Raw genomic sequence first — 117,822 nt, 5'->3', positions numbered from 1 at the left:
GAGTTATAAATATCTAGATAATGAAAGTGTGAAACGTGAATAATTTGATTATTAGGTTCCAGAGGTTAGTACCTACAACCCTACACAGGCCTTCTAAGAAGAGCTTTGGCTTGGATGCACTTTTGAAGCTGAAACGAGAGTGCACTTACCACTTTTTCCACGGAAGCAGGTTCCCAAGACAAAGGTCCACAAGTGAGAAGTGCTTTATTTTCAAGATGTCCACCATTGGACGCACTTCTAGGTTGGATTTAGTGAATCAAATACAATGGACGGCTCTGGGGGCCTACAACATTCATGGCTACAATTTGACCACACCTGACGAACATTAGATTAGGTGACCATGGCTTGTCATGTGTATGACCCAAGGTAGCATATTACAAATGTCATAATAAATGTGGTCAAATAATTTCAACTATGTTACATTGTAAATGACTTGAGTTTTCACGCAACATGTAGAATCTTCTAACAATTACGACATGTGAAATGAAAGAGAGGATATGGGGGCCCAATGTCTATTTTGGGAGTGCATCAATGAGGTGATGAAAAACCATGGTTGTGAAAGGGCTGATTTCTTTGGTTTCATAGCGGACAAGGCACGTGCTAATTGGAATGTAGTTTGACATGTGTTCAATGGTGGCAAAAATAATGTCATGATAGATAGGGAGAGGTTCTATTTCATTGGGAGAAGAGCATCACACGATAAAGTATGTGTGTGCCACATCTTAAGGTGAGCACAAAGCAATGTGCGAGAAGTGGCGCATGGCTCCTACTAGTGAAGCTGCATCAATAGAGGCTTGATTTATACGTCAATGGTGATGCAATGGTCATGTCATGGATAGGAATGTTTTAGCAATGGACTCTTAGTTGAGAGATGGGTGGGAGGTGCGCATAGCACATTGGGGTCCAGTCATGACAATAATAGAGAGAAGTAATGATGGTTCAAATACCCCAAAAAAAAACCTAGTAGAGAGCAAGAATGAGAGTTAGCTTGTAGGGAAAGGATATATACGCAAGATTTCTCTTTATGATGCATGTACTACTGATATGGCAAAGGCAATTTCGCAAAGCACTAAGACAGCCTCTTACTCTCAAGGCAAGCACATAGGGAGAGGACCAAGCTTGGAGAAACTAATGAAACAAATGTCTACAAGCCCAACCCAAGTGGTCCGAACAGTCAATAAGGCAACTGAAGGAACACTCATGTATAAGGTGCCTACCCTCCTAACCGGTGACAAAGAAATTGCACGTCGCAAAAGCCACTATATTGATGATGAGGCGCATCGTCCAAAGTATAATACGCATATACAAGACCACAGATATATGGGGAGGCCATGAAAGATCAATTTTAAGGAGCATGATACAACCACTACTCCTCAAAGAACAACAAAAGCCACATAGTTTAGTGTGATTGAGCGCAAGGTGAATGAAGCAATGTGGGCAATTCGAAGGACATGCATTGGTAGTAAGGTCACATGTAGTGGAACTCCTCATGGTGGTAAGAGCTGTGGGCAACACATAGCCGGATCTATAAAGGGCGTGCCTGCACCATCATTCGAAGAGTACCACAAGCACTCTAATGGTCTCATTAGATAATGGATGTGGTTTTTCCTTGATTACATGCTTTATTGCTATATTGTGGATGCCATTATAGATCCAAATCACATGCCAAATTTTCTCATTTCATGTCCTATAGTATTTTGGGACTTCTGTAACCTCATTGTGGAAGCAACCCCATGCCAAATTTTCTCATTTCAGGTCCTATAGTATTTTGGGACTTCTGTAACCTCATTGGAAGCAACCTCGTTGTAGAGGGTTCGATTGTGGCAATATCTTTCTCTCCCCCCCCTCTCTCTCTCTCTCTCTCTCTCTCTCTCTCTCTCTCTCTCTCTCTCTCTCTATGGAGGGAATGTGTATGAACTTTGTGATCCTTCCAAACAAATTTTGTTAAGCTTCTCATATTACATTATCGAATTAAAGTTGAGTTTCGTTGAATATTGTTAGTCCATTGCATTTTCAAGTAGGTATTGTACTATAGAATGTGGTTTCTACTATTAGATGAATGGTAATTGTGTTATGAGCATTAAACGTTTAAAAATCTTAGGGAAAATGAGAAGGAAAGAATGAGGGAGAGAGAAGCATGGTGGGCCACAAATCACATGCAGCCTTTAAGTAGGAAAGAAAGCTTTTTTGAAATTGCATGCACAAAAAGGAAAGATACATATTCGCTCTTCCCCAAAAATATAGAAAGATGCCTTTATTATTGTGCACTAGAAAATGAGGAAATATATGCCTTTATTATTGTCATTAAAAAAGGAGATTTTTTTTTGTTGCTGCAAAACTACAAGAAATATCTCTTTATGCACCTCTCCCACTCCTATAAATATAGAGACAAGTTCCATAGCACTTTGTTAATTACCATTTAGCTAAGCATTGAGTACACCACCCACAACCGTCCTACATACTTCTTGTGATGGCCTCATCAAATGTTAGCATTAAAGTTATTGTTAGGTGTATCACGAGGGAGGCCACCAATGCGAAGGTCAAGTAAAGATCGTAGATGGTGCACAAGCGCATGGAAAGGTCTCACATCCTTACCACTTCTTGGTAGTGATGATGATATATCTTAAGTGATGGGCTTAGTTACGATATGGTGAGTCTATGGTTTTATTGATGATACGCCCGAGCGTCTCTTGCTTAAGGAAGTGCAGAAGGGAACGAACCACGTTTGCTTACTTTGTGCATTCACCTCAGAGGACAAGCGAAGCCTATAGAAGTAAACAAGATTGTTGGAATTATTCACATTATTTGGAATTTATGGATTTATTTGATGGATATTTATTTTATGTGCAAGCGAGACTGATCACCTCTAAATTGTCACATGTTTTGAGCTTATATTGTGAATGTAAGTGTAGATCAGTGTGGGTGGCAGGGTTAGTGTGTGGGATGTGCATGGATCCATTGGGCTTGCTTCGACGGAAATCTATTAGCGCATGGCGTGTGGCAATTATTTATTCGATAGTGGCAATGATATTTTATGTGCACATTAGTGTGCAACATTTTGATATATATTAGTTCTATTTTATGAGTGAACCTTAGAGTGTTCCCACTTTTGTATTTAGGTAAGAGACAAAGGCAAATAGGTGACTCTTCTCCCCTTTATACCCGACTTCTTCTTTCCTATCTCAACGCTATATGGGATAAATCGAACATTGCATGGCGCTTTTTGGTGAGCCGTCAGAAGAGAAGAAGTAGAAGGAGAGCAAAAGAGAAGAGAAGAGAAGGAGAGAGAAGAAGTAGAGAGAGAAGAGAAGAAGGAGAGAGATAGAAGAGAAGAGGAAAAAAGAAGAAGAAGAAAATAGTTATTTAAAAAAAACACACACACACACATATATATACATATATACATATATATATATATATATCTTTTGAAAGGGGGTATATATTTTTTTTTCTAATATTTGTTTCTGCTCCATCCTCGATTTCTACCAAGCATCTACACCCATGGATTCTAATGATGGCACTCAACCACCAACCATTTCAAATGTGTCACCTCTTCCCACTCCTACTTTAGAGGAGCGCATTCTTCTACTTTGAGATGCAACTTGAAAAACAACCCAAACACCCATGCGTTCATGAGGAATCTCCTGATGTCATGTCTCCTGAAGATGATCGCTTGAGCAAGATTCTCAAATCTGTTTTTGACTCGTCAATGGACACATAAGGACTCCAAGATCAACCGTCGCACATTCATGTTCTCCAAATTTGACGGTAAAAAGGATGGTCGTCTAGTTCTTTCTTGGTTGATTCAATTTGATGATTATTTTGCTAGTGAACGATTTTCCAAGGAAGATAAAATAAAGTGTGCTACTAATCATTTGAGTGATCGAGCTTCTTTGTGGTGGAATGCACTTTGCATGGGTCCTACCAAGCCTCTTACTTGGGATTAATTCCAAGACAAATTCAAGTCTGCTTTTCTTCCTCCACAATTCCACCTTAACACTAGTCAAGCATGGAATCTTCTTGGCATGACAGATCGTGATACAGATTCTCAATACACGGAGAGATTTTGGCAATCACTTCTTATGCTTCGTATGCTCGAGGATATTCGAGGATGTTCCCAAAGATTCACTCCAACAAAAGTATGAAGATGGTCTTGAGACAACTATTCAAGCGGACATGAACATGTTCAAACCAACTTCTCTTGATGATGCAATCTCTCTTGCTCATGATTCCGAGCGCAAGAAAGGTTTGCCTCATCAATTACCTCGTAATGGTTAGTATACTTCTCCACCCAATCAACATTCTTCTTTCGTGGGGGAATCAAAGTTTCAGATCTTTTTTTCGACGCCCTCAATTTTATCAATCTCCTTCATCACAACAACGACGTCCATGGAATGGTAATAATGGTAATTTTGGTAACGGTAGTAATAATGCACACACTTTTTCCAATTCAAATGTAAAGAACAATTTTAATACTACCAACCCAAGCAATGTACACCCTAAAACCAATTCTAGTTACGATAGTAATGCACCCACTCCTCACCCTACCCAACCTCGTGAGGGCAATAATGTGCCTACATGCTTCAAGTGTCATCGAGTGGGACATTAAGCCGACAAGTTTACCTTTCGTCCTACTCAAGTGGCACAACTTCACAATATCGAAGATGACTACATGCTTCAAGTGTCATCGAGTGGGACATTAAGCCAACAAGTTTACCTTTCGTCCTACTCAAGTGGCACAACTTCACAATATCGAAGACGACTACATGCTTCATGTGTCATCGAGTGGGACATTAAGCCGACAAGTTTACCTTTCGTCCTACTCAAGTGGCACAACTTCACAATATCGAAGACGACACATACTACGATGGTGATGGTGATATGGCTCCGGATTGGATGGAAGAACAACTCAACAATGAAGAAGTGTGTATGCAAAGCTAATCGACGGGTACTTCAATCGCCCCACTCTTTGCTTCGTATGAAAGGATCTATTGATGGAAATGATATCACTATTTTGCATGATGACGGTAGTATGCATGATTTTATTTCTGAAAAGGCAGTTCGTAGGTTACATTTGGAGACTCATCCTTCGTGTTATAAGGTTAAATCTGCATTTCAAGGCACATGCTACATGGGCACTCATGACGTACGTGACCTTGAGATACAAATTGGACCTTATAAACAAAAACGAAACTTTCTCATTGCACCTTTGCATTCTAGTGACATCATACTTGGATGCCATTTAGACATGAATTTAATCCACATATTTATTATTCCATGCATACTATGGATTTCACACATAATGGTACTCTCATGCAATTACTTGGTGATCATTCTCTTGAGATGTATCAATTATTATTCCATACCCAAGCTAAACGTGCACTTTGGAAACAATCACGTGCATACATGATTTTAGTTAATGAAGTGCAAGTATATGAAAATAATCTCACTCCCTCTCAACAAGCATTCATGGCTCAGTTTCAGGATTGTTTTGTAGATGATTTACCTCCTACCTTACCTCTTTTGCGTCCTATAAAGACCATACTATAGAGATTATTTTGGATAGCCAACCACCTCGTAGAACTCCTTATCGTACAAATCCTATTCAATAAAAAAATAAATAGAATGATAAATTAGAGAATTATTAGACAAGAAACTTATTCGACCTAGTAGTTCTCCTTTTGGTGCACCTGTGTATTCACATTATTTGGAATTTATGGATTTATTTGATGGATATTTATTTTATGTGCAAGCGAGACTGATCACCTCTAACTTGTCACATATTTTGAGCTTATATTGTGAATGTTAGTGCAGATCAGTGGTGGCAGGGTTAGTGTGCGAGATGTGCATGAATCCATTGGGCTTGCTTCCATGAAAATCTATTAACGCATGGCGCATGGCGATTATTTATTTATTCGACAGTGGCAATAATATTTTATGTGCACATTAGTGTGCAACATTTTAATATATATTAGTTCTATTTTATGAGTGAACCTTAGAGTGTTCACACTTTTGTATTTAGGCTTATGTAAGCCCAATGTGGAGATCCATATTTTTGGCTACATGTATTTTTGGCTCTTGCTTTTTGTATAAGGAAATATATTTAAATACACCATGAAGAGGACGTGAGCCACTCTCATGGTGGGGGAGATTTAACCCATTCTTGTGTCACGTGCATAGCTTTCTTCTATTTTTAAGCTTATGTATTTCTTTCAAGTTGATTTTTAATAGAGGGCCAACCGTGAGCTTCCAATAAAGATTGTGTACTTCTTATTAGTATCTTGTATACCAAGATTGAACAACAGTTCTAACTGAAGAGTTGTATTTGGAAGTTGTATGTGAATGAACTTGTTTTTATTTTCACTTGGTAGCAACAACCTCAATTTGAAGGATGTAATGTTGACATCTCTCTCTCTCTCTCTCTCTCTCTCTCTCTCTCTCTCTCTCTCTCTCTGTGGAGAAAGGGAATCTTTTTGGAATCTGCTCACTTGATTCCAAAAAAGTGCTCGCTAGAAATTGCTCACCATAAAAAATCTCCCTTGCAAAGGGCTTATGGAGGCATGCGAGTGGTGATAACCCTTGTCTTGCAGCCGTAAACTGCTCTTGTTACTCCTCAAAGGAGTTAGGGCCAACAGATCCAATAACACATTCCTCAAATTACTGTTGAACAAAGAAGATGGGATTCTTATGATGCTCAAGTTTTGGCATTGATTGCCTTATCAATTAAAAGTTCTATTTCTATGTACATTCGCTCTTGTAGAACATTCATGCTTGCTTGGAACACTCTACTAGTTATGTATTAAGCAAAAAACGATACAAGGATTGCCTATCTCTCAAAAGGTGACTTGATAATAAAGTTATGCATTAGGCTAAAAATGATACAAGGATTGTGAAAATATGCAAGTTGAGAGAGCAAGCAATATTGATAAAGTCACTCCTGAAAAGAATGTGATTAACAACACCCTGGGTTTCAATTCTTTTTGTAGGAGGAATAGTACATAAAGAATGTTTCTAAGCACATAACTTATGGAGAATGCATAAAGTGGTCACACTATTACGTGTGCCAATAATGCCTCTTACCCTGTTAAAGGTATTGGTGAGATTGGTCTCACTACTATTGGTAGTGAGGATCTCTCTCTCTCTCCCCTCGGGGCCCCTTGCACCTCTCCATATTTTTATTTGGGCAAAAATAGTGTCCAAAAGCCCAATTTTGGCAAATGCCAACGTTTGAGTTGGGCTAAAAATTTGTAGAAGTAATGATGCCATGACCACTCCCATCCCCACTCCTTAAAATTTGTAAAAGCAATGATGCCATGACCACTTCAACCCCCACCCCTCAATTTTTATTTATGCAAATTTATGACCCAACTTAGACATAAAAGGGCCCAAAATACCAAATTTTAAGAAAGGCCGGAATGGTAATGTGAACCTACTTCCAAGAACATGCATACTTGAATGACAATTAATTGTAATCACTATAGCCATGCCACAACATGCTTGAATTTTCCACTTGTATTTTCACCCTATATAATATAAACTACTATAATATATCTTCATATATATAATGGAGGAGTAAAGTGATACAAAAAAATTAATTTGCAATGCAGATTGAATGTATTTAATGTGTAATTGAATATTTACTATACAATTTTTTTAAAATTTTCCTTAGGCTAGTTAGTTACACACAACTACGGTGCTTATCACCTCGCAATGTACTTGCATGTACTTGCCAATGGAGATGCGAGTCAATGATGGATGTCTTCTCCCCCTTTATTAACACACTTGAAAAAGCATTCCCTCGGATTGAGTAGTGAGGGGTGCCTCAGTGAGACGATTGGGCCTCCATGTTGTGGTGCCCATAAAGTGGAGGAGTGTGGGCAACCAACTCAATAGGAAAGCCACACACAACTTGTATACCCTTGGCAATGTGCCCATAGAATGATCATGAACTATGGTGTGATGGATGCTCACGTAGGTGCCACGATCCTTGATTTGAGGCCTCACACCAATTGTTTAACATAATGATGTCAACTAAAACCTTTTCAGGCAACAACCTCTTGATTGGTAGACATAGCTTTGCAAACCTTTTAATGCAACAATCTCTTGATTGGTAGACATAGCTTCGCCCATCCGTGTCGAGCCAAAGTTGGCTGCCCAACCCATATAGAAACGATGTGGACATTTAGTTAGCATAATGGTGGGGGTGAACATTGTAAAGACACCCAACTCTGTCTCTCATGGCTGTGTACACACTGAAATGGATGCCCTTATGTGTGTAAACGGACAAGCAACTCACATAGGGACAGGCACCAACCTTATAAATACATACTAAGCATCGGTCGAAATAAGTTTATGTGCCTAACAAGTCTGTGTGAAATCCAAGGGCATCGTTTTTGTGCAGGTATATTTCTAAGCTCTTCGTTTGCTTTACTGTGTGCGAGAAGGAACCCCTAAACCGTAATTGTCAGTTTCAGAGTATCACACAGTAGGAACGCCAGGGAACATCCTGCTTTTTTTGATTTTGTCCTGAGGTTGCGTTGGCCATGGCGGATTACGACGACTACGGAGACTCTCCTCCCCGAAAGCACAGTGACGTTGGGGCGGTTCAAACCAACGGATCCAGGCACCACGAGGTTAGTTCGTTAACCTGATGCCTCAATTATTTTCAGGGGCATGTTTTTCCTGGCTGTTTAAATAGAAAGAATTTTACAGTGGATTCAATTCTATCTCCTCTTTACCGGTTTGTGCTGTATATATGTATGTGTGTGTGTCGTGTGTCGTGTGCGTGGTGGAGGAGAGAAAATTAGCCTTTGCTTCATTGTGTGTGTGTGTGTGAGAGAGAGAGAGAGTGATATGACAGAATACCATACTTTACTTTTGGGCGTACTTGTTGCAGAGGTTTTATGTGTGGAGAACAGAAAATTAGCCTTTGCTTCATTATACTTTACTTTTGGGCGTACTTGTTGCAGAGGTATTAAAGTGCTAAAAGTTTACTCCCAATAACAGAGACCCATGCCTAACGTCTATGGCTGGCTTGTCATATCTGCCAACTTTCTTTGGCCATTGTCTAATGACTAAGGGGCTACAGTAGGAGTTCAGGCATCTGGCGTCCATAACTTCTTGATTATTAAGGCAAAGTACAGTTGCAAGCCAAACATAGAAGGAAGCTCAGAAACTGAAACTTTGACACCAGTAGCAGGGCCTGCGGTGAAAAAAGTTATCGACTTTCAAGGCTGGAACATGACACAAATCAATTTTCTCACTTATCAATATAAGCAGGCCGTTGTGCTGAATTACACGTTGGCTTCAAGCTCTTGCACTGAGTTGGAGATCTGCTGAAGATGGGGTCAAAAACTGCTTGGGAAGATGCATGCATGGTGGTAACCTTGTGATGACCCTGGTGCATAGATGCCATGTATGATGTTTGGATCAGGCTTTTCTCTCATGGAAACTGGTGCTGCTTTTGGTGAAAGTTCGCTGGTGTTCTTGTCTGTATTTGGATCACCTATGGATGAAGCTGGAAAAAATTATGGTGTGCAAAGTCCCGCACAGAAGATCTTTCACAACAAGACGGAATGCACAGCGTGTACAAGAGATGAGAACTGAACAGTAGAGCTAAGATTGGATGTGACGGAGGTTGGATATTGTTTAAGGAATGAGGACATCTTTGAATGACTTTGATGGATAATGGGGGAATACCGGGGCTTGGGGGCCTATATTTAGGCTCCCTTGTCAGTATATCTGCCAAGTTAAAGTCGACCTATATGATTGGCTCCTACCTAATGCCTACGGCATTGGAACTTGTCATGGGCCTTGCAACGTGTAGGCAGAGTGTCCCAGGATGCATCGCTCAAGTCCTAAATATGTGAACACTGGTATTCCACCTATCTAGCGATCATAAAGCTGTCACAGCCATCTTAGTCATGAATGACCCCATTCTGTGTCAAAATCGGGGCATAGAGTGCCTACATGGCTTCTTCCTAAAGGGGCCTTTAAAAATCACGAGTGACGTGAGGCTCATGCAAAGTGATAATGGTGATTTCTAGGGAGAGTGTCATGTATAAGGTTGGGTGTAAGGTCTCCACAGACCATGCCCAAGGATCATCTGACCTAGAACCGAAACCCTAACGAGGTTTCATAGACCGACATGGTTGTACAAATCGCGTGACTGATAGATTGTAGCTAGCGACTCACCACCCAACCGCAGGTTCAGTGCCCACCCTCGAGCTTTAGGTCCAATTACTGCGAGCCTACGTTGAGTTACCCATTCAAAAGAGCCTTCAGAAAAGCCCAAAATTGTAGCTTCAATCACCTGCTTTTCAAAAAAGCCCCAGGCACTGAAAGTAGAGTCAATAGAGTGGCCACAAAAATGGCGGCTGCAATATAGAAGAGGCAGGAGCCAAATGTGCAGACGGGTGAGCTGGGCATCAAAAATTGGTCGGTAGAAGGTAGTCGGGCAAAGGTGCAGTTGCAGCCGGTCAACACGCGGCAATGAGGGTGAAAAAATATTGCCACCGAAGGTAGCGCGAAGGAGCAGCTACAACGGGAAGGCCTACAAGTTAAGGAAGACATTATATGGTCTTAAACAAGCTCCTAGAGCTTGGTATGAGAAAATCCATCAATACTTGATTGGCCAGGGTTTCCACCACAATAGCCCAATTGAGGGCACTCTCTATGTTCAAAAGGTTGGCTAAAGAGTTCTGAACTATCCACCTTACAGCTCCATGGCCATGAGATCCTACATGCTTCCTTGGTAGTCCCAGGTCACTGCGTGACTACTTGACCTTTATGTCTTAGAAGTGACCCCAAGGTCATTTATATAGTAATAACCTGGCTATTATTGGCCCTTGCTTTATTTATAAGCTTTCATGCATAGTCATAGGGGTTGGAGGGGATGGAGGGCCGGGACGCAGAAACGCTGTCTCGAGACGCGATCATGTTTCGACACGGGCTGGGGAAGGTGGGAATGTTCCAATGATTCGTGTCACCAGGTGACGACGTCCCGGGAACGACGGAACGTACGATTCTTGTTGGGGACAAGATGGGAATGACACGCTGCAACGGATCGTTTTTTGTTGGTTTTTTTTTCGCCGGTGCTTCTGCCCGTTTTTTGCCGTTATTTTTTTCGTCTCGCTGCTTTTGCCCGTTTTTGCTGTTTCTGGCTGTCCTTTTTTTGGGGGGGGGGGGGGGGGTTTTGTTTGCTGTTGCTTTTGCCCGTTGGCATGCAGTGTGGCCTGTCGCCTATAAGCTCCTTCGGTCTCTCTCTCTCTCTCCCTCTCATGCGGCTTGCCGCTTAAGCCTTAAGCTCCTTCTCTCTCTCTCTCTCTCTCTCTCTCTCTCTCTCAAGTGGCTTGCAAGTTGCCGCTTAAGCCTTAAGCTCTCTCTCTCTCTCTCTCTCTCTCTCTCTCTCAAGCGGCATGTCGCTTAAGCTTTGGAGAACTGCAATGGAGCACTTTGGACACATCTTGGGAGGATGGAGGAGCTCATGGAGGGACGACTACTTACAGAGACGCACCAGAGCCCAGAGAGGGGGCTACCCAAAGTAGAGGGCTATCAGTGGGAGTTTACATACAGGGGGACCACACGGCAGAGCACATCGAGAGGATTTGGAGGTATAGCGGTACTCTTCAAGCGAGAGCTACTGGAGCGCCTACAGGTGGTAGCACGTGACCAAGAGGCTAGATACATGTGGATTAGACTGCAGCTCTTAGCAGAAAGGGTGTTGTACATTGCTCTATGCTACTTCTCTCCTAGAGGATCGAGATATGCCATGACAGCAGAGGATGAGAGTAGAGGCGAGGAGGAGGACACAGGGCCATTGGGAGAGTCACCATATTCAGCCCTTTCAGATGAGATCATACACTACTCCAACCTGGGGAAAGTCCTCCTTATGGGGGACTTCAATGCACGGACACAGAGCCGATAGTGCGACATTTATGATTTCGAGCACCCCGAGGTGATGCACACACTAGAGGTGGAGGACACGGGAGCTTGCAGGGTGTTAAGAGGACATGGGGCCGGATAACACCAGATATGGTCATCACTTACTTGAGCTGGGAGCACGACACCATCTTGTTATTTATAACGGGATGAGACAGTGGTAGGATTCAGGAGCACTGACATGCTTTCCACGATCAGGGGGGGTAGCACAATGGACTACATCATGGGGTCCATGGAGACCACACAGGCAGTGACATCTTTCACCATCCCCCCGTCCTATTGGTGCAGATCACACGTACCTCTTACTGTCACTACCGAGCTCCACACCAGCACCCACACAGCCCACACAGGCATCGCATACAACTTTCTACTTCACCCATGACTTGGCAGACATATAGGAGCATCATGTAAATGACGGGGTATTCTAGATGGATCCCCTGTCACCTCTAGACACACTCACCACCCAGTTGTCATCTCTACTACATACGGCCGCCACCCGCAACTTCCCCCATCATACACACATTGCACACATAGATAGATCTGGGAGCATGCCCCAGAATCGGTGGTATGGTGATGAGTGCAGAGAGCTATATAGACACCTCCGTGCCCAGAGAGCACTGGGGACCATTACACAGAGACAGGCGAGCCGACAGATGAGGATCCTCACATGCCGTAGGAGGCGTTCATATGAGGAGGCACAGTATTGGGATATATACCACCTACTCATGAGCAGAGATGCAGCCACTGTATGGCGCAGGATGAGAGAGCCTCGCCCTCGTACCCTGATTGAGGATCCACACACATGGCACACATATGCAAAGAGCCTCTACCATATTCCTCAGCAGCCGCCCATACCACAGCCACAGGAATGCCGCCCTTCCACCTCTACTTTCTTTACCACCTCGATGGTAGAGAGAGCTATCCGCCGGTTACAGCATGAGAGATCGGCTGACCACACAGGTATATAGAGTGAGCATCTTATTTATCCAGCTGACACACTGGGACCCTTTGTTGCTCCCCTCTTTAATAGGGCACTAGTGGAGGGCCTACCAGCTGAGTGGACTATGAACACCATCGTGCCACTCCACAAAGTGGGAGACATGCTAGACCCCAGCAACTACAGGACTATCATGATTGGTCATACATTGGCCAAACTTTATGGCGAAGTGCTCGAGGCAGAGTTGAGCTCATATGCAGAGGAGGGACTGCGAGCTCCAGGGCAGGCTGGATTCCGACGAGCTTTCTCCACTATTGACCATATATTCACTCTGAGATGTTTGATTGACCAGGCTAGGGCGCGAGAGAAGAGATTATATTGCTGCTTTGTGGATTTCCGCAAAGCATTTGACACAGTGCCACGAGAGAGACTCTTCCAGTGCCCAAGTCATTCATTGCCTAAGTCATTGGGGATCCCATCAGAGATGGTTTGGGGCATCTATGCTTTATATGAGCAGGTCTTCGGGCGCATACGATGCCCCGGGGGGCTATCTGATGTTATTGCTAGCACCATAGGTGTGAAGCAAGGATGCCCACTCTCTCCTACACTATTTGGGCTATACATCGATGAGGTGGCTGACTTCATCGGTCACGGTGGTGGGGACGGAGGTACCACAGTCCACATTATGCTATATGCAGATGATATTATTCTGGTCTCTGAGTCGCGGATGGGACTACAACACCATCTCCATGCACTCGATGACTTTTGCACACAGAGGGGGCTTACAGTGAACCTTGGGAAAACCAAGGCCATGATTTTCCACACCTCAAGGCCGGTTCGACGACAGGCCATCTTCATACTAGCAGGAGGACAGGTAGAGGTGGTAGACTCATATGTGTACCTGGGGATTACATTTACGACTCCGCAAGGAAGATTTACTATGGCACAGGCAGCCAGGGATAGACTCACACGAGGGTATGCAGCTCTGGCCATGCTAGAGAGACAGTGTCACTAGGCACACTTCCAGGATCCCCGCACGAAGGGGTGGTTGTTTGACACACACGTCACCCCTGCTTTGATGTATGCCCCAGCAGTATGGGCACCTGGGCTCACCACCTCCACATGGTCTTAGATAGAGAGGCCTCAGATTCTCATGCTCTCACGGATGATCCGCAACAAACCCTCCGTCCCACATGACATTGTCCGGACGGAGTTTGCTGCACCTCCTATGCTAGTAGAGGCCCTCTTTCAGACGATCTGCTTCATACAGAGGATCAAAGATATGCCATCAGATCGACTCTCACATAGAGCTTTTGAGGCGTCCAGGCAGCTCGCAGAGAGTGGAGATAGGAGATCATGGTAGCGTTGTGTTAAAAAACGTGAAAGGCTGAAATTTTAGTGTTGGGAATTGCACAGGTTGTAGCACGCAAAGAGTGTGTCACTATAGTCTGTGTGTAGAGAGGAGACTCGCCACAACCTCAGCCTGTGGGCCGCTACTACGGTCTTAAGCCTAAAGTCTACAACCTTCAAGTTGCAACATGCTTCAAGTAGGGTTTCTCCTATTAATTTTAAAAATCAGAAATTCTCCCAGAAAGTCCCCAAATTTGATATGGCAGTCTACAGAGATGGATCTCTTAATTGATTGCTCTATTATCAATAGAAAATCAGCTTTTAGTAAGCAATTAAAAAAAAAGCCCGAAATTCGATAGAGAGCTTTTAATAAATTAGCAATTTGGGCATAAGTTCCATGATTTTTTATGCATACATAAAAAGGTCACGAATGCATCCCCGCCACAGTTTGAAGCATTCTTTAGCAAACTTTGCAAACTCGAATGTGAGTGCATGAATGCAAAGAATGCTTGCAACTATGCTTGACTCCTCCCTCTTGTCCATGTCATGACTCACATGATTTTTCTAAGTTTCATTCTTGAAAGTTGACACTTGTTTCTTTTTGTGATCAGATCCGAGTACTTTAAGGCTATGGTGAAGAGGATTGATTGGGGAGTATGGTCCAAACTACACCCCCCCCCATCATCGGAGACTTTGCGCACCACATTGCTCGACAAGGAGAAGCGCCTTGTCGAGCAAGCTATAGAGAACACAAAGCTGCTATGGGCAAAGAATGGAGTGTCACTCCTTGTGGATGGATGGAGTGACACGAAGGCGGTCCATCCATGGCCTCGTTGCATATTCCCGTGGAAATGTACAGTGTACTTTATTGCTTCACATGATGCTTCAAGGACAGGGAAGAGTGCAGATGTGCTTGGGCAAGTGGCATTGAGCTCATTGCCCCGAAATGTGTTGTGGATTTTGTTGCAGATAATGGTGAGGCTGCAAATTTTTACATGCGGAAGCTCTGAGAGTCTTCTTTTAGCCCTAAACACCACTTAGAACATGCTGATGCAAAAACGCAGACAGAAGGGGGAGAGTAGAGAGAGAGAGAGAGATGGCTGGAAATCCAGTATTTCATATGGTACAAAAAGGTACATAATCCTTACAGCCATGGGCTGCCTTGAAAAGGTAGTAAAATACCTATTCTAGTCCTAGTCTAGACCCACACCCAAAGGGGGAGTGAATGAAAAACACAATGAGCAACTATGCCTATTTATAGGTTGGATATGACAATCAAATCTGGCCAACTGCTGGTCAGCCAGCTTTTTGGACATCAATATTTCACTTGCTGCAGCTGACTGGATATCACACTTGCATATTCTGGCCGACAACACTCCATGTCCTCCAATCAGTCAAATCCCTGCCAAAACAGCAGCACATGCTCCAAATCCCTGGTTCTAGTCTCTTTTTTTGGCTGCCCCTTCAGGATTAGTTCCAGAGAATGTCCATGGCAAAACTTGCACGACACAAATAGGGCAACTGGAGCTATCATTGAGGGCATGTATCCGCACATGACTGTGTCATATTATATGGCACATTGTTTGAACAATCTTTTAAAGGATACTGGAAAGATGTCATGGATTGAGGTTATCATTCAGGAGGCCAATCAAATGGTAACTTTTGTCTTGAACCATCAACTCCTCCGCCATGAGTTCTCCAAGAAATCAAGGCTCTCACTTCTCAAATACTCAGACACCCAATTTGCCCTCAACTTCTTGATGCTAGGCCGCTTGAGGGAGTGCAGTGGTGCATTGAGGCAGGTCTTCATCAGCGCGAGTTCACCACTTCCTCATTGGCTTTGACAGCCATAGGTAGATTATGTAGGGAGCATGCAGAGGGCACTTCCTTTTGGGGCCCTTTGTGTGACGAAGTGGAACTCCTATGCCTCTCCCTTGCATGCAGTCACCATATATGGTGGATCCTGAGTTTCAAGGTAATGGACATGAGAGTGACAGAGAGGTGAGTGATGGCTGGAGGCACATCTTGGATCGTCTAGTACCGGATGGAGGCATTAGGCGCAAAATTAGAGACCAACTTGCTGCACACAGATCCTTTCATGGTGCTTTTGGTTGTGCGGATGCACATGAGGATATGTTTAAGGTTGGGGTTGCTTTGGTGGGAGGACTACGGTTTAGATGGGCCTGAGCTGCAACAGTTGACTATCCGCATTTTGAGCCAAGCTGTAAGCTCCTCTTGTTTAGAGCAGCGTTGGAGTTCTTGCAGTCATATTGCATCAAAGAAGAGGAACTGCCTCGGTGTAGAAAAGGCCAATGATCTTTTCTTTGTAAGTGCAAACTTTGCGAATGCTTTGCAAGGGTGCGACTGCAAAGGTAGATCCCTTTACTCAGTGGGAGATGGAGCAGGAGGAGGGAAATGAGCAGGCGGCGACATAACAGAGCCCAGAGGACAATGCCACTACCTTTCAGATTGGTCATGTAGGTAGCCATGATCACGAGGCCAACACTTCTCAGCCTCCAGGCTCCGATTGAGCATTGCAGGCTCTCTGATTTATCATTTAGCTATGTTTCATTGTTTGACTTTTGAGTCTTGGCTCGGCACTTTATGTGCATTGTAGCCACACTGTCACGTGCATCCCGCACTTGGATGCCACGTAGACATATCTGTACAGAAGGTGCAGGACCTGGGATGGTGAACTAGTCCCATGTGAGCCCAGTTCGGGATGAGTCAGCCAGGGATCCATCTCAGTGGTCCGAGGTCAGGTGTGCATTGTCCTGCACATGAGTCCAAGGTTAGGTGTGCACTGTTCTGCACATGAAACAGTGCCAGTCCGCGCTGTGAGTCTCCCTTTGGAGTGATTCTGTGTATCCGGTATGGTACCGGATGCCAGATCACTGTGTAGTTAGCTAGAGTTTGCTTTTAGAACAAGGGGCCAGCCCATAGGGCTACCCCAAGTCTTAGTGTGGGCATGGGGATGGTGTGAAACCACCCCCATGAGGGCCAGGAAGGCCCTGGCTGAACCCACCAGCCATGGAGGGGCTGTAGGACAGCCCTAGGGGCAGGCTAAAGGCAGACATGCAGGAGATGCAGCCTTTGTATGGCTGTCGAGCAGGTATGGGGCAGCCCATACAGGCTGCCCAGCCCTCAAGTTGTTTGTGAAAGTATTGTCCAGCCTATCCAGAATCAGGCGCATGATGCCCAACCATTTAGGGAAAAATGCGCAGCAATTTATGTGATTTTTTCAGCATTAAATGTTGAAATACTCAGTCGTGGGACAACCTCTTGGAACTTTGTTCACCATGGAGTATCAAACGGTCCAACCCTCAATGGGTTGAGACATTCAGTCTAAGGCTGAGACCGAGAAGGAAACTTCTCCTCTCTCTCATGTACAATTCCAATGCATCAATTTTATTTCGCTATCACGAGAGTGTGTGTGAGGAATCACCCTATGGGTAACATGTCATGCTTGGACAACCAAGAAAGCTCCTTATCTTGTTGTCCCTCACAAACCAGCAATACTCCTCACAGTTACCATAGGTTAACTATGCCAAAACACAGAGTGTCCCAGACAAGAAACCCGCAAAGTCTTGGGAGATCCTACATGAAAACACATTTTGGCGTCCCATACCACCAAAGCACACCCCACATAAAACCTCCATTAAGCATGATCATAGGTGGAATGGCCAACTTCCCCCCCCTACAACCTAGCCTTGAAGCAATCGTTAGGTCAACTTGAGGGTCAATCCAATCTATGCGAAGTCAAGGATGAAAGTGTCACATGCGGTAGCTCTGAGAGTCTTCTTTCAGCCCTAAACACCATCCTGGAAGCGGAAGATGGAGATAAGAGAGAGAGAGAGAGCTGAGTTGTAGTATACTCATGAAGTACAAAAAGGTGTACATCTTGGCAAGCCCTTGGCTGCACCTCAAAAGGTGGAAAACACCTAATCTATGCCTAGTCTACTGACTCAGTCCACTAGGGACTGAATGCCCTAACAATGTACTTGGCATAGCCTTTTATAGGCTCGTTTGATGCAAGTTTAGTTTATATGTTTTCTTTCCTTGGCATAATGCAGTCTGAGCTCTTTTCTAGTTAACATGGCACTGGATCCATGTTGGCGACATGCCATGCAGCTACAAAAGTATGAAGGGGCAGGCAGCTCTAGAAAGTGGAGATGCAACTACTGTGGGATGACTAAAATTGGGAGTTTCACATGGGTGACAGGCCATCTTGCACATATGCCGAACAAAGATGTAGGGCCTTGTCCCGATGTGCCTAGAGATGTAAAGGCCAGCCTGTGAGGGCAAAAGAGACCAAAGGACCAAATATACGAGAGATCAGAGCAAATCACACAGCATGCAATGGGGATGTATATATAAATGATGAAATCCAGTACGGGAGCTCTATGTAAGACTCCGAAGGAGCAGAGAGGGCTGCTGTCCCAAAAATGCAGATAACAGTGCCGTAGTAAGCCTGATGTAAGCGCCGATATATGCTTGATGCAAGCCTGATGTAAGCGCCGATATACGCTTGATGTAAGGCTGATGTAAATGCTGAAGTACTCCTTATGAAGAAACGCTTAAGTCAGCCTGATGGTGTGCTGAAGACAAATGCAGAAGTATACCTGATGGTGAAAACGCTGAGATCAGCCCTGATGTAGGCGATGACAAACACAGAACACTGCCCTAATGTAGGCGATGGAGAAACGCTGTAGACAGCCCTGATGTAGGTGATGAGTCCAGCAGAAGAGATAGGCAGGTTGCACCAGTCGTAGGCGACCTACACCAGCAGCAGAGATGGCAGCTTGCACCTGTCATAGGCTGCCTGCACCAGCAGCAGAGAAAGCAGGTTGCATGCTGATGGTGACCCAGATGTTGGCGACCAGCAGAGGAGGTGCTCTTGTGTGTTGTCTGAATAAAGATGCGCTTCATATATATATAGGAAGGGAGGGTGCTGGTCGGCCAGCAAATAAAGGTAAAGTCAAATGACCAAATAACCCTTTTTGGGCTGGGTAAAATACCCTTTTGGGTATATTTTCACACACCTCCTCTCAGACCGAAAAGGGATCATGAGAGAAGATGAGGGGAAAAAAACTTTGGTTGTCGAAGATGAGGACCATGTGATTTGAGAGTGGAGTAGAGGCTTCTGAGTTTGGGAGGTACTGGAATAATGCCACAATGCAAGAGGTTTTCACATGCATGAATGCCCATTTTTGGGTTTTCATTCACACATGCGCCCCAAACACAAAAATAGAATGCTATGCATAGGGAATGCAAGATGGAAAAAAATGCAATGCAGTGGGTTTTCACATGAGCTGTGCCCTCATGGGGTTTTCACTGACTCATGTGCCCAATACAATGATGATAAAAAATGTGAAAGGAGAGGAAGATCCACCTCTTAATGTGCGGAGGATGATGGTGGTGGACCAATGCCGATCCGATCGCAAAGACGCTCGAGGATGGGACGGTTGACGGACTTTGTAAGAATGTGTGCATGGTTGTCCGCTGTAGGAATGTACTGGAGTCAGATGGTACCAAGCTCAACCTGTTTCCTGGTAAAATGAAAATGGACACCCACATGCTTGGTACGGTTAGAAAAAATAGGATTGCCAGCAAGGGCAATCGCACTTTGACTGTCGACGAAGATGATAGAAGCGGTGTCAATGGGGACGTGCATCTCCGTAAGAAGCCGACGAAGATACATAGCCTCAGTGGTGGCGTCATAGAGGGCCCAATATTCGGCTTCAGCGAAAGAACCTGCAACGGTATCTTGCTTTTTTCTAGACTAAGAGAAAGGGTGATCCCACGATTGTAGTGAAGTCCATACATATAGGTACCTGCTAGATAGCAAACAACCCTCATTGGTGAAATCCAATGTGGCTCCTTAGGAGCATTGAAATACTAACTTAAAATGGATGTGCAATAGGAGATATCAGGACGAGAATTTGTGAGCCAGATAAGTTTCCCGACCACTTGGCAGTAGGCTCGCTCTTCATGTGGAGGCTTTAGTGGCGCTATGTGAACATGTTACATGTTTTTGACTCCCATATCCTTGATGCACATATTTCAATTAGTTTGCCTCGTAGTATATCATTTTGGCTATTTTGGTAATGTGGTTGTCCTCTTTGACTTTTTGGCTACATTTGTGCATGGTAGTAGATGTATTTTGATGGAACACCATTGCATGTAAGACCTGTGGTCTTGCTACATTATTAATCTCTCTCTGTCTGTCTCTCGTTTGTCCCTAGGTTTACATTTTTATAAATACAAAGAATTGACACAGACGCGTGGCACAAACAGATGAATTAGAAGGGAAGAGCCTGTTTTTACAACCTTCTGAGAGAAAGCACACCAAATCTCACCCACAACACACATGCTTTGTACACAAGATCACTGACTCACAACCATATGCATTGTCATAAAACATTTGTTTGGTACTTGGGCTAATGATCGATTTTTTAAACAAGTCTAAGCTTGTAGAACGAAGGTTTAGTTAGCAATAAGTCTTTGAGATGGAAAACTAACACATGCCTCTTTGTATGTTGCCAGTATAAATTATAATAGCTGAGCTAGCTAAGACGCACAAAGGATTAGCAAGCTTGTGATAGGTGGTTGCTGTCAATGATTTATATTGTTTGAATGATACCGCGTTTAATACTGTAGCAATGATTGCAGCATAGTTCTCGTGACTCCCATGAGCCTAGAAGCAGAAGCCATCGGAGAGAGCATGAACGGGATAGAGATCGTCGCCATGAAGATGATAGAGGCAGGATTGAACGGAGTGACAGAGAGCGTGAACGCAGGAGTCATAGAAGCCATGATCGAGAAAGGGGTCGTGATGGTGACAGGTAATCAGTACTAACACTGTAACCTTTTTTCCCCCCTTTTAAGTAGATTCTTCGATAGTAGCAGTTTTTGCTCTGCCTATAGGCACCAAGTGAGTGCCCTCCGGTAAGTGGTATTTTGCCGTGGCCAAGGCCATGCGCCAAGTGGTGCACCAGTGGGGATTCGAACTGATGATCCCCTGCCCCTGCCCCTGCCCCTGCCCCTGCGCCCCAGCCCTCGCCCACACCCCAGCTGTTAAGACTCATGAGCCCACACCCCTGCACTGCCAACCTGCACTGCAACCTTTAAGCTTTTTATCCTTGGAACATTGTAGTAAGGCTGTTTTAAGGATCGGAAGCTTTACTAACCTCTTTTTTGGATGCTTTTTGTACAATTTAGGCACAATTATGACTATGATCGTGATCGTGAGAGAGGACATAGACATAGGTCTCCATCTTGGTCACGGGGCAGGTCAAGAGAACGCTCAAAATCTCCATCATCACGCTCGGATTCTCACTCTCGGGATAGCAGAAGGTGATTTGTTGCATCTTTCTGTTCCCCACTATCACGCACGCACGCAGGCAAATCAAACAAATGTGTTGCATCTTTCTGTTCCCCCCCCCCACACACACACGCACGCACACATGCATCAAACAAATTTGGGCTTGTTTTTTTTTTTTTCCAAGATTGTATGTAAGGCTTGTGTTTCTGTGTCTATACTTATAACGAATATGGGTAGTTCTTCACAAGATGATTGAAGAGGTCATGGCATGCCTGTTACTATTGTACTAATGAAGAGTTTGCCTTGCTTCTATGGTCTAATCCTTGACTTGTGAAGTGAAAGCTCATTCCACAGATTGAGAGACTTGGACGACATCTTTCACACTTTCCAAGGGCTTGGGCTGAGTGGGCAGCACACATAATGTTGGGCAAGTAGCCTTTTGGCCGACCTGCACCCTCCAAATGGAAGAGAGTTGAGAGCCATTTGGGCTGTATGGAGGGCTGCTTTCACACCTTTCAAGTGGGGGATACTGTCCATGCTGTGGAAGCTTGAGTAATGGCAAAGAATCATTTGAAAAGAGCATTAAGCAGCACACCTAGGTTTGAGAGATTGTAGGAAGCAGGCTTAGGCTCAATCTCAGGGCCCTATCTCTAGGCCCTATTATTTACGCATGGGGTCACAAATTGCTACCGATTTTTCTTGCTCTACATCGTCTTCTGAGTGGCTACTGCATTTTTCGTTAGGGTTGTTCATTCCTTTGTTGGCGTGCAACTGCTGTGTGGCTAGTGCATTTTGTGTTAGGGTCATCCATTCCTTGGCGTGCAAATCCTGTGAAATTGCGTACAATGTGTAATAGAAGATGCCTAGATCACTCCCTAAATAATAATGTGCTACATGGGCTAGCGGAAGGTACGTGATTAAGGTGTGCGATGAACTACTTTGGTGTGTTAACAACTTAACTTCAATACTGAGGAGAAGAGGGGAGAAAGAAATTACATGAGACAACCAATCAGATCCAATAACCCACTGAAGGGCCCCCACCTTGTGGTGTATATGCTTTCTTATGAAGTTGAAATGAGTACATTGCAGATTTGATCCTTGACCTGAGAATGGCTTCCTCCTTACTGGTCTGAGCAACGGTCTGTGAGTTCAGGCTTGAAAAGGAGCGGGTACTTGCTGATCCGGGCAACCAATTGACATGGAAGATGTCATGCATGGTCCAACTTTGTCGAAGACGGAGCTTCATAGAGTTGCCATTCGTTTTCTTCACAATGGGGAAGGGTTTGAAACGATAACTGGGCATTGCTTGATAATCCAAAAATAGACCCGATCACCTTCCCTCAGTATCAAGTCAAGAATGAATCGCTTAATTGTAAAGATGCAGAAAGGTTACCGCACAAAGATTTCAGAGAGCAGTGCTCAATATTGATGAGGTCATTGATGATAGGCAAATGGTGTCTTATGACTTTGCATTCTTTGTCTCCCTCCTATCTAACGTTTGTTACTTCCCTCGGCTTCTCGTTGAAGAGGAGCTCAGATATATCTGATGAGCTTGTGAAATTATTGCTTCAAGTTGAGTACACTCAGACCGTTTTTTGGCCTCTTAACAGTTTTGAATAACCAATTATGGCAAAAATGAAAAGGCAAGAATTCAGTCATGTGCATCCTGTGCTTATACAGGGAAACTGCAAGACCCTGTGGTCGGACATCTAGCCCATTGTGAGCCCTTGTCCAGGGATGTGTTCGCCAGTGTGCCAGTGCATGAGAGTGAGGGTCAGTTGTGAACGTCCTGCACACGTCAACTCCCGCACACATATGTTACCCCCTTGAATGATGTATTGGTGTAATGTGCGCTTATTAGGCTAGTTGGCCGGGTGAACGGGTGCTTGTCAGTGTGAGATGTCTAGGTCTTAGGAGCCCTGTGTGTGTAAACCCATAGCACATTGGCCAGCCCAAGTGGAGGGGCAAAGGGCCAAGAAAGGCACCCAGCCGTAGGTGCCCATGACTGAGGGGTCAGACTAGTGCAAACGCAAGCAATCATGATATGATAAATTTTTGTTGTCCTCTACAAGTCGGCCATTAGCCCATGCCTCCTACCCCCTATTTATAGGTGCTCCATGAGTGCTTCTGGCCATCTCTCACTAGAAATCATCCACACAAAAGAAAAAAGTTTCCTACTGCTTTGGAGACCGAGTGTAAAAGCTCTGATACCATTGTTACATGCGGAAGCTTGGTGGATTCATTGACTTGGTTAGAGCAGAAATTCAGCAATCCATGATTCACAATTCACATGAGAATGTGTGAGAGAGAGAGAAAGTACACCGGATTGGGACAATCTAAGGACCCCCACTGTGAAGGTGTATTTGTTTTATTGCTGAATGTGTATGGACTGACCTGTGGGCTGAATTCAGTCCTTGATTATTGATCAACAACTTCATGCAGTACAGCACAACTGCCCCCCTTCTGCTGGACTACTGGACAGCACAACTGGGCACCTTTTGCTGAACTACTGGACAGAACCTGGGTACTTGCGTTTTCCTCTAGAGACCCCTTGACTGCAGCTTTGCATCGGCTTCTGGTCGCCTTTGTTCTGCACCTTTCCTTGTGTTTCTCGCGCCCATGGGCAACCCTGGGCAGTGGGTGGGAACACTTGCAAGAGGAGGCCTCATCGGTCTTTGGTGTTGATGGTTTACTAGTGCTCAAGGGGGACACTTCAACTTGTCAGTGGTTGACTGAGTTGAGTTCCTATTCGTGATGATTGTCCTCCGTCCTCATGTTAGCAGAGGATGTATCAGATCGTGGTGCAGTGCTTACGCATTTGGACATGCTCATCCCACAGCTAAAACCATGATTTGCATCAGATAAAAGACAAGATTTTGGAGCTTCAGCAAGTACCTAAGGTATGGATGTCATGGTTGTGGACCAGGGTGCCTCTCAGCCAGCAAAAGATTATCTGAGGGCTGATATTGGCCACAAATGATTTATTTATTCATGTCCAAGGAACAGGCCGACCAGTCAGTTCACCTACTCTTAAAGGGCCTATAATAGGTAGGCGTTGGCTTCTAGTTCATCATCTGACATCTTCAAGGTGTTAGGTTAGATTAGGTGTTTGCTATCTTTCAAGGGCATGCCTATGGCTGCCAAGACTTGTACCTGTTTGTTCTATATGAATATACTGAATACAGCTCTCTCTCTCTCTCTCTCTCTCTCTCTCTCTCTCTTCTCTCCATCTCTTCATTGCGTTTTGCATCTATGTGTTCCTATGAAAGGTGTTTAGGTCTGAAAGAAGACACAACTTCCGCGCATGTGACTCTATGCAGAATCGGAGTTTTGTAGTGAGCTCTAGTGGAGACACCCATGTGTGGCTTGTGTGCAGCCCTATCAGATTGAGGTGGATAAGGTGGTTGATCTCCTGCTGGGAGAGATCAAGAAATGGTGAATCAAGGCTGTACACGAAGGGGAGGAGGTGGTCCATCTGAAGGCCATGTTTGTCAAACTGGCTAACCATGGGTGATTACCAAGGCTTGTATAATGGAAGGGCAGCTGTAACACGGAAATCTTATCTACCATGAAAACTAAATAATCACATAAGCATGCCAGATAAAAAGGAAGATAACAACTCTGCACAGGAGACCACACTAGGGGCCAGAAGATGGGCTGACCACACCCCCCCCCTTCCCCCTTCCCTTCTTGTTATGGTTAGATTACCAAAAAGGAGTTTGCTTCCAAATACAACCTTGTAGGTGCCCAGGGATTCTCCACTGGCTACCACCTATTTCTTCCTGTACAGTATGAAAACAAAACAAAACATATGCTGAATTTGATGTCAATCCTCAGGAGAGCATTCCCGACATAAAGCACATGTAGGACAACCATGTGGCATGGACTGCCCATAGCACTCCCACATCAGCCCGGGACAGCCTTGTATTATGTTTGGCGCACAGAACTAGTCGACCAGTCTTGAAGGGCTGTTTACAGCAGTCGACCAGCTCTCATAAGCCACAACAGGAGCCGACTTGTAGCAGTTCACAACCCAGAAGGATGCCTCCCTCGCAAATCGGCCAGCACTTCTTGCCTCCGGATCCCATGACCAGCAGCTTCTATGGGCTGTAAACAGTCAGCCAGTAGTTTACAGCCACCCGATGGAGTTGACCAGCCTTTGCCACACAACTGGGTGAGTTCCACCGCGGTAGGTAGTGGAGAAGGCTGTAGGCAGCTGTAAAATTGGTCGATCAGTGTCAAATCCCCAAGGGTCTCCTCATAGAGCAATCTTGAAACATGACCCGAAACTTGCAAAACAAAGCCATAAATAATGAAGGGGGTGTAGGCTTGACTCACCACCCAACCATGACAGCCGTGGGCAAAACCCAGCTGAGCTAACTAGCAAGACGCACCGACCAATCTCTACCCCGTGACGTCCCATACAGCTACGAAGCTACCCTCGTGGGCCTTGAGACTGTTGCTCGCCTCGGCTGCATGAAGCAGGTGCACGTCTGCACTAGATCTAGGCTATTGACCACAGAGCTCTCGCAAGGACTCGTGAGACTCTGACTAACTAACTGACCTTGGCCACCCTTTTATAGGCTCCTGGCCGGTCATCGAGCATTCGGGCGTCCACACTTGGGCGCCCACTCGTCGGTCCATCCCTAGCCCAGCTCGCCAATTAGCTTGCCTAGCTCCAAGCTACCCCAAGCCTTGAAGCTAGTCTTGTGTGCGTGTTGCACACAGTAGATACACTCTGTGCACATGACATACTCCCCTTCCTCTAAGAGCTCACTCCTGAGCTCAGTAAAAACCCTGGGTAATCCGTTTGAAGGGTAGTCAATGTCTTCCATATAGCGTCCTCCTTCACACGATCCTTCCACTTGATCTTGTATTCCGTGAGTTCGTGTGGCAACAAATGTCATATCCTCGACATCTATGATCTCTTGAGGAGTAACTAACTGGTTTGTTCCACCCAGTACTTCCTTAAGTCTATTGACATGAAATAAGGATGAACTTTCACATGAGAAGGCAAGTCCAATTCATATGCAACTAAACCAATCTGGCGTTTAACCCGAAATGGTCCACAGAATCTAGGGAATAGTTTCGGAGATCGGCTTGTCCGTAAAGTCTCGGAATCTTTCGGAACTCGCAAATACACCATTGTTCCTTCAGAGAAATTTGTCTCTGTCTTGAGTGCTTCTAATAGATTCCTTTACAACTTGTAACATTTCTTGCATGTCTTGCAAAAAAGTACGTGCTTCATCATGCTGAAGTCCTGAAAATCCCACGGTAACAGGTGATCTAGGTTGATGTGTCCACTCTAGCTTGCTCCACAAAGCACTTGCTTGCCACCTACACTGGACAACTCACCACCTCACTACTCCTCTCTCTAGAGATTGGCGCCTCCTTCATGAGGGCTGTTGGGCTGCATTTTCTGCACTTTTCTCCTTCCCAACTCCATTTCCAAGCTTGTTAAGGTGTTTTTCAAGCTTCCAAGAGTGTTTCCGGATGCTAATCACTCTCCTTCACACTCCCAATGACTGAAATTCTGCAAAACAGCTCTCTTTATTGCTGTAATTTCTGGTCTTTTTGCTGAAAACCCTAATTTCAGCCCTCCTTTCTCAAGTTGAACCATAGGGGAAGCTTTCCCAAGGTTCCCTTCATCCTCTTTAAGACTTTTGTCGTGAAGAAATGCGACAAATTGAAGATCTCAACACTCCAAGGGCTTCCATCGCGAAGACTTCCGTTGTCATCGATTCTACTTGCTATTGGTAAGCTTTTATGCTTAAATATGGGAGCAAGTAGCAGGAGAGAGGAAACGGATTACAAGATCACACACCCTGCGTAGTGTTCTCTTGTCCTACGTGCTCTCTTGCAGATTGTTGCTACCATGTGTTGGTGGAACAATAGAGAGTAGATGGTAGGGAACATGGGCACTTGAGAGGGTAGTGTGGATTACAAGTATACATCGACAACCACTTGTTTGCAATACTGTATTCATATTCATTGGTATGGAAATCTGGTCAGAAATGCCCATGACACTATGTACTTGATTCTCCCAGGATCAATATACTTTATTTGAGGGAGGTGTGACCGCTCCCTACAGGAGGCCTACAGATCGGAAGACAATATACACATATTTAGAACACTTAATTTAACTGTTATTAAACAATGGAAACAACATCAGCAACACAAATACTGGAAATACTGAAAATACAAATGACACTAGCACTGGGGCCGGAAAGGGCCGCCCCTCCCCCCCTTCAGTACTTTTTGTATTTCTTGGAGTATTTATATTTGTACAAGTGTCATGGGCTTGACAGGCCAGATTTTTCCACAAGGGAGTGAAAACAACCAAATAAAACTGGTTCAAGTCGATGAAGAGGTATTGGTCGGAGTAGCCCCAAATCACAGGCTCATTTCCACCTTCATTGGGTGGACACTTGCCTTTCACTGGTCTTTCGGGATGCACCAACAGGCACGCACGTACTAACGTAGGCCAAGGGGTACACCCCGGAGGGAATGTGGCTTGGTTCTCCCCAATGAGCTTTACTCCCAAATTCTTTGCTCCCAAATTCCCTGGTGAGTCTAACCTTCATTGGCTCTCAGAAGCTCTGAGAGCGCGGTTAACACCACCACACAGGGAAATATACTAGCCACACCAGGAAGAATTTCTTGAACATGGTCAACATATACATGCCATGCTCCTGCATCACACAACTTAAAGCATTCTCTGAATTTAAATTTACAAATTTCAGATTTATATAAATGAGAAAAATATGAGAGCACCTGGTATGGTGAGTACAATCCAGATACAACCGGTACAATTTGTAGCACGTCAAGAACTTCACATGTGTGCAGGTACAGTAGGTACTGTTTGCGCAGCTGGTATAGTGAGTTCAGCAGGCAGGTACAGTCAGGTACAATGGGTACATATGGGCAGCAGCCAGCAGGTACACGTGGGTAGCCAACAGTTGCAGGTACAGTCAGGTACAACGGGTGCACGTGGGCAGCCAACAGTTGCAGGTACAACAGGTACTGGTCAGGTACACGTGGGCAGCCAACAGGTACACATGGGCAGCGAGCAGGTACAGTAGGCGGGTATAGCTGTAGCTTTAGTAGGCGTGGGCAGCCCTGCAGGCAGGTATAGTTGTACAGCAGCAGGTACAGGAGGCGTGGGCAGCCGTGCACAGTGCAGGCAGGTATAGCTGTAGCTTCAGTAGGCGTGGGCAGCAGGCGGGTATAGCAGCAACTTCAGTAGGCGTGGGCAGCCCTACAGGCTGGTACAGCAGCAGCTTCAGTAGGCGTGGGCTGCAGGCGGGTACAGCATGGAGGATACCAGGCGATGGAGAGAACAGAGCAGGCGATGGAGAGAGAAATCCAACCACCACCCACGTGGGAAATATGTACTAGTCTTCCATGCAATAGTTGCTTTTAGAATTATTAAACTCTAATCAAAGGTTAGTTTATAGGCACCCACACTAGAAAGTAAATGTCCAGTCCAAATTTAAATGTGTGTGAACACATTAGCTTATAAACATTAAAGTTAACCATAGTTTATGGATTTTACCTTAAAAAAAAAGGCCAATATGAAAATACTTACCATCGGTTCACACGCCACACCACCAAGTCAGCAAACAGCATTCCACGGTACACTGGGGGCGTCTCTGTCCAGTGTACTGGCACGGCATAACAGGCAGACACACACAAACAAGTCATTCAAAAACAAATTTATGCATGCAGTTATAAATGCATGTGCACAAATAATGGACGAAATCTCCCTTTCATGAAACTTGTACAAGAGGTTCCTGTTGGGCACAAAACTGGCGTGACAAATATAAATAAATATGTCATGGTCTTCCTATGGAGTGACAGTCCCATAGGTAAGACACCATCCTGGCCATACACGGGTGGCACCAACAGGCTCCCGTCCATACAACACGAAGCAAATCACACACGGGTGACACGAAGTTGGTTCCTGTCCATGTGATGCAGCACTGTTCGCACACGGGTGGCACTGATCTGGCTCCCGTCAATGTGACACCATAAAACTGGCCCTTTCACATGGGACACTGGCCTGGCCCCATGTGAACATGGCACAAATCTGGCCGCTCTATGGAGTGACAGTCCCATAGAAGTGGCTCCAAAAATGGAGATGGACCAAATGGTGACAGTAGGGGTCGGCTGTTCCGGCTCATTGTGTGTCTCTTGTCAATTCAACAATTTACTTCTTATATTTGAGCAAGTGTCCATAAAATCTTAGTGTATTTAAGTGTATTGTGTTCAACCAAGTTACATTGGTATCAGAGCATACGGTTCTCTTTCACTTCTATCGTGAGAGACGATTACCGTGAACACTAGCTATCTCTACACTTAGAACATTATAGACAGCCATACAATGAATGTTGGAGATGCTAATACAAGAGGCAGGGACAATGAAATGCATGCCTCCAATGCTTTACAGGATGAGCAAACTCATGTGGTGCACAATAGGAAACATGAATATGTGGGACAGCCATCCCGTGGCAAAGAGAAGATACAGGAAGAAGAGTCCATAGTCCTTAGGGCTGAACTTACTCGTATGTAGGCTCTTCTCCATACACAACAAGAAGAATTGAATCTCTACCGCCGCGAGGATCCATTGGTACATGACCGTTTGAAGGCCAAGAAAGCTGAATCTTATATGGATCATGCAATGGCAATGATTGCTCAAGAGTTGCACATGCAACCGAGGGACGCAGCACGTGCATACTTGGCTCATACCGAGGATGGCTATGCAGAAAAGGCAACCATCCCACATGTCTTGGAATCCCCACAGGTGCCCGAACAAGAACTTATGTCTAAGAGGATGAATCTCCATGCTATGGGAGAGGAACAATCAGTGACTTCACGCCATGCAGGAATACCTTATGTAGCCCGTGAAGGATACAATGTTTATGGCAGTGGTCAAAATGTATGTCAAATGTCATTGCCGGCTGAAAATGTGTATGCACAACACATGCAACATGGGTTGCAATTTTCTGTTGGTGCAGGTATTCCGCGTATCTCTCATGCCACTCATGCCTTTGAGTGTGCTCGTGAGGGAAAAGCTTGTTGGGGTAAAGGCATTATGTCCACCCTTATAGTGTGTACAAGCCCATAAGTTATAGTACATAGTACACTTAGTACTTTTAATGTACTAAGTGCACTATGTGTACTAGTGCAAAATATACATGTGTGATAGGGGAGTCGCACACTCACATATCATGAGTTGACTTATCCCCACAACTCTCTCTCTCTCTCTCTCTCTCTCTCTCCTTCTTCTCTCTGTGTATGTTTCCCACATGAAACCCTAACTCTTAATTAATTCTCCCATTCAACTGGTATCAGAGCTTAGGCTACAGGAGATCCCTGTGGTAGAGAGTGGGTTTGTTAGGTTTTGTGCAGTTTGCAGCGACTGTGTGTCCTTGCATTGAACCAGTCGCAGGCAGGTGGGCAGAAAAAGGAGGAGTCGAGGGCAGTCATTTCTCCTTCAGCAGAGAGGCGGAGGTGACGTTGTGCTGCAAAACAGACCTTTGTAGTGGCTAAAGGCATGTCAGTTAGCGACTGACTGTGAAGTGAAAGCCGACGGAGGGGAACGCGTCAAAAAAGGTTTATGCGAGCCAATAAGGAAACCCACGTTTCCTGGCGAGGCGAAGAAGGCAGAAATCGCTCACCACCTGCGTGCGTTTATCCGCCTTGTGGTGTGCGTTGCTGCGCCTTGCGATGGTGAAGCCTTAGTGTCGTCCAACGCCTTGCTTTTGGTGCCACCTGTCTCCTGCGTCAAAATCTGACGCTGCCTTACAGAGAAGCTTCGCACCTGCTTTTACTTCAAAGATGCCACCTGTACTAGCCTGTGGGTCCTGCCCTGCACATGGTGGCTGATTTACCTGCGCTTCACAGCCTGCAAAGACACCAAGGGGCAACGCTCGCAGCAGTCTTGTACAGCACGCTTGAGGATACTCACACGTGAGGAGTCCTTCATCAGCACAATTTTTCTGCAGCAGCATCAGCACGAACCTCTCCCCTTTTCCTGCAATCAGAAATTACGAGGTATTTGCTTCAATTTTTTTTTTGGGGATTTGCAATTGAGCAGGTACAGGTGCCAAATTGCTCAAATTTTGAGCAAAATTGGCAAAATTGGGTGACATTGGTCACAATCAGGATCAATTTGCAGGAAATTGGATGTCAAAATTTGGGGCTTTTGATGTAATTGTGCAATTGGGCATTCATACATGCTGTATGATGTGAGCAATCTCACATTCGGGCAAAATTGCAGCAAATTGCAGTGCAGATCAAAGGGCTTTTGTGCCGATTGGGTTGATTTGCATGCAGGCACTCGCATTTGATGCTTTGGGCAATGTGTTGATGCCTGTCAAGCACTCAATGTGCCTGTAAATCAAGGGGCTTTTATGTATTGGATGTATATGTGGCCAGGGGGAAGCACTGTGAAGACTATGGATGCCTTCATGTGCGTTAATGTACCATGTATGATCAGAAATTGATCTTGAATCAAGGGGCTTTTCAAGATTTTATGCTTGTTGAGCTTGGCAAAGCAATAGGCAAGACTTTTATGCCTTGAATCCTCATAAATCAGCTTGCAGTCAAGGGGCTTTTGCCCAATTTCTGTTCGGGACTGTTGTATGTAGTGGTCGGGACTGTAAAAGTCTGATTTTCACTCATTTGGACAGCCAGGAGAGCATTTATTGTTGTTGTACTTGCTGGTACAGATTTGGTACAACTTTGTGCAAGTTTTGGCATGGCTGCACATTGATTTGAGTGAGGTAAAGGTTCAATTTCAGCTGCTTTACTTGCCGGTACAGATTTGGTACATCATTGGTGAGCACTTAGTACTGTTGTACAGTACTTTGGAAGGGGAACAAAGCACATTTAAGGTGCTGTCCTAAATCTGCAGCAACCAGATTTTGGTGATTTCATCACATACAGTGGGAGTAGAGTTGCATTTGTGCTTCCGCAGTGGGAGATAAACTTTGGGAGAACAACTGTGAGCACTTTGTGTGCTTTTGGTGCAGTGTTTGCACATCTTGCAGGGAGTCAGGCATTGACAGGTTGCATATTGCTATGGCAACCACACAGGTGAGAGCTCTTCATTGCTTCACATCAAGAAGCTTGAAGACTCACATAATTATGATATTTGGCAAACCCAGTGCTATAATGTGTTGCTCCAGAAGAAGCAGCACAAGCCTATCAAAGAAAGGGGTGTAATGCCCGCTTCTCTTACTGCTGAAGAGTGGGAAGATATGGATGAGCTAGCAAGATCTACTATCATGTTGTCTATGTCAAGACTCTTTACTTTTCAGCATTCGTGAAGAGAAGATAGCTTGGGGAATGTGGCAAAGATTGCAGGACTTGTATGCCCAGTAAAGTGCCTCAAGCAAAGTGTATCGGTTGAAGAAACTCATAGGTCTTCAGATGAAGGAAGGGGCGTCTATGGCAGCCCATCTAAATGAGTTTAATGGTATTGTCAGCTAAGTTATAAATCAAAAGTTGGCAATGGACGATGAGTTCAAAGCCACCTTTCTCTTATGCACTTTGCCAGAGAGTTGGGACACATTCAGGACAGCCACTAGCAATTCAAATGCTATGCTGTCATATGCAGATGTGGAGGGTGCTCTTCTTCAAGAAGAGATGAACAGGAAGAACAATTCTGTTGGAAAGTCCAATGCAATGAATGCACGTGGGAGATCCCAGCAAAGGGGTAAAAGCCAAGAACGGGGAAGGAGCAAGTCCCGCTCCAAAAAGGACTTGGAATGCCATTATTGTGGCAAGAAGGGACACATCAAAAAGCAATGCTACAAATGGAAGAATGATCAAAAGGAAAAGGGCAAAGGAAAGGACAAAGACAAAGATGAAGCCAAAGATGCAAAGCCAAAGGGCAAAAGTGGAGTCAAGATTGAAGATCACATGCAGGTGACAGTGAGGATGAGGTCCTATTCACGTCTTCACTTGATGCCCATTCACTTCTTGCAGGAGATGGTCATGGTATGCACTCATGGATCATTGATTCAGGTGCCTCCTTTCATGTCTCACAGGTTGCAGAGACTTGTTTGTCAGGTATACTGCTGGCAATGAAGGAGTAGTTTATTTGGGTGACAACCATGCATGCAAGATTCTTGGCAGAGGTGATGTGAGGCTTGTGTTTTCAGATGGCTCACAGCTTATGCTCCATGATGTCAGGCATGTGCCTGAGATCAAGAAGAACCTGCTTTCTACTGGACAGCTTGATGATGCTGATTATGTTACCACATTTGGTCGTGGAAAGTGGAAGATTAGTAAGGGCTCACTGGTTGTTGCCAGAGGCTCTAAGGTGGACACTCTTTACTTCATGCATGCAGGTGTTTGTCACCATGCTAATGTAAATGCAACCGAGCTGTTGGAAATCTCTATGTGGCATAGCCGGTTGGGACACATGAGTGTGAAAGGAATGGAGCAATTGTCTCGTTTTGGTTACTTGCCTTCTCTAAAGTTCTCAAGTTTTCAGTTTTGTGAGCATTGTATATATGGCAGGCAACTCCAGTGCCCCCACAAGAAAGCTCTTGGACAGAAAGATGCTCACTTAGAGCTTGTGTATACAGATGTATGTGAGATGCCTCAGCTTTCTTTGGGAGGGGCAAAATATTTTGTGTCTTTTATTGACGATGCCACACGCAAGGTGTGAGTTTATCCTCTTCGTTTGAAGAGTGATACATTCTCAGTGTTTGAGAAGTTTGTTGCTCATAGAATCAAATTGGCAAAACACTGAAGGCTTTGCGTTCCGACAATGGTGGAGAGTATATGTTCAAACAGTTTCAGGACTTTTGTGATGCTAAAGGCATCAAGAGGGAGCTCTCTACTCCTTATGATCCTCCACAAAACGGGACAGCAGAGAGGATGAACATGACCATTTAGGAGAAGGTCCGTTCTATCTTGTCACATGCTGCGTTACCTCATGGTTTTTGGGCTGAAGCTGTTATGACAGCCGTTCGTCTTATAAACAGGTCACCTAACACGAGGCTTGGTGGGAAAGTGCCAGAAGAAGTATGGACAGGGAAGCCTCCGTCCTACAAGCACTTGAGAGTGTTTGGTTGCGTTGCGTACGTGCACATATGCAGGGAAATGCGCACCAAACTTGATCCTAAGTCTCACAAATGCATATTCCTAGGATATGGTGACAGAGGTGAAATGGGGTATAGACTTTGGGATCCCGTGAATAGAAAGATTATACACAGCAATGATGTCATTTTTGATGAAACATGCATGTATAAGGAGCCTGCAAGGCAACAGGAGCCTGGCAGAGTCATCTTTGATGATGATGGACATCATGGACAACAACCAAGGGCTGTAAATCAGCCATTACAGCAGCAAAACCAGCCCTTAAATGGTGCTTGGATCTTACAAAGATGGATGCAATTCGGAATTGGCCCGAGTTGAGTTCGGTGCATGAGATCCGTAGTTTTCTTGGATTATGTTCTTACTACCGCAGGTTCATTCGGCACTTTACATGGATTGCTTCTCCTTTGCATGATTTGACAAAGAAGAAGGCCGTGTTCAAATGGACTAATGTAGAGAGGGATGCATTCCTCAAATTGAAAGATGCAACTATTCATGGTCCAGTGTCGAGCTATCTCTTGGCATTTATGCGAAAGAGCTCCTGGTTGTAATTCATGCACTTACTATATGGAAACATTACCTTCTTGGGGTTGATTTCACTGTGAAGACAGATCACCAGAGTTTGAGGTATTTTTTTACCCAAACTAAGTTGTCAGAGAAGCATATGAGGATGGGCTATTTCCTCTCTATGTTTCATTTTCAGATCTTGCACATCCCGAGAAAGAAGAATGTAGTGGCCGATGCATTGTCACGAAAGCCATATGTAGCAGCTATCTCGGTTGCCTCTCATGGAGTCTTGTCTACCATGCGTGATTTGTATCATACGGATGCTGATTTTGTCACTATTTGGGTTGATTTGATGGCTGGTCATGCACATGTCTCATATGTGATCAAAGAGGGTTATCTTATGAAAGATAATTGCCTATGTGTGGTGTCTGACATGAGGCAAAAGGTTTTGGATGAGTGCCATGTTTCTCCATATGTTGGTCATAGAGGCATAATGCTTACTATGCACATAATTGAGCGGTATTTCTTTTGGCCAGGTATGCGGAAGGACATAGAGGCACATGTATATGCATGTATCACCTGTCAAAAGGTGAAATTTGATAGGCAAAAGGCACCAGGTTTGCTTTAGTCATTGCCTATTCCCTCGCAGCCATGGGAAAGTATTACAATGGATTTCATTATGGACTTGCCACGGACCCAACAGGGTAATGATGCAATTTGGACAATTGTGGACAGGTTTAGCAAGCAAGCTCATTTCTTGCCGGTCAAAAAGACCATCAAAGCTGAGCATATGGTTAAAATATATCTTGCACAGGTGTTCAAACATTATCAAATGCCGAAGTCCATTGTGGGGGATAGAGGTCCCAGGACTACAAGTCTCTTTTGGCAAGCCTTATTTGATAATATGGGCACCAAATTGAACTTCTCATCAGCTTAAGCCGGCTCTCATGCAAAAATTAAATAGACACACCACTTATGCACCCAATATGAAATTGCCTTTTCTAGTGTTTCCATCATAATCCTCAGTATTCTAGTTCCAAGTCCAATTTTCAATCATTCCTTCCTCGGCGTACCTATGGCATCATTGGCAACCAGAACGCTCACCACCTGCTCACTCAGGGGTCTTTTCAATAGTTTCTAGCCCATAGTACGCAGGAATATAATCAAGTATTCCATTCATTCCGTCGTCAGCGTACCTATGGCATCATTGTCAACTAGAACGCTCACCACCTGCTCACTCAGGGGCCTTTTGAATAGTTCCTAGTCCATAGTACCTAGGAATATAATCACATAAAAACCATATGGACTCTCCGTTGAAGATCAGCTAGATTAACCAACAAGATCCATGAACTCATCCGTTGAAGATCAGCAAGGCCAATCAACCAGATCCATGCTCGTGTTCAGAAAACAACTCCAACTCATTTTCTTCCTCGACGCATGCGTGGGTGTCTTGGGCAACCTAAAGCCCAAGCACCGTATGGTCAGCACCCTCTAGGTTCCTTTGTAGGTGACCTAGCGCTTCACTCATAGGCCGCTTCCTTGGTCACTCATCCACTGTACTAGAAGCTCATCATTTTAACCGAACCAAGGCTGGTCAAGACCTCAGCCGATCTTGCTACGTGAGTCGTCCTTCTTTGACTCTCTTTCAGCTGTTGCAACCTTTTTCACTTAGGTCCCCACGACCTCATTCTACAAGATAGTCAAAATGCTTTTCCTAGCTTTCTTGACGTAAAACAGTCTTAAAATAAAACAGGTTTTATATACAATTACAGTTTCCAAATAAATTTCCCAGCTTTTTTCATCATTACACATCCTTTCACATCATTCTTCATCATCTCTCATCATTCCATATCATTTCTCAGTATAAAATTTTTCATAGCTTTTTCACATTTTCTATGAAATGATAATACTCAAAATTTCACTTTTAATATAAAAATCTTTTATGCATAAATTTTATTTTTTAATGATAAAGATTTTACTATAACTTTCCCATATTTTCTATGAAATGAGAATACTTAAAATTTCACATTTAGCATAAAAATTAATTATGTAAAAATTCATTTTTTTAACGACAAAAATTTTGCCATAGTTTTTTCGCATTTTCTATGAAATGGGAATGCCCAAAAGTTCACTTTAAATATAAAAATTAGCTTATGCAAATCCTTCATTTTCTAATGATAAAATTTTGCCATAGTTTCTCCGCATTTTCTATGAATTGAGAATGTCCAAGATTACACTTTTAGAATAAAATTTATTATGCATAAATTCTCATTTTCTAATGATAAAATTTTGCCATAACTTTCTCGCATTTTCTATGAATTGAGAATGTTCAAAATTACACTTTTAACATAAAAATTAGTTTATGTATAAACCTAAGCTTAAACATAAACATTAATTCATTATAATCAAGAAAAGCATAGTTTTTAAGAGGAAACCCATAGAATAAAATGCTTCCTAAGCATGAGGGAGGTTGGGAAGAAGATTAACAAATAAAAGAGAGCATAAACTTCATTGTTTAGAAAAGAAACTGGCTGTGAATACATTGCAAGATAAACTTAAAGATGTACTGCAAACCCTCTTCCGAGATGTAGAACATACGAATTAGGAAGAGGAGAACAGTAACGCCAATGAGGGCATGAGCGAAAAGGAAGCTTGGGTGCGGTAAAGCCTGATGCAGAACCAACTTTCAATCATTCACCACTTAAACGACAGAGTGACTGGTTTTGTTTGATCTGATCATGTCGAAAAAGCACTGACGACTTCGCCTGCGAGCTCCGCCTCTCCCCCCCCCCCCCCCCGCTGCTTCTCGCTGTCGCGCCCCCCTCTCCCCCCCGCCAGTCGCTTTCTCCTCCGTCCTCTCCCCCGCCTCCTTCATTGCGCCCTTCCTCGCCATCTCTCCCCCGCCTTCTGCCTCGCATCCTCCCTTGCCATCGCTCCCCCGCCTCCTTCCTCGTTTCCTCCCCCGCCTTCTTCCCCCCCCCGCCTTCTCCTCCTCCGCCTCCTTCCGCGCTGCCTCCCCCGCCATCCCCCCCCCGCTTGCTTCCTTCCCCCGACATCTCTTCCCCCGCCTCTCTACCCCCCTCGCCTCCTTCTCCTCCGCCTCTCTTCTCCTCCGCCTCTCTTCTCTCCCCCGCCACCTCTCCCCCCTCCGCCTTCTCCTCCGCTGCGCGTCTCTTCCCCTCCGCCTTCTCCCTCTCCACCCCTTCCGTCTCGCCCCTCCCCCCACCGCTAGCCCCCCCCCCGCCTCAGCTCCCCCCTCCCCCCCCCCCCCCCCCCCCCCCCCGCGCCCCGCCCCGCTATCCTATAGCCCTCCGCCTCTCTTTTTCCTCTTAGGGCTGTGTCCCTCCCGTTGGTGACCCCGGTTTCTGGCCTTTTCCCTCTGGAGGACTCCATGGAAGCCGCTCCGACTACCCCTGCCGATTCCGGTCTCCGTCTGGAGTTCACAGCTGAAGATCTTCAGTTGTTTGTTTCCACAGTATCCGCTCTTGAGGCCTCCTCCTTGGTCTGCAAGATAGTGGGTAGCCGTCCGATGCGGAGAGAGCTTCGCGACCTTCTGCAAGGCAGCCTTGTTAGAGTGCCCGCCAAGATCGTCAGCGTAGATTTTTTGGGACGTGGCTACTACCAGGTGGATTTCGAGTCCCCCCAGGCAGCTCAGATGGTGCTGGCTCGGAGCCCCATTGCCCTCCGCTCATCCCGGGCGTTCCTGGCGCGATGGACTCATGGTTTCGACCCCGCTTTTGACCCGCTAGCAGGCACGACAGGTTTCCCCGTCACTATCTGCTTTCCTGGACTCCGTAGGGAGTACTTGCTCCTCTTGTCATCCATTGGCAAGGCGTTCGGGCAGGTGGTGGAGACGCCTCAGACAGCGGCTTCAGTGATTGCCCGGGCAGCAGGACTCCCGGCCATTCGTGTTGTGGTTCCGTCACCGGAGTCGCTCTCGAAGACGATCCTCCTCCCTTGTCTTTCTGGAGGACATCTGATACAGCATGTGGAGTATTCGGGCCTCCCCGGCGAGTGTTACACATGTCGGGAGATGGGCCATCTCGCACGCGCCTGTCCCCGCAAGGGGGTTCATCCTTCACGCTATGCCGCCTCTGGACCCCCCTGCAGGAGACCCGAGGGGTGGCCATCCACCTCAGAGACCGGACATCCCTGGCTCGCCACTGCAGGCGCCATCATCTGACGAGCAGGCCCCGGCGGAGGATGCCGCGCAGACCTAGGAGGCTGGCGGATGGCAGGAGGTTCGCCGGCGGAAGTGCCCGGCCCGCAGGGACCGTCGCAGACGCCAGCAGGCAGCACAGGCTGGCGGACAGGTTGGCGGACAGGCGACTCCGGCTGGCGTACAAGCACCTACCCGCACTTATGCTCCAGTCAGGGATAGGCGGCCAGCAGGTCCCACCCCGATGGACGAGGATTCAGACTCAGTGCCCGTTGAGGCCGCTGGTGGAGCCTCCCACGTGGAAACCCGGGCCCCGCCCCCTCCTTGGAGCAGATTCCTGAGGATCCCGGGCCGCACTTTGCGACCCCCGGCTCCCCTTCCCCTCACCCGGAGAGCACTCCTTCCGCCCCCCCTCTCCCCCCCCCACCAGCCCCCCCCTCCCGCCTCCCTCGGCGGCCCCCCTTGACACCTATCCTCTGGCAGATGCCTCTCCATCCTCTCCTCGCTCTCCCCCCTCCTCGCCGCGAGTCCCCATCCCTCCCTCGGCCTCTCCAGGATACTTCGCCAGACCATCCACTGCCCCGGGGCAGCACAGCTGGGTAGGCCAGAGCTCAGTCCAGCGGCTGTTCCACCGTCACTCCGGGCCGGTGGAGATGGCGATCCTAGCTTCGCCCGCCACAGAGTTCTCTCCAGCCTCCCCTGAGGGGCCCCCGTGAGTGATGGGGCTACCAGTGGATTACAGTTTCTTCAGGTGCCTCCAGCTGGATGCTGGCCCGTTCGAGACACTGGTCGCGCCCTTGCGAGTTTGCGTGGTGTGCCATCCCTCTCGTTCTCCTTCAGTGGTGAGCAGCATGGTGGCCTTCTCCTTTCCTCTCAGTGTTGCCCCAGATACAGCATGGGATTGCAACTCTGTAGAGGAAGTTTTGCGTGATCAGATACTGGAGTTTTCTCACCACTTCAGTGACTTGGGGCTCACGGACCTATTGCAGACCCGATTACACTCAGCCCGCATGAGCTTGTTTGGTATAGGAGATTGGCGGGCGGATCCGGTCCACACTTCAGTTGAGGCGGTGCTACTGATTCTGCTCCATGCCGCCCCGAGGGTGCAGCCTACCTTTAGATACATATATGCAGAGGATTGGTCTCACGCCTATGCCCTGGACAGGGCGAAGGTGGAGTGGGGCTGGACACAGAGACAGGTCACCCTCTTTTTGGAGAGACTCCGCACCCGGACAGACAGTGACTATTCTCCCTCCAAGCCGGCGCCCAAGACTCACAGAGTGGAGGGCAGATCATCCGGGCCGGCTGAGAGGGGTGAGCCAGTTGGCGGCTGCTTCACTTGCCATAGCTCATCCATGAGGATCCTCTCATGGAACATCCAGGGTCTCGGTGGACATCGCTGCTACATTGGTCGGGGCAGACTTCGCCAGGAGATCCAGAGGGCTCTCGTTGGAGGACCCATAGATATCCTTTTCATCCAGGAGCACCACCTTTCTGCCGGGCGTACCCGCGCCTGCGGGAAGATCTTGCCAGGCAGGAGCCACACTTTTTGGTCACCGGCATATGGCTCCTAGGGGAACCAGGGTGGAGTATGTATCTCAGTCAGCGAGCAGCTTCTATCCGAGGTTGTGGACTCTGGCACTCTGGTCCAGGGTCGAGCGCAGTGGATCATCCTTCGGGTTGGGGAAGACCGCATTGGCTTCCTCAACTTTCACGCCCCTAATGGGGCGACCGGGAGAGCCGAGTTCTGGAGCACCATTAGGCAGTCCCTCCCCTTAGCAGACCACTGATGCCTAGGAGGGGATTGCAACATGCTGGAGGATGCAGAGGACAGGATGGGGGGCAGCCAGGAGACCATTCATGGGCCGGAGCTCGTTGCCTGGGAGGAACTAGTGCTGCAGGTGAGAGGCCAGGATCCGTGGACTCTCCCGGAGTTTGGCAGGTTGCAGGGGAGTCTATCTTTCTCGCGCTCGGATAGACGGGCCACAGGAGTTAACCTTTCCCGCATCGACAGGTTTTACATTGATGAGTGGGCTTGTGATAGAGGTGGCACTGTGGGCATACTTGCTGGCTCCTCGTTTTCAGACCACTTTCCAGTGCTTCTCCAGATCGAGGCCCCTACGAGAGGAGAGCGGGGCCAGAGCGTCCGGATTCCAGATTGTCTCATAGAGGAGCCCGAGATTGCGATCAGAGTTGAGCAGGTCTGGCAGGAGCTGCAGTTCAGGAGAGGATCGGCAGCCAGCGATCTTGCCAGTGGCTTGCAGGAGATGAGTCGGATGCTCAGACAGGCTGCCTTGGACCGTCTAGAGGCCTTCAGAGAGCAGGAGAGGAGCCTACGGAGGAGTCTAGCGTCCCTCCAGAGACTCCAGGAGAGGGATCCTACGAGCCCTTGGATCTCAGAGCAGATGGAGTCAGCTCGCACTGAGATCAGATCCATCGAGGAGAGGAGGGTGGAGTTCCGATTCCATGCTCGGGCTTCTTTTTGGACACAGGCTGGAGACAGAGTGACTCGAGATTTCTTTGAGGCGACAGGGCCTCGCTTCAGACGAGAGGGTCTCAGGCGTCTTCGGCAGGTTGATGGCCAGGTTGTGGTGGATCCCCCCAGGGTTCGGACGTTAGCCACAGATTTTTACAGAGATCTTCTCTCTGCTGAGCCTGCAGATGACAGGGTGAGAGAGGCTCGGGAGGCAGTCTGGAGCTTCACGAGACCGGTTGTGCCGGCCCATTTGCAGCACTCCCTTCTCTCCCCCTTCTCGGATACGGAACTGGAGGAGGCTCTTCAGGCATTACCTCGGGGCAAATGCCCAGGGGAGGACGGTCTCTCAGTGGCTTTCTTCCAGAGGTACTGGGGCCTCTTACATAGGGGCTTCAGACTGGCATTCCAGGAGATTATGGAGTCGGGAGTCATGCCGGACAGCATGGCAGAGGGGTTGATTCACTTGATCCCCAAGGAGGGAGGAGACAAACTGGAGATTAGACAGTGGAGACCGATTACCTTGCTAGGCACGGCCTACAAGGTCCTAGCTAAGGCGATCAGCAGGCGGCTTCAGCCTCACCTTCCGGACATCATCCACTCCACGCAAACAGGCTTCATCCAGGATAGGAGCATTCTGGACAACATTTTCTCTTTCTGGGAGGCTACGGCTTTGGCTAGATTGCGGCAGGAGGATCTGGCAGTGCTCCTTCTCGACTTCGAGAAGGCATATGATCGGGTGGACTGGGCCTTCTTGGAAGGCACTATGGAGAGGATGGGCTTCCCCCCTCAGTGGATCCATGGGGTCTCTGCACTCTACACATCGGCTCATAGCCAGGTGCTGATACAGGGCGTGCGCGGAGAGAGGTTCCAGCTCTCGCGCTCGGTGCGGCAGGGGTGCCCCTTGGCGCCCTTTCTTTTTCTTTTTGTGGCGGAGGCCATGAGCACTTTTTTGACGGCACAGGATACAGGTTTGCGGGGCCTCCAGCTTCCCATCCGCACCACGGAGGAGCTCCTAGACTCGGAGTTTGCGGATGACACTGCTGTCTATCTTCAGGGAGGTGAGGAGAACCTCCGCCGCTTCGCCTCAGCCATGGACAGGTTTTGCAGAGCTTCGGGCGCTTTGATCAACTGGCACAAGTCGTGTGGGTCAGTTCTATGCCCCCCCCCCCCCCCCCGACTTGGAGGCCAGTTGATGGTTTTCAGTGGCTGCCCCCCGGCACTACAGTGCGTTATTTGGGATGCTATGTGGGCATTGACATATCTCCGGAGCAGCAGATAGCCCCCCTTCTTCTGAGCATTCGGAAGAAGCTTCTGTATTGGAGTACCGCTCGTTTATCTCTGGCTGGCCGAGTAGTTGTGGCCAACCAGGTTCTGCTTGCTACCATGTGGTACATCACTTCTTGCTGGGCCTTCTCCCGGGGGTACATTGGCTAGGTGCAGAGGCTCATCAGGAACTTTCTTTGGTCCGGTGGCGACGGGCGGCCCGCCAGGGCCAAGGTGGCATGGGCTGTGATCACTCAGCCAAGGGAGAGAGGCGGCTTGGGCATTGTTGATCCTATTTGCCAAAGCCGAGCTTTGCTTGGCAAGTTGGTAGTTCGTGGCCTCCTGCCAGGCGCTGAGCTGTGGAAGGAGTTTCTTGTTTCCAGGATGCTCAGCCGCACTCCTTCTCTTAGCGGCCCCTGGATCCCCAGCATCAGGTGGATCTTTACAGAGCAGCGATCCAGAGGAGTGGGCCTTGGCTTCGAGGAGCGTTTTGCAGCTAGCCTTCTGAGGGCCTGGGCGCATCTGAGGCCGTCACTCTTCCAGACTCCCCCGGGCACCGATGAGGAGCGCCTGAGGCAGCCATTGATCTGGAACCCCTTGATTCGACTTCCCAGTGGCCATATGGTTGGATCGCGGTCTCACGTGTCGTGGGGCCCGTTGAGCTCCGGCCCAGCCCAGTCCCTAGACGACTGGATATGTTTTCAGCAGCTGCCTCTAGAGGCTCAGGAGAGGAGACTCAGTGGGATGAGGGACAGAGAGTTGATGAGACAGGACATTGAGGCGGCCATCCCCCGGGAGTGGCGGACCCCAGTACAGGACCCTCCACCTCCACAGTGGATGGGTGTCTTTACTCGGCATGAGATCCTTCTAGCGGTCTGCGGCACAGCGGAGAGAGTTGCCCCACTCACTTTTGAGGTGGGAGAGGGTGGCCAGCTTCAGAGGACACGACTAGATTTGGATGGGCTCCAGGGTTGTATTCTTCAGAGGGTGCGGGTGGTCGGCTTTCATCAGAGACAGTGGCATGTAGACCCCTCACCGGCCTCGATAGGGGAGGACTGTTCTTGGAGATTATGGGCTTGGGACAGCAGGCCTCTTATTCGCCTTCAGTGGGATCCAGGTGAGTGGTTTTGGCGAGATCCCTACTCGGCCCCTACCAGCCCAGGCATCCGCTTTTTTCAGTACACAGCGAGGCTGGGGCGGCGGATTCAGAGGCACAGGATAGCGAGCACCCCGGCGGTGGCCGAGCATTGGCGGCGACAGGGGCTCTCCCCTGCCTTTCTTAGGGACTTCTGGCAGCGCCTTTGGGCCAGCTTCAGGCCCTGGAAGGTGACGCTTTTTCTCTGGCTCACAGCGCATAGAGGACTGGCTGTGGGGGCTTGGCTAGCTTTTGGCAGACACCCAGCGTCCTGCCCTCGGTGCGGCCATGCACAGGAGTCGTAGCGGCACTGCTTATGGGATTGCCCACAGGCACAGCAGGTCTGGCAGCGCGCTCTCAGGATGGTTTTTGCAGGCTCACCGGGTGAGATGCTGGTGACGTGGGGTGCGGTGGCTTGGGCCACGGACAACGGCCCGGCCCTTGGATATGAGGACGTCCCTGGCAGTGCGACCATCCAGGTCTCTGACAGGGCGATGGCGGTGGTTCCGACGCCAGACTTCTCTTCGGCAGCCCCTCAGGAGGGGGTCGGGCACAGATGGGAGATGATCAGCAGCATGACGGCTTGGCACATATGGAGAGCCCGATGCAGGGAGGCCATTGACCGCCAGGCAACTCCACCGGCGGAGGTCATACAGGCCCTCTGGGTGGACATCATTCACACCTTGAGAGGACACTGGGGGAAACTCCAGGGCGACTCGGATCGCATGAGAGGGCGCCGCAAGGCTTTCCTCCGCACTTGGCAGCCTGGCCCTTTCCTCACCGCGAGGGGCGAGGATGTCACTTGGCACTATAGGCCTCCAGTTTGGCTTTTCTCACCTCCCACATGTACTTCTAGGTAGCCCCCCCCAGAGAGCAGCCAGCCACGGGGGTGGAGCTCAGGTGTTCACTGTGTTTTTTATCCCTCCTTGCGAGGTGAGCTTTGTAGCCTTATGGCGTTTTCTCATTAACTAATAGAAGGATCGTTTTTCCGGGGGAAAAAAAAACTTCATTGTTTAGGCTTACCCTTGGTTTGCTTGATTCTTTACCTTGCTAGAATTGTCAAATCTTAAAGAAGAAGCTTGGTCACCAAGGGAAAATAGTAATCTTCAAGAGAGGAAGAGGTTTAATAAAGCCCCAAAGCTTCACAATGGAGGCCCAATAAAGAGGGATAATAGAAATACACTAAATTGAAAATTACACTAGCATAGAGTTACTCCAATATGAAAATACAAAGGATTGGGAGTCTATTTATAGGTGAGGGAGGCCACCAACCAAGCCTAACTGGGCTCTAGAGGCTTCTAGCTTCAGTTTGATCCAATTTGGACAAGTTTTAGTCTAGTTTTGCTCACTTTTTGATCTAGTTTGGAAGAGGTGAGAGAAGAGATGAAATATCGAGCCACTTTATGATGTTTTTGAATTGAAAATTGTCTCCTTGATATGATTTCTAGGCGCCTCCTTGATGAGCTCTCTCCCTATTTCTTGAGGTGTCAAAATTTAATTTTTTTACTAATAAATCCCAGTACTAGTCAACTCTTCATCTATGTAGTCTTGAATCCGGATTGGTAGCTTCTTCACCTTTCGATCCCACACTTGCCGACCCATAGGTAGGCGTACCTCGTAGGTATGGTCGCTAGGCGTCGTGTTTAGGTCCAATTTCTGTACAAGCTTGTAGTTGACAAAGTTGTGTGAGCTTCTAGGGTCTAGAAGAATGTGGATTCTATGAATAGTTGTCTCCGTACGACGTACGATGGCATACCGAACGAAACACAGTACGGACTTATACGGATTTTTCGAGATTTTTTTTTAAAAATATTTTTTTTGGGAGTAATGGTCTTGTTGTTTCTTGTCTACGGTTGTTTGAGCTTCCTCTATACTATGATGCTTTCCTCCTTTTTAAAATGCCCCATATCTCGAAATTGGAAATACCTAAGTTAATAAGTAATTTTTTAAAACACGGTATTTTATCGCACAATAATAATTTTTTTACATCATACTGTATTTTCTTGTACGGTATCGTATCGTACGAATCGTACAATATCGTACTTGACAACTATTTGTCTATGGTCATTCACTTTTCCATAAACTCGGAGAAGATCGTGCAAGCCGAAAACCTTAGAGTTGAATAGACAATCAAAACATGTACTGGGTGAGAAAGTGCAGTGATTGAAGTACGTGTCAAAGACAACTGGTTGGCCGTCTTCGAAGCAATGTCTCTCCTTTTTGAGCTTCAAAGCCTTGAGGAGACAGTTTTTCTTCGTTGGAGTCGAGTTAGAATTCTTTGAAGGTTGGTCCGAAGATTTCCTTTCGTCGTGCTAGTCAGATTTCCTTTCGTCGTGCTAGTCATCGGCGAGGAGAACTTCCTTTTGTGCTTGTTCCCCTACTCGGTTACGGGCTTAGTTTTGGAAGAGACCATCGTATTATCATAAATACGTGTAGATGGCCTCGTCCAAAGTTTTGTACTTGTTATTCTTGACTTGTTAACTGTACGAGTCGGGTAATCTTGCTACGAAGAAACCCAAAAGAGTAGTAGAATTCATCTTCATAGCTTTCATATGCAAGTCTCTAAATTTTTTGAGGTAGACGTCATAAATGAGGTTCTGGGAGGTCATAGTCAAAATGGCAAACTGAGCAACTATGTCGTAGTCATCCTCCTTGAGGAACTCTTTCTTGAAGAATTCTTCAAACTCTGCCCAGGTGGTTGGTTTAGGTTTGAGTTCCTTCCACACAGCAAAGCTTTACCCGAGAGGAAACCTATTGCCAACTGAATCTTTTTGTCATTGCTATATGGATGAAATTGGAAGTGGACCTGCCACTTATGTAGCCACGTGTCTACAATCTCCTTGGTATGCTGCTTTTGCTCGTCCCCAAATTGTTCTGGAGTGATGTTGGGGTGTAAAGCAGACACCAAGGTATCCATGCCTGAGAGAGTAGATAGGGTAGTGGGTAATAAAGAGATGTAATTTTGCAAAGTTTGCATCTGCGCGGAGATCTGAGCTTGATTGTTGGTGAAAGAAGCCTCGAAAGTAACTTTAAACTCTTGAAAATCAGATTTAGTCACAAAATCTTCGAAAAGATCATCGTCGGTGGCCTCAATAGCGGGCAAGTCTTCGTGTTTGGGAACGGGCTCCATCTTTGATTCTTGGGTCGACATTCTCGAAGAGGAAAGGAGAGGAGCAACTTAATCATCGAGAAACAAAAGCTCTTGAAAGCTAAGAGACAACTTGCTCACAAAAGATTCGGGTAGCACGAAGGAGAGCTGGCTGCCAAAGGAAGAGAGAGAACAAGGTGTTGCAAGCCTGAGATGTGCCATAGTGGTTGAGTACTTTAGGTACGGTCCGGTATGGTACGTGTACGATATAAGTACGCATCAAGATAAGTACTTTTAGTACGTTCACGTTTTTTACTATCTATTAACTACTGAGCAACGACCACTAACTAAACTAATTAAAAGACGTGCCAAATAAGTGTAGTACATTGAACCTCATATTTGGTACGAAGACCTTATCTGTATGAGGTACGGTACGTATGCAGTGGTACGGAAACTATTGAAGGTACTCATCGGATGAGTATGGGTACGGAATGCAACTATGAGATGTGCAAGAGAAGTCCACAAGGACTTGCGTGCTGAATCGTAGAAGCGCATGCTGGTTTTTGTAAGCCTACAAAAGCTTTTTGTTTTTTTTGTTTTAAAAAAAACATGTTGAATGGCTTTTGTAAAAACCACACATCATACGTTTAAAAGCCATGCGTTAAAAAAAAAGCCATGTTGTATACGTTTTTTTTTTTTGGTTTTTTTTAATAAAAAAAACGTAAGGTTCCTATAAGAAAAATAAAAAAGCAATGTGAATCTTATCAGGGCTTAAAATAGGGTTGTTTTCGTACGGCGTACGATGGCTTATCGTATGGAATACCGTATGGTACAATACCGTATGGACTCGTACCGATTTTTCAGAGATTTTTTTTTTCAAAAAAAATTATTTTTTTGGGAGGTAATGGTATTTTTTTTTGGCTTATCTATGGCTGTTTGAGCTTCCTCTGTACTATGATGCTTCCCTCCTTTTTAAAATACGTCATATCTGGAGTTGGAAATACCTGAGTTAATAAGTATTTTTAAAAACACCGTATTTTATCGTACTATAAGAACTTTTTTTTAATATTGTACCATATTTTTCCGTACGGTATCATATCGTATGAACCGTACGGGTATCGTACCCATAGTAACATGAAACATTTCGTCCGTTTCGTCGTTTCGTTGTTTTGAAGGTTTCGTTTCATTTTGTTTCATATGTTTCATTTTGTTTCATTTTGTTTCATATGTTTTGGACGAAACGCTAAGGTTTCGAAATGACACTAATTTTATACACATACCAAATTTATAACATAGCCAACAGAAAGATGAAGATACATTTTTTGGGACTTTTGGTATTTTCAAAATTTGGGCAAGAAAAGGAGAGGAAGAGAGGAGGAAAGAAACAAGTTGGAAGGGAAGAGGGAGGTGAGAAGAAAAGGGAAGAAGGTGAGAAGAAAAGGAGAGAAACTTGGAAGACAAGAAAAGGAGAGAAAGAGGAGGAGGAAAGAGAAGGGGTGGACGGTGGAGGAGGAGAGAAAGAGGAAAAGGGAAGAGGAAGAGGAGGCGTGGAGGAGAAGAAGTGAAGGAGCGAAAAGGAGGAGTGGACGAGGAGAAGAGGCAGAGCAACAGGTTGCGGCCGAGAAGAAGCGTCGGATGGGTGAAGTGGCAAATGGGCAGCAAACAAGGACGGGAACGACGGCAAAAATTGCATTTGCAAAAAAAAACCTTCTACCCTTTTTTTGAAACCTCACTTCACATTTGGGCGAAACACCGTTTCGATGGGCAGGTTTCGTTTTGTTTTGAAACGTTTCGTGTTGTTTCAAGAGGGCAAAACGGGTTTTTATGTAACTATGAGATCGTACTTGACCACTATGGCTTAAAAAGCGTTGCACTTGGGACTGCCCACCACCTGTCGACTGCAACGAAAAAAAAACACCGCCCGACACTTGCGAACAGCGTCGCACGTCACTTGTGAACAGTAGCGAAGAGAGAAAAATCACCGCTTATGCACCACCTGCCGACAAGCTTGGCTTTTTCCTTTTTCTACATTGCATTCTTGTATACCTTGCGCATATAGGTTGCATACTGAGCCTCTAGCAGTAGTGCTCCATCCATCACACCCCCCCACTAGCTCAGTACTTTCATAGTTTATTTCATGTTCATTTTGTCCTTTTTTTTGGACATCCAGAAGACATTGGCAGTTGTACATTAATTTGTCTCATAGGTCGAGTTCGGCCTCTAGTAGACGTTAATACAGCTTTCTTTCTTTCTTTCTCTCTCTCTTGCTTATTCACAATCGATGATTTCTCTTGCTGATTCACAGCCGTCAAGACTTGCTTCTCTCCTTACCAACAAAAACAAACTCTCTTCACATGCCATCCAAATCGACCCTTTCCATAACCACAACCCAACTTGGGTTTCAACAATGCAAACAAGAAACCATACGCTGAAATCTGGAAAAAAATAGTGGTAAACAGTAAACACAACAATCATCTCGAACTCATACCTCCTTCTTTGACCTCTTTCTTCTCTACCTACCAACTTACTCCCGCTCCGACGCATGCTTTGATACTATTGTCAAATCCCCAAGGGTCTCCTTGTAGAGCAATCCTGAAATATGACCCAAAGCCTAGAAAACAAAGCCATAAATTGTTAAGGGGGTGTAGGCCTGACTCACCACCCAACCATGACAGCCGTGGGCAAAACCCATAAGACCTTGCTGTCCCCACCGAGCCATGAGCTGAGCTAACTAGCCAGACGCATCGACCAGTCTCTACCTCGTGACGTCTCATACCGACACGAAGCTACCCTCGCGGGCCTCGAGACTACTGTTGGCCTCGGTCGCATGAAGCAGGTGTACGTCTGCACTAGATCTAGGCTCCTGACCACAAAGCTCTTGCAAGGACTTGCGAGACTCTGACCAATTGACTGACCTTGGCCACCCTTTTATAGGCTCTTGGCCGGTCATTGGGTGTCTACACTTGAGCGCCCGTCCGTTAGTCCATCCCAGCCCAACTCGCAAATCAGCCTGCCTAGCTCCAAGCTACTCCAAGCCTCGAAGCTAGTCTTGTGTGCGTGTTGCACACGGTAGATACACTCTGTGCACATGACAATCAGCCTCCCAGATGCACACAGAAAACATGCGCCCTCACAAAACTGGAGTTCCCTCCACTAATAGTCTCCCCACTGAAAATAGCTTAATTGTGTGCTTTTCTGGTTCAAAAGGCGGCGCCTACAAGTAGTTGGTCCAAATCTTGTCTAGTGCCCATCTATTGGCCGCCATGTGTATTAAATTGGTCTTGCCTAGTGTAAATAACTTATAAGTTGCTTGGTCACTTATAAGTGAGTGTGGACCTGCACCCATAATTATTAGTATGTGAAATCATAAAGCTGTAAATTGGGTTTTTGAGGACACTCACCACCTCCAAAACACATGTAGAGCACTTGTCAGTCCCAAAGAGGTGTACACATACATGTCCACAAGGTGCCCAAGCGTCCCCGACATAGTTGCAAAAAACGCGTTTTTTTGAAAAAATAAAAAACGTGTACATTCCAAAACGTCCCAATTTTGGGATGCGTTTTTTAAAAAATATTTGTAAAAAATATTGTTTGTAAAAATATTTTTAAAATTTTTTTGGGATGTGTTTTTTTGGCACATGAATGGTTAATGTTGAATGGTCATTGGTAAATCAATATTAAAGTTAATGTTGAATGGCAGACCCATGGGAGCCTGGGCCCATGTGAATGTATTATCATTATGATTTAATGAATTATGATAGCCATAGGCTTCAAATTGTTCACTCTTGAGTTTTATGCACAAGTTTAACTTTTATACATAAAATCTGTGGTTCCTAGGCTTAAAAACTATATTAACAGGCCATAATTATAGCTAAAAAAATTTAATGAATAAAAAACTTATTTTAAAAACTAAGATGATCTTTATTGGCACTAATGGCTTACTCCAGATCATATGTGAGAGTATCATCACGTGCAATCTCTCTGTGCTCCGCCAATCATTTCCCAAAAAGGGGCACCATACATTGCTGCAGGGCGTACCAAAGTGTCAAAACAACCAACACTTGTGGTGCGAGGCTTCTAGAAGTGGGCTTGGAAACACACACTCCAGGCTTGAGAGAGAGAGAGAGAGAGAGAGAGAGGTGTTAGTATATATATATTTTTTTGACTTCTCATTCTGCGAATTTTCAGATCCTCAAAAAAGCCGACTGGTTTCGATATGGCTCCTCCAGCTGCACCAATCCCGGGTGCAGCATTGCCAGGTATTGGGCTATTGAAGAAGCATGCTTTACATTGACCTGGAAGTTTTTTCATGTTTGGAAGTTTGAACTTTTTAGCTAATCAAAGCCGGTGTTAAGTAGTTCAATATCAATATAATGGAAAAACAGTATTGTTGATTGTTTTTTTTTTTGAGGTTCAGAATGGGCACTGAGGAAGATCATTTGTTGGCTTGCTTGTGGTTGTCTGGTTGTTTGTGGTCTTGTTGTGGTTGTTGCTTGTTTTGTAAGTGCGGAAGGCATGACGAGCCATCTGGCCCTTGTTCTGCCACTACACCCCCGGTGGTTCCTACCATGATTCATATGCCCAGCGAGGATTAGAAGCAGGCAAATGTCAGTTTATTCTTAATCAATAAAGTTCTGCAACTTCTTCCTTCTTGGTCTTCTTCCTGCACTTTCTTTTACTTATGATTATCAACAAATCAAGAGGTTTGTTACACTAAGAAGAGTAGAAGTAGGAACTGTTTAACTTTCCATTCCATCAGAGAGGATCTCTGAGATGTGCATTATGAGCTCCTTGTAGAAGGCTTTCTCATCCTCTTTGTGATTAGCATATAGAAAGCTAGCTTTAGGGGTTACGAAATAGAAGCTGACATGTTGAGCTTTTTGAATGCAGGACAACTAGGCGGGCTACCACAGGCGGCAGTTCCTGGAGTCTTTCCGGGAATGTTTCCTTTTGCTGGGGCGGCTCAGGTATTTGAAAGATTGTGTGCGCTTTTGGAAATAGAAGTCTCTTTTAAGGGAAAATAAGTTTTTTTAACTTGGGGATTTATATAATCTTTTCATTGAAATTAGTTTAAAAAAATGTTGCAAATAATGGTACCAGTTTTGAGGAGTTTCAAAACCTTGTGATTTTATCTATTGATGGTTTTATTTTGGGGGTGGCTTTGCAGTTTGGAGGAATCCCTGCTGTGACTATGCAATCCATGACACAACAGGTTCCTCCTCTTGTTTTGGACATAGGTTTTGGTCATTCTTTGAAACCGATGAGCCATATCCAATCTTCTTTAAAATATCAAGTGAAAAAAAATAGCATGCCCAAACTGAGTATAGAATTGAAAATTTATTTTTTATTATATTTATTTAGCATGCCCAATGAGGTGATAGCTCAAGTGGTGAAGGTGTTTGCCTAGGACCAAGAGGTCTTGGGTTCAAAACCCCCCTTGGTGTTCTTCCTCAGCGGCATTGCCTATGGGCGGATAAATAAGCGCCTATGGGTGGCTGTCTATGGACGGTGAAATTTGGTAACTATGGGCCAAAGGCGAGTTGAAAAAAATAAATAAATATTTATTTTGCTTTTTTGGCAACAGGCAACAAGGCATGCACGGAGAGTCTATGTCGGAGGCTTACCACCGCTTGCAAATGAACAGGTTTTTTTTTTTTTTTCTCCATTGCTGTTTAAATTGTAGCAAATACACTGTTTTGGGTAATGGGGCCTCAAGTACTTCTAACCCCTTTTTTTTACTGCATTCAGACAATAGCAACCTTTTTCAGCCAAGTTATGGCAGCGATAGGTGGCAACACGGCAGGACCAGGTTGTTATTCGGAAGCGGCAGATAATAGCGTGTGCATATGTGCCCTTTTCTTAATTTGGTGCTAATATACACCCTTTTTGTCCAGGTGATGCCGTGGTTAATGTTTACATCAATCATGAAAAGAAGTTTGCCTTTGTGGAGATGAGGACGGTTGAAGAAGCCAGCAATGCCATGGCTCTAGATGGCATCATCTTTGAAGTAATGCTGCACATGGTTAGACCATGGTATTTTTTACTTGAGTGATGATATTAATGTGCATGTGTTATGTGACAGGGTGTTGCAGTTAGAGTCAGGCGGCCAACTGATTACAACCCTTCGGTAGCTGCAACTCTTGGACCAAGCCAACCAAGCCCTCATCTCAATCTTGCTGCTGTCGGACTTACTCCAGGGTGAATATAGCTTCATGATTTGCTTGAAGCTTCTGCAACTTCAATTCTATATTCATTTTTATATTTCTCCCAGTCTTTCTTTATCTTTGGCAGTGCTCTTGGAGGCGCCGATGGACCTGATCGAGTTTTTGTTGGAGGACTTCCATACTACCTTACAGAAGTGCAGATTAAGGAGCTTCTAGAATCATTTGGGTATGCTTCCTGCTGTCCCTCTGTTTTATGTCTATCAAAGCCCACCACATCCACATTTGAGATAGGTGAGAGTTCGTGGCCTTGCTTCAGAGTAGTGCATGATTCTTTGTGTCATGTCTGATTTAGAGGCTGTCATTGTCAGCATTGGAACTCCCTCAAATGAAGGGGAAGGAAAACAATACAGATTTTTTTTTAAAATCAGCAGTATTTAACCTATAGGTTGTCAATTCGTCATGGCAGGCCGCTTCGTGGGTTTGACCTTGTGAAAGATCAAGAGACGGGGAATTCAAAAGGCTATGGTTTTTGTGTTTATCAGGATTCTGTTGTAACTGATGTGGCCTGTGCAGCTCTCAATGGACTGAAAATGGGTGATAAGACTTTAACAGTTCGTCGGGCTACAGCAAGGTAAACTAGCTTGCTGACTGCTATTTTTAGTACGCTTTGAATTGAGTTTGATGTGTTAACTGAGGCTGATCTGTTAGAACAGTGGCCAGCCCAAACCAGATCAGGCAAACGTTTTCATGCAGGCTCAGCAACAGATAAGCATGCAGGTAAACCTTCAAGTTTCATTTATTATATTTTTAGTAATTTAATGTTCTGTACTACCTTGGGATCTTTCTTGATGATTTTTTTTTTTTGATTCCAGAAATTAGCTCTTCAAGTCAATGGTGGTGCATCACTGGGTCTTGGTGGTTTTTCTGGTATGGTGTCAGGCCTGTCTGGATTGATGCCGGGAATGATGCCTGGCTTGGCAACAGGAGCAGTTGGAGCTGTAGAGTTGCCAACCAAGGTGGTTTGTTTGTCTCAGGTAGGTGCCTCTTTGGTTTTCCTGGGTGGCTTCAAAAAAAAAGTGTGAATTGAAATCTGATGAGAGCCTTGATGTGTGGATGCGTTGATGCTGGTATTGTCTTGCAGGTGGTCACACCAGAGGAGCTCAGGGATGACGAAGTGTTCGAGGAGATCTATGATGATATGAAAGATGAGTGTGCCAAATATGGTGAGTTTATTATTTTCCAAGTTTTCAAAATCCCATTAGTCTTAAAAAAAAAGTATTTCCTGATTGGGAGCAATGTTGTCAGGCACTCTTGTTAGCCTTGTGATTCCAAGGCCCAAAGCTAGCGAAGAGAACGTTCCTGGACTCGGGAAGGTAAGCAGTCATGTTGTGGGGTCGCTTTACAAGGTAAGATTTCTTTTGTTCATGTGAAGGGTTAAGGGTTAAAAATGCTTCTAACATATGGCAGGTTTTCCTGGAGTATAATGATGTGCAAGAGGCTGCCAAGGCACATGCTGTTTTAAATGGAAGGAAATTTGGTGGCAACACCGTAACTGCTGTTTATTATCCAGAAGCCAAGTTCTCTAGAGGAGAATATGATGGATAGGCAATTTGTTTATTATTCACTTCTAATTTGTACCACGGCTTTCTGCCTCTGAGCAAATCATACACAGCGTCTTTGGATCTGGGGCTTGCTCTCAATGCATGGTGGTTGTTTAAGAAGCAACTTCCAAGGCTGTTAGTATGTCAATGTGTGTGGGGAAGGTGTGGGGAAGGCCAAATAAAACAGTCCCTTTAACAAGAAGACGGAGACAGAGAGTGAAGCTAAATCTGTGTTATCTTTGTAGTATTTCTCACATGATGTGGTTGGCTGCTGCTAGTTTTGTGTATTGGAAAGTGGCAATGCATCCATAGAATCCATGAGATGCCATCCCTCTAGTCATTTTGAGCTGTTAATCGTGTAGAGGAAGAGGAGGCTAGCCATGGTAGTCTCTTTTACCCTGAGTTTACTGTCCTATGGATGGATCCTGAGCTGTTAATCCCGTAGAGGAAGAGGAGGCTAGCCATGGAGTCTCTTTTACCCTGAGATAGATCTTAAGTCTCCCAAGTATATGTGTGCTCATATGCAGCCCTTCATTAGATGCAAGTATGTGTGCTCATATGCCCTTCATTAAATGCAAAGGAAGTAACTTTTACTAGTGTGAAAGATCATAAGGTCTCGCCAAGCTTATTTGCATGGTGTTGCAGCCCTTTTGAATGAGACAGAAGTAATGCATGTATGTGGGCTTCTTGCAACTAAGCCTAGTTTTGGTTTCACATTTCGTTTGTCTATGTCCAGTAGACTTGCCGTTGTAACATCTGTGCATTGTTTTACCAACTAGAAGGTAGTAGAGCTCAATTTATGGTCATGGATGACATCATTAGATTTAACATTTTATGTAGATCTTGGTGAGAAGACAAGGCACAACATCCCTAGTGATCAAATACCAAGGAGTTAGCAAAACGTTAGTCCCCTAATTGACACGCGTGCTCAATGGTAGGATTGCAAGAAGCTACGTATTCATTTTTCACTCCGTGCAGTGGTATTCTTCATTGGGAAACTTTTTTAATGACACTAGACACTCTTTTAAGATCTTGCTTCTATTCTAAGAGGCTTTTCTTTGACGTCCAAAATAGACATTAAATAATTGTTGTGTTCACCTTATAACCGTTCATTATTCATTTCTAAAATGTTATCTATGATTGCGAGATCTTTTTATTTTGAGAATCGAGCCTCCCTTAGATAACCCATGTAACATTGTAGAATAATACCGCTTTTGTACCAATAATGTCATTTTTAAAAATTTCACAATTTGTTAAATTGGTGTTTTATTTGGTCTTCTCTATAGCTTCTTTGAGCGATATCCAAAGAAAAGCAATATTAATAGGTTGGAGATAATTAGAGAATCGTTTTTCTTTAATGTAGATACTTCCTTCTTGGTTGTGCGCTTTTTCTGTAGTTCTAAGTCAAGAAACACATGTCCTATGTGGTTAAAATTCATCATCTTGCTTCTTGTTATTAATGTAAAAGGAGTTTATCTATACTTTTCGTGAGCTTGTTGGATCTTGGGAATGTTCGACAAAGATAAATCGGCTAGCAATGGGTGCAAGATGCGTGGAGGGCTATCAAGGATGAGTGGCAAGCAATGGGCTTACGAGGGTGTGGAATTGTAGATGGGATAGAAACAAGCATGAACTAGTACAAGCAAAGACGATGATTTTCTTTGGATGTGGCTCTCGACAAGGAGGGAAATGGGCACAAGTGTCCCAAAACGAAGGACAAGGAGGTACAAGATGGGCAAGGCCTCATTAAAATAAGATGCTAAAGCATGGCATTAAAGTAGTTTAAAGATTATGAGCTACTAAATAGCTCCCTAAGAGAGGACTCATGTCCAAAGACGATGAACATAGTGACCACCTCGTGTTGCATATCTTTAGTTGCCCATGGTCTTGATGGCCGATTACTCCGCCTCATGGCTCTAGCATGGCCTTGGGCTTTCTACATTCTTTCAAGACCTACCCAAATATGCATAGTTAGACGAGGATGGATTGGCTTCGAGCAATCGTCGTCCTGTGGTCGAGATTGCTATTAATCCTACGCTTTGGATTTGATGAAAAGTCAAAATTTGTATTTTTAAATGGTCACATTTATTTTACAAAAAAAAATGAAAAAGCTAGAAATATATTAAGAAAGTTGCTTTACAAGAGAGTTTTTTTTACAAGGAAGCTTAACTTATGCAAATAGGAACCTAGGTTGCCCCATACAAGCAGTTACATTGTTGCTTGCATTTCAACAAGGTCCAACATGTAGTGGTTGTCCCTTGTTCTCAAGGCCGTGTACTCTTTAAAAAAAAAGCTATATATACTTTTTTGCTTCAATTACATTATTGGTCATGATGATGAGGATCCTCTGCACTTGAATAGCTTGAAGTTCAGCAATCTCCTTCATGAGTTTGTTCTTGGATTCCTTCACAGCATTCCTCATCTGCATAGTTACAAATTGTTTCAAACCAAGAAACACATCACCTTTTACATTTTGAAAGATCCACATGTTCATGTTGACTCGAATTGTCCATAGATGTGCATCCCTAACAACATTCCATACTTCAGACATGTTATTGGTTTCTCCTAATAGCAGCTATTTCCAGTTTAGTTCGTGAGGGTGAGTAGGGGCAACTTGAGTGTCCAGGAGTTTGAGAGCTTGAGAGCTTGCAAGTTACAAGGGCATGCGATAAACATGTGGGGTGGTTTTGGGAGCTTTTGTATTTGGGACACACACCTTGTCTCCAATTCTTATCCTGCGTGCTTTCTCAGTTGTCCATAGTGCTTGGTGAAGAATTAGCCACAATACATAGGATATCTTAGGTGGGATGACCTTGCTCCAAATTTTGTAGAATCTGAATTTCCATTGTCTTCTTTCCGAACTTAAGTGCCACCTAGTGCTCAATTTTGTGGAGAGGGAAATGAAGCTTTTTGAAGTGGGGTATAGGTAGTAATGAATCCTTTCCCTCCTCCTCCCTACACTACAGCCCTTATCTTGAAGGTTCCTTTGTATTACATGAAGATCATAAAATTAATATCCCATAGAGCTTTGAAGGATTTGGCACTAGGATCGGTCTTGCATCATTTAGTTTGTATATCTATACAGGATTAACCACAACCCCACCTTCCTCCACGTGGGCAAAGGAGGTGGGACTATTTCAAAATAACCACTCCTCCTGCAAGCGTGAGGAGTAGCCAAATCTCACATCTTCCAATGCAATTTTGAATTTGAATCTAAGAAGATCTCATCTCACATCTTTCAATGAAATCTTTGTATACATGCTTACATACTTATAGATACACACACTTATATATATTATGTATGTATGTGTATCTATAGGTATGTAAGCATGCATATATAAATAGTGTGTATGTGCATGTGCATGTGTGTGTGTGTGTGAGAGAGAGAGAGAGAGAGAGAGAGAGAGAGAGAGATTAAATGTAAGATGCATTTATTTGAGAGTGAGCACACCTCACAACTCATCTCTATCATTAAAATTTAATCTAAAATTTAATTAATTAAAATGATATATATGTGTGTAAATCTATTTAAGTGTGTGTGTGTGTGTGTGTGTGTGTGTGTGAGAGAGAGAGAGAGAGAGAGAGAGAGGCTGAGAATTTCTATGTAGGAGACAGTTTGTGTGGGAGGAGATAGTGTGCGTTTTCATTAGTGTATGTGCGGTGTGTACATGTGTGTGTGTGTGTGTGTGTGTGAGAGAGAGAGAGAGAGAGAGAGAGAGAGAGAGGATAGTATGTTATTGAATAATGAAGATCATTATGAAAGAGATCTTTGTTGTATAAATATTTTTATTTAGGTAGGAAGTCAATCCATGTGTAAACACGTGATTGATCGAGATGGGCAAAAATGAGATTTCTAATGAGTTTTTCAAAGCTGGGAATTAAAGCTTCACAACTATCACCAGTATATAAAAGAAAGAGAGAGAGAGAGAGAGAGAGAGAGAGAGAGAGAGAGAGAGTGGCTAAAGCTAGGTTCAGTTGAGAGCAGTGAAAAGGGTTGCTGATGAGGTGGCAACTTGCAATTTGCTAAAATTCCACTTCAAACATGTCAACATTGAAAAAAGCTTCCCATCTCAAGGACATTTCACAAGAAGACAACACCAAATTATATATGTTCATGTTTAAAATTTAGGAAAAATTTCAAAATAGTGACCAAATTATAAAGAGGCCTTCTCTAGAAGGTTTGAAGGGCTTTGATGCCCTCTGGAAGGCTTAAATTTCAGCACTATTAAGGGTAAAGGCACTAGTATAATGGCACCCAAGAAATTTTAAGAAAAACCCTCCAATGAAATCCAATTCAACATGCAATTTTCCTTCTGCTTCATTGGCTATCCTTCAAGGGACAATATAAGGGCAAGCCTAGCCATAAAATTTACACTTGCTATACATGAAAAGGTGCAAAAAATAGAGAATACAAATAGGACAACTCACCTTTAGATTTGGAATAAAAGGGGTGGAAAATTACTATACAAGTGGCTCTTACCTGGGGGTAGTGGGAGCCTCTTTCTTGGCTCCTCTATCCTAGATGCAAGGTTGCTTTTTGATAGATGTCATGCTCATTTTTGGTCATTTTGACTGTAGAATACAGTTACTTATTTTGGATATAAAATATAACTACTTATTTTCGGTGACCATCTAAAAAATAAGGTAAATTGTAAAAAAGGGTTTTATTTTTACTAAACTCGTCATTTTAAAGGGTGACCTAGCTCATAAGAAAGTATCCTTGCCTAGATGCGACCTTTTTTGTTGCCCTATTTGAACTCAGAGTTGGGAAAAGCTTGAGACTACACGAGTTTTTCCCCCCCCTTCAGGGTCTTTAGAAGGAGCTTGAGGAATCCATCCACAAGATCCATCAAACTTGAATGAGTAGCCATGGTTATAAGCATTACATCCATAAAAAATGCCCCCATCACTTGGTTTCTCTCTCTGTCACCTTCCTCAAACTCTCTTTTCATCATTATTTCTAGGGTTAAGGAAGGCCTTCCGGTTCCCATCAATGTCATGCCTTATTCCTTCTGAAGGCAAGGTACTAGGACCGAACGAGCTCATGAGATACTTGAGGCCATTAAGAGATGTATATTTTTGCAGAGAAGTTGATGCTCTTCAAACCTTCATTCAGATCCATGATGAGATTTTGCAGAAGCTCATCTTTGGTTTCACCAGGCTATCAAGCTCCGATGCGTTAACCTCCAATCTAGCTGGCTCTATGGTGCTTTTATCCCTTACTACTTACCCTCTGTGAGACTAGCTATTTACTCCCTTTCATCCCATACTACTTACCCTTTGTGAGTCTAGCTATTTACTCCATTTCATCCCATAGTAATTGGCTATCTCTTCCCTCTAACATCTAGACTCCTACTGTCTTGCGTGTTTTTACCCTAGGGTAGCCATTTCTATTAGAGCTCCTTTAGCTCCTTCATGCCACCATCCCATTTTCTATAGGCTTTAATCCATTACCTTCATCTCTCCTTGGAGATGCATCAAATTCTAAGAGAGACTTTAGTATGATCATGATTTGGGCTCTTTGCTGTCATGTGATATAAAAGAACACAATGATGTCGACCCTGAACCTCTCATGTCATGCTTGATATAATAGCTTAAGCATACATAATGCCTAAATCAATCAATCAATAGACAACCACCCCTGTCTCTAAGAGAGAAATAAAAATGGAACCAAGCCTTTTATAAAACAAGGCTTTACCAAAAAAACATCTAAATATTTAGATTTTGCAAGACCTCGGGTAGAGAACCCATGATTACAAAATATTCCAACTTTGGGGGATATTTTGGGCAAAGAACCCTTGACTAGAATATGATTTTGAAAGTTTCAAAAATTCCCCATGGTGGTGCAATGTCAATGAAGATATTTTTTTAAATGCCGTTGCCAAGTGGTTGACATTAAGCCATTGTTTTAGGCTCACGGACGAAGACAAAGTACTTATAATTGCATAAATTAGAAGTTGTAGAGGGCTCCAATATGATGATGCAAGAGGTTGAATCCTGAGAAAGCCCCAAATATTTGTGCTATTGCCAAATAGTTAACATTGAGCCATTGCTTTTAGGCTCACGGGCGAAGCCAGAGTACCTATAATTGCATGGATTAGAAGCTATAGAGGGCTCCAATATGATGGTACAAGAGGATGAATTCCGAGAAAGCCCCAAATATTTGTGGGTGATGGATCTTCACTTTAATGAAATTCTCCATATTTGAGAAAACCCCAAGTTTGCAATTTACAGAAGCTTTAATTTTTCAATCTCTCTATAGAATCCCTAAATTTTTATAAATGCCCTAAATTTTGATGAATGAAAAAATTATAATTTAGTCAATTTTCACCTAGCATATGAAAGGCCCCAATTTCAGTGGTGGTGACGAGATGTGGAATTCGTCGAGCTACATAGGGAAGTCAAGCTTTGCATAAGGGGTGTTGCTGTGTTGGTGTCGGGAGAGTAGGTGGTGAGGGTAGTTGCACATCGGATAGCAAGAGAGAAGGTGCCACTAGAGGTGCCATTGGGAACACTAGGGATGAGGTTATGTCGATGTACCTTGATGTACCTTGATGTGTACTTAATGGTTATGTCGATGTACCTTGATGTGTACTTAATGGTCCTTCAACCTATATCTTTATGATAAGGGTTGAAATCGCTGACAATTCAGAATCAAAGTTGTGAAAGTGTAGCAAGTTTAGACAAAGAAGCATCACCAAAAGGGAAATACATCCAAAGATGATTAAGGCGAAAGCGTTACCATGCCATGCATAACAACATGCTACAAAGTAAATCGACAGAGTGCCTAGGATACATCGAAGCTCATCTAATGGTAAAGTTCAAAGCATCACTATGCACATGAAATATTAAGTCCCAATTTGGGGATCTCAAGATGGGTGCACTTGCCAAGGCCTCTTCAATTCATCATATGCCCGCATTCTCCAGTCCATATTCAAAGACCAATAATAGTCTATATAATGGCCTTGCAATTTCTGTTTAGAATATGATGAACCTTCAATAGTATTCGATGTGTCCCATGGATCATTATACTCCCTAGAAGTTGGTGAAGTTGGTGGGGGATGTAATTCTAAATTTTTTCTCATATGTAGAAATACCATTTTTAGACACGATGTGTCTAAAAATTTTCTCTCATCCGTATAAATACAATTTTTAGACACGACGTGTCACAATATAATCCCATGTTCACACAAAATTGGCATTTTAATGGATTTAGGGATATTCAATACAATTGACACCTTAGAAATATCTTCCTTGAGTAAGAAAGGTATTCCTACCACTTGGAATGAGCACACAAATCATTGATAAACACTTCTAGCCACTTTTGCTAATAGTCCTTGACTATTGTGCACAAAAGCTTGCTAAAATGTTGTGGGGGCATTAGTTAGTCCAAAAGAGCATAACCCAATATGCGAGTGTGCCTCCCATGGTGGTGAAGGTGGTATTATGCTGGTCTTCAAATATGATGGACACTTGATTGTAGCTTGAGAAACCATCTAAGGAGTTATAGGCTTCCTCACACTAACAACTCTCTAAGAAGTTGTAGGCTTTATCACCGGCACCTCTCTATAATATATTTAGTATATGGCAAGGGGTAATGATCCTTGCATGTGGTCACATTGACTTTTTTCAAATCCACACTCTTCTAAATTTCCATTCTTCTTTGGCACAATGTTGATGGTACCGCCTAGTCTCGGTGTGCTCAATTTCGTAAATGAATCTTATAGTAATGAGTTTGTCAATCTCCTCTTGTGCAATGGTTGAATACTTGGGATTTAGTAAGGTCCTTGCCTCGTTAGTCTTGATCCTTCAATGATAGGGATCATGGTATTATTCCATTCATGTATGTATATTTACAAGCAATGGAATCTTGAAACTTTTTCAAAACGGATCCACTAGCTCCTTTTTCTGTTCTAGGATTAGATCCTTACTTAGTATAACACTAGTTTGGGCTCCTCTTGAGGCTCCGCTCAGTCTCCTTCCTTGAACTCTACAGGTCTATCATATGGAACACCTTCTTGACCTTCCTTAGAGTGTTGTACTTTGTGATGAATAACTATTTGGATATCTAGTGTAATTTATAGTGTTCAAGGACTAGTCCTAAGTCTATTCCATTATCCTCTTTGTCTCTATTTTGGCCAAGATCCTCTTGGCTTTTCGTTCCTTAGCTTTTTCTAAGGCTCTATTTCTCTTGTGCCTTTTCGATCTAGAATGTTGTAACTTAATCTTCTCTTGAGGTTGGGGTTGTTTCTCCTGTGCCTTGCCATGGATAAAGGCTTTCTCTAATTCCTCATCCCAATTTTCTTGGAGAACGCTTCATGCACACAATGGCTCATCAAGTTAGCTACCTCTTACCAATTGATAGGAGGACAACTGTATAAGTTGGGGGTAAAGATAATGTTTTGTAGAGGTGTGTCCGGAGAGGATGAAGACATGCATGTTTTGGAAGATGCACACTTTGGAATTGAAGGAGGATATTTTTCTAGGAAAGTAATGGTGTGAAAGGCCCAAGCAAGATTAACATTATTTGGTGATGTAAAACAATTTGTTAAGGGTTATGATGAGTGTCAAAGATTTGTTGTACCATAGCAAAGGAACATGATGCCCCTGACTCTTGTAGTAGTATGAAACTTTTTGATGAGAAATGAGAATAGATTTCATAGGACTCATTAGACTTTCCACACATAAAACCCAAGCCCGCTACATCATACTGGCCACACACTACTTTATTAAGTTATTAGAGACCATGCTACTAGGAAAGTTGACGCTCATCCTACTCCCAAATTCTTATATGAACAAGTTATTTCCAGATTTGGGTGCCCTTTAGAACTTGTTTTGGGTGTCCTTTAGAACTTGTTAGTGACCAAGTTTTGTCAATGAAGTGATTGATTGCCTCAGTAAAGACTTCATGATAGTACAACGAATTCTTCACCATACTATCCACACGATAATGGCTAGGCATAGAGCACTAATAAAATTTTAAGTGGAAACTAGAATCTTAACCAAAACCATTCAATCTAATAGAATGGATTGGGAGAACAAGCTTACAGCTGCACTTTGGACATATATCAAACATCTTACAAAGTGACAAAACCAGGTATACATCATTTCGATTGACCAATGGAGTTAATGCTATGATGTCTGTCGAACATATAGTACCAACCTATGGAGTTAATGCTATGATGTCAATCAAGCATATATCACCATGCAATCATTGAGAGGATAATTGAGAATCAACTAATTTTATCCTTGAGAAATTGGAAGACACCAGACTATTGGCCATGCATGATTTAATGGTAGAAAAGTTCAGACAAAAATAATGGTTCACCTAGAACATTAGGGATAAGGAGCTTAAGTAAGGAAACCTTGTTCTTCTATTTAGCATGCGAAGAAATAAAAAAAAAATCTAAAACTTTGGGTATGGGAACATTCATGATCACCGAGATAACTCCACAAGGGTCTATGAGGATTGAAACCCTTGATGAAGTAGAGAGACTGATGGCTACATCAATGGAAGTAAGGTGAAAATTTACTATGGAACTTTGACCCAATACATGCTTGCTCAAGTCCATGGAAAAAAAAGAAGAGGAAAGAGAGAGGAGGAAGATGAACCTAAAGCTAGAAAAACAAAGGCTAAAATGCGATTCAAAAAAAGACTAGCAAAAACAAATATGTCTTCACTAGTCTCCCGTGAGGCTGAGGACCTAGATATTAATCTTGCATGGGTTAAGATTCAAGTGTTGATGCCAAAAACCATACCATGAGTGTTGCTCTAATTAACATAAGAGAAAGCCACAATTTGTTATCCTATGAAACTTGGGAAGATTTGGGTAAACTAAAACTAGCACCTATGGATGCTAGGGCTCGTAGCTTCCACATAAGTATGGTAAAGGTTGAAGGTGTATATCATAACCTTGTGGTCAAAAAGGTTTATGTTATGCCTATAGGAGTTATGGAATAACATGTGTAGATCATGGATTGGTGCAATCGACTACTCCACTCAATGGAGAGAAAGGATGATTTAGATATAAACAAATGGGTTGCATAGTAATAATACCACTCTAGACTGAGTACTATGGAATACTCATGTTTTTCCAATACTTAAAGCTTTCTAAACCTAAAGAAAGATCAAAGGAATGATAAGGACCACACTAAAGAGAGCATAATAGTAGTAACCTCTTCTGGTGCTTCCAAGAAGCTTCATCATTGGAGTTAACATGCTAGAGAGCAATGAGTTCCTACGAGCCTCTTGAAAAGACACAAGGACATTATGAAGAAAAGAATAGATATAGTTACCCAAGTAGAGAGATGAAAAAATTCATAGCTCAGATTCAAAATTACCTGCATCGCTTGAAAACATAAATGGGAAAAGGAACTACAAGTAGGAAGCCATGTTTGTGTAGCCATTTATGTGGTAGTGATGTGGGGATGTAGGCTAATAATTGTTGGGAAACTTTTTCCCTCTTTAGGAGGTTTTTTTCCCCCGAGTGTATGTATGCACTCTTATAAGTATGTGTAAGTGACCTTATCATGTCACTTCACTTGTACTTCACTTGTTCTCATCAATCTACTTTGAGTGTTATGCTTCCATCTATCTCTTCTTGCTTGCTGCATTTATGTGTATGTTGCTACTTTGATCTCCACTCCAATAATTGGTATAAGAGTAGATTGTCTTGGCTCGCACCCTCTTCTCGTTTTCTACTTAAGTTGCTCTTTTTATTTTCTTAGATCGAGCTATCCTCTTAGGTGGAGAAGGTATACCCTATAGTGTGTTGTTAACTACATTTTGTTTCAGGCATGTTATGGGGCTCATTCATATGTTATTTGCACAGTCATCTCAAGAAAGTGTCAACTCGAACTATCATTTGTTTGATTTTATTTTTTCTATATAGTAGAAACATTTGGTGTGAAGACAGGGCTATCATCTTTGACATCGCATCTTTAAACTCATTTGGTGTGAAGACAGGGCTATCATCTTTGACATCGCATCTTTGACATCGCATCTTTAAACTCATCTTCAATAACTTCAATAGCATTGTCACAACATTATCATTGATTTCTACATAGCAATAGCATTTGGTGTGCAAGTAAGGCCATTGTTATCTTTGACATCTTTTAACAACTTCAACAACATCGTCGACAATATCATTGCTTTTTACATTCTTGCTAAGTATCATTTCCACACTCTAAACTCTATAATTTTTCATACACTTTGCAGGTTTTCTTCGTCTCAATGGTCCATTGGCAACAACAACCATATCGATTTCATTCAATGGGCATTGATAGTACCTATAAGTCGTTAGGATATTTATATTCTATATCAAAGATTAGTTATTTGCAAGTTGAATGGTAGGCAATGATATATTTGAAATTCTTTTTTTGCTGAGGATAAGCTTGAAAGGACCAATTGCCCATTGTGGTCCTACAAGATGTGCCATGTATGGGTTGCCCACCAAAAGGATTTGGAATGTTGTTATTGGCATTGAGGCATGCCTTGTCTTGCCAGCACAATAGCATAGTATTGGTACTTTGGATGGTGATATGAGTTTTGATGTCATTGTGGCATCCGTGTCCTCTACACCTCTCGTAGCAACAAAACAAGCCAAATGGGTTAGAAGGGATGCATAGGCACATGCATTAGTGGCACTTTTAGTGAAAAGGAGCATTATTCCTCATATTCATTCATGTAAAATTGTAAAGCGTGCTTGGGATGTGCTTTACTAAACGAGGTATAAATGGCCTAATTGCACAAGTAATTAGAGTTTGAACATATGAATGAGGGAGATTTAATGGATGAGTTTCTCACAAGGATTAAAGATCTCAAGGAGTAGGCATGTATTGAGATGAGGCTTATCCTGATAGTTATACTGCATTTATACCGGGGTTTTGTATCTACACTTCCACCCATGACGAAGGGTAATCCTAATGACTTTACTATTGATGAGTTGGTGTCAATGCTCTTGCAAAGAAGAATAATCTGAGAAAACCAAACTAGTATGCGTGTAGGAGCTGCCACGGTCAAAAAGAGGTAAAGGAAAATCCTTTTCTCAGGGCAGCTATAAACCAAAGATAGAATTAGCCTAGTCTTGTGGAAAAGATGTCCAGAAGGGGGGTGATAAGCCTAAAAAGAAAGGTAAATAAAACTACTATAGGCCATTATAAATGAATGTAGAGAAAGGCTAGAGAAGGAGTAAAAGAAAGAGCCAGCCATGGCTATGGGTGGTTGATGCATCAACACGAAGTGCTCAAAAGAAGGAGTCAACGAATGATGCACATGATGATTTGGCATTCATTGTGCATTAGAGTTATGATCCTTCTATCCATGAAGTATGCATATAAGTGATAGATCAACATGTCAGATACGTTGATAGTGGTGCTAGGTAAACATTACTTCCTAGCATGATTTATTTTCCTCACTTGAGTTTTCTCCTCAAGGAGGCATAATTTAATAGAGACAACTATGATGTAAGTAATTCTCTTCTTGCCTCTATCTAAGCATAGAGAGAGCTCAGCCATGGAGCATTCCGGTGTTACAATGCAATGGAGGACAATGGATGAGCTAGTGTACCCACATTGGAGAGTTGCATTATTGTGGCTCCAAGCCAAGACCCAATGTGAACCCCTAGCTTTCCAGACGTGTGTGAGTCTATTTCATATAAAAAAAGGTGTGTGTCTATAAACATGAGTCCAGATGCGTGAGCCCATTGATGTGCATCTAGATGTGTGAGCCTATAGATGTGCATCTAGATGTATGAGCCCATTGAGGTGAGTCTAAATGTGCGAGTCTAGAGGGGTGAGCCCATAGACGTGAGTCTAGAGGAGTGAACCTACATATGTGAGTCTAACAAAGAGATCATTTCACTAGAATAACAACACATTAAAACAAACTCAATTTGGACTAATTGTTGGAAATGATAATACAATCAATTGTAGTGCATTAGAGTCAAACTCTTTGATGCGAACTTGATTTGGACTAATTGTCGAAAATGATAAAAGAGTTGATTGTAGTGCATCATAGTGAAACTCTTATGTGACCTTGGTTTGGACTAATTATTGGAAGTGATAATATAGTTGATTGTAGTGCATTAAGCCACACTTCCTCAAACCCATCTAGCCTTTAGTCCCAACAAATGCGACCAACACTCAAGATGGTTCTCCCCTTGTTAAGAAGGTAAGAATCTTTTGGATCCATCTCAAGTGAGGAGTATTGAGATAAAATGAGCCAACTCAATGCAGACGTGAGTGGAGGAATAAAAAAACCCTTGGAAACGAGAATCATTTGGGACTTAGATTTATCAACAAATAGCTCTATAAGCATCAACTTTGTGAAGAGGGCATTAAACCACCCTAGCTTTGGGCAAAGCTCTAGTAAAGGAGCCGAGAGTAGGACTAAGAACCTCAAGGTTTACTCCCCTGAGGAAGTTCTCAAACCATGTTGGATGCAACAATATTTTAAACATTTAGTGATGATCCTAAGTTAGATTTTCCCCAAATTGGCCACGACTAAGCAGCCCAAGCCTAACAAACAACAAGCAGGTGACAATCAGGATATGCCACTTTTGAATGTACCATTAGCGATAAAAAGTATTCCACAAAACACCTAACAACAAGCACACACAAAGTGCAATTAAGAGTCCCACTTTCTATTAAAGTCCATTATAGAAGCTTCTTCACCAACGAAACCAAGTTCCACTTCCTTTCCATATAGATAAGAAATAAGCAACACAAGGAATGATAAAGAGCCAGTGAACTACCTCAAACCTAAGGGATCCACAAGAATAATGACATAATGTGTTCTTAGCCACTGTAAGTGTACACCCTCAAATCATGGACATGTGTGCCGTTTGGAAATCACACAGCCTTACCCTTTAGTGCAAGAAATTTCAAACTGTGAAATAGAGGGTTTTGTGCAACCTTTCCCTTGTGTTCCACCATGTAAATAAGGTGTGCTTAGGATGGCGTTTGAAATAGGAAGGGGTTATTGTAGCCATTTATATGGTAGTGATATGTGGACATAGGCTAATTTTGGGGGCTAATAATGGGCTAGGGTACTTTTTCCCTCCTTAAGTGGTTTCCCCCTCGAGGGTGTGTAAGTGAACTAATCATGTCACTTTCACTTCTTCTCATCAATCTACTTTGAGTATTATGCTTCTTGCTATCTCTCCTTACTTGCTGTATTTATGTGCATGTGGCTATCTTCGTATATCGGCTGCAACAATTCACGTCGGAGTAGGCTCTCTTGGCCCTTACCTGCTTGTCATCTTCTCCTCGAGGAGCTGCTCTTCTGATTGTCTCAAATTGGGCTATTCTCTTAGGTGAAGAAGATATCCTATAGTGTGATGTTAAAACCACATTAACGACACATGTGTGTTAACAAAAAATTTGAGTGTTTTAGGTGCATTTCGAGGCTCATTTTGCACACTGTAAAGTTTTCGCAGCAGCAGACATCCCAAGGGAGTGTCATTTTGAATTGTCTTTTTCAATATTTGGTTTTCTACACTATAATAATATATATTTAGTGTACATATAGGTCATTGACATAGCATCTTTTGAGCTCACCATCAAATAGCATCGTCATCATTGTCACCAATTTCTACATTCTTGCTAGTAACATTTCTACACTGCACTCTACATTTACATTTTGCATACACTTTTGTAGGTTTCTTCGTCGTCATGATCTACCAAGAAGCCATCTCGATTTCATATAGTGGGCAATCGATAGTACCTATAAGTAGTTGGCACATTTGCATTTTGTGTTAGAGATTTGTTATTTGCAAGCTGAAATGGAAGGCAGTGATGTAATTGGGATGTTTTTCATTGAGGATAAGCTTAATATGACCAACTACCCGTTGTGGTCCTATATGATGCATCATGTATTGGTTAAAGGGATTTGAACTTTTGTTATTGGCATTGAGGCACACCCTATCTCAATTGTGCAGAGGATTATACATGTGATTTGGATGGTGATACTAGTTCATATTATGGCATCTACCTTTGCACCTCCCATAGTCGAACAAGCAAGGTGGGATGGCAGGGATACACTAGCACATGTACTAGTGGCACTTTCTATAAAAAGGAGCATTATTTCTTTTATTCGCTCATGTAAAACTGCCAAGCAAGCTTACCAAGTGTGTAATGAGGTATGAGTGGCCTACTTATGCAACCAGTTAGAGTCTGAGCATATGAATGAGGGATACATTGGCACATGTACTAGTGGCACTTTCTATGAAAAGGAGCATTATTTCTTATATTTGATCACGTAAAACTACCAAGCAAGCTTACCAAGTGTGTAATGAGATATGAGTGGCCTACTTATGCAAGCATTTAGAGTTTGAGTATATGAATGAGGGAGACTAAATAGACAAGTTTCTCAAAAGATTTAAGATCTCAAGAGTAGTGATGAGGCCCATTGGGATAGTTCATTGGTGTATACTGCTCTCACAACTTTACCAGATTTATATTAGGGTTTTATATCCAACTTGGCTCATGATGAAGGATAATTGCAATGCCTATACATTTTAATGAGTTGGGTGTAGTGCTCTTGTAAGAAGAGCAATCTTGGTAAAACCGTACTAGTATGCATGTGGGAGATCATGCATTTACTGCCAATCCAAAAGGTGAAGGAAGAGCCTTTTTTGAGGGTGTCTATAAAAGGCAAAATTGGCCAAGTTCTCTGGCAAGGATACATGAAGGGGGTGATAAGACTAAGAAGAAAGGCAAATGCAACTATTTTTAAAAGCTATACATTATATTAATGAATGCAGAAAAAGGCTGGAGAAGGAGAAGAAAAAATCAGGCATAGTTGTGGTTGATGCATCAAAACTAAGTGCTAAAAAGAAAGAGTCAGCGAACTATGCACATGATAATTATGCAAACTGTAGTTATGACCCTTCTATCCATGATGTATGCATGTTAGTGAAAGATCAACATGTCTACTATAGTGGTGTTAGCAAGAACATTACTTCTAAGCATGATTGGTTTTCCTCCCTCAAGTCTATCCCTTAAGGATGCACAATCACATGTGTAGACAACTCCTCATATCTAATTAAAGGAGGATTGGTAAAGTTATGCTCACTAGTGAAAATTGTGGGACAATCACTCTCTTAGAAGTCTTGTTTATTAAAGGCATTATAAAGAACTTGCTATTAGTCTATCACTCTACCATTGCTAGGGTAGGCCTAGTGGTTAGATTTATTGATGATGACAGGTGTACAGTTTTTGACCAAAGTGCTAGAGACATCATTGTGGCATCTAACACTCCAAGCCATGGGCTTAACATAGGTTGTATATGTATGAGAGATTGGCATATAATTGTTATTGATTTTTTACTGGCACATATATAACATATATGTTATATATGTTAAGCCATGGGCTTAACATAGGTTGTATATGTATGAGAGATTGGCATATAATTGTTATTCATTTTTTACTGGCATATATGTTATAAGTGACATGGAGCTATGGTGTGCCTGCTTTGGTCACTTAAATTTGGCAATTTGTTGGGCCTTAAAATGTTAAAGTTGCTAGAACTTGGCCAAATCTTGAGGTCCATGTCAAATATGTTTGTGAGTAATGGGAATCATTTTTAAAAGATGGATCACTAAGGGCTGTCCAAAATTTATAGCTTATACATAGTGATGTATGTGGTCCTATGACGACACCATCGATAGGGGGATATGTCTACTTTGTGACTTTTATTAATGACTACTCCATGCACACCTGGGTGTATCCTTTGAAGGCAAAGTCAAATGTTTTTACATGCTGTAGACGCTTTGTCTCTATGGTTGAAAATGTGTCTGCATGTAACCCTTCGTATAGATCAAGGGGGGAGTATATGCCAAAGAAGGTTCATGCATATATGGATGAAAGAGGCATAAAATATCAATGCATTGTGTCTTACACACCTCAACAAAATGATGTGACTAAGAGGAAGAACAGATCTCTCATGTGGAGATGGCACGTTCTATGGTTAAAGGCAAAGATTTACCTCATGTTTTATGGTTGGAGGTAGTTATTTGTGGAACTTATGTATTAAATGGATGCCCCACAAAGACCTTATAGATAAGTAATCCTTTAATTACCTCTCGTGAAGCTTAAAATGGTAGGAGCCCTCTGTGGCTCCATGTTTTTGGTTATCTTACTTGTGCTCTTCTGTGGTGTTACCTGAGCAACAATGTTATAAACTAGATGATAATGCGATAAAATGCATTTTTATGAGATACAGCTCAAAAAAGCAAAGGTTATAGACTCTACCATTTGGCCACAAGGAAGATTTTAGTGAGTAGAGATGTCTTTGTTGAGAACTCATCTTTGCACATGGTTTTATGAAGAAAAACAGCAAAATGTGTGGTAACAAGACATCTTTGTATGCTCATAGGACATCTTTGATACACTCCTACCTTTGTACATTATTAGTGGACTTGTGTCATTAGGGTTTTTATTTTTTGCTATTTTCTTGCCAGGAGGAATTTAGGCTAAGCTTTTGTGAGACTTTTAAGCCGGTTATACCAAAGAGAGAGAGAGAGAGAGAGAGAGAGAGAGAGAGAGAGAGAGAGAGAGAGAGAGAGAGAGAGAGAGTAAGCATCACTTCATCTACTCTAAGGTGGTGTGGTAAAAAATCACCAAGGCTTTTCTTCCTATTTTTGAGTAGCTAAGTTAGTAATCTGAGTAGAGGAAGGTTCTCTAAAAAACTAACAAGTTGTCATAGAGATAGTGGCATGTAGAAGAGCTTGCCCTCCATAGCTAAAGAAATCCTTACGAGTAGTGCTAGTAGATTGTTTTCTTGAGAAGCTCTCACAATATGCCAAACAAGTGAGCTAGCCTACATAGTCAAGCCTACACAAAGTAGCCAAGATAGAGAGGAAAAATGTTTATTAAATAGGCAACCTCAACATAAAAAAACTAGAGAGCACAATGGAACTTACACCAATATGTAGAAATATCATCTTGAGATTCTCCTAAGAAGGTACATTTCACATGTAGCATCAGTGCTTCCAGCAAAACTCCATAGCCTAGCATAACTCCTCAATAGTGTAATCAACAGTATGTGTGGCAACATGCAAGTTCTTGATTGACCACGACCAATATTTTTGGCTTATTGCCACTATGTGAAAAGAAAGCAGGGTACATCAATAGTAAAGGTGGCTATTCCCTCCTAGGCAAAAACAACAGTTAGTGACACCATGCACACAGTAATGGGGAGAAAGATATAGGATCTCAATCCCTATAAGCATCGTTATATCAAGAAGAGGCTCATTACAAGAGAGATGATAGATATGCTCACGAAGGCTCTCTCATGAGAGAATTTTGAAGCTTTTCGCAAAGCCTTAGGCTTATTAATCAGTCTTGATACATCAAGATCAAGAGGCTTCATAACCATCTCTATAGGTCTAGACACTACATATTTGATAAGTGTTACAAGGTAATAATAGACCTAGTAGATAATATGCAAGATAAGGATGTAGAAATCATCCACCCAAACTAAGAGATAGTAGGGGACACATCATCCAAAGCCTCTATATGTGATTTCTTGCTTGAATAGGTTTGCTTATTAGATGCTTTTTTATTTGCCTTTCATGAGAGACAACCATCGTGAAGGTGGTTCTCTTCTTGCATCCATTTAGGCATCATGAGCTCTTCCTTAACCTCCATAGCTATGGAGTATTTCAGCATGATAATAGAGTGAGAACATGGCAAGAACGAGATAGCTCACCCACATCAAGGAGTTTTATTATGGCTCAAAGTCAAGACCCAATGACACTTGATTCGGTAAGGCTAAGGTAAGCTCTAAACTTGAATAACTTGTAATTCATGATCACATATAACCAAGAAAAGAACACTTGCCACCCAACCGTAGGCTCTAAATAAATTCATGATCACAAATGACCAAGAGAATATGAACACTTACCACCTAACCATAGGCTCCAAATTTTCCACAGCATGAAGTCATCCCCAAGCTAGAGACCACAGAGAACCCTCCTAGTCTACATACTTAAGTATACATATCCATACCATATGTACTAGGTGTCCCTGATGCAACTAGCTAGTGACAATTAGCGCTACCCATACCAGGTGTATATGCCCCATTCCATATATTGATCACATTTGACCAAGAGAATATGAAAACTTGCAACACAACCATAGGCTCTAAATTGTACACAACATGAAGCCATCCCTAATCTAGAGACTAGAACGAACCTTGGCCTAGTCTAATACTCATGCCCCATACCATATGCACATGATGCAACTAGCTAGTGATCTAACTAGTAGGAGCTGAGACCCATCTCCCAAGATCTAAGTACCACATTGGAACTATCTTAATAATGAGAGAGGACAACCCACTGGTATAGCATGATAATCCACAATTCACACTAAGTAAATTGTTAGGCTTTATGCTAGCCTTATTATGTTTAGACATGGGACATAACTATCTCATTAATGAGTGATAACCCAATGATATAGCTAAATAACCCATTAAGTAAACCAGCTTCATGCTAGTCTCTTTATGTTTAAACATGGTACATAACAAGCACAGTCATAGGGTTCTTGCTCCTATGCCGATTGCTCACCCGCTAGGGGAAGCTATGCGGCACAATGTTGTCTTGCCCCGTTATCACTCCATAGTAGTCTTCAATCCATTAGATTGGAAGCAATGTTGTATGAAGAAGAAGCTATGTCTAGACACGGGAAATAATAAGCACAGTTGTTGGGGGTCCTTGCTCCTATGTCTAGACACGGGACATAATAAGCACAGTTGTTGGTTGGGGATCCTTGCTCCTATGTCTAGCCTTCTAGTGGGGGAAGCTATCTGTAATGTACTCTCGCTTTGTTATCACTCCATAGTAGTCTTTAATCCATTAGATTATTGGAAGAAATGTGACATGAAGAAGAAGCTATATTAGCACTCTCCTCACACATTACCTTGCTTTTTCACTCATGTAATATAGAGAGTAAAGGATGAAAGGAGATAATGAGCTTAACATGCAAGTCATTCCCTCTCTGAACTCATACATACTAACACAGTAGCTCTAGAGATTGAGAGTTATAACACAAGAGATCAAGAGAGAACATAGTAGACTCAAGTTTTGCATAGTGGGAAATATCCTCAAAAGTGACATATATAATGTACAATGTCCACATAAATATGGTTACCCATGTATAAATGTCAAGGGCTCACATTCCCACTTATATGAAACTATGTATAATGTAAGAGGATATAGCGTACTGTTCTATGTACATGTAGTAAGAAACACTCACAAGAAATAGGATTTACACCATAAAACATTATACTCAAATTGCCCAATAACAAAGACAAAGAACAATATTATAGACACAATATATAGTAATGTCCCCACACCCATGTGCTCAATGTTTGATGAATTGTATGGAGAAGGGGTTGGCCATGTCTCTATATAGCGCAACCATGATCATCATACAGGTTAATAGGCATAGTTGGTACCATCATCCATAGTATATGGGCCTATTTACGTTGGAAAACCATGATGATGGTGTAGGACTAGAGGCATAGTTGGTACCATGAGTAGACTTAACCCATAAAGATATTCATCCGAGCTTTTCTTAGAACTCAATTTTAGAATCCCCACCTATATACATACCCTAAAGAAGGCCTATAAAAATAACACTTGTATACATTATATATTGCATGATTTTGTTATGTATCCTACCAATTAACTCACATGATATGCCTATAAATACAACCCTTACATACATTATAGATTGCATGATTTTGTTATATCTCACATCAATATCATATATTTGTGTAGAGTTATTGTCCCTAGTTAATGCCTCTTTCCTTGTAAAAAGCTAAGAACTCATTAGACATGAGTTTACCTCCTTGTTGGTATATACTGTTTTTTTTCAACTTGGTTCATAGTTTCAACCATTGCTTCTTCCTACTATAATCATCCATCAAAGTGAAAAAGAAGGAAGAATCCTTGAGTGCAATAGTACTCATCTTTCCACATGTACAAGCAAAAGAGGAGTCTTGGCTCTAAAACTAAAGTTTACATGTGGAAAATTGGCTACCCATTATGCAAGATGATTTGAATATATATGGAATATCAAAAATTTGTGGCAATTGATGAACTAGCTTATCTTTTTTCATCTTTGCTGAAAGAGTATACAAAAAGAGATTTAAAAATTGGACAAATGTTGAACTAGCTTACCTTTTTGCATCTTTGAAAGAGTCTGCACATTGGGATGCCCATATCTCTCATGCCTACTGTTGTAAGATTTGAACACTTATCAGCTTATAATGTAATTAATGTTAGTGCATGACATTAACAAGCACTCAAGTGGGAACATAACTCAAGAATGGATTATTAATAATCAACATGACCTATGAGTATCTACCAGAACATACACTGTAGTACTATACTACCAAATGTGTAAGACGTGAATGATAGTAACACTTTCACAAAGCTCTATTACTTGACTTCTATTACCCAGTGTAAAACTATGCCATATGACTTTAACATGATAATATTAGACTATTCCCTATGTGCCTCTCTCTTTTTATCTCTTTTAAGATGAAGAACCCCACATGTTTTGTTTATAATTAAGATCAAGAAATATGAGGGAGGTCGTTGGCTAACAGCTGGGTGCCTATCTTGAAAGCACTAGAGGATATTACTACTAGTAATTCCTTTGGTATTACCATTTTGCATGGGTTGGCCAACCCATGCAAAATGGTGGGTTTGTCACCTAGACAAATCTTGAACCCACATTTGTGTCATGGTAACCAACCTTTCTTCTAGGCATAGCGATTTGCCATATCTGGATCATAGCCAATATTTCAAAAATTGTGTGGATGATGCTCTTGAATTGGATGTGGGAATTAGGGTTTTTGGTTAGAGAATCTATCATTAGGGTTTATGGCTGTAGATTCTATCATGGGCCTCCTTGTAAAATTGGGATATGGGCATCAGGGTTTTTGGCTACAGAATCTATCATTAGGGTTTTTAGCTATAGTAGAATCTATCACTAGGGTTTTTGGCTGTAGAATCTATCATGGGGGTTGTTCTTGCAAAATTTGGAGACAGAGTAGAGTGGCTCTATTGGATCATGTGCATCTTCTTTGTCTTCATCCAGAACTTGAATACGATTGGAGGGGTATTTGGATGGAAAATTCCCCCTTGTATGTTCTCTGTCATTCAAAGTTTGAATGGATTAGAGGGGTCTTTGGATGGAAAATTCCCCCTTGTATGTTCTCTGTCATTCAAAGTTTGAATGGATGATTAGAGGGGTCTTTGGATGAAAAATTTCCCCTCCTTCACTATTGAAACAAAAAGCTTCAAGTAACACCAAAGTAAAGAGCTTCAACCTAAGCTAACCACCTGTTGAAACACGCTATGGAAAGCTTGAACATAGTGTAGATTCAACCAAAAAACAAGCTACGAAAAGATTTTCTTTGATAGAACTATTAGCTCTCATAGAATGGAGAGTTAGACACACACACACACAATGCTCAAAGGCAAGAACACAAGGGTGTAGAGTATGAGAGGGATTGGCAAGCTCAAAGACACCAAAAAATGGAATAGGTGAAAAATGGAATCAATTGAAAAGTTGAATTGGTAAAAAGTGGAATTGATGGTTGAACCAAGAATTGTGGCGATTTACAAATAGGAATCGTCGATCAAAAAGTGGAATCGGTCAATCGGACCAGATAGTTGGCTCCAATTGTAAACCTGCCACATGAAGTGCTTGCAATGGAACATTATGATTGTGGCCTAAAACCTCAGACTACTTTTATTTTGCTAGGGTGTTTGTTAAATGTTATGTGTTGTCGGAGTAGGAGTGGTTTTTGTTGACAAGGGGGTGAGGCATGAGGTGTTGGTCTGGATGGTGATAAGATCTTAGGAAAGGCATCACCCATCCATGTTGAGGTTTTCGTGAAGTGTTTTTTGTGCTAGAGTAGGGAGTGGTTATTATCGATGAGGTTGAAAAAGGGTGTTGGGGCCAGATGGAAATAGGATCTTAGGGAAGGCATCACCTAGCTCCATATTCAAGGTTAGCGCCCAAGTTCAAGGTGTTTGAGACCCTCTTGAGACCCCACCAGATTTTCTCCTCTTAATACCTTAAACTAGTATATGTCTTTAAGTGTCTTCCTTTAGTTGTCTAAGCTGATGGACTTCCTCGTTGAGCTTCTAGACTTTATCCTGATTTTGTTTGTTGTTTATGAGTTGAGCAGAAAGATGGTGAATGAGCAAACATAACACCTTCCTTTGCATCCATTGCATATAGGAAGATCTTGTGTTGTTGTTTGTGTTATCTGTAAGTTTTTACACTTCTATCTCTAATTACAAAATTGTCTATTATGTTTTCACCTTTTACTTATTTGTTTATTTGTAGCACACTGGTCTAGACCCATAACAGCTTCTTTTCCTTCCAAACTTCGGGTCTCTTTGGGTTAATCTAACCACTGCCTTTATTTGTTTTTTGGTCTTCCTTTTGAGATTGGCACGGTTTCCACATTAATCTTTTGTTGCTCATCATATTCTTGATTTTGTTTTTATAATTCTTACATTAATAGCTTCATTATAGCTCTGTCATTTTCCAATACACTCAAATTTTTTATCCACGCCAATACCCACTCCTAGCACTGTCACATGAGATCCAAAGAGGCTTGGGTGGGTAAAATGTAGAGCTTTGTTAACTACTTTGGTTAACATGGTTTTGGCTGCACATCCTACTATAAGGCACTCCTTTGCCATCTTACCCACTTGAATGTGCACTTAACTTTTTTAAGAATATGTAAAAAGGCCTTACCATAAGATTAATGTTCAAATAGGGGAAGTGTATAAGGACTTTGTGTAGTAGTCGCTGGGCCATTTTTAAGTTTTGGCTAGCCTAGTGTGAAAACTAGTCACTTACATATAAGTCAATTTCTATATAAGTGTGAAAACTAGTCACTTACATATAAGTCAATTTCTATATAAGTCATTTTTTAAGTTTTGGTTGGCCTAATGTGAAAATTAGTCACTTATATATAAGTCAATTTTGACCATTTTTATGTTTTGGCTAGCCTAGTGTGAAAACTAGTCACTTGTATATAAGTCAATTTTGACCATTTTAAGTTTTATTGGCCTAGTGTAAAAACTAGTCACTTGTGTGTAAAAACTAGTCACTTGTGTGTAAGCCAATTTGACCATAAGCATTATATATATTCCCTTACAATAAAATACATATGTATTCCCTTATAATGGAATTTATTGTAAGGGAATACATATGTATTCCCTTACAATGGAATACTTGTGAGATTTTCGCTTCTCTACTCTTGATGCTATTGAATATTCATGCATACTAGATGGATTGCAATACATATGTATTTCATTATAATAGAATACTTGTGAGCTCTTTTCTTCTTTACTCTTGATGGTATTGAATTCTTGCATATTGGAGGCATATAGGTTTGTTTGTAGGTTTCTCCCTCTCGTTAGCTTCTTTATCCATATTTTATGAAAGATAACAACTATAAAGGCCATGATCTTCTTGACACCATCTAGGAAAAGAGAGCTCTTTCTTCACTCCTATAGCTACAGAGCACTCCTGTGTGAAGGCTAAGGTAAGCTCTTGACGTGAACATTTGGTGCTAACTCCCCTAGGGCTTAGCTATGTTCATCCATCCATTCCAAGCTACCAAGGTCACCTAATATTGCCCAGTGTTGATTGGCTCACACTCCAAAAGCCATACGATTTTGGAGCATTGGATGTGTTAGATTTGTTGTATTTTATTTTGTTTTGAAACTTGGTCGCATTAGGCCAAGTTTATTTTATATCTTAGAAAAGGAAAACCTTGGTTTTTATTTTGCTGATTTTGCATGATTTTGAAGCCCACAAGGCTTAGATTAAGAGTGGAATCCACTCTAAAGGAAAACCTTGGTTTTTTGCTGATTTTGCATGATTTCGAAGTCCAAAAGGCTTAGATGATTAAGAGTGGAATCCACTCTAAAAACATAAGCTTTAAGCTCCATTATGTGTGGATTAGACTTGAAAAGTTAATTTTTATTCATGCATTTCATAATTTTTCATGACTTGTAAGGACATACTATTGGGCGCACTGATGACGTTAGTGGGGATGTCGTAGTACCATACTATGCATAATGGAGTTGATAGTTATATAGTCTTGTGGGTTGACTACCATGAGTATATAACATGCACGTCCCTAAAAGGTGAATTTGGGCATGTTCTTGGATTCATCTAGGTATATATATATATATATATATATATATATATATATATATATATATATATATACCTACTGATGTTCTATAAAGAATTCTTTGTTATACAATTTGTACCAACTATAAATTCCATAGAAAATTCTCATCCTTTTTATAATTATTGGAGCATCAAGTATAATTATTACCCAATAATTCACCACTTTGATCATAGGCCTAGAATTCCATGCACTACTTCAAACCTATGCCCAAGTAAGACATTAAGTATAATAATTGCCCAAGAATTTCTCACCAACCCTATCAGGCACAGAATCCCATGCACTACTTGGAACCTATGCCCTAGTAGTAGGACTAATTTTTAAAAAATAAAAAATTGTGGGAAAATTCTTGAGCTCAGCTAGATATGTGAGCTGTGAGTCTAAAGTCATGAGCCTAGCTAGCAACATAAGCTATGAGTCTAGATGTATAAGCCACTCAAATATGTGAGCTATAAGTGTAAAGGTGTGAGCCAACATGCACGAGCCTAGAGATGTGAGTCCACAAGACATGAGCCTATACTTGGCATGACATGAGTTTACCATACTTGTATGAGCCTATTTCATATAAAAAAAGCATGAGTTCCCATCGAACATGAGTCTAGTGGTACAAGTCCACCAAATGTGAGCCTAGAGATGTAGCCTAAATACATGAGTCTACAAGCATAAGCCTAAAGATGAGAGCTTAGCAAATAAACTAAAAAATTAAACCAAAATTTAAAAATATATTTTCTATAACTTGATTAGAATAGCTTAAGCAGAATAGACGAGTTTGATTCACCAGATAGAAACCCTTTGATATGATCTATCCAAATTAATTGTTGGAAATGATAATACATTCGATCCTAGTGCATCAAACTAAACCTCCTCATACCCACCTAGCCTTTGGTTCTAGCAAAGCACACTCAATAGAGTGCTTCCCTATTAAGAAGATCAAGAAGGCAAGAAGACTCCTTTAGATCTACCTCAAGCAATGAGTTTGTGAAGAAATGAGCTTAAACATATTAATACTTAGTGCTTATAGAACCTTAGTTTTTGCAAGTTAGGAAATGAAAATGGACGGTTAAAAAAAAGAATGAAGCTCTTCTTAAGCTTTGAATCCATCGCCTATGGCTAATCTATCATTACCCCCCTACCTTTTTTGTTGTAGGAAAAGCCCTAACCTTCACTTTCTTCCAATGTAGTGCCTATCCCCCTTACCCTACATGAGCCTTGCTCATTTAGGGTTTGCTAGAATAGATATAGAAAGTGAGGTCTCTTTGTCACTCCTTCATTCTACATGTTTTGAATACACACACACACACACACACACACACACACACACACACACACACACACATAACATAGAGAAACAAGTGCATGTTTGAGCTTGTATATTAAATACCAAAATGAGAAGAAATCAATAAGATTTGTTTTCATCTAGTTACCATGAAGGGAAAGAGAAAATATGGATACCAAAGAGAAAGGTCTAGTATTAGCCAGTGAGACACCCACACCACTAAAAGGACCACATTGCAAGGTAGTGAAACCCAATCCTAAATTGAAAACAGGGTTCATTAGGAAAGAGTTATGAGAAGCCAAAGGATACTATGCAAGTCAAAAGTAGATTTGGCAACCCAAAACGATGCAGTTGAAACCATCCAATCAGAAAAGACAACCTAGATGAAGGAGTGCTACCCAAAGATGGTGGGTACCTGAGACTCTTCTAGTCATCAAGGGTATTACGATGGGAACAAGAGCATTTGGGTACCTAAAGTCACACTATCACTACCACCTACTTCTTCTATCATAATGAAAAGTACCAAGGCAAGATGGCAATGGCAACACAAAACTACCACTACTATTGGAACCGCCCCATGCAAAACCCTAGCAAAGGGTAAGGGAAAGATTGAAGAATTCTTGGAGCCCCATGACCATCGTCAAACACACCATGAATAGGATATTCCTTCCACATCAAACTCACAAGCCCATGATGCAATTGAAAGCTAGGAACCACCAATTCCCCTACTTGCGTAGAGCTCGGCATCACTCTCAAGCCTAGTTAAATGGGCCAAAAACAGGTACCTTGCCTTTCATAAATGAAAAGAGATACCCATCAAAAAACCAATAAAAAATATTAAGGAAAGCAATAAAAAGAGTCAAGGAAAGCAGTTGAGATGGAGCAAGGAGGAAAGCAGAGAAAAGAAGAAAGCAAAAGTGATGATGAATTGTGAAGGAGAGTCCCCAAATGAAGCCATGTAAGTGGTCCTCTAATCATTAGCTTTCTAGGTTCATCTTAGGATAGGGGGCCATGGTGGTGGGTGAAGACCTAGTCCATGGTGTAGCCCATCATCGGAGAATGCCACTAAGGCACCCACACAAGCACGGCCCAACACGACACTTATCTAACCACTAACGGACTATTTACATGAAAAATCTATAAAAAAGTTAGGTGTACAAATACACACACACATTCCTATCTGTACACGCATGTTCCAATCTCTACATGTACGTATGTTTTAATCTATGCATGCATTTTTATTTATGTGCGCATATGTTTCCACGTTTCATTTGTGCATGCATGTTCAATTTTATGCACTGAGTAACAAAATTTTGTTTTTCTTTTGTTTTAGGATGAATTTCTATGGTTAGCAAAGAGCAACCCACCATTGCTCTCTCAATTCCTTGCTTTTCTTCATGTGAGACATTGTAGCTAAGGGGAATTATAGGTAAGTAGGATTCTATAGAAAATGGAAGGCATTTTATTAAAATCTTATGTTTCGTACTCACAAGAAACACATTGTGATTTAGTGTCACTTTGTGTATAACTAAGGAGGATTTTATAGGAAATGGGAGTGGAAGCAACCTATAATGTGACAACTAGAGTTGCATGGCCATTTCCCATGTTTCTGTTTTATCACTTTGTGTACAAGCTCATCATGTTTGAAGAAATCAAGAAGGTATAATGGGGCTAACTCTAAAGATTGTGTAGAAATTTTCAAAAATGCTCTTAGAGAGGACAAGATGGAGATATATCTTCATGAACTTGGCATTGAATCACATAGGTAGTTATGGATATTGAGGTGGAGTGTGTAGCTATCAATGCTTCCACCTCATATTGTAATGTTTGAGCATTGTCTATCTCATGCATGTGTACAAACTCCACTACAAGGAGTAGCCATGGTTGAGTAGTCGAGTGCTTTGGCATTTTTTATCCACATAGGATGGTGGGCTTGGAGAAACTAGATGGTGTAGAGATGGCTTAGATAACCCAGTTAAATGACCTTGGATGTATAAAGCTACAGGGTCCAAGGTGAGTCGAGGTGGGCATGGAATGTGTGGTGTAGGAGTTTCTTGTAGTTCTTTATGGGCTAGTTCAACATCATGAAATGGTGGCACTCACTATCATCATGGACTGATGCAATCTAGTCATAGTCGTCATTGTATACTAAAATCCCCACATAATGAAATAAAGTGGCAATTTAGATTGATCCTAATTATCTTAAGATTAAGGTAAACATGAGAGATTAACCTAGGATTAGAATATGAAGAGAAAGCAAAGGCTTGTGTAACTGGATTATAAAAAAAGGTATCAAAAGTATGGTGTATGAGACCTATATACATGACCCCCATTTCACACTATCATAAGTGTTTTCCATGGGCATGGTCAATTGGCCTAGGGGCCCATTATTCATATGAGACCATTCCACTTTGTAACAAACCATCCCCACCCAAAAGGTTTCATCCTTGAAACCATTGATATGTACAATTACAATTCCCATGGATGGAGTATATGTCAATGGACTCATGGAAATCTTGAAGCTTATTCTTTCACCATGTATGGGATATCAAAATCACATGTATATAGTTGTAAACTGCTCAATAAGCCTTCAAAACAAGCCATAACTTCTTCCCCATAATGGTAAAAGAATCTTGAGTAGCTTCCAATCATCATGCATCCAATTCCCAAAGGTATAAGGCTGTCCACAGTGAATTTACAGTAATTTCCAGCAAGTTAATTCACTTTTCATGACCCTCGTTGGACCTCCATAATGCATCCAACAATCCTTCAAATCCTTCCAATGTAGAGGCGGCTTGCCAAGAACTGTCTTCCTTAGTTAGGTAGCCCTTTCCATTTGATCAAGTACTCCACTAATGTATGGTTGCGAAGGACTCTTTCTCTTGTACCCAAAATTGCTTCCGCACATACTCAGTCATTCCCTCCTCATCCACTAGAGGCAATTCATCTTGCACAAATACCTCCAGTCCAAGGTAACCAGTCCAAGGTAAGCTTTGCGGTGTGATACATGGAACACATCATGAATCTTTGAGGTTGATGGAAGTGCCAATTGATAAGCAACTTCACCAACACGCCTCACCACCTTGTATGGCCCATAGTAGCGATGAGCTAGCTTGGTATTTGTCGTGCCCTTGAGAGAACCATATCTTGTCTTGGGAATCCTTAAGAATACCCAATCACCCTCCATGAATTCTAATGGCCTCCTCCGATGAGCATTAGCATAATGCCTCATCCTTTATTGATCTTGCGTTCATATTAGCTTTGCATTGTTGCAAGAGTGCATTCAACTTTTCCATATCTTCTTTTGCATTAGGATTCACCCCTTCTTGTTTTTGAATCATCATTGGCATATTCACTTTGTACCCATAGAGTGCCTCAAAAGGTGACATGCCAATGCTCTCATGATGCGTGCTATTATGAGCAAACTCGGCAAGCGGAAACCACTCATCCCAAACACCTTGCTTATCATGACAATAGTGCCTTAAGTAGGTTTCCACCCATTTGTTCACCCTCTCGGTTTTCAAGTTGGTTTCGGGATGATAGGCAGTGCTAGGTGTCAAAACAGTCCCCATGATCTCAAACAATGTCTTCCAAAATGAACTCATAAACTTCACATCTTAGTTACTAACAATTTGTTGTGGCACTCCATGTAACTTAAACACATGATCCACAAACTGTTTTGCAACTATAGAGCTGTAAATTTGACCTTGGAAGGAGTAAAATGCGTCACTTTTGTCAAGCAGTCTACCACCACATATATGCTATTCCATCCTCTCCTTGTATGAGGATGCCCCGTGATGAAATCCATGGAAATGTGTGTCCATTTTCCATCGGGAATAGGCAAAGGCTGAGCAAACCTTCGGGCTTATGTGTGGGATCTTTGTTTTGTTGACAAGGCAAGCAACTTGTCACAAAAGTATACACATCTTTCCACATTCCCTTCCAATAAAAACTCTTTCGCACCTTTTCAAAGGTCTTAATAAACAGCCCCATGTGCCCCGACAATGGAGAAGAATGTATTTCTTCTAACACCCTCTTCTTATAGCTTGAAGTAGGCACAAGGTAGACTTTGCCTTTGTACTAGATGAGTCCATTATATACGAAGTTCAAAATGTAGCAAATCATCATGTTGTAATTTCTACCACAATGTTTCTACCACAATGGTGCCACTTTCTCATCCAATATGTACTCTTCTTGGATATCCAAAATCCAATCTTTATGTACCTCCAAAATTGCCATGCATCTACATGCCCATATGCATGACAATGCATCCGCACAACATTCTATTTTCCCTTCATGTAAGAGATCTCAAAGTCATAATTTTGCAATGTAGCCACCCACCTTCTTTACTTGGGAGAGAGTGTAGGTTGAGAAAAGAAGTATTGAAGCACTCTATGATCACTCTTTAAAAAGAAATGACTCCCATACAAGTAATGATGCCACAACTTAATTACATAAAGTATTGCCAACATCTCTTGATCATAGACATGCATAACCATTTCCTTCTCATCAAGCTTTTGACTCTTAAAAGCAATCATTCCATGTTCTTGGAACAAAACAACCCCAATGCCTCTTCCACATACATCGGCTTGAACCACAAATGGTTTCGAGAAGTCCAGGCATGCAAGTATAGGGATTGATGTGAGCATCTCCTTGAGCTCTTGAAAGCTCTTATCGGCTATAGCATCCCAAAAGAAAGCCTCTTTCTTAATCTTGTCGGTGAGAGGTGCGGCAATATCTCAGCAATATGAGCATACCTCTTAATGAACCTCCTATAGAATGATGACAAGCCCAAGAATCCCCTTAATTGAGTGGTATTTGTTGGTATGGGCCAATTCTTAACACACTCAACCTTCTTAGGGTTCACCATAATGCCTTCTTTGCTCACTATGTGACCAAGATACTCAACCTTTTGTGCCATAAATGTACTCTCCTTTGCATAGAAGTTGTTGGCTCTTAAAGCATCCAAAATATCCCTTACATGCATCAAGTGCTCCTTCTCCCCTTTACTATATAGCAAAATATCATCAAAGAATACAAGCACCCATTTGTGGAGGAAAGGTCCAAGAACCTTGTTCATTAGAGCTTGAAATGTTCTCGGTGCATTGCACAACCCAAACGGTATAACCAAATAATGGTAAAGACCCCTCTCAGTCCGAAATGCCATTGTACTCATCACCTTCCTTGATTCTCAATTGGTGATATAGCCCAATCTCAAATCAATCTTGGAGAAGAAACATGCACCTCTCAACTCATCAAGCAAGTCATCAATTCGTGAGTTTGTTTAAATCCCGACTATAATCCACGCACATGCGAAAAGTGTCATCCTTCTTCTTGACCAAGAGTACGAGTGATGCAAAAGATGATTGGCTAGGAGTAACCCATCCCATATCCATAAGCTCTTGCACTTGCTTCGCCACTTCATCCTTCTCCACTTTTGAAAATCTATAAAGTGGTTTGGTGATGGGTTTGGTATGCAATCTAAGCTCTATCCCATGATCTATATCCCTTTTTGGTGGCGGCAAGCACTTTGGCATTTGGAACACATCCTCATACTCCTTCAGCAATTCCTTCATACCTCCTTCAGCAATTCCTTCATACCTTTATGCATAACTCCACCCTTTTGTTCATTTCCTTCCTCTTTGCAAAGCTGTAAAACATATATTCGTCCCATCTTCTTTAGCTCCCTCGTGGCATTGATCATCTTGATACTAGGCACATGAGTTCCAGTCAATGTAACCTCATGGTTTCCATGCATAAAACTCATATACCCTTGCTGTAAATTCATTTGAAACAACCCAAAAGTTGCCAACCAATCGCATCCCAAAATAATGTCAATGGAACCCATATCTAATACAAGTAAATCAGCCTTGCAAGTATAATCATTGGTGAAAATCAACCTCACATTCTTGCATACCATTGTGCAATCCATCTTTGCCCTATTATACACTTGAACCTTATGCCACAAAGCTACCAGCTGTAATTTGAGACTGCACATGGATTTGGTGTTGATAAAGCTATGTGTACTTCCACTATCAATCAAAACATGTGCCACCCTTCCATTAATGCATGCCTTCAACCTTAATGTATTGGCTCCTTTGCAACTAGCATAGGAGTCACTTGAGATATTGCATAGAGTAGCCATATTGTCTTTGTTATGATAAGTACACATAGGCATTGATAACCCATCATCATAGTCAACATTTTCCTTTTAATCCACCCGGATCAAAGGGAAATTTACCATCCTTCTCTACATCCTCAAATTCATTGTTGGTATCTTCATAGTACTTCTCATACTCATCCACATCCTCTTTAAGGTCCTCATGACAAGGTTCGGTGAGAATCATGCTTAGGGCCATCTTCTTGGCCTTGCAAACCTTCCAATGATCCTTGTTCCACTTGTCACCACATTTATAGCATAAACCCTCTTAGGTAGGTTGCCAAGCTCTAGCTTATTCATAGGTAGCAAACCAATAAACCTTACAACAATCATATTTTTTGGTTCCAAAGTCTAAATATAAATGTTTAACCACACAAATCTCTAGCTTGTAGCTAATAGTTAAACCTTGCAGCATCAATCATATTTTCCAGCTTTTCCAAAGTTCAAATAGGAATGTTTAATCATTCATTTTCAATTCAATAGATGTGATCAAATTCTTTGTCATAATAGCTTTTATATATTTTTACTAAATTGGTAATAGTCATATTTGGTGGTAGTTGTGCTAACTTTGGTTGATTTTAAAAAAAGAAAGACAAGATTTTTACTTGAGTTCTCTTATTTTTTTAAAAATCATATTGAAAGGTTTATTTACAAGTTGACAACTCTTGGAACAATGGGAGCTTCCTTGAAAAGCTAGATTTTTCAAGTTTTGAAAGTAAGGTGCCAATATACTCTTAGAAAACCAACAAAATATAAGTACAAAATAAAAGGTCTTTATAAACATCTTTTTTTTGTACAAAAATATTTCGTATATCTTATCCCCATCTCCCCACGTCTCATCTCCCTCCTTTCCATTGTTTGAGTTAATATTCGACAAGACAAATGACACAACTTACTCCTTGGATATCAAAAGCTTTAGAAATTTATCAATTACATTTTAGGCAAAAAATATTGACTTTCTAGCATAGTATACTTAATTAAAGATGTACACACTTAATCCTTGATCATCATCTATCTCATAACAAACTAAATGTTCACACAACCTTGCAATGACCTTAAAGATGTACACACTTAATCCTTGATCATCATCTATCTCATAACAAACTAAATGTTCACACAACCTTGCAATGACCTTATTTAGTTTACAAAGGAGTTAATCACAATCTAGTAAGGGCGTAACTATGGTTGTAATTTTTCCATGCAATGTTAGTCTCTCACATCTCTCTCTCTCTCTCTCTCTCTCTCTCTCTCTCTCTCTCTCTCTCTCTCTCTGTGTGTGTGTGGTTGTCCTCATGGCATGAAATATGGCTGACAAAAGCTTGGGACTTGAATCTTTCTCTTTACTTATCCTGACGGCATGAAATAGTGGCAACACAAGCTTGGGAGTTGTATTTAAAAGACTTACATAACTTATGCCATTGCCCCAACTTGTGAAAATTGTACACTTATTCGTACCTTAGCACTAGTTTAGTATTAGGACATAAAAGTGTACAAGGACACTTATGTCCTCTATTTTGTGCACTTTGTGGATTCTTTTGTATCATTTATACTTTTTAAAGGCAACCTTAAATTTTCCAAGTGAACCATATGCCTAGAGTAAATGTAAAAATCATCCAAAAAAACCTTGATAAACTTGCCCAAGTAGGGTGCAAATACCTAACTCATGAACGTCTCAAATCTTGCCGGTGCATTAGTTAAGCCAAATGGCATGACCCTATAGGCATACACCCCCCAAGGTGTAACAAATAATGTCTTTTTCTAATCTTCAATACTGATCTTGAATTGAATCTAAATTGTAGTGTAAAGATACTATGCATACTTGAAGAAAACACACGACTTTTTCTTGTGAAAGGAGCAAAGAGTATATATGAAAATAGCAAATTTATGTCATGCTATGTAGAGGTAAAGAAAATATTGCCAATCTTACGTAAATGGACCACTTAAGTAAATCAAAGGTCGCTTCTTAATGCATAGCTACTGAAAGTATAAGCATTACATGTGAAATAAAACAAAAAAAGTCAACCTTGGCTTAAACTACTTCACCTTGACGTTATTTGAGGTTGACATCATTCAATTGGGATCAAAAAGCAAGTGGAAACATATCACATTTATATAAAGGGGTCTACTTTAACACTAAACCATGAACACATAAAGAAACATTCAAGATACGTCTAAATCAAGATATAGTAAAATGCAAGATAGTTTTTAGAAAATGTTGAGCACGTAAGTAAGTCAATGATGTCCTCCTTGATGCCTTATAAGCATTACAAAAAATGTGGATCACTTAAGTAAATTAATGATCACCTCTTAATATGTGGATTGTAGAAAATGTGGTTCAATTAAGTATATAACTAATCACCTCTTAATGTATGGCTAAAAGCAAAAGCATTACAATTGAAATAAAATGCCTTACTTTACTAAGAGTAAACCATACCACCTCTCACTACAAGGATTATGTGTAAGTAATGATTGCATGTATATAAAACACCCTTCTAGATTGGGGGTGCTTCACCCTATAAGTAAGCTCCTAACATTATTCATGTATCTTGATTTTTGTGAAAGGACACTTTAAAAGTGAGGATCACACCCTTTTACTCTTTAGCCCATGGAAAAGTGATCGTAAGCATTATATGTATCTTGAAATGTGCAAAAGATTGTGTCCATTCCAACAAAATCTCTGATATTGCATCATATCCACCAAATTCTATGGGACCATATCATATTGATTATCTCATATACCAATCACAATTTAAAACTCTCATTTGATAAAAGTGCAAAGGATTTGTAAGGCAACCATGAATGTATACTACTTGGAGGCTTGTATCTATAGATTGCAAGTGCAAAGAAAGGATTTGTAAGACAACCATGTGTAATCATACTACTTGGAGGCTTGTATCTATAGATTGCAAGTGCAAAGAAAGGATTTGTAAGACAACCATGTGTAATCATACTACTTGGAGGCTTGTATCTATAGGCTTGTATCTATAGATTGCAAGTGCAAAGAAAGGATTTGTAAGACAACCATGTGTAATCATACAATATATACTACTTGGAGGCTTGTATCTATAGGTTGCATGGTTTACAACTTTACAGTGTGTTCATGCATGCTTGAAGTTTGGAAGCTGAATCTTGGCAGTGGAGCTAGGCTAGGTGCAAGGTGAGGCGGCTTTATAAAAAACTCTTTTGGGGCTTTGCAAAAGTGTTGTCACACTTGTGAGTCTGTGGAGAGGGGTGGGCGAGAGTCGAACTCAAGACCGGGAGGAGGAAAAACGGGAAAGAAAAGCTAAGAAGAACATGACCCAGGGTCAAGTGCAATGTGGGTCAACCAAAGGCATGTATGGTGTGAACGCTCACGGGAGGTGTGAAAGGTGAGCAAAGCACATGGAGAGGGAGAGTCAAGAGCCATGGGCCATGGGGCATGTGAGTCATGGTGTGCAATGGTGGGGAAGGAGCAAGTAACGAAATGCCTTCGAGTTGTTTTCTATCGTGAGATGTAGTAGTGCCGACGAAAAAAGAAGCTAAGAAGAAAAAACAAAAAAAAGCTAAGACGGTTGCCTCAAGTGCAATGACCTAGGGTCAAGTGCAATGTGGATCAACCAAAGGCATGTATGGTGTGAACGCTTGGGCACTCACGGGAGGTGTGAAAGGTGAGCAAAGCACATGGAGAGAGAGAGAGTCAAGAGCCATGGGCCATGGGGCATGTGAGTCATGGTGTGCAATGGTGGGGAAGGAGCAAGTAACGAAATGCCTTCGAGTTGTTTTCTATCGTGAGATGTAGTAGTGCCGACGAAAAAAGAAGCTAAGAAGAAAAAACAAAAAAAAGCTAAGACAGTTGCCTCAAGTGCAATGACCCAGGGTCAAGTGCAATGTGGATCAACCAAAGGCATGTATGGTGTGAACGCTTGGGCACTCACGGGAGGTGTGAAAGGTGAGCAAAGCACATGGAGAGAGAGAGAGTCAAGAGCCATGGGACATGGGGCATGTGAGTCGTGGTGGGAAGGAGCAAGGTACGAGTAACGAAATGCCTTGGAGTTGTTTTCTACCGTGAGGTGTAGTGCCGACGCCCACCAACGACCCCACCGACGAGTCTCGAGGTTTATTAACTGGGCAACGTGGTTGGCTCATGCGCCTCACCGCGTCTGGCATTGACGGAGCCTCGCTGTCATCCGGCGTTTCCACAACAAAGCGCAGACCGTGAGAACCACCCATGGTCCCAAGCGAGCACTTTCTCTGAATCACGCCCCCAACTCCCGAGGCGTGCACTGCGTGTGCAGCGATGATGCTATCTCTTAGGCCACGATTACCACTTCCTTGGCTTTTTACGATCACGAATAAAAATTTAGTCTCCTGCCCCCACCAATAAGCCCACAGCACGTGGCCTCAGCTTATTTGGTCGTCGAACCCTAAATTATTATACGAAAAAGCTTTGATTCTCTCTTAGGTTTGGTAATTTACAAAACTATCCAATCGCCGGTTTCAATCACCTCAGCTGGCTTACAGCCTGATGAGGTAGGTAATTTAAGGCCACTTTGCTCTCCACAGTCCCCGGGCCGCCGCGCTCGCGGCTTTTGTATATTATGTACATAATATAGGTGCCTCGAGAATTGACAGCATTTGACAACGCGGGACTTTTAGAATCTCCCCTTCATTTCCCTCCCTTCTTCCTCCCCTCTCACCGCATCCCTTGAACCTTCATCACCTGTTCATGCTCTCCAAGCTCGGCTACAGCTCCCTGTCTCTGCTCTCTCATAAGCTCCTCCCATGGCTCCTCCCATTCGGCAATGGCTCCGTAGCTCCCCCCTTGGTTCTGGCTCCTTTGGGAAAGTCTCCTTGGCCATTAACCTTGATGACGGTCACGTCTTCGCTGTGAAGTCCACCCCTTGCTCAGCCCCCTCCGCTCAGCTGCAGTCCATCGAGAGCGAGCTCTGCATCCTGCAGAGCCTCCATTCCCCTAGAATCCTTACGTGCTTGGGTGGGGATTACTCCTCTGAGAATGGCTTGCCTTCTCGCAATCTCTTCCTGGAGTACATGGATGGAGGTAGCATCGCTGAACTAGTTAAGAAATCGGGTGGCCGATTGGATGAAGGTTTGGTCAGATGCTATACCCGCGGGATTGTGGAAGGCTTGGCTTACCTCCACCAGCAGGGAATTGTTCATTGCGACATCAAGGGGCAGAATGTTCTGGTGGGATCGTGTGGAGTGAAGATTGCAGATTTTGGGGCGGCCAAAAGGCTCGGATCACCAGGAACAGAAGGGTCTAATCTCAAGGGTACCCCTCTCTGGATGGCTCCTGAGGTGGTGCAAGGTGTGGAGCAAGGGTGCCCATCTGATATCTGGTCCCTGGGGTGCACAATAGTGGAGATGCTGCAGGGCAGACCTCTATGGGGGTGGAGTAAAGGCAACAACCTCACATCATCATCAAGCGTAGCTTCTATGCTTTTTAAGATCGGGTGCTCGCAAGAAAACCCCCCTTTGCCAGAGTCAGTGTCTGAGGAGGGCAGGGACTTCTTGAGCAAGTGCCTGCAAAGAGATCCCAAAGTCAGATGGACAGCTGCCCAGCTTCTGGATCACCCTTTTGTCCAAGCTGCACCAGAAGCCCTTAGCTACACCGAGCAACCGTCCCCAAGAAGCATCCTCGATTTTTTGAGCGAGAGTGATGGGGATGAGTGCGACGACACTACGGACTTTCTGCCCATCTGCTCTTTGCCAAGGTCAATTCCAAGGCCGTCAGTGACCCCTATGCCAGAGGGCACAGAGTCGATTATGCCAAGAGGTATTTTGCAAACGGTTACTGCAAGAGCTCTTTCCTCTGGATGTGATGTAATCATCTCGAAGGCTTGCAACTGGGTCACGGTGAGATGTGCGAGTGGGTGGTTGGAAGACAGGCAAAAGCCCTTCATGAGAGAGTCTTTGGAGCATCCAGCGGTGAAGAAAGGGTGCGATGTGAACCTCGACTCTCTGGATTTCCTGCTCAAAGGAAGGAGGCCTGTGGGGTAAGCCTTTATATCCTGGCTGTCTTGCCCAACCAGTTTTTACAATCAGATGAAGGCCAGAGATCATGACGGTGTCCAAGTGTGGTCACTAAGTTTGCAGCAGAGTTGATGCTTGAGAGCTGCAAGCTGTTGGCCGAGGCTACTTTCTCTTCTGACCTGTGAAGCAGAAAAGCTCCATAGACGGCAACAGCAACGCCACACAGCGCGGGTTCTTCCAATCTTTCTTCGCGCTGTGAGCCAACAGGGTTCGAAATCTTCCATTCTGTCGTCGCGCTGTGAGCCAACAGGGTTCAGGCCCCTGGGTTTAGCAGTCCTAGGCGCGTCTGCTTTAAGCCATACTCTTTTGAGGATTCCTCAGAATCCTCACCGTTTTTAAGCTGCGAGCGAATCAACACAGAGCATCATTACTTGCTGATCAAACGGTGAAACATGGAGTCAATTGGGACTCATTGTAGACCTCGAAACTAAGTAATGAGCATGTTTTGCTAGGGTACAGCCCTTGAAGTCTAATTTTAAAATTATGCCTTTGATGTTAATGTTGCTAAACTGTGCGTTGATTTCTTTGTAAGGAAGTGAGGCCTAAATGGTTTTAAAAAAAAAATAAAAGCGTGAAGTTAACTTTCCCTTTAGGCAAGCTCATTCCTCAATGCACAGAAATGAGGCATAATGGTTTTCAAAAGAGCAATATTGATTATCGATTGATTGCTCGTTATGCATTATACTAGTTTTGAAAAAACATGTATTTAGCTTGCATAATACAAAGTTGAAGCACTCTTTAAGAAAGTTTTATTTTTATGATTAATTGTCATTGTAGGTTTTAATCCTATGATTAATGTGCCTTCTTATACTCCAAATCCCACATTGACAAAAGGGCAAAAATGCTGCATTTGCCTTGAATTCCTTGCTCCATATAGGTCTTTTGATGTATTCATAACCATGAAATACTTGAAGAACCCACTTTGCACTTTGTAATGTAATTACCTTACTTGGCATTGAAACTTCTTGATGAAATTAGACATTTTCTTTGTTTTCAAGGAACAACAATCACGCATTTTAGTTGTTATGTGAATGTATTGATTGGTAGGGAAAAAAGGTTTTCTTTTTAAGTATATGGTGCCAAGTAGGTCACTTGGCCTCTTTTATGCTCTCATTCAGGACCTAGTTTTAATTAATATGCCAAGGTCGCCTTACAAGCTTTTGTAGCACAAGTGGGATAGTCCCACCATGGCACTCCTAGATTAATTATCCCACACTAATACATTTGGAGCTATTCTCTTGTTCATAAGGCATCTTTGTCTACAAGAAATGTTTGGCTAGCTTGATGGGAGTACTTTAAGGCCTTTTCCACGGTGTAGTTAATTGGGCATTCCGAACATTATATGCAAACTTGGCCAAGCATCCCTAGCTATGCAAAACTTAGCATAGTTTGGTTTTTTTTTTTGTAATTTGGTCATTTCAACGAGCATGACATAAGCATCGATTCATTGAAAGACAATAACTTTCCACGTACACATTTATTTTGCAACTTGCATGGCCTAGTATGTGCTATGGAAAAACCCTATCATGCGTTACAAAATTTGCTAGATTTTAAGCTAAAATTGCATCGGACCTATCTAGCAAGTTGTAACTAAAAGGGTTGTTATGGGCTAGCACATCTCCAAGAGTGAACTCTACACACATTCACCTATTGGGGACAAGCAGTAGAACACAACCGTCACGGGGTACTTACCAATGCTTCGAGATCATGTCTCTTGAGGCCTCCAAGCTCGCTTGTATGCTCCAAACTCCAAGCTCCACCTCCACACTGTCACCGTGGAGTCGCTTACACCATCACATAGGCCAATCACACTCTCTCTCACTCTCTCATACAAGCATAAACACACAAGCATGAAAGAGGCACAATGCTAGAATGCTCTCACTCCTCACTCTCTCACAAAGTACAAGGGAAGAGCTCTCAATAGCACAAAGGGGATTGTGTCTTTTTCATTATGAGAAAATACCTTATATACAATTGGTCCTTAGTCACACTTGGGTGCCCAAAACTTACTAACTAGGCCTTGGGTGGCCAATCTCTCATAATGTACAACCATTATAGTGCCTTTACATGACACTTATTAATGTCCTCAATTGAGGATCATGGTGTTAATCCGAATGGAATCAACATTCCCCCCTTCCTAATGTAGGTTCTGTCCTCAGAACCTGTTATCGAGGTCGAAAGACCTGGTCACCGAACTCATGTTTTAGAGTGTGCGGCAGAATGCCGAATAGGACTTCCAGAATCTTGTATCGATCATGTCTTCAAATGTTAGGTGCATATATGCTAGAGGACATCTTAGATGGTGGTAATACAGCATGATACTTCTGTCTTTTGATGACTCTTGGTTCATGTCGAACTGTAGGTGCTGAGCCTCAAATCTATCATAAGGTTCTTTAGGTTGGTCAATGAGAGAACCACCAATAATTTCATGAACCTTACACTGGCTACGATTGCAGGATCTGGGATTTTTCGCCAAGCCCTGATCCAATTTAGTAGTTGCTGTCTTTGTGCTTGAATACTGACAAATGTTGCTGGATTGAATATAGGAAAGTTGTAGCAGATATGAGAATCCTTGTCTTTGACATCTTTAAACTCCAGCGGTGTCCATCTCCTCTTAATAGGCATGTAGAGTGGATCCCCTCGTAGAGTTGGCGGCGCACTCATGTAAATGATGCTGTATTCAGGCACTGTTAGAATTCCTTTCTCCATGTAGGTTGCACTCCAAAATCCGGTAGCTGTGGTGCTTCTTCATTTGTGTGGATGGTGGTGTATCCTCCTCTGTGATGTGCACCGGATGTCGCGTCCTCCATCTTCTGTAACTATAATTGATCATAAAAGTGACCAGGTGAATTTTCAACAAGTCTGAGACTCGATGGGGTTCGCAAGCCTTGTATGTTTAGCGACATTTGCCCACAATGTTCCCTCGCTTGCTAATGGAAGTAATTCTTCTAGTTCTGGACGGGTGGCACGGAGAGGGTATGGTACATGGTGTTGCCGTGTGGGTGTGACTGCAGAATATGTCTTTGCAAGAATCTTGCTAGTAGGATCAAACGGAGTAATCTGCACATTAGCACCTTGAACATAAGCTTTGGCTTTAACATTGGATTGCCTTGTTGTATAAACTCTTCATATTTTGCAGCTGTCAAGGAATCCATAACATTATTGTCAGTGTAAAGCGCAACATTATCAACTGGCGGTAGATTACATACCTCCTGAGGTTACCGTATTGGAGTTGGGATAGGTGCCAATATCTCCTTGGCGGGGGCGAGAGTGTTAGTGGGAAAATCTAATTCTGGCGGAGAGAAGGAAGAGTATATCCATTCAGCTTGGGAAGAGGTAGTAGGTGGCATGCTAGGATAAGGGTTAAAAAGCCTACTTGTGATATTAGAACTTACAGGGTAAGTGTTTTTGAAAAAGGAAGATGGTCTCTCATCATCACCTTGACCCGAACTAGGGGGTGGGTGGCTAAGTTTATGTGCTTTAAAAAAGGTTTGAATTTCAGGGATTTCTTCGTTATCAATAGATGGGTAATTTATGTGTGGCATCAAAATTATAGCTGACGTTGGTGAGCATAGCCTCTAAATGCTTGTGTATATTACTATATAGCTGACATTGGTGAGCATAGCCTCTAAATACTTGTATATAGCTTGAGTATGCCCACCGGGTGATATAAGGTAGACTCACAAAGATTTAAATATTGGTGAGTATTATATACTTCTAGCCACCCGTGACTAATTACCCATTGATAAGTGTTAGCCTCGTAGTTGGTTGGTGTCGCTGGTATGCCATTTGGAACAAACAGATCGAGTTTGTCAACATTGTTGTCTAGGATATCTGAATTTTGTAATACACGACACCAACTACGTAGGTTGAGAACTATAGGATGCAAGGGGTAAAAGAAGATATCTTGCGGGTTAGTTAATATAAGATCCGCCCTTAAAATGTCCATAATGACTGTTGGGTCAGCATCTCGTTCAGTATTTTGTTTAATAAGGGTCAATTCTCCTAAGCTAATATCTTCAGCTAAGTTGATGTCATATTGAAGTAATGAGAGTGTTAGTGTAGATAAAAACAAGGTAAGAGTTTGAGAAGGGGCCTGAGGAGCTATTGGCAACTGTCCCAATTCTAAGGCGCGCTCAAGGAGGGTACACAAATCATCCGTGGGCTCCGGCCTTTTGCTCCTTTCTTGTGTGGCAAGAGTTGGTGGGCCAGCTCTTGCATGCGGATATCAGCATTGCTGAGCTGGTCGGAAATGTCTCTCTGATGCATACAATTCTTCGAATCTTCTTGTTGCCATTTCTTGTGCTCTTCGGTCAGTATCTTCTCTTTGATGGGCCTCAGTAACTTGAGTTACTTCTTGTGCTGCCAGTCTTTGTGTATCCTGTAATTGTGTTTATAGTTGTGATCTTGTCTCTTGGCTTCTTTGTGCCTCTGTTTGGTTGGTGGTGATGATTATCTCATTAAGAGCTTTGATTTTCTCCGCATGCGCTTTGTTAGCTTGCTCTCATTCCTATTGCAGGCCTTGTACTCTTTCTTGTTCTTCTTTGAGGTTGGCTGTGAGGAGCTCTATTTGTTGTCAAAGCATATCCTCATTACGCTTTGCACCCTCCTGGTACTCTTGCATTTCCTTGGCATGCCCAGTTGTTAGGTTCTGTGTGTGAGTTATCTCCTTTTGTAGTTGTTCCTTTGCTTGCTCCAGCCTTGCATTCAAGTCCGCATTCTCATTGATTTTTTGTACAATGGTTTGACTTAAAACTAAGTTATTGCTCTCCCCATTGCACTGTATCTTATGTCATGTTCTTCTGCAGCCTTTAAACTTTTCATGATTACTTCTCTATGTGTTTCTTCTGCTGTCGCCAAATTATCTTTTACACTTTGTACTTGCGCATTGTACTTACGCATTGGCTTTTTTCACCTGCTTCCATAGGCTAGCATTCCAGTCGTGCAGCATGTGTGTTATCAATAAATGGCAACGCTATACCTTCTGTTCATGTTCCCACTTGTTGGTACTAGTGGCAGCACCTATTTCTGTGAGGGGATCATGGAGTAGTGCGTCGAGGCCTTCCAATGTATCCTGGAGGAATTGTTGAGAATCCGCATCTTTGACAAAGCCAAGATGCGGTAGTGGCACATCGTCATCCAACTTGCTTCATTTGCTTGGACTGGATGTTTTGGTGAATGCGACCTCTTACTAGATTCTGTTGGCTTCTCCAATTCTAGTGGTGCAACTGATGCTTCCTCGTGTTCTGGTCCTTCCAAGGTATGGCCCTTTTGTAGTTGTTCTTCAGCTCCTTATGTTGGTACCCCCTCGAGTTGTGAATCCTTGAGGCAGGGAGAGGTCTTTGAATATTATTTGTGCAGTGCTCGTCCGAGGGGAGAGCTGTTGGTGTTGTTCTTGCACAGTAGGGCTTTGTAATTTTTCTTGGAGAGCCTCTTGGTATGTCTTGATCTCTGATGCCACAGCTGCTTCCAATTGCAAAGACTCTGTGGTGGGTGGTGACATCCACTAGTAGCCCTCTCATCCTTTTGTCAGTCTTCTTTTTTTGATCCTTCTTGGAGAGCCTCTTGGTATGTCTTGATCTCTGATGCCACAGCTGCTTCCAATTGCAAAGACTCTGTGGTGGGTGGTGACATCCACTAGTAGCCCTCTCATCCTTTTGTCAGTATTCTTTTTTTGATCCTTCTTGATTGACTTTATGAGCTCTTGTGTCTTCATTAACACTGCTCGTCCTTCTTCCACCCTTCCAGTAGATTCTGTAGGTTGACTGGGGATTAGGGCTAGTGGCAGGCTTTCCTCTGGTGCATCTTTTACTGGCCACATGGTTAAGTATTTGTGTTAACAGGTATGGGTTGCTGACCTTGGGCTAATGTGCCTTGAGGTAATTTTCCATTTCTTTATGCATGAAAAAGGCCCAATCGTCCTCCTTCTCTTCATGAGCTTTTGCTATCCTATTAAGGAGGCTGACCCTATTATACTTGTCAACTGGTTTGATCAGCATCATTAACGACATTGCTCTGGCAGGCTTTTTCCGTGGCTTCATGCTTAATGTTCTCGTACTCCGCCCCATTGGAGTTATAAGAATCTCTCTTTAACATCTCCTTGATGGGCATTGTATTTATTGTGTGTCCGTGGGCCTTCACTATCGGGAGCTGTATAGCTTCTCTGATGAGGTCTTCTATAATTAGCAAGTCTTCCGTGCTGCCATCTGCCTTTGAAATTTTACCTCTTTTTGTTTGCTTGTCATAAGTATGGAGATACTCTGCATAGAGATCGGTGTCGATCCCTCTGGGGTAGCACTGCAGCCATTCTGCTGATGCGGACTTTTTCCAGCTTTTCTTTTACTTTCGCATCTTCTAATAGATGGAGGCACTCCTTACTGTGGCACTGCTTCTGCAGAGTGATTTTTCCATGTGGTGTAGTGACATGTTTTCTGATAAGAGTACCCTGGAAGGATTGGGCGTAAGGGCCCAAGAAGTTGGTCCTCAGCTTGCTGTTGGCACTCTGGGACCCTGTGGTGGCAGTGCTAGCTTGTGTTGGAGGTGGTTTCTCCTGAGACTCAAATTCTGAAATAGACATCTATGTAACCAGACATGGTCAGTCAAATGACTGGTGGAAGCTATCTTTTTTCTTTCTTTAAAAAAAAAATTAATTAGTGGTAGTATGTGAAGACTTCACGTGAAGTTTAGGGCCGTGAAAGTGTGATGTGAAAGTCAAGGTGTGAAAGTGTGGCGTGAAAAAACAGACGTGAATGTCCCACATGACGTTTGGGGACGTGAAAGTCTCACGTGAAATTGAAGACGTGAATGTCCCACGTGAAGTTTGCGAACGTGAATGTCTTGCGTGAAACAACAGACGTGTGTCCCACGTGAAGTTTTGGGGACGTGAATGTCTTGCGTGAAACAGTAGACGTGAATGTGCGACGTAAAAGTCAAGGCGTGAAATTGAAGACATGAAAGTGTGGTCGTGAAATAGCAGACGTGAATGTGTGACGTGAAAGTCAAGGCGTGAAATTGAAGACGTGAAAGTGTATCCCGTGAAACAGTAGACGTGAATGTGTGACGTGAAAGTCAAGGCGTGAAATTGAAGACGTGAAAGTGTGGCCGTGAATGTCCCACGTGAAGTTTGGGGATGTGAAGATCTCACGTGAAAGTCTTACGTGAAAATTGGGGACGTGAAGGTCTCACATGAAGTTGCAAACATGAGAAACTTTTCGTGAAAACGTAGGCTTGTCTTTTTCGTTTTCTACAACTGTGTGGATGTAGATTTTACTTAAAAAGATGATCACTTTGCGATTTTTTTCATTTTATTGATAATGCATGTCAATCTTTGATCAATCCATGAACATGCATTATAAGGCAAAAGATTTATTCTCAATACACGTCCTTTTCGGATCACAAAATATATACATACAAAAGAAAGAAAAAAGAAAGAACAAAAGGAAAAACTCCCACCTTGATAAGTCGGGTAGGTGATGTCGGGAGCAAGAAGGCGAATGTGCGTAATTAATTGAAGAAGGAAAATGCGAAATCACCGTGTAAACTGATGAAATAAAGGAAGAAAATCGATTTTATAGCGTAGCCGTCAGCCAGGGCGGCTACATTAAATGAACAATCCACGTGTCATTTTGTGATTGGTGCCGCTGTTCTTACCGTTTCATACCGTGAACTTCTTTGCAATCTCTCACGGCGTGAAACACTAAAAATGGCTCACGTCATGAAACACTTTGAGGCACTTCACGGGGTGAAACAGTTTGAAGTACTAAAAAATGGTTCACGTCGTGAAACAGTTTGAAGTACTTCACGGTGTGAAACATTTTTCTGCAGTTTTATGTAAAGTTTATAAAATCAAAATTTTTAACTTTTGTGCTCAAACACTCCCACATGCACATGATGCATTGCTTTTTTCTTTTTTTCTTTTAATTTTACCATGGAAACCAAAGGTTTTCCTTAGCACTTTTAGGCATTTTTTGATGAAATCTTTTTAATTCTAAGTGTTTCTTCCACCCAATTAATTATTTTTCTTGCGGTGTCTGGTTGTGTATTTTTTATACTTGGGACACCCTTGCCTTTTCCTTTACATATCTTGTTCAATTCTATATTCACTGTAGGTATTGTTGTTGCTTGAGTCATTTTCAACTCAGGTTGTTGAATTTGCTTCCTTCTCCACACAAGTGCAGGTGTGGGGTTTGCCCTTTTTGGGAGTTGATGCTGAAAACGTTCACCCTCTTTTGTATATTGATTCGAACCTATTATGGTGATTGTCATAGATTTTCTTTTGGGTAGCCATATTGTTGTATTGCCTTGTGCTCGCAGTAGGTCCTTTCGGATCCATTGTTGACAATAGTCACATGAGGCTTCTGCAAGTGCTTGACCTTCTGCCACTTTATCGGTGGGTGGCAATGGTTGACTTTTGAACTGGGTTCTCTTATGAGAACGTTCATCATTCATTGGTTCTTTCCTCACAGGTTGACCCTTGGGGTGAATCTTGGGTACCCAGTTATATGTACTCTTGTATGTTGGGTTTTGTGCAGGCAATTTCAACATGGTGGGTTTAGGTTCTGTTTTCTGAGGTACTACCTTTACAGCGATTTGTTTGCCTTGATTTGTTGAGGTCCATAATGGTTTGGACATGACCCTTTCATTGATGGTTAGCGATGATATTCTATCTTCCCATTGGATATTGCACTTGTTGGCATTGATCCAAGATCGTTCGAAGATCATCTCCTCTTCCATTGTACTTGCTGCTGCTGCTGCAGGCATTATAAACACCTTTCCAACCAAGGGATTATTACTGATGGAATTGTTAACATTTAAATACCCAACAGCCATTGTGGTTGTTAAGTGCACACTATAAATTTTTGCATGTGTGTGTTCAATGTTTGGTCTCCCTAAGGCTATCCAAGTATCATATGAGATTAGGTTGTGGCACACTTGTTGCAATGCTCTTGTTTGTTGTGAGTCCCAACTTGAGTCTTACTGGTTCAATGTTTAGATCCTCTTCGTCCACAAGGGTTATGGAAGCCATGTTGACATGAATCAGGCCCTTCTTCATTTTAGCTTTTGCTTGCCTAGCTTTAGTCTCGTCTTGCGCTTGCTGGATTTTTTCTTTTGCTAATTGTTTCTGTTGTTTTAAGAGGTGTTCTTGGAAGAGCATTTCCTAGGTTAATGGTCCAAAGTATTTTTTTAGTTTACTCCCATTGACATAGCCCTCCATTTGGATGCCGTCAATTATCTCTATTCGGATAGACCCTTGAGGTGTGATTTGTGAAACGCGGAATGGTCCCAGACCTCGGTATTTCAGTTTCATTTTTCTGGCACTTCCCACACCATACATGAGGACAAGGTCCCCCGTTTTCAACTCTTTTTGCTTGAGGTTTCTATCAAACCAATGTTTTCTGCGTAACTTTTCAACCATGAGTCCGTGTGATGCTATCAACCACACCTCCAAGAGTGAACTCTACACACATTCACCTATTGGACAAGCAGTAGAACACAATCGTCGTGGGGTACTTACCAATGCTTCGAGCTCGTGTCTCTTGAGGCCTCCAAGCTTGCTTGTATGCTCTAAACTCCAAGCTTGCTTGTATGCTCGAAACTCCAAGCTCCACCTCCACATTGTCACCGTGGAGTCGCTCACACCATCGCATAGGCCAATCACACACACACTCTCTCTCATACAAGCATAAACACACAAGCATGAAAGAGGTACAATGCTAGAATGCTCTCACTCCTCACTCTCTCACAAAGTACAAGGGAAGAGATCTCAATAGCACAAAGGGGATTGTATCCTTTTCATTATGAGAAAATACCTTATATACAATTGACCCTTATTCACACTTGGTCGCCCAAAACTTACTAACTAGGCCTTGGGTAGCCAATCTCTCATAATGTACAACCATTATAGTGCCTTTACATGCCTCAATTGAGGATCATGGAATCCGAATGGAATTAACAAGGGCCAACAAAATTTTACCCTTGTGCACTAAAGTTCCTTGCCTGCATCTTGCCATCCTGCCATCTATGTGTTGCTCACACAGGTGTTCTAAGGATGGTTAGAGACTCGAGAGAAGCCCATCGTGTAGTGCTCATTGTGTGAGCATGTTCTTTTTCTAATTAATGAGGTAGGATGGGCACTAAGTCAACTAAATCTTTACACGCTTGATTACTTGGGCATCAACTTTTTGTGGGTTTATAAATGTTGTTTGATGGGCATCTAGTATAAACTTTTTGATTGCCAAAGTGGATGGTTATGGAATCGATTTATTAAGGGTTGGGGTGCTTTTTTGGTGCCCATCCCTTCGGCAGTCAAGACTCATTGTTGGTAATGAAAAGGTAGGATGTATGCGAACTTCAAAGTAAGCTAATGAAAAGGTAGGTTGGTGATGAAAAGGTAGGATGGGTGCCAAGTAAGCTAGGCTTTACACACTTGAGAGCTTAGGTGGTATTGACTTTTTGTGGGTCCATAAATGCTATGTGATAGGCATCCATCCAAAGCGTAAAGACACACAAACACTTTTTGATGCCCATGTGGAAGATTGTTGAGATATTATGATGAGATATTTTTTGGTGCAAACACCTTGGAAGATTGTTGAATTGGGCTCCCATAACATTTATTGTGGATGATTATGATGAGATATTTTTTGGTGCAAACACCTTGGGAAGGCAAGACTCTCGTTAATGAAAAGGGAGATGATGAGCATGAGTCAACATCCACGTAAGCACTAGTATAGCAAATGGCATGATGGGCTTCCACCTAGTCTATAAATACCTTTTGATGGGTGCATTCAATTAAATGTTTTACGTTCCATGTTCCTTTGAAAGTAGGCCTTAGGTTATATTATATATATATATGTGTGTGTGTGTATAGAGAGAGAGAGAGAGAGAGAGAGAGAGAGAGAGAGAGAGAGAGAGAGAGAGAGAGAGAATATAAATTTAATCTTCAGTGAAATGTTCCCTTTCCTAAATTTTCTATACAGTTGGTGGCCCTTATGTTGCACATGTTGCGATGAGAAGAAGAATTTTTATTGCATGAAGTGCAAATTCTAGGTGAAGGTCCAAGGTGGCTTGTTGTCCCACATGCACTACTTGGGACATAGTACTTTTAGTCAAGACTAAGGCTTGTAACTTGGGACATGCACTCCTTGGGACATAGTACTTTTAAAGACTAAAGCTTGTAACTTTGTAATAGGGTATTTCCATGGCCCATTTAATTGGGCTAGGAAAGTTTCCCTTGCCTTGAATGCATGCTTTTTTTGTGTGTAGCTTCCCACATTATTTCAATAAAGCATCATAATAACATTTTTGGTCAAGTTTAGAATGCAATTTTAAAACTAGGCTATTTTTGGCACAGTTAGAGCCAAGTTTTCTTACACATCTTAGATGGAGCTAACTGGGCCATGGGAAAGACATGTAAGATGGTTAACCTTCTATATCCACACTAAGCACTTACATTAGCATTGCCTTAGCCATCTTTAGCTAGGTATAAGTAGACATGGAGAAACATTGACCTATTAACATCTCATTGCTCAAAAGGCATGTTCAATGGTGACTAGAGTTTATAAGAGTTTTTGGATAGCCAAGTAGAATCCACTCTTATTCAAAATACATAAATTTAGCTATTCTTCAAAATCCGATAAGGTCTTATAGAGTGTGCCGAACCACATTTTTGTGTAACCCTCCTTAATCCTGTTTGAGATCTACACATTTAGTTTTTTTTTGAAAATCCATACATTTAACTCTTTTTCAAAATCCTCATAGTGTGTGCCCAATTGCATTTTGCTTCCCTCCTGTTTGAGGTCTATTAATTGTGAGCTACTAGCTTTCTTGTGAAAGCTCATACTTATCAAATTATTCATTATTCTATTTTGAAATCCTGCTTTCTAGTGCCCCCAACTTGTTTGCAACCCCCTTGAGTTGCCTATCACATATGCCTATTCATCAAGTAAGGGGACTAGGGACATTAGAATGCACCCCTAAACTCAAGAGTAATAACTGTCTACTTTGGCACCTTTGTAACCACCACCACCAAAAGAACACATTTCCATACATGAATTTTGACACCTTTTCCAAGTTGTCACCACCAAACAAAATATTAGGCCCTTTACACACAACCATCATTCTTTTTTTTTTTGATTGCCCATTCGATGGGTAGGTGTTGTCAACCAAGTTTCTAATGATTTTGTAACTTTGGCAGGCACCCTTAACATAACTAAATGATGCAAGTGGTACAATAGGAACCCTTTACACACAACTAAATGCTCTTTAAAAAAAGTGGGACAATGGGACCCTCTTTTCAAAAATGCAACTTTGTGTTGATTAGTCCCTTTTTAGCATACCCATCTAGATTACCTTGTTGATGGACTATAGGTGGCATAGTTGTCAGCATGAACAAGGAGTACACTTTTTTATGTGTGTTAACGGTGGGTGCCCAAAATACAAATTAGAGCCTTTTGATTGGCTATGCAAACCAAAAATTCTCTTTGTTTGTGAAGGGCTTTAGAGCTCTTCCCCATGACAAGGGTGTTAGAATTTGTAACCTATCTCCATCCCTATTCGATGGCTCAAAGTTGCAAGGTACCCACATCACCACTTCGATAACCTTAGAACCACCACAAAAAAGAATTTTAGGCTTAGGTAGTTTACCATTAAAAGACAAAGTTTGACACCCTTGATAATTTGTTACCACTAAATGAAATACTAGAGCTCTTTCCTTTTAGAAGGGAAGTGGAGGGTGTCACAATTCATAGCCTCTCTTTGTTTCCATTTGTTGGCTTGGATTTTAGGGAGTTGCAGAGGATACCCTGATCATCATCAGAAGCACTATGCAAGGTGCAAAATGTGTAGCCATTTTCCAAATTCAAGTGGTGCAAAATACACAGAGTTTGTCTTTTCAAGTCAAATGTCAAATTCATCATTTTTTGGCTTAAGCTTTTGACGCATCCTTGAATACAAAGTTAAATTTTTTCATGGCATAGTCAACATTGTAGAATTTGAAGCTTTTAATTGGTCTTCACAAAGCCATAGGATCTTTCATTCTCTTAGATTCCATAAGGAATTTAGCATGGTCATCCATATTTTTAGAAATCGAACTTCATCAAATTAAGAACAACCCATAGGCATAGATATTGAAGATTAACAGTCTAAATGTTTAATAAAGATTATATTGACCACCGTGAGAAAGTGCATAGCATCAATGGGGTTAGAGGTGGAATATACGTCTTATAAGAAGATATAATAATAAAGTCTTTGAAATCAATTACGATTCAAATTTAAATGATTTAGGCATTTGTAGTTACAACTACAAGCTGCCAAGCTTCTTGTTCGCATCTTAGTTCCTTGCCTAAAGAACCTTCTCGTGGAATTTCAGTCAAAGAAATAAGAATGTGTTCTTTGCCTATAATGAACCTCATGGTTGAATTCTAGTCAAATAATTAAGAATGTATTCTTCCATTTTGGCAATGCTATGATCACAAAGAAATAGTAGCTATGTTTTATCTAAAGTTTTTGGCATTTTGTGTGAGACCTATTATGCTTAAGAAATGTTTTTTAGTGCCATGTTAACAATAGCATGTAAAAAAAAGTGAAATTTTGTGGCTTTCTTGAACGTTCATAGAAAATCCATTTCTCGCCAAACTTGAAATTTTGAAGAGAACCCTTATAGGAAAATATTCTCATCGAAAGATAGAAGTTGCTGAAAATCCAAGATCTAAAAGAAGGCAAAAAAAGCTAGTTTTTACTGGCTATCATTTTTGCGACTCTTTTTAAAAACAATGTTCTAACTCTTGAGTGTTTTTTTTGGAACCACCTCATTTTTTTTTCTTTGGGCCAAGCTTAAATCTAGGATCTTGGTGGTTGTATGTCTTTAACCATAAGCTTTTTCTTGGGCCAAGCATTAATCTCGGAGCTTGGTGTTTGTTTGTCTTTAACTGTAACCCTTATAGGCCCACTTCATAAGAGGCTGATGGCCACAAAGAGGTGTCACCATTTCTATTCTTGGATATACAAGGAGTCTTTAACTGTAACCCTTATAGGCCCACTTCATAAGAGGCTGATGGCCACAAAGAGGTGTCACCATTTCTATCTCACACCCTTACTAAATTGCGACCAAAGCATTCAATGAATGATCATTTAAATGAAATGGCCAAGTTTTCTCATGAAATCCTAACTGTGCCAAATTTCAATTGTTGTACTTGACATAGTTTACTGGTGGGTGTGTAGTGCTCCAAAAAAACATATTTTTCAACTAGTCAAAATAAGGACAACCCTTAAATCTATCCGGTTTTTGTTTCCAAAATCTCTACAATATGTCGGTTTTATAACTAAAATATATGAAAAATCAATCTTTAAAATAAAAGCTATTTAAAATCTCAGTCGGTTTTTCTTGATTCTGACATTGCAATGTCCTTTTTTTGGAGCCAGGGGGTGGGTTCATGAGAAAAAGGCTATAAGGAGCTCATTATATAATATAAAAAATCGCCCATTAGAAGGAAAAAAAGGGGGAAAGAAAAGAGAAAAAAAGGCAATAATTTCTTCTTCGATCACTAACGAAGTCATTGACAAGTTGCCAGTTAGAGTTTTGCATGTTTTTTTTGCCTATTTTCAATTAGACAAAAAAAATACTGAAATAAAAAAAAGCCTGTTTTTTAATAAGGCTGTAAAGAAGCATAATGTTTTGTACAAAGGTACTCTTAGGGTGGACTCCCATGCTGCGAACTAGTTGTGTTTGGGAAGGTACTAAATTAGAGTTTCCGGATTTCAACCCTTCTAATTCGGAAGGGTCCTAATTTTCGCTTGCGTGGAGAGCCGCCCTTCATTGATTTTTCAGCGTTGCGTGCGTCGATGAGGTATTTCCTATGTGGATTTTTTTTAAAAGAAAATAATTTGCAGGAGAGAGGGAACGGGTCCAATAACAGCTCAGCATTGTGGCGTCCTTTGTGTCAACCTTTTACCCAACCTGCCAGCTCGGTATTAAGTGGGCAACGTGGCCGCCTGATGCGCTCACCGCGTCCCGCATTGACGAGCCAAGCTGCCACTTTTAGATTCCCACAAGCACAAGCACGGACCTGCACACGTTGCCAGACAATAGCTTTTCCTTTATTACAAGAACTCCAGGAAATAAAGTATTATTGCTATTTACAAAACTATTGGAAACCACCAAATTTTAAAATTTGAAGGTATTTTTTTATTTCTAAAGGTGGAATTGCACTCGTCTTGCCAAAAAAACATATTTTTCAACCAATCAAAATAAGGAGATCTCTTTTTTTTTTTGGGTGGAAATAGATATATATAATATTACCACTTGAAAGACCTTTACCAAAAAAGTTCAAAGCTAGGCCCTAGGCTAAAGCCTATTCTAAAGCAACTTGCATAAAAGATCCCATCTATCATCCACCCAGACAAAGGAGGACTGGCTCCAAGAAACGTGATACCGTAGCTGCATGCATGCAATCATCATTCCTTCAGTGGTACAGCCTTTGGGAGGCCTCTTCTCCAACACTTATTTACCTACCCACACCTTCACCATTAAGGGGTTCTCTATAAAGGCCACAAAGGTGTAGATAGGGTGTTTTTCCTTTAGGTGCCATCTTCTTGTCTTTGGCCCATATTTGGGTAATCTTGCTTTCGCATTAGCCTGAGTATCCCTGCATAAAAACAGAAGTTAGGAAACCTACTATGTGTACAAGAGTTTGATAATCAGCAAATCAACTGATCCCAATCTGTAGAGAGTATATTGCTTGAAATATATTAGTATTATTTTGATGATTAACATAATATATGGACCAACACAAATGAATACATTTATACAGCAACTCAGTTACATCTAGACCAGTATTCCCCCCTTTCTGAAATTCAATAATGTTCCTAGGAGTTCAGGGTCTTTGGGGGGATTGGGTTCTTGGAAGGGGGGTCGATGCTGAGGATGTCATCAGATTTCTATTTAACATTATTAGGTTTGGTTGCTTATGGGAAATCTGGGTATCCAAGAAAAATAAGGAGATCTCTTAAATCTATTCGGTTTGGTTTTCTATTTAACATTTAGGTTTGGTTGCTTATGGGAAATCTGGGTATCCAAGAAAAATAAGGAGATCTCTTAAATCTATTCGGTTTTTTTCTTGATATGCCATTTTTTTTAAAAGATGAAGTATAATCGTATTATATATCACATCAATGCTTTTACATTATTTTAAAGCATGTTAAATGCTCTAAGAGGGAGTTTCTTACAAATCAATTTCTGAGGGCAAGTTAAGATATTGCCTGAGATATATCAAAGATAGATTATCAATACAAAAACCTTCAAAGTCTCTATTATTCCTCATAATTCATAAGAGATAGAAAACCAAATTTTGAAAAAATGCACAATGCATTCAATCTCTGTAGTAGCAAAGTTATGTTGACCAAAAGTCCATTGAGTTCTGCTGCTGTTGTACCCATAGACCCTATCATTGATCTCCTTCCAGAATTTAGCAGTCCTGGGGCACATACAAAAGCAATGCTTGGTGTGTTCTTGCTTGAATCCACATCCAAGACAAAGACCATTTGTCGTGTGCCTAACACTGAGCTTGTTGACAAGGAAGAGATCTATTAGTCATCCTCCACATGAAAACCTTATGCTTCAAGCATAAGGTGTAGACCACAAATCTTGAAAAGTCTTCTTCCACCAAGTTCAAGGTTTTCATAGCCTCCAAAGAGTGTTATAATGACTATATATATCCTCATCAGTGTGCATAATAGAATAGAAAGCTTTGGTGGACGCCTTCCACCAATCCCCTTCGTAAGAGGTAATCATCTAATCCATGTACCTATCTTGAACCTGTACCATCTAATCTAAGAGGTAATCATCTAATCCATGTACCTATCTTGAACCTGTACATTAAATCATGTCTCCAAGTTATGAATGCAGTAGCAAAGTGTATGCCATGCTTCCTTGTAGTTGGGAAGTAATCTGAATCTTCTTTTAGCTTGGAAAAGGGGGAGTAATCTTCTTTTAGTTGGGAAGTAATCTGAATCTTCTTTTAGCTTGGAAAAGGGGGAGGAAGTCTCCATTGTGGTCCTTGGTAGGGCCTAAATTTGTCTCATCCCTTTCTTGAAAAGGGTCTTGGAAAAGGGGGACGAAGTCTCCATTGTTGTCCTTGGTATCCTGAATCCGTCTCACCCCTTTGTTAAGAAGGGTCTTGGCTCTCAAGCCTAAAGCACGAACAGGGGGTTCTTTAAACTTGAAACTCTCAAAGGTGTTTTCCATGGCTAGGGAGTTCTCTATATACCTCATTCTTCCATTCCATTTTCAACAAAGCTTCCAAGATTGAATTAGTAAATTGGATGATGGATAAGGGACCTTGCATGGAGCATTAGAAAAAAGCTTATCCCATGCAAGGTCCCAAATCCCATAAAAATAAAATTTAGAACCTTGGATAATGTCCCATAGGTATCTGCACCAAATCTCATGATTATCAAACATTTTTATGACTCTTAGGAAGCCTTTTATCATTCCACATAAGGAGGTTAAAATTATCTTTAGTAAGGTTAATGAGGGTGGACTTATGAACATTCAAGTCAAGGCGAGTAGAGGTTAAGGGTTTCCATGCAAGCACTGAGATTAACATTAGTGGTGTTGCGAAACATGAAAACATCATCAGCAGTCCCACAACAAGCTGCTTAGAAGGAACTCTTAAACCCAAAATATTACCCTCATTAGATATGGCGGGCACTTTAGGCTTATAAGAGGCCTAATGCTATTACAATGACTACTCTCATAATATATCCATGAAGTACATCACTTAGGATTTCATCCTAACTTGTTACCACACGCTTTTAAAGTGGGAATCGCCATAAATACTTCATCGTCACACCATTACGGGTGCCCGTCCAAGTTGTAGCTTTGGATACTATTGCTTCATATCTTGAATGTATGACCCTTTGGTGTATCTATTGACGTGACTCCTTGATGTAAGATAATGGCGGTGTGAGGTGACAAAAAGAAAAAAGAACATGCCTCTATAGCCCTTCACCTCCCAAACTTTGAAAATACAAACACAACGGAGGCACCACCAGCCCCAGCTGGAACACTTCTCACAGATTCTCCACCCACCCACACCAGAAATACAGCTTAAAACCACGATAGACAACTAATCATTCAGCAAAAAACATACACAGCACCATACACACTGTATAAACTCAACAATTACACCAAAAACCAGGACTCTGGCTAGGATTTACTACCAAGGGAATTCACCCTTGCGTCTGACAACCAAGCATCTTTCTCCCGGTCTCTGTTTCTCTTCAGAGGGCGCCCCACCAGCAACCCTCAACTTCCTCTGTAGCCCGGCTACTCTTTGTTCAGCTGTGCTACTACCTGCCAAGTGTCGTAGGCGAGTCCCACATGTCTCAAGCCCACACATCAGCACCTCTACTGTGCAGCCAACACAAAACACCCAAGGCACTCTTTCACTTCAGAGGGTGCCCCACCAGCAACCCTTAACTCCAGCAGCTCTCACTCTCTGCTTCACTGCCATCAGCCCTCGACCCTTATGGTACCGGCCCTTCTCACCTGTCTTCAGCACTACTAGCCACCTCTGCAGCTGCTTTACGTGCCAGTGACACTTGAGACGGCCTCCAACTCTGCACTGCTCTAGGCTCTTTCTCTGGTCAGCATCCACTCTCTGCCTGCAGTCGTCGCCCACACAAAACCAGCCACTTCTCTCTTCAGAGGGCGCCCCACCAGCTAACCCTCAACTCAGCAGCTCTCACTCTGTGTGTGTCGTGACCAGCAGCTTCGCCAACCACCACAGAGCCTCTGCACAATCCTTTCAACACCACGGCCACTTCTCTCTCTTCCCTACTGTCCAAAGGCGGCCTCCACTGTCTTTTCTCTCCAGTGACGACCAGCCACGTTTACACTCAGCAGCTGCTCTGGCCAACTCTTCAAAAGAAAACCAACACAACCCTTCTCACCTGCACATGAGAGGCGGCTCTCTCACCAGTATCGCCAACCACCCAAGGCATTCACCCACGCGGCTCCCTTGCTCTTCGCCAGCCTTCACCTTGACGCCAGCACCTGCAGTTGCAACCACGTCCCTGTACACAAGGCGGCTACCTCATTGTTCCTCGCCTCACACCCCAGCTCGTCTCTTGGCGCCTCCCCAATCCACCAGCTACTACTGCTGCATCACCAACGCAGCCTTTTCTCCACCAGGCGTTCTCCTCATCTAGAAGGCGGCCATCACCTCCCGTTAGCTCTTCACCATCACCCGATAGCGATCATGGTTCTCGGCTGCGCACCCTTCTCTTGCTGCAGCTCTTCGCCAGCCCTGTCACCTTGACGCCAGCACACCTCACAGAGAGCCTTTTTGCACAAAGTGGCCAACCTCTCTTTTCCACACCGTGGTCTGTAGAATCTCCCCAGCCAGGCGACTTCTCACAAGGGGGCTACCCTTCCCTGCCTCCTGAACTCCTCTCGGGTCTGCAGCCTTCAGCAAGGCGTCTCTCCTCTTTTCTCGCACGAGACGGCTATCTTCACCAGCCCGTGAACAGCAAGGTGGCCACTCCTTTTCACTTCTTCCCCAGCTTCTAGAGGTCACGCTGGCGGCCAAAATAAAGCTCCACGTTCACCCTTCCAACTGGCCACATTGATATTATATTATTATTATTTTTTAAAGCCTCAAAATGATGGCCACACACCCTTCATTACCTTGCTTTCCTTATGCTTCAAGTTAACGTGCAGCGCCCATACTTTCCTTCCAAAATAGATGCAATATCTGCCCACAGCTCATAGTCAGCAGCATCAACTTACCAAACATGACCATCACAGTCGGTGCCATGCATTTGGCAACCATCTCCACATTCATGCTAAAAATGGAGTGTCATCTCTGCATCCAGAATCAACCTAGATTGACCAACCATCATCACATTCGGGGTTCCCGTAATACTTTCACATGAAGGCGTCACCAAGAGCTCGTAAAAAAAAACATAAAACCACCCACTCTGTACATTTGCCAGGGCATTCAAGGCAAAGCTTATTCGCAAACCATGCATCCCATATGTACACAGACTCAAAACACCTTTCAAATTTTTGCCTGACAGCCGTAGATCTTGATAACCCTAGAATTGGGTTAGCATCCCCCCCTTCCTGATGGTGATCGCGTGCTCGTGATCGCGCTGAAGAGAATGGACAAGCTTTTCGATGTCTTTGATGTTGATTGTATGTTTTTATGTGATCGCGTGCTCGTGCTCGTGATCGCGTTGAAGAGAATGGACAAGCTTTGTCGATGTCTTTGATGTTGATTGTATGTTTTTATGTATATTTAAGTGCTCTTATGAAGTAGATATATATGAAGTACAAGAGTTGAGTCATATAGACTCTTATTGAACTGCTCTGTGTTGAAGTAGCCACTTGTTGGTGAGGATTGAAAGAATTACGTCGACTTGTGAGGCTAATATAGATATCTTCACTAAGGATTGAAGATCATTGGTTTGTGAAGATGGGTTTGTCGTTTTTTGAGAGGTTTGTAATCTGAAGGAAAATTCTAGGCAATGGGTTGTATCGTTGACTAGGCTTTCGTCCACCATGGCTCCCCCCATCCAGAGATGTACTTGGAAGTTATCGATGGTGAGGCTTTGGTGCAAATGTTCTCCTATGCATGAGTATGGATATGTATTCATGGAGCAACTGCTTCAGTAATATAGCCAAAAGAATATTAAGCTAGTATATAATGGCTATTGACGATCGTTGCATGAGATGGCTTAATTCGTGATGTGGCTTAAATCATGAAAGTGCAGGTTCTTAAGCCATGAGATTGTTAATTCATGCAACCTGAACTCGTGAGATTACAGGTTTTAGGACCTCAATGGGAAGGCTTCTTGGGCCCTTTTATTTGGCAGTTTAAGGAGTCAAACCTTTTCTCTTAAGAAGAAACGTTTTCTAATTAGAAGCTTCAAAACGGCTACTTTATTCGAATTTGAATTTTGGAGGGAAAATAAAATTTAAAATCTAGCGGACAAAACCATATCATGTAACATATCTATGGAAAGCTCTTGATGCGTATCACGGATCTATAATCTCCGCTCAAATCGGAGCTTGTATGTAGAAGTTATGGAGGTCCGAAAATTGTAAAATTGCCTCCCCCCCTTTTTGGGGAGAAAAGTGCACCCTTTGACCACTCTTACACCTCTCTTACAAACCCAACATTTCAGTCCACATGGCAACCCCCCATTTGGCTATTCCTTAATCACCTTGATTAGGCTTGGGCAAATTAAAGGGCCCAAGAAGACCCCATTCACTTCCTAATGTGGTGTTTCCGTGAAAGTGCAGGCCGTGAAATGGAGTTCCGTGAAATGGAATTCCGTGAAGTTACAAGTTTTTTAGGCCGTGAAAGGTTATTCCGTGAAATGGCCTAAACCCATGAAATTTAATCCCGTGAAATGGTGTTTCCGTGAAATGGAGTAAACCCGTGAAAGTTAATTCTATGAAATTGAATTCCGTGAGAGGTAATTCCGTGAGAGATAATTTCGTGAAAGGTAATTCCATTATATGGAATTCCATGAGAGGTAATTCCATGAAATGGAATTCTGTGGTGAAAGGTAATTCCATGATATGGAATTCCGTGAGAAATAATTCCGTGAAGTTGCAGGTTTTTTAGGCCGTGAATAGTTATTCCGTAAAATGGCCTAAACCCTTGAAAGTGCAGGTTTTGACCCCAATGTTTTTTGATTGAAATAATTCTATGGTTCAACCAGGGCATGACATGCGAGCAACAAGTTCTTGTGTACTTATGCTTCACATCCAGAGGGGTGACAAGAGCATTGTGAGTTTGTCTTTGATGCGCTCATAAGTCTCTATTGCAAACGTGGGAATTGCTTCTTGAATTTTTGGCTCACATGTTATCAAGGCAGTAGATAAGACTGCTCGTTGGTTACCATTGGGGTTGCTTGAACACATAAGCTCTTGTGGTGCTGAATGCACGAGAGTGGTTGAGTGACTTGGTTGGTGTTTCTTGGGCCTCCATTCTTATCAAACTTTAGGTGAGGATGTTGGGGTTAAAGTCGGTGGGTGAGGCTTTTTTCACATTGATTGATTTTGGCAACCATATGATGGGATTACCATCATAGTATCCTTGTTATTGAAGTACATCAACAGGCACCCATCTTTGATAAACATGATAAGTTGGTGGCTGATGATTTTGATGCGGACTTTCTTCTTTGTGCAAGCTTAGGGGACTTTATGATGCGCTTGGGAATCCAAACTTTGGTATTACTTTGGTAGTATCCTTGTGCTTATAGTAATATTTTTGGTATCCACACTTACTGACTTGGTGGAGTTCTTTGAGGAACTTGCATAGGCTTTTGTGGACGGTGCTGTGGAGTAATTTTCTTTTTCCTTAACCTATTTTTCATCACTGTCTCAAGACTATTTTTTTGCTGTTTTGCAGCACGTTTTTGAGGGTGTTCCAAAAGGAATTTTGAAAAAATCTATATGAGAGAGTCGTAGTATTTTCAAACTACTACAACTTTGTTTCCCTAAGTCGTCCGTGATTTTGTCGTTTAGACCCTCAAATAGTAGCCCGAATATGGTTCGTCTTATCGTTTTCGCGTTGTTTTTCTACGATTTTGTGGTTTTTGGGTTGTTTTTTGCCTCGATTTTCGGGTCGAATTTTGAGGCTAATGGTCGGAGAGCAAAACGATCGATTTTGACTTTGGACGGTCAGTCCAAAGTTGGAGAGCTTGATGTCAGCTTTCCGATGTGCCCTAAAGCGCCTTCATCAGATATACGGTTTAGGAGATACGAGCCTCCAAACATGGATGTTTTCTAGAGTCCCTTTTTTTTTGGCCGATGGACCTTTCACGTCCTGAACTAGTAGGGTGTAGTTCACAGCATGAAGCAGACTTCACGAAAAAGTTATATTCAAAAAATTTTTTTTTGGCCGCGTGTACAAAGGGTCTCACGCCGTGAATCCTTCACGTCGTGAACCGGACTTCACGGAAAAGTTGAAGAGTTGCTGGTCGGAGGCCAAAACGATCGATTTTGACTTCGGACAGTGAGTCTAAAGTTTAAGAGATCGATGTCAGCTTTCTGATGAGCCCTAGAGCGCCTTCATCAGATATACGGTTTAGGAGATACGAGCCTCCAAACAGGGGTGTTTTCTAGTCTTTTTTTTTCCGATGGAACACCCCCCCCTTTTCACATTGTGAACTAGGAGGGTGTAGTTCACGGCATGAAGCAGACTTCACGAAAAATTTATATTCAAAAATTTTTTTTTTGGCTGCGTGAACGAAGGGTCTCACGCCATGAACCCTTAGCATTTCATGCCGTGAACCGGACTTCACAGAAAAGTTAAATTCGATTCTTTTTTTGGCCGCGTGAACGAAGGGTCTCATGTCGTGAACCCTTAGGGTTTTATGGCGTAAAGCGGATTTCATGAAAAATTTAAATTTGATTTTTTTTTTTGGTTGTGTGAACGAAGGGTCTCATGCCGTGAGCCCTTAGTGTTTCACGTCATGAACTAGATTTCACGAAAAACTTAAATTCGATTTTTGTTTTTTTTTTGCCGTGTGAACGAAGGGTCTCACGCCGTGAACCCTTAGCATTTCACGCTGTGAACCGGATCCGCTTCACGGAAAAGTTAAATTTGATTTTTTTTTGGGGCACGGACTCCTAGGGCGTGAAATCTTAGGCCGTAAAGTTACAGAAATGGTTCACGACGAGAACCATTTTTTGATTTTTTTTTTTGGAGTCTAGTGGGAAATACGGATTTCCTTTTTTGGTGGAGGGAGGTGTTTTTTGAATTTAAAATGAAGGAGATATGGGCATTTTTCCAAAAAGGTAAGTGGAAATTAAAAAAGTTAACCTTTTTATAATACCTCTTACACCCTTCATAAATGACCCCCAAAATGGATAATTTGACAACTCATGAGCATCTACTCATTGAATGCTCATTAGCCTTAATAAGTTATGTAAAAAAGTGATTAAAAATTAATCCAAGATTAATCCTTTCACTAATGTTTCCCTCTTTTACACTAATCAAGGACAATTGAGTACATCATTGGATAGAGCAAGGGAATGCTAATCTTTG

The 117,822-nt window shown here is 42.6% G+C and overlaps 2 protein-coding genes across 3 annotated transcripts; both read left to right on the top strand.

Moving 5' to 3' along the window:
• Positions 1–8,238: 8,238 nt before the first annotated feature.
• Positions 8,239–55,378, top strand: LOC147614367 (splicing factor U2af large subunit B-like). Of its 2 annotated transcripts, none has more exons than XM_086780909.1 (18): positions 8,239–8,401; positions 8,475–8,633; positions 20,900–21,072; positions 21,449–21,583; positions 51,481–51,551; positions 52,183–52,259; positions 52,460–52,504; positions 52,877–52,936; positions 53,041–53,101; positions 53,187–53,299; positions 53,375–53,490; positions 53,584–53,682; positions 53,923–54,087; positions 54,170–54,233; positions 54,329–54,490; positions 54,598–54,679; positions 54,762–54,829; positions 54,924–55,378. In XM_086780909.1, the coding sequence occupies exons 2-18, from the start codon at positions 8,544–8,546 to the stop codon at positions 55,059–55,061; spliced, it is 1,719 nt and encodes a 572-aa protein (XP_086637035.1). In that variant the 5' UTR covers positions 8,239–8,401; positions 8,475–8,543; the 3' UTR covers positions 55,062–55,378. The 2 variants fall into 2 exon arrangements, with proteins under 2 accessions (XP_086637035.1, XP_086637036.1); XM_086780910.1 differs by having other exon boundaries at positions 8,240–8,401; positions 8,469–8,633.
• Positions 55,379–92,328: 36,950 nt separating this feature from the next.
• On the top strand, positions 92,329–94,241 carry LOC147614366 (mitogen-activated protein kinase kinase kinase 20-like). Its single transcript, XM_086780908.1, has one exon. It carries the CDS (start codon positions 92,492–92,494, stop codon positions 93,725–93,727), a length of 1,236 nt encoding a protein of 411 aa, XP_086637034.1. The 5' UTR covers positions 92,329–92,491; the 3' UTR covers positions 93,728–94,241.
• The last annotated feature ends 23,581 nt before the right edge of the window (positions 94,242–117,822 follow it).

This window comes from Cibotium barometz, chromosome 42 (genome assembly GCF_041138505.1).
Source record: "Cibotium barometz isolate CiBa-2024 chromosome 42, ASM4113850v1, whole genome shotgun sequence".
Lineage (NCBI taxonomy): Eukaryota > Viridiplantae > Streptophyta > Polypodiopsida > Cyatheales > Cibotiaceae > Cibotium > Cibotium barometz.
The sequence above is the reverse complement of the archived record's forward strand: the minus strand, read 5'-3'. Positions and strand labels throughout refer to the sequence as shown.

What these genes read in the sequence shown, in the direction of transcription:
- LOC147614367 (XM_086780909.1), top strand. Translation starts at nt 8,544, where the DNA reads ATGGCGGATTACGACGACTACGGAGACTCTCCTCCCCGAAAGCACAGT. An exon ending in TGGCAACACGGCAGGACCAG is followed by an intron (nt 53,102 to 53,186) that starts GTTGTTATTCGG and finishes CTTTTTGTCCAG; the next exon opens with GTGATGCCGTGGTTAATGTT. An exon ending in GAGCTTCTAGAATCATTTGG is followed by an intron (nt 53,683 to 53,922) that starts GTATGCTTCCTG and finishes TCGTCATGGCAG; the next exon opens with GCCGCTTCGTGGGTTTGACC.
- LOC147614366 (XM_086780908.1), top strand. Translation starts at nt 92,492, where the DNA reads ATGGCTCCTCCCATTCGGCAATGGCTCCGTAGCTCCCCCCTTGGTTCT.